At 46.7% G+C, this 129,654-nt stretch overlaps 1 protein-coding gene and 3 pseudogenes across 1 annotated transcript; all 4 read right to left on the reverse strand.

The window, feature by feature from the left end:
• Positions 1-24,679: 24,679 nt before the first annotated feature.
• Positions 24,680-45,774, reverse strand: LOC143647746 (omega-amidase NIT2 pseudogene; annotated as a pseudogene).
• A 5,584-nt stretch (positions 45,775-51,358) lies between these two features.
• On the reverse strand, positions 51,359-77,691 carry CBS (cystathionine beta-synthase). The gene is made up of 16 exons (XM_077119007.1): positions 77,584-77,691; positions 72,699-72,934; positions 67,785-67,891; positions 65,616-65,750; positions 65,064-65,143; positions 64,803-64,937; positions 64,165-64,234; positions 62,635-62,726; positions 61,428-61,553; positions 60,876-60,960; positions 59,289-59,394; positions 57,955-58,032; positions 57,683-57,817; positions 56,831-56,939; positions 55,168-55,252; positions 51,359-53,541 (listed from the first exon to the last, which is right to left on the reverse strand). The coding sequence occupies exons 2-16, from the start codon at positions 72,923-72,925 to the stop codon at positions 53,432-53,434; spliced, it is 1,680 nt and encodes a 559-aa protein (XP_076975122.1). The 5' UTR covers positions 72,926-72,934; positions 77,584-77,691; the 3' UTR covers positions 51,359-53,431.
• A 1,532-nt stretch (positions 77,692-79,223) lies between these two features.
• On the reverse strand, positions 79,224-81,161 carry LOC143648089 (LRP chaperone MESD-like; annotated as a pseudogene).
• A 43,537-nt stretch (positions 81,162-124,698) lies between these two features.
• LOC143647747 (small ribosomal subunit protein uS3 pseudogene) lies at positions 124,699-125,482 on the reverse strand (annotated as a pseudogene).
• Between the last annotated feature and the right edge of the window lie 4,172 nt (positions 125,483-129,654).

Here is a 129,654-nt window from a genome sequence, read left to right on the forward strand (position 1 = left end):
AAAGTCGTTGATAAAATGCTGGACTATTACTCTTAATTTCAAGATCTTTTTGAAAAGGAAACGAGCATAAGAAAAACAATTTTTGTCCTGGCATTGGTGGGATAACCGAGACACAACGACATATGTTCACGAATGCAGCATAAAAGAGCGTCTGCTTTACAAGAGATAAAAATTCATGGATAACGAAGTAGAGAAGTCAGCTTTAGGGCTGCGTTCCCTCCGGTGTGTTTAGTTTATCCTCACTGGGCTTTACCAGCACATCTCTGCAAAGAGATGCACAGCTTAATTTCACAAATTCCTTTTTTGTTGTTGTTAAGAATTCACAAATCTTAACAACGATTGCTTTCCTTACAGGTATAAAATATGCGTACCTCTTAACAGCTGCACTCTTAACTGCAGAGAAGTTCTTCTAGAACCCACTTCTAGGTGTCCCAGCCACGTGTTACAGCAACAGGCAGCTGTCCGATTGTGACGGGGTGCCGGAGACCTGCAGAGGCATGGCAGGGAGGGCTGTGGAACCTTCCAGAAAGCGCGTGAGTGGCAGCTCTTGGGGGGACAGGCACCGTGATGGAATGGCATCTGTTGTGCTCATCGAGGAAGGTGATGAGCTCCCTGGGGTGGTGGAGCAGAACCAGATCATTGTAGGTTGCTTTCAAAGATAGTTTTTGAGCACCTGGGGGCCTGTGTCATCACACCCGGCTATACCCCTGAGGGGTTTGTGGAGGCCGCTACTGGGCCCTGAATGTGCTTCCCAGAAGCTCTGCCTGCCCTCTCCCACCTCCCCTGCTCAGCAGGGCTCCTGAAGAAGCAGCTTCCCCCAGCCCCGCCCCCCAGTCTCCTCAGCTCCCTGCCACAAGCCCACACCCCAGCAATGGCTAAGGTGCGGCGCTGGTCGGGCGCCCCTTTCCGTGTCCTGAGACCTATCTCTCAGCGTCCAGCTGCCGATGCAGCCACACAAAGAATGCATTGAGTGCCGGCAGTGTGCGCGTGTGTGCGTGGGCCCCGCACCTTCTTAGGCTCGAGAAGGAGCCCAGAGCCCCCCCTGCGCTGCCCAACGCAGCCGCCCAGACCCCCGGGCGCCTTAGGGAAGCTTAACTGCCGGGGCTCTGGTGCCCAGTGGACACGCCTGCCCCCTTCCGGTCCCTGGCTTTTTTTTTTTTTTTTTTTTTAACTTTCCTATGGCCTCTTTTAATCACAAGTGAAAGTTCAGTAAATGCCAAACAGCTGATTAGCGTAAGGTGCCAAAACATTTGGAAAGTGACCAAGCCTGCTCTTTTTGTTATTTGTATGCTGTATGGCGGAGTCACATTTCATTCTTTTTCCATGTGAGTATCCAATTATTGCAGCACCATTTGTTGAATTTTTGTTTGTTTTTGTTTGTTTGGGGGGCAGTACAGGGATTGGGAATCGAACCTGGGTCTCCTGCGTCTCTTTAACTTTTAAAAAGGAGGTGCGACCTCAACACTGGCCCAGCCGGGACGGAGCTGAGGGGTCCATGACTTCCCAAATGGCCGCCTGCTCACTGGGTTCTCACGGCCGCTCGCTGGATGGTCCCAGAACCCTTCTCAGACCCTGCAGCAGAGTTTCTGGCCGGGTGGGCAGGTGTCGGTGCGGCTGCTTCGGGGAGCACCGACCTGCTCCTGGCGCAGTCAGGAGGGCGCACGCGGTGTCCCCAGGCCGTGGACCTTGGTCGCGTGCCGCTCCCTAGAGCTCCGTTTCCTCAGTGACATGAGCAGGAGCTGTGGGCACATGGCTTGGCAGCCTCAGAGGAACAGTGCAAAGGGAGGTCACAGGGCAGCCACCTCGGAGGGCAACGCGTCCCACAGCTGCCTGCGCCCTGTTCCTGGTAAGACTCACAGCCCCAGTAACGGCAGTCGGCTTCCTAAGGCAGTTGAGGGATATCTGCAGGGACACGTCTCCGCCGCCGCATTCCCCACTGAGGGGCTGAGCAGCCAACGTGAGAGGAGGTGAGCCAGGAGGAGCAGGGGGAGGAGGGAGGAGCAGGGGGAGGAGGGAGGAGCAGAGGGAAGGAAGGGGGAGCCGAGGGGAGCCAAGCATGGCGGCGCTGACTGCGCTGTCCTCAGAGAGGGCTCCCGTGTGTCTGAAGCCCGTTCAGGGTAGCCACTCCCACCCCTCTGCACTGACCAGGCCTCCCCTGACGCCAGAGCTCCCTCAGCCACAGGCCCTGAACATGGGGCTCCCTCAGCTTCCACCCCCCAGGGAAGGAGGCACCAAGGCTGCGGCCTGGCACGAGCCAGCGGTGAGGATTGCAGCCGGTGGGCAGGCCCGGCGGGTTCCAGCCCCAGGTGAGATGGGAAACAAGGTCCTTGGGGCACCTCTGGCCTCCCCGTGCTCCTGTCTGGCCACCTGCCTCCACCCAGCAGCTCAGTGGTCAAGGGCCCTACTGCTTTTGGGGTCACCTGCTCCAGAGCCAGCCCCCCGCAGGCCTGGGAGGGACAGTGGCGTATAGGGAGGGGGCCCGAATCCCAGGGGGCACTCCCCTCACCAGAGCTGCAACCCAGCAAGGACCTCCGCAGCCTGCAGAGGGAAATGCTTGCCCACACGGCACCGACATCCCCAACCCAGGGCATGATCTCAGCTGAGACGCTCCCAGCCCAGCAGCACACAGCTGGCCTGGCTCGGACATTTGGAGAAGTATCATCTGTCACACCGCCGTGGCTCTGTTCAGTGGCTCACTGGGCCCCCGGGTCCTTCACGGCAGGGTGAGGCCAACATGAGGGCGTACGGTTCTCCCCTGAGTCACGGCAGAGGGTGCTGGGGTGGAAACACTGGCAGAGGTTTAGGAGGGCGTGTGGAGCAACCCATCCTAGGCCGTCAAGTGGTGAGTGGCCTGTGTCCCCTTCCCTGCTCCCGTCTGCAGTCAGGGCCGCCGTGGATGGATGTGCAGGCTGCACACTGCACAACTCCAGGCCACCGCCCTCGTCAGTCTACACTGCCCGGGCACACAGCGCCCTATGTGGGCCCTGCAAGGTGCCGCAGGAAAAGGTCCTCAGCCTGGGACGTGACTGCTTCCCCCCGCGCTGCCCTACTGTGCGCCATCATCCTCACTGGCACTGGGCTCCCCCCGCAGTCTGCCCCCAGCAGCCAGAGTGGCCCCTGGACGCTGTGGGTAGCCTGAGCTCACCTCCGCTTACAGCCCTGGGCAGCCCCGTCTCACTGGGGACCAGCCACAGTCCTGACAAGGGCCCGTGGGCCCCACCTCACCCCTGCCCAGGCACCCTCTGCCCTCAGCTCCCCTGGGCTCCCCTCTGGGCCTTCAACCCTGCCAGGCACACCCCTGCCCCAGGGCCTTTGCAGTGCTCTGCCCTCAGCCTGCTGAGCACAGCATCCCGCTCCTGTCCAGGCCGCTCGCTCACCCCCAGCCCTGGCACCCAGCCCTCCCCTCCGCCTTCCTGATCCTTCTGCATAGCCCTCATCGCCTGCACGTCCACCCCGCCGCGCACAGTCCGCTCGTTGCTCTGGATTGGCCCATGTCTCCCAAGCCCTAAGCCCCACTCCATGACTGTCACCTCATTTGGAAACAGGGTCATTGCAGACGTGAGCAGCTAAGGCCACACTGGAGAGGGTGGCGCCCGATCCCATATAACCACTGCCCTAATGAGGAGAGGAGATCTGGACACAGCTGGTAAGAGACAGACAGACAGACGGCCATGTACAGAGGCAGAGGCTGAGTTATGTCACCACCAGCCAGAGAATGGCAAGATGGCCAGGCCCAGCCCAAAGCCAGGGGAGAGCCGTGCTGCCCCGACCCCTGGGTGTGGACGGCTGGTCTCCAGGACTGGGAGACGATGCGCTCAGTTTAGCCCCCTGTGGGCTGCCCCTCCGCCCGCAGGGCAGCTCCAGCCTTGGGGCTTGGGGCTGTTCTTTTTTATTATTATTATTGTGAAATACATATGCAAAAAAGCAGTACATTTCAAAATACATTGTAACAAGTAGTTATAGAACAGATTTCAGAGTTTGGTGTAGTTACAGTTCCACAATTTTAGTTTTTTCCTTCTAGCTGCTCCAAGACACTGGAGACTAAAAGAAATATCAGTATAATGATTCAGCATTCATACTCGTTTGTTAAATCCTACCTTCTCTGTATAATTCCACCATCACCTTTGATCTTTCCTCCCTCTCTTTTAGGTTATTTGGGCTATAGCCATTTTGACTTTCAGTTGGAAGGGGCTGTCACTAATACGAGGTAGGGGGATGGAACTGTCTGATGTTCTGGAGAGGCTGGGCCCTCTGGGTTTCAGGACTTATGTGAACCAGGGCCCATCTGGAGGGTGTCGGTTTCTAGAAAGTAATCACAGTACCTGGAACCTTTGTAGATGGAGCCCTAGAGGTCCTTCAGGGCTGGCAGGCATGGTTTTGATTGGGGGTTGGCAAATAGGAGCATCTGGCTGAAGCTTGCATGGCTGTAATTGTAAGGAATGGATGGACGGACGCCCCCCCAGGTGGTCCCCATTGCTGTGTCCCCCCCCCACACACACCCTCATTGTCAACTGGGGAGAGAGAAGAGCCCCTTGCTGTCGGCTGGCACGGCTCTGAGAACACTTGAAGGTGCATTACTGAGTCTGTCTGCCAAGGGTGGAGCTTTGTCAGCGGTGGAGCCCAGGAAGAACCCTGCGGGCCACGTACTTCCCAGCACTTCTCAAACCATCCCCCGGGCAGCTGCACGTCCTCCAGCAAATCCGCCCTAGGGAGTGCAGCTTCCCTCTGGGATCCCGCTTGCCCTCTGCGGGCGTGAAGGAAACGTGGCCTGCTCAGGGCTCCTCTGCACACGACGAGTGTGCACTGCCTTTCAGCAAAACCGGGACCACGGAAAGGCTTCCGGCAGTGGAGGCAGGATGTCCTGCTGGAGGCAGGCTCAGGGGCCGTCACCCGGCCCATAGCTGGGGTCACACCAGGGACGGGCAGAGCAGCCCCCGTGCCACTACTGCCACGAGCTCCTGCCGCCACCCTCTGCACGCTGGCCCGGGCACCAGCACGCCCCCCACTCCTGCAGAGTCTGCACGCCATGCCCTCCAGCCTGTGAGTCCAGTCTGGGGGCACATCTGACCAGCCATGCTCATCGGGTCCCCGCATCTGAGCTGCAGGGACGGTGATGGAGAGAATGGGTGCTTTCTGACCCTGAGGCTGGGAGGTGACCCAGTAAGAACCTCACCCACTAGGCACAGCCACCACCAGCCGGGAGGAAGGAAGGGAGCCCCCGCTGTGTGGCCGGATGGTAGCGTGGGCCCGAGGGACACAGGGGTGTGAACAGTATTAGTCACTCATGGTTTGTCCTCTGACACTTTGGGGGAGGTTTGTGGGTGCTGCCCCCTTCGTGGGCAGTGTGGCAGAGATTCACCAGCAGCTAATCTCTATTTGTCCCCTCTGCTTTGGGAATACAACTTCCACTGTTAGCTGGGCCCACGGCCGCCTGAGCAAGGGCTGCATTTCCTGCTTCCCTTGCAGCTAGGTGGGGCCTAAAGTCAGGTGCGCGGCAGCCTCTGTAATACAGAGCCTGGGAACAAAGCAGAGAGGGAAGTTTAGTTAGAAATCCAGACCCAAGTCTCTTCACCCACACGTGTCCAGCACAGGCTGCACCCAGCATTGCCTAGGAAAAGGTTGGTGGGCTAACTCACCAGTTTTCTAATTTGCACAAAGGTCAAGTCACAGCCCCTCAGGGCTGCATTTGCCAGGGGAGTTGCCTTTTCTACCTGTGTGCTGACAGTGGGATCAGTCAATGGGGCACAAGCGGAAGCACTGTATGTGACTTTAGGAAGAGCCCATCATGGGAAGAGGCACACTCCTCTTTATCCCCTCCTCCTCCCTGCTGGCTGGAATGTAGACGTAATGGCTGATGCTCAAGCACCCAGTTTTAGGTCATGAGGTAAATACGTCTAGTGTGGAGGATGGAGCTACAGCCACGTGAGAAGGTCCTGGGCCCCTGGTAATGATGGAACTGCCTTTCCAGCTTTGGCCCGCTGACTTTTGGGGATTCAGAAAGAGGAATAAACCTCTCTAATGTGTAAGATATCATCAACTCAGGTTTTCTATCACTTGCAGCAGAACCAAATTATAACTGATGCAAAGAGTCGGGCTCTGCTATCATTGAGAAGACTCTGAGAAGTCCTGCTGAAAAGAAGCTCATGCACTCTGTTTCACCCAGTGCTCACCCAAATCTGATCAGCCATAGAAGTCTTTCCACCACACAGCTATTTCCCAGTAGGAGCCATGTGTTCAGAGGGAACTGACTGCTCTACACAAATGGACATTGTTATTCTTCATAATTATCCCATTTCAAAGCAGACTTTCTAAAGAACTTAATCTGTAATGATAAGGTTGGGACATTCTGGGTTCCTGGGTTCCCATTTATTAATAATGAGTGGGAGAGATAAACACATTAAACTGTTTTAGGAATAGATACTTTGAAATCTTGGGCTTATAGTTTTTCTTTTCTTAACTTTTTATTTGGGAATAATTTCAAATGTACAGGATAGTAACAAAAATAATAAAGACCCCATATAGAGAACTTCAACACTCCCCTCCGTCCCCCAGATACCACGTTTGTTGTATCTTCCTGTCTTCATCCAGCTGTCTGTCTGTCTGTCTATCTACTCATCGACCCGTATTCTGAGCACGAGTGGAGGTTGTATGCACCATGCTTCCAGAACACCTAATGCTGCCATCTTCCCTTCCTGTGAACAGGGATGTTCGCTCACGGAACCACCTTAAGTCCAGTTCTCAAGCTCCAGAAATTTAACATTGATAGAAAGATGACAGTCTATACTCCAATTTTTTCATATGCCCCAATAATGTCCTTTTGAGCCTTTTCTCCTCCCTTGCTAGATCCTGTCCTGAATTGTTTATTGCATTTCATTGTCATTGTCTCTTTAGTTGATCTGTTTTTTAAATTGTGGGGACATAGATACAGCGTGAACTTTCCTATCCCAACACCTCCCAAGCACACCATCCAGTGGGGCTGGTCACAGCAGTGCTGTGCCTGCAGCACCTTCCACCAGCAAAACTTCCCCTCTCCCAGCAGAAACCCTATACTCATTATGCATTAATTCTCCATCCCCCCTCCCCCGCCCCAGCAGACTGAACTCTAATTTCTGTCTCTAAGGCTCAATGGTTTTTTTTTTTAAACTTTTTTATTAATTAAAAAAATTAACAAAACATTTAGATACCATTCCATTCTACATATACAATCAGTAATTCTTAATATCATCACATAGTTGCATATTCAGCATTTCTTAGTACATTTGCATTGATTTAGAAAAAGAAATAAAAAGACAACAGAAAAAGAAATAAAATGATAATAGAGAAAAAAAGACTATACATACCATACCCCTTACCCCTCGCTTTCATTTACCACTATTTCAAACTGAATTTATTTTAACATTTGTTCCCCCTATTATTTATTTTTATTCCATAGGTTCTACTTTTCTGTTGATATAGTAGCTAAAAGGAGCATCAGACATAAGGTTTTCACATTCACAGAGTCTCATTGTGAAAGCTATATCATTGTTCAATCATCATCAAGAAACATGGCTACTGGAACACAGCACCACATTTTCAGGCAATTCCCTCCAGCCTCTCCACTACATCTTGAACAACAAGGTGATATCTACTTAATGCATAAGAATAACCTCCAGGATAACCTCTTGACTCTGTTTGGAATCTCTCAGCCATTGACACTTTGTCTCATTTGACTCTTCCCCCTTTTGGTTGAGAAGTTTCTCTCAATCCCTTGATGTTAATTCTCAGCTCATTCTAGGGTTTTTCTCAGTCACTTGATGCTGAGTCTCAGCTCATTCCAGGATCTCTGTCCCACGTTGCCAGGAAGGTCCACACCCCTGGGAGTGATGTCCCATGCAGAGAGGGGGAGGGTGGTGAGACTGCTCGTCGTGTTGGCTGGAAAGAAGGGCCACATCTGAGCAACAAAAGAGGCTCTCTTGGGGGTTACTCTTAGGCCTAAATTTTAAGTAGACTTGACCTATCCTTTGTGGGGTTAAGTTTCATGTGAACAAACCCCAAGACTGGGGGCTCTGCCTATAGCTTTGGTTGTCCACACTGCTTGTGAGAATATCAAGAATTCAACTTGGGGAAGTTGAATTTCTCCCCACTCTCACCATTCCCCGAAGGGGGCTTGCAAATACTTTTCCAGTCACTGATCAAATCATTCTGGGATTCATCAGGGGATCACTCTGGACAAACCAACAAAATCTCATGCGTTACCTGAGATTCCAAGGACTTATGGCATTCAATCAAACTATCTACATGAGTTATATTAGGAAATGCTCTAAATTTTGTGACAAACATTTTTGTCAAAATGTAAATTTGTCAAAATCTAAATTTTGTAACAAATAAACATTTTTTGCTTTAGTCTCACACATAGGTGACATTTTAAAGTATTAATTATCATCTGTTTTCAGCACCCTGCAGTACTGACATTCCTTTGTTCTTCCTCATGCCAAAACATTTAAAATTTGTACATTGTACATTTCACTATTATTATACACTCTAGGCATTCCTAGATTACACCATCTCAATCTTTAACATCTATCTTTCTTTCTGATTTCATTTATGTCCCCATCCCTCCTCCCTCTATCATTCTCACATGCAGCTTCATTCAGTGTTTTAACATAATTACATTACAGTTAGGTAATATTGTGCTGTCCATTTCTGAATTTTTGTATCCAGTCCTGTTGCACAGTCTGTATCCCTTCAGCTCCAATTACCCACTATCTTACCCTGTTTCTGTCTCCCGATGGTCTCTGTTACCAACGACATATTCCAAGTTGATTCATTAATATCAGTTCATATCAGTGAGACCATACAGTATTTGTCCTTTAGTTTTTGGCTAGACTCACTCAGCATAATGTTCTCTAGGTCCATCCATGTTGTTACATACTTCATAAGTTTATTCTGTCTTAGAGCTGCATAATATTCCATCGTATGTATATACCACAGTTTGTTTAGCCACTCGTTGTTGATGGACATTTTGGCTGTTTCCATCTCCTTGCAATTGTAAATAATGTTGCTATAAACATTGGTGTGCAAATGTCTGTTTGTGTCTTTGCCCTTAAGTCCTCTGAGTAGATATCTAGCAATGGTATTGCTGGGTCGTATGGCAATTCTATATTCAGCTTTTTGAGGAACCACCAAACTGCCTTCCACAGTGGTTGCACCATTTGACATTCCCACCAACAGTGAATAAGTGTGCCTCTTTCTCCACATCTTCTCCAGCACTTGTCATTTTCTGTTTTGTTGATAATGGCTATTCTGGTGGGTGTGAGATGATATCTCATTGTGGTTTTGATTTGCATTTCTCTAATGGCCAGGGACATTGAGCTTCTCTTTATGTGCCTTTTGGCCATTTGTATTTCCTCTTCTGAGAAGTGTCTGTTCAAGTCTTTTTCCCATTTTGTAATTGGGTTGGCTGTCTTTTTGTTGTTGAGTTGAACAATCTCTTTATAAATTCTGGATACTAGACCTTTATCTGATATATCATTTCCAAATATTGTCTCCCATTGTGTAGGCTGTCTTTCTACTTTCTTGATGAAGTTCTTTGATGCACAAAAGTGTTTAATTTTGAAGAGCTCCCATTTATTTCTTTCTTTCTTCAGTGCTCTTGCTTTAGGTGTAAGGTCCATAAAACCGCCTCCAATTATAAGATTCATAAGATATCTCCCTACATTTTCCTCTAACTGTTTTATGGTCTTAGACCTAATGTTTAGATCTTTGATCCATTTTGAGTTAACTTTTGTATAGGGTGTGAGATACGGGTCCTCTTTCATTCTTTTTCATATGGATATCCAGTTCTCTAGGCACCATTTATTGAAGAGACTGTTCTGTCCCAGGTGAATTGGCTTGACTGCCTTATCAAAGATCAAATGTCCATAGATGAGAGGGTCTATATCTGAGCACTCTATTCGATTCCATTGGTCAATATATCTATCTTTATGCCAGTACCATGCTGTTTTGACCACTATGGCTTCATAATATGCCTTAAAGTCTGGCAGCTTGAGACCTCCAGCTTCGTTTTTTTTCCTGAAGATACTTTTAGCAATTCAGGGCACCCTGCTCTTCCAGGTAAATTTGCTTATTGGTTTTTCTATTTCTGAAAAGTAGGTTGTTGGGATTTTGATTGGTATTGTGTTGAATCTGTAAATCAATTTAGGTAGAATTGACATCTTAACTATATTTAGTCTTTAAATCCATGAACACGGTATGCCCTTCCATCTATTTAGGTCTTCTGTGATTTCTTTTAACAGTTTCTTGTAGTTTTCTTTGTATAGGTCTTTTGTCTCTTTAGTTAAATTTATTCCTAAGTATTTTATTCTTTTAGTTGCAATTGTAAATGGGATTCGTTTCTTGATTTCCCCCTCAGCTTGTTCATTGCTAGTGTATAGAAATGCTACGGATTTTTTAATGTTGATCTTGTAACCTGCTACTTTGCTGTACTCGTTTATTAGCTCTAGTAGTTTTGCTGTGGATTTTTCAGGGTTTTCGACATATAGGATCATATCATCTGCAAACAGTGATAGTTTTACTTCTTCCTTTCCAATTTTGATGCCTTGTATTTCTTTTTCTTGTCTAATTGCTCTGGCTAGAACTTCCAACACGACGTTGAATAACAGTGGTGATAGTGGACATCCTTGTCTTGTTCCTGATCTTAGGGGGAAAGTTTTCAATTTTTCCCCATTGAGGACGATATTAGCTGTGGGTTTTTCATATATTCCCTTTATCATTTTTAAGGAAGTTCCCTTGTATTCCTATCCTTTGAAGTGTTTTCAACAGGAAAGGATGTTGAATCTTGTCAAATCCCTTCTCTGCATCAATTGAGATGATCATGTGATTTTTTGGCTTTGATTTGTTGATATGGTGTATTACATTAATTGATTTTCTTATGTTGAACCATCCTTGCATACCTGGGATGAATCCTACTTGGTCATGATGTATAATTTTTTTAATGTGTTGCTGGATTCGATTTGCTAGAATTTTGTTGAGGATTTTTGCATCTATATTCATTAGAGAGATTGGTCTGTAGTTTTCTTTTTTTGTAATATCTTTGCCTGGTTTTGGTATCAGGGTGATGTTGGCTTCATAGAATGAATTAGGTAGCTTTCCCTCCACTTCGATTTTTTTGAAGAGTTTGAGCAGGGTTGGTACTAAATCTTTCTGGAATATTTGGTAGAATTCACATGTGAAGCCATCTGGACCTGGACTTTTCTTTTTGGGAAGCTTTTTAATGACTGATTCAATTTCTTTACTTGTGATTGGTCTGTTGAGGTCATCTATTTCTTCTGAGTCAAAGTTGGTTGTTCATGCCTTTCTAGGAACTTGTCCATTTCATCTACATTGTTGTATTTATTAGCGTAAAGTTGTTCATAGTATCCTGTTATTATCTCCTTTATTTCTTTGAGGTCAGTGGTTATGTCTCCTCTTCCATTTCTGATCTTATTTATTTGCATCCTCTCTCTTCTTCTTTTTGTCAATCTTGCTAAGGGCCCATCAATCTTATTGATTTTCTCATAGAACCAACTTCTGGTCTTATTGATTTTCTCAATTGTTTTCATGTTCTCAATTTCATTTATTTCTGCTCTTTGTTATTTCTTTCCTTTTGCTTGCTTTGGGGTTAGTTTGCTGTTCTTTCTCCAGTTCTTCCAAGTGGACAGTTAATTCCCGAATTTTTGCCCTTTCTTCTTTTCTGATATAGGCATTTAGGGGAATAAATTTCCCTCTTAGCACTGCCTTTGCTGCATCCCATAAGTTTTGACATGTTGTGTTTTCATTTTCATTCGCCTCGAGATATTTACTGATTTCTCTTGTAATTTCTTCCTTGACCCATTTGTTGTTTAAGAGTGTGTTGTTGAGCCTCCATGTATTTGTGAATTTTCTCGCACTCTGCTTATTATTGATTTCCAACTTCATTCCTTTATGGTCTGAGAAAGTGTTGTGTATGATTTCAATCTTTTTAAATTTGTTGAGACTTGCTTTGTGACCCAGCATATGGTCTATCTTTGAGAATGATCCATGAGCACTTGAGAAAAAGGTGTATCCTGCTCTGTGGGGTGTAATGTCCTATAAATGTCTGTTAAGACTAGCTCATTTATTGTAATATTCAAATTCTCTGTTTCTTTATTGATCCTCTGTCTAGATGTTCTGTCCATTGATGAGAGTGGGGAATTGAAGTCTCCAACTATTATGGTAGATGTGTCTATTTCCCTTTTCTGTATTTGCAGTGTTTGCCTCACATATTTTGGGGCATTCTGGTTCGGTGCATGTACTGGTTTGAAAGGAAATATGCCCCCTAAGAAAAGCCATGTTTTGATATAAATCCCATTTCTTAAAGGTAGAATAATCCTTATTCAATACTGTATATTTGAAACTGTAATGAGATCATCTCCCTAGGTGATGTGATTTAGTCAAGAATGGTTGTTTAATTGGATTAGGGGATGACATGTCTCCACCCATTTGAGTGGGTCTTGATTGGTTTATTGGAGTCTATAAAAGAGGAAACATTTTGGAGATTCAGAGAGATTCAGAGAGAGCAGAGAATGCTGCAGCACCACGAAGCAGATAGTCCATTGGAGATGAAGAAGGAAAACGCCTCCCAGGGAGCTTCATGAAACCAGAAGCCAGGAGAGTAAGCTAGCCGATGATGCCGTATTCGCCATGTGCTCTTCCAGCCGAGAGAGAGAAGCCCTGACTGTGTTCGCCATGTGCCGTCTCATTTGAGAGAGAAACCGTGAACTTCATCGGCCTTCTTGAACCAAGGTATCTTTCCCTGGATGCCTTTGATTGGACTTTTCAATAGACTTGTTTTAATTGGGACATTTTCTCGGCCTTAGAACTGTAAACTAGCAACTTATTAAATTCCTCTTTTAAAAAGCCATTCCATTTCTGGTATATTGCATTCTGGCAGCTAGCAAACTAGAACAGTCCATAAATATTTATGATTGTTATGTCTTCTTGTTGAATTGTTCCTTTTATTATAGATAGTATCCTTCTTTGTCTCTTTTAACTGTTTTACATTTGAAGTCTAATTTGTTGGATATTAATATAGCTACTCCTGCTCTTTTCTGTTGTTATTTGCATGAAATACCTTTTCCAACCTTTCACTTTCAACCTATGTTTATCTTTGGGTCTAAGATGTGTTTCCTGTAGACAGCATATAGAAGGATCCTGTTTTTTAATCCATTCTGCCAGTCTATGTCTTTTGATTGGGGAGTTCGGTCCATTAACATTTAGTGTTATTACTGTTTGGGTAGTACTTTCCTCTACCAATTTGCCTTTTGTATTTTATATATCATATCTAATTTTCCTTCTTTCTACACTCTTCTCCACACCTCTCTCTTCTGTCTTTTCATATCTGTCTCTTGTACTCCCTTTAATATTTCTTGCAGAGCTGGTCTCTTGGTCACAAATTCTCTCAGTGACTTTTTGTCTGAAAATGTTTTAATTTCTCCCTCATTTTTGAAGGACAATTTTGCTGGATGTAGAAGTCTTGGTTGGCAGTTTTTCTCTTTTAGTAATTTAAATATATCATCCCACTGTCTTCTCACCTCCATGGTTTCTCTGAGAAATCTACACATAGTCTTATTGGGTTTCCCTTGTATGTGATGGATTGTTTTTCTCTTGCTGCTTTCAAGATCCTCTCTTTCTCTTTGACCTCTGACATTTTGACTAGTAAGTGTCTTGGAGAACGTCTATTTGGATCTATTCTCTTTGGGGTGCGCTGCACTTCTTGGATCTGTATTTTTTTAGGTCTTTCATAAGAGTTGGGAAGTTTTCAATGATAATTTCTTCCATTAGTTTTTCTCCTCCTTTTCCCTTCTCTTCTCCTTCCAGGACACCCACAACACGTATATTTGTGCGCTTCATATTATCATTCAATTCTCTGAGTTCCTGCTCATATTTTTCCATTCTTTTCCCTATAGTTTCTGTTTCTTTTTGGATTTCGGATGTTCCATCCTCCAGTTCACTAATCCTAACCTCTGTCTCTTGAAATCTACCATTGTAGGTTTCCATTGTTTTTTTCATCTCTCCTACTGTATCTTTCATTCCCATAAGTTCTATGATTTGTTTTTTCAGACTTTCCATTTCTTCTTTTTGTTCATTCCTTGCCTTCTTCATGTCCTCTCTCAATTCATTGATTTGGTTTTTGATGAGGTTTTCCATGTCTGTTCGTATATTCCGAATTAGTTGTCTCATCTCCTGTATCTCATTTGAACTATTGGTTTGTTCCTTTGACTGGGCCATATCTTCAATTTTCCTGGTGTGATTTATTATTTTTTGCTGGCATCTGGACATTTAATTACCTTAATTAGTTTATTCTGGAGATTGCTTTCACTTATCTTACTTAGGGTTTTCTTGCTAGATGAGTTTGTTGTCTATCTGTTCTTTGACCTTCAGTTCAGCTTTTTCTGAGCCTCTAGCTTAAGTTTTGTTTAACAGAGGGTAATTTTTTAGTTCTTGTTTTCTTGTTCTTGTCCTGCTTCTAAGGTGCCTTTTCCCTCCCCACCCTTAGGAGGGTCTGTATAGGTATTACAAACTCCAGCCAGGTTTTCCCGGACTAAACTGGCCTCCTATCGGGGGGAAGGGGTCACCTGCATCAGTCTTCCCTGAGGGTGAGACCCAGCAGGTTGAAAGACTTTCCTGTGAAGTCTCTGGGCTCTGTTTTTCTTATCCTGCCCAGTATGTGGCGCTTGTCTGTCTGCGGGTCCCACCAGCAAAAGATGTTGTGGCTCCTTTTACTTTGGAAGGCTCTCCCTGCTGGGGGTATGGTGGAGACAGAGGAGAGGTTGTAGGCTGGTTTTAATGGCTTCAAATTGCCAAGCCCTGGGGTCTGAATTCCTTGAGAGAGGGATTCCACCTGAGTTGCATTTCACTCCTCCCCTGGGGAAGGTCCAGGCGGGAGACAGCCCTGAAAGCAGTCTGTTTCTGCCTGTGCTTGGGGCAGTTGCAGCCCAAGAAGTCATGCCGCTGAATACGGAGGCAGCCAAGCCTCCATAGAAACAGCCACAAAAGCCTCCGTTTTGTCCCCTTTCCTCTTTTTAGGTTAACCCAATAGGCAACCTCTGCCTTGACCAGTTTCGCCTGAGCTGGGGGCCTATTTTTAGTAGTCAGAATTTGTTTATTAATGCCACAATTGGTGTTTGGTTGGACTCTGTCCCTGCTACTGTTAGTCTCTTTCCTTTCCCTCCGGGAAGTCGCCTGTGGGAGAGGGGCGCCAGGCGCCGGGTGCCGCGGTTTGGGGAACTGCTGCGGCTTGGGGAACTCACTGTTCCGGAGACTCGCAGCCAGTCCAGCTGGTCCAGACTGGGGTACGCTGTGTGTCTGGTCACTATCGTGGCTCGGGAAGCTGTTCTGTACTGTTTCTGGTTATTTAGTAGTTGTTCTGGAGGACGAACTAAAACTCACACATTGCTAAACTGCCATCTTGGCCCCTCCTCTCAATGGTTTTTTAAAAAAGAAATTTATCCTCAAATTGCAAGCTTTTGGAACTGCCCCCTACAGAAGCTGAACATTGTCCAATTGCACGGTGATGGGGTGACATCTCTTCAAGTGTATGGCTCCTGTGTGCCTGCATGTGTGTGTGTGCACACATGTGTGCATGCACAGCCACCCTATTTATCTCCAGAAACTTCCAGAAGACTTGAAGCGGGCAGGCAGAGGACAAGAAATATGGGGAAATGACAGCCACAAGCCCACGTACTGAGACATCCCCTGGCTGGGCCCCGTGCTCGTTATTTTGAGTCTACACGTCTCTGAGGTGGACCTTAGCCTCCGCCTCCCATTTATTGGCATGGACAGGGAGGTGGCGTCAGGATCTTAGCCTGGGTCCAGCTGGGCTCAGAGTGGCAGCTTCTCTGGGAGGAACCGCACTTGGCAGAGAGCAAGAAGGAGAAGGAAAGAGGTGTGCAGGGGAAGGGTGAGCAGAGCCACGCCTGGGGGGCTAAGTGGGCCATGCCGGGTCTCTGGCTGTCCAGCTCCCAGCCCCTCCCGGTGCCCCAGTGCCAGGCTGAGGGCACAGACAGGCTCGGAATCCCAACCCTTTCCAGGCTCACTGACCTCAAGAATTTTAATGGACATGATCAAGTTTTATTCATTAATTCATTTGACAAATATTTATTAAGTGCCAAATACATATTCCAGGCACTGGGGATATAGCAGTATCATGGTCAGGTTCATGCATCAACTTGGCCAGGTGGTGGGACCTGTTTGTCTGGTTGGGCAAGTGCTGGCCTGTCTGTTTTGATGAAGACATTTCATAGAATTAAATCATGATCACATCAACTGCATCCACAACTGATTCCATTTGTAATCAACCAGAGGGGAGTGTCTTCTACAATAAGTGATGCTTAATCTTATCACTTGAAGCCTTATAAGGAGGATTCAGAAGAAACAGGCTCTTCCTGTTTCGGCTGGCAAGCCTCTCCTGTGGAGTTCATCCAGACCCTCCATTGGAATCATCAGCTTCACAGCCTGCCCTGTGGATTTTGGACTCTGCATTCCCACGGTCACATGAGACACTTTTATAAATTTTGTATTTGTGAGTGTTCCCAGTTGATTCTGTTTCTCTAGAGAACCCTAACTAATACAAGCAGTGAACAAAACAAAGTCATATACCTTGTGTTCAAGAAGAGGGAAGCGGACAGCAAACAGGCTATTACCCATACATATAATACATAGGTAGATATTTACAGTCACTAGATGGGAACTCATAATCCACCTCTCTCATAAGGAGGCACTGAAGCTGAGACCTTCACACCAGGGATGGGCAGAGCGGCCATCCATCCCAGAGGATGGAGGAGAACAAGCCCTGCTGATATATCTGCAGGAAGAGAGAGTAACCAGTGCAGAGGCCCTTGGGTGGGAGCTGTGGAACAGTTTGGTCGTTCCTCAAAGTTAAATGAATTATCATGTGACCTGGAAATTCTACTCCTAATTGTATACCCAAAATAATTGTGAGCAGGAAATCAAACAGACATTTGCACACTAATATTCATGGCAGCATTATTCACAATAGCCCAAAGGTGGTTGCAATCCAACTGCCCCTCAACAGATGAATGGATATCAAGATGTCTATCCATGCAACGCAATATTATTTGGCCGTGAAAAGAAGTGAGGTTCTAATGCATGCTGCAATATGGAGGAAACCTGAAAACACTATGCTGAGTGGAAAAGCCAGATACAAAAGGGCAAATATTTTATGCTTACATTTATATGAAATATCTAGAATAAGTGAAGTCATAGAAACAGAAAGCAAATGAGGGGTTACCAGGGGGAGTGAGAGGGGAATTGGGAGCTACTGCTTCATAGGCATATTAGTGAGGGTTCTCTAGAGAAATAGAACCAACAGGAGAGATCTGTAAAAATGAGATTTTATGAAAGTGTCTCACAGAACCGTGCGGATGCACGAGTCCAAATTCCATAGGACAGGCTGCAAGCCAGCAATTCTGATGGTTTTCGATGGATTCCCCAGGAGAGCTCAGTTGGTTGAAATAGAGATAAGAATCCTGTCTTCTGACTGCTGAAGTTATCAATTCTTCAAATGATTGGATTCAGTGTCTCTCATTGCAGGAGACACTTCCCTTAGCTGATTGTAGATATTATCAGCCATAGATGTGATCAACTGACTGATGATTTAACTCCATGAAATGTCCTCACAGTAATGGTTAAGTCAGTGCTTGCTTGACCACACAACAGGGTACCATCACCTGGCCAAGTTAACACATGAGCCTGACCGTCACAGTTCACCCCTGGTCACCTTGGCAGCTGTGCACATCACCTTAAATAAACTTAATCTCTAAATAAAAAGCAATAATAGATATATTTTTCACCTAACAATACTCAACTGTCCTGTGTACACGTGGAAACATACTAAATCTCTCCAGAATAGAGTACAAGTACTTGGGTAATATCCCTTCTTAAACTTGATGTCGTATAACTTAGAATGTACAATATGAACAGTACAAATTATTTCATATGTTAAGAGGATAAGATAGAGAAGAAAACTGTGTTAGGTTGTAAGCTGCTAGAATGCAATGTACTAGAACTGGAATGGCTTTTAAACAGGAGAATTTAGTAAGTTACAAGTTTACAGTTTTAAGGAAGTGAAAATGTCCAAATTAATTTGCCAACAAGAGGTCACCTTCACTCAAGAAAGGCCAATGGCTCTAAAGCACCTCTATCAGCTGGGAAGTCATGTGACTGGCATCTGCTCGTCCCTTGCTCCTGGGCTCCGTTGCCTTCAGCCTCTGTTCCTGTGGAGACTCCTCACTTTGCTTCTCCAGGGCTGGCTTTCATCTCTGGGCTTCCCTTGGCTCTCTCCAGGTTCTGGCTTGCTTAACATCTCACAGCGATGTCTGCTGGGCTCCAAGCATCTCCAAACATCCATGTCTCTGCTCTGTTCTCCATATGTCCGCATCTGTGTCATCTCTGCTCTGAAGTTTCTGTTGACTCTGAGGCTTCTGTTGTTTCTGGCTCTCTCCAAAATGTTTCCTCTTTTAAAGGAATCCAGTAAACTCATCAAAACTCACCTGGAATGGGCAGGATCACATCTCCATCTTATCAAAAGGTCACACCCACAAGTGGGCAAGCCACATCTTCATGGAGAGAATCTAATCAAAAGTTTCTGCCCTACAGTGTTGAATTAGGAGTAAAAGAAATGGCTGCCCCCACAGATTGGATCAAGATTAAAACATGGCTCTTCTGGGGTACATACCAGCACAAAAACAAGCTATTTTCTTTATGTACAAATACACACTCACTCATAACAAAGCAAGGAAGAAATATTCATACTGTCACAGTCCTCTTTTCTGTGACCAGTTATGTGGTCATATTTCATCTTTTTAACTACCTTCTACCAGTACCCATTCCATGTTCCCTTTACCCTTGGCAAGCACTTCAGCTGGCTGTGGTTCTTTGCCAGGTGAGGAGACTCAAACTTTCATTCATGAAGTTTCTGGGTTATTGGTACTCCTACCTGGGTTGGTTGGTGCAGTTTTCCATTGGCTTAATCACAGGGCATGGTAGTACTAAGAGACACCCTAGGGGATCTCCTGTATTCCTGGAAAACTCTTCTCTACTCCATTGTATAGTTGCAGTCCTATTTCCCCTTGACAGTCAAGATCAGTTACCCCAGCCAGTACAATAATCCCCTTCCTTGCCTGTCAATTCACAGACATGAGAAGCCCAAAGTGGTCAGGTGGCAGTCTTAACTTCAAGTTCAATGGAATAGTTGTTATATCTTCTGATAGGAGCACTTCTCCTTTTGAAACTAAGACCTGTAGACCTATAGAGCTCAAGTTTATTTTGTTAGTGGATCACTAGGTGTGATAGTGAGTGGTACCACTCCCATTTCCACCCCTTGGTTCCTGGACCCATGGATCCTGGCTATGGGAGAAACAGCACCATACAGTGGACACTGATTCAGAGCATATACAGTTTCCTGGAGAACATTAACCCAGCCCTTCAAGGTATTGCCACCTAGTTGGCACCGTAATTGAGTTTTCAAAAGGGCATTCCACCATTCTATCAATCCAGCTGCTTCTGGATGATGGGGAACATGGTAAGACCAGAGAATTCCATGAGCATGTGCCCATTCAGCACTTCAATTGCTGTGAAGTGTGTTCCTTGATCAGAAGCAATGCTGTGTGGGATAAAATGATAGTGGATAAGGCATTCCATAAGTGCATGGATGGTGGTTTTGGCGGAAGCATTGTGTGCAGGGAAAGCAAACCAATATCCAGAGTATGTGTCTATTCCACTTAGAATAACTTGCTGCCCCTTTCATGGTGGAAGTGGTCCGATGTAATTAACCTGCTACTAGGTAGCTGACTGATCACCTTGAGGAGTGTTGCCATATCAGGAGCTGAGTGTGGGTCTCTGCTGCTGGCAGATTGGGCACTCAGCAATGGCCATAGCCAGGTTGGCCTTGGTGAGTGGAAGTCCATATTGCTGAGCCCATGCATAACTTCCATCCCTAAAACCATGACCATTTTGTTTATGAGCCCATTGGATTATGGCAGGAGTTGCTGGGGAAAGAGGTTAACTGATATCCACAGGGTGGGTCATCTTATCCACTTGATTATTATAACTTTCCTTTGTTGAAGTCACCCTCTGGAGAGTATTCAAATACACCACAAATATGTTCATGTTTTTTGTTCACTCAGAAAGGTCTATTCACATACCTCTTCCTCAGACCTCTTTGTCACCAATTTTCCAATCATGCTCCTTCCATTTCCATGACCATTCAGCCAACTTATTAGTAACAGGTCATGAGTCAGTATACATAACACACCTCTGACCAGTTCTCCTTCCAAGAAAAATGAACAACCAGGTGCACTGCTCGAAGTTCTGCCCACTGGGAGGATTTCCCCTCACCACTGTCCTTCAAGGACACCCCAGAAAGGGGTTGTAGTGCTGCAGCTGTCCACTTTCAGGTGGTCCCTGCATATTGTGCAGAACCATCTGTAAACCAGGCCTAAGTTTTCTCTTCCTCAGTCAACTGACTGTAAGGAATTCCCCAAGAGGCCATAGCTCTGGTCTGGGAAAGAGAAGGCAATGTGGCAGGTGAGGAGACAATGGGCATTTGGGCCACTTCTTCATGTAACTTACTTGTGCCTTCAGGACTTGCTCAAATCCCATGTTTTATACACCATTTCCACTTTATGATGGAGTGCTACTGTGCACACCCAACTTTATGGTTTGGTGGATCAGACAACACTCAGGTCTTGTGATAACCTGGTGGCCCATGGTTAAGCGTTCAGTCTCTACTAAGGGCCAGTAGAAGGCCAAGAGCTGCTTCTCAAAAGGAGAGTAGTTATCTGCAGCAGATGGTAAGGCTTTACTCCAAAATCCTATGGGTCTGCATTGTGATTCTCCTAGAGGGGCCTGCCGAAGGGTCCAGACAGCATCTCTATTTGCCACTGACACTTCCAGCACCATTGGATCTGCTGGATCATACGGCCCAAGTGTCAGAACAGCTTGCACAGCAGCCTGGGCCTGTTGCAAAGCTTCCGTCTTGTTCCAGTCCCCACTCAAAATTAGTAGTTTTTCTTGTCACTCAGAAAATAGGCTGTGGTAGCACACCCAAATGAAGAATATGTTGTCTCCAAAATCTAAGGCATTGTGCCTCATTTTTCAGTCATAGGAAGGACCAGACATAACAGCTTATCATTTACCTTAGAAGGGATATCTCAACATGCCCCACACCAATGGACACATTGAAATTTCACTGAGGTGGAAGGCCCCTGATTTTTGTAGTATTTATTTCTCATCCTTCGGCACACAAATAAGTGTAGAATACATGCTACTTCTTGCTCACTAGGTCCAATCAACATGACACCATGAATATCATGAACCAGTGTGATGTCTTGTGGGAGGGAGAAACAATCAAGGTCCCTGCGGACATGATTATGACATAGGGTTAGAGAGTTGATATACCCCTGAGGTAGGACAGTGAAAGTATATTGCTGACCTTGCCAGCTGAAAGCAAACTGTTTCTGGTGGCCTTACTAATAGCTATTGATCAAAAAGCATTTGCCAGATCAACAGCTGCATACCAGGTACCAGGGGATGTGTTAATTTGAACAAACAATGATACCACATCTGGAACAGCAGCTGCAATTAGAGTCACCACCTGGTTGAGCTTACAGTAATCCACTGTCATCCTCCAAAACCCATCTGTTTTCTGCACAGGCCAAATAGGAGAGTTGAATGGGGATGTGGTGGGGATCACCACCCTTGCATCCTTCAAGTCCTCAAGAGTGGCAGTAATCTCTGCAATACCTCCAGTAATCCAGTATTGCTTCTGATGTACTATTTTGCTGTATAGGGGTAGTTCTAGTGGCTTCCACTTGGCCTTTCCTACCATAATAGCCCCCGCTTCACGGGTCAGGGAAGCAATGTGGGGATTCTGCCAATTGCTGAGTATGTTGATTCCAATTATGCATTCTGGAACTGGGGAAATAATCACAGAGTAGGGTCAGGGACCCACTGAACCCACTGTGAGATGGACCGGAACTAAAACTCCATCAATCAGTTAATCATTCTGATTGGTGGACGTTTTGGGTCCCCTGGAATTAATGTTACTTCTGCGCCAATGTCTAGTAATCCCAGAAATATCTGATCATTTCCTTTTCCCCAATGCACAGTTACCTGGTAAAAGGCCGTAGGTTTCCTTGGGAAAGGCTGGAAGGAAGGTTAACAGTATAAATTATTGACAGTGTAACAGGGTCCTTCCCCAAGGACACCCTGTCCTCCTCTCATTCATGGGGCTCTGGGTCTGTGAACTGGCTCAACTCTGGGAATTGATTAAGGGACTATGACTCTGCTTTTGTAATTCAAATTAGACTTTTGTTCACATGACCTGTAACTCTCCTGCTTATGCAGATCAAGTAGGAATTTAGTAGACTGCCCATCTGTTTTACTTCTAAATACCTGTGCTGGTGTGAAATTGTTGTGTACTCCAGAAAAGCATGTGCTTTATGTATCACACACTACTATAAATCAGGGTTATTTTTTCCCTAGCTTTATTTGTAATAGCCCCAAACTGGAAACAACTCAAATATTAATTGACAGGTAAATGGATAAGCAAGTTGTGGTAGAGCCAAAAATGGAATACTACTAAGCAACAAAAAGGAATGTATTATTAATGCATGCAACATGGATAAATCTCCAAATGATAATCCTCAGTGAAAAAACGTAGACAAAAAACATGCATACCCTATGTTCCATTTATATATAATTCTAGAAAACACAAACTAATCTGCAGTGACAAAGCAAAGCAATGGTTGTCTGGGGGCAAGAGAAGCAGCCAAGGGAATTATAAAAGAGCATGAGAAAATTTGGGGGGTGTTGGATATTTCGATACCCTGAATGCAGTTGTCTCATGGGTGTATACAGATATTGAATTTTACCTAATTATACGCTTAATTAAAATAAAAGTCATTGCCTTTTTCACTCTTCTCCTCCTATGAGTACACAGTGGTCATTACTAGAGGTTAAATGATGCGTGATGATGTTCTGACCCTTATAACTAATGGAATGTGTGTGCACGTATTTTCTTTTAAAATGTTCTGTTTTACTTTCTAATGTGGTATACACATAATACCAGAGCAGAACTGCACCAGTTTACAAGAGCTGACTGTGCACATTTGTTCCCAGCTTTGTGTTTAGACATGGCATGGCGAAAGCTCAAATTTGGCCATAGCCCAAGTGTCTGTACCACAGAAATCGGCAAAGTATATTGCTATGTTCTGCTGGACCTGCGGTGGCCCACGCCAGAGAAGAAATAGGGGACGGTCCTCCAGGACTGCCCCAAACTACCCGACAATGGGGCGAGTTGAGATTCCAAAGAAAGAGGCACTAAATGCCAGGATAATTAATCCAACAGCATTTATGAAGGGAAGTTTTGTACAGAGAGCTGCAGTCATCTCATGACAGACAGAGATGGCAAGCAGTTCACTTGGGCATGTCTGTACCTACAGCAACTGCTCTCCAGACGGTATCTGGTGGAAGAACAAAGTGTCAGGGGCAGGGGGTTGGGTGCAAGTGCTGGGAAAACATCTTAGAATATGGTCTCATTTCAAAACAAGATGCGCTCAAGGTTAAAGCAGCAAAACCTCGACGTGCTTCCAGGGTGTGATGGGAAGGGGTGTCTGAGGAGGGTGGGGACAAGGCCAGTCCCTGGTCAGGTGGGAGATGCTTTACATATCACACGCTACTATAAATCAGGGTTTTTGTTTCAGACAAGTGATTGTTACACCTTGACCAGCTCACTAAAGCTAAATTTACCTAAACACAAGCTCATTTGAGTCTTTAATTTTAATAGTGCAAAAGGATCCTGAGTCCAAAAAATTGAGAACTGAAATAGAGGACTGACAGTGAAGGGAAAGACTGGCCTTTATGGAATTAGAAAATGCTAGTACAGAAAAAAAGCACACAGAAAAAAAACCTGAGATTTTCAGTCACTCGCCCTTAAACAGGACAATCTTTTGTAGGGGTTGATACTTTAGCTGCCTTCACCAACTGCTGTCACTGCAGCTCATGGCTGACAGCACCTTTCCCTCAAAGCCAGGCGAGCCTGGGTTGAGTCATCAGATCCTCAGATGTAGAGCCCAGAGCTGCCAGGAGGGGTGGGCCGCCGCCGCCGCCGCTGCAACCACCAAGGATCTGCCGTCTTGTTCCCCCACAGTTACGCATGGACAAAAGAAATGTGACTTTTAAGGCACTGCTAGGAGAAGAGCAGCACCACACCATATTTTCTAGGAAATGGGTACCAAATCTGCAGGTGAGGTAAGATGCGCATGACACAAATATGTTTGTGAATCAACTACCAAAATACCAAGATCGGACCCTGTTAGCAACAAGGCTGAGACCGCTGAAGCCTGCAGGAAAGTTTAGCGCCAGCACCCTTTCCTTCTGTTCTTCAGTGCCTGTGTCTTTGCTACTTTGTGACAGCCCCGCACACTTGTAACTATTTAATATGGCGTGGAGGGTTCAACGTGCTAATGTTCCACCACCTTAATTGAGAGCTCCCAGAAACAGAAATGGCTGAAATTTAAAACAGAAAGAAAAACCCCACCTCCATTAAATACATCAGTAGCAAGCTGATCATGTTGCAGAATCCTATTTTCCTGTCCATGACAGATCAAGAATATACACCTTAGGGATTTTCCATCTCTAATGCACAGAGGTCTGATCGTTTCTGGCTAAAAATGGGAATTTGCTGGTAGGTTTCAGCCACTCCTTCAGGTCTGTGTCTGAATGCACAATCGTTTCCTCAGTGCTAGCTCTGGCTAGGACCTCACCCCAGGGTGTCACGAGGGGGCTGTGTCCCCAGGCCGCAAGAGGAGGCTCATCCTGGGCAGGAGATGCTGTGGCCGCACAGACCTGATTATCACAGCCCGTCGTTGTTGAAGCAACTCCTAGTGAACTGCGCCAGTTCAGATGAGAAGCTCCAGGATACAGGGTGCAAGGGTAGTTCACTGGTAGAATTCTTGCCTGCCATGCAGGGGACCTGGGTTCGATTCCCAGCCCATGCACTTCCTAGAAACAAAGCAAGCAAACAAACAAACAAAAACAAAACAAAACTCAGCAAACAGTGCTGCATTAATGGGATACTCACATGGAAAAAGAATGAAATGTGACCCCACCATACAGTATACATAAACAAAAAAGAAAACTCCAGGATACACCAATAGCTGGCAGCCTCTCTGGGCCTGGATTTGTGCAAGCTCTGCAAAGCAGATGTAGTAGCAAATGCCCAGGCCTGCTCTGCAGTAAGGAGTATCAAATGTTGAGAAACTACCTCCAGGACTCAATGTCTGAGATTCTTGAAATTTAATTTTTCCAGGAACATCAATGTCAAATCGATGGGTCTTTCTGCATTTTACCAGTAATGTCCCATCAGGCCCAGGGACAGCACAGGTGGATATAATTTTCCAGTCTCCTCTTTAGGAATGGAACCTCCAATGAGATTTACACTGCACTCCTCTGCTACCTCAGAAAGCTTCCATGTGGATTCATCAGGAATTTTCCCTGAATACTCAGGAAAATATTTCCTGCCATATGGAGAATTAAAGCATTCTGGCAAAAAAACTATTTTGCCTCCTTGTGTTGTGGCTTTGCAGACAAGGCCACAAGCTCCAGTGAGGTTATCTGATTTAATGGAAGAAGCTTGAAGCTGAATGAGGGCCAAACGAAAAGCAGCTATGGCTCTCCCAGGAAGCACCTTGATTGAGCGGGGGGCATGCTGAGAGGTTTCCAGGATGGTCCATGCTCTGGTTTGCTGGCTGCCAGAATGCAGCACACCAGAGACGAACTGGTTGTTAATAAAAGGGGATTTATTCAATTAGTTCTTCAGAGAAAAGGCAGCTAACTTTCATCTGAGGTTCTTTCTTACGTGGAAGGCTCAGGGTGATCTCTGCTGGCCTTCTCTCCAGGCCTCTGGGTTCCAACAACTTTCCCCAGGGTGATTCCTTTCTGCACCTCCAAAGACCTGGGCTGAGCTGCAAGTGCTGAGATGAGATCTGCTGAGCTGCTTGAGCTGTGCTATGTTGAGCTCTCTCATTTAAGCACCAGCCAATTAAATCAAACATCATTCATTGCAGCAGGCACGGCTCCTAGCCGACTGCAGATGTAATCAGCAACAGATGAGGTTCACGTACCATTGGCTCATGGCCACAGCAACAGAACTAGGTGCCTTCACCTGACCAAGCTGACAAGTGAATCTAACTACCACACCCATGTTCTTTTAATACTAATCTATCTTTCAGGGCAGACCTACTGCTTAGGGTGGAATCTTTTAATTGGATTGCTTCCAAGGAGAGGTGACTCTGCCCATACAAGGTGGGTCTTAATCCATTTACTGGAGTCCTTTAAGTGAGCTCACTTGTGGCTGAGAGGAGCCAGAAATACCCCAGGTGCTGAGCAAGGGCTCACAGAAATAGCCAGAACCTGGAGACAGCCAAGGGAAGCTAAGGGATGAAATTGAGAATTGCCCCAGAAAAGTTAAGTACGGTCCCATGAAGCTTGGAGAGCCGACACAGAGAGTAGATGCCTAGATACAGATGTTTGGAGATGCTTGGAGATGGAAGCTCAGAAAGGAGGCCACTGGAACCAGGAGCTGAAAGCAATGAAACCCAGGAGCAAAAGCCAGCAGACATGGCCATGTGTCTTCCCGCATGACAGAGAAAGCCTGGATGGGATCAGCCTTTCTTGAGTGAAAGTATTCTCTTGTTGATGCCTTAATTTGGACATTTTCATGGCCTTACAACTGTAATTTGTAACTTAATAAATCCCCTTTTAAAAATCCAATCCATTTCTGGTATATTGCACTCTGGCAGCATTAGCAAACCAAAACTGTACCCCATGATCTACTAGCCAATGCTACAAGTCTCTGCAAGTTAGATTATTTTGACTGCTGCTCTGAGTCTGCTGTCTATTATGGTAGCCATGCCCACCTTGTCTTTGGTGATTAACTGTTGACACACAGCTTCTGCCAACTGGGGATCCATTCTCCCCATTGTGTTTAAGGATTCCAGCTCAGTGACAGCAGTTCCCACAGTAATATCTGACCTACAGAGAAGTGCAACCACAGGGCTCTTCAGGGGTGATGGAGCTAGTCTCACAAATGTATTTCTCAAAGTCCTGGTAAAAGGTGTGTCCTCTGGACATTCCTGGGGTGTGTGAGCAGGTCTTCCATGATGAATCCACTCTAACATTCCATCTCTCTAAGCCTTTGGATCCCCTCATCTACATTATAACAGGGAAGTTCAGAAATTTTGACCTCATGTCAGCCACCTTTTGATCCATGTTTCAGCCAACCATCCAAACAAACTATCAATGCCCTTTCTAACCCCTCAAGCTACGACATTGAATGCAGAATCTCTGCTTTGAGGTCCTGTGCCTGTTTGAAACTGTTATGTACCCCAGAAAAGCCATGCTCTTTTAATCTAATCTTGTAGGGGGAGATATCTTGATTAGGTTGTTTCCATGGAGATGTGACCCTGCCCATTCAAGGTGGGTCTTGATTTGTTTACTGGAGTCCTTCAAAGAGCTCTTGGAGAGAGAAAGAGAACAGAGCCGACAGAGAGAGCAGACGCCTAGACACAGGCATTTGGAGATGCTTGGAGAGCCAATGTAGAAAGACACTGGAATCAGAAGCTGAAAGCAATGCAGTCCAGGAGCAAAGGACTAGAAAACGCCAGCCATGTGCCTTCCCAGCTGACAGAGAAACCCTGGACATGATTGGCTTTTCTTGAACGAAGGTTCCCTCTTGCTGATGCCTTAATTTGGATATTTTGTGGCCTTAGAACTGTAAATTTCTAACCTAATAAATCCCCTTTGTAAAAGCCAATCCACTGCTGGTATATTGCATTCTGGCAGCATTAGCAAACTGAAACGTGGCTGATATCAATAAGTTCAGCTTGATCCAACTTTGTATTCCTTCCACCATTATCCCACACCCTGAATATCCATTCCCACACAAATTCCCCTAATTTCTGTCTATATAGATTGGAAAACTCATGCAGTTGTTTTGGAGGATAGCATATCTCCTCATGGGTTACACTTTGTGCCTCACCTTTTTGGCGCCTGTTGGGACTTCAGTCTAGTTATAGGTCTTGAAGAAAAGACGGGTGGTGGGAGTGAGTCATGAAAAGAAAGTGTCTTTCAAGCCAATTACCACAGGGCATTCCATTGCAGTTTAACGTGGTGAAACAAGATTAATCTCTCCAGACAGAAGAGTGAGGGCTGTTTCCCCAGGTGAGGTGGTTATAGGTTTAGCAGGCACTGAAGGGTCATTCTCTTCAAGTAGAAGCTGGATGGCAGACTCCTCAGGGTGGACTGGAGGTGTGAAAGCTGTCTCCTCAGGGCAGGATGGAGCTCAGATAGCTGTCTCCTCAGGGCAGGCTGGAGGAGGCAGGGGTGGTGGGGGTGGGGAGCAGTTTCTTTAAGACAGACCATCACGAGTCTATCTAGCAAAGACTCAGCAGAATCCAAGGTTTCAATGTCCCCTCTGCCATCATTATCAACCCATATGTCCCCATCCCAAATTTCAGGATCCCATGCCTTTACTTTAGCAGCAGACACCCTGCAAGGTTGAGATTCCAGTTTATACAGTTAAACTGCTACTCACACAATGAGAATCTGAGTCTGATTTTCAGAGATCTCAAGTCTGTGATCCCAGGAAATAACATTTTCTTTCAGGGAACACATGGAAACTTTTACGTCTTTCATATGGCGCTTAAGCTGCAAATTTGAACCCTCCAGCTCAACCCTTTCTTCATCACTGTGTCCAGCATATCTAAGAACAAGCAGCCATGTCATTAATCCTCTCAACTCCACAAAACTCTATTAAAGTGTCAAAAACACCATTGCCCAGAGCCTTGCCTCGTGTAAGCGTACAATCAGCAGAATCACATGGTGGTATTTTGCTTGCTTATCTCTCTTGCCAACTCACGCTATGGACTGTCAGTGCCATATTGATTATTGGAAATAGAGTCATTAGTTCCTTTGAATCTAACCAGAGTAGAAAAACAATTGCAAAAACCCATTTTTAAAATTCCATTTCTCAAGAACCACTCATAATGCCAGACTGTATTGGTCAAGATTCTCTGGAAAAACACAACCAACAGGAGATATCTGCAAATAGAAGATTTTATAAAAGTATCTCACAACTGTGAGGATGCAGGAGTCCAAATTCCAGGCTTCAAGATGGTACCTCCGATGAAGGTTTTCGATGGATTTCCCAGGGAAGGCAGGCTGGCTGAAGTAGAGATGAAAGTTCTCTTCTGACACTGAATTCATCACCTCTTCCTTACAGCCGTCACCTGATTGGATTAAATATCTCTCAATGTGGAAAACACCCCCCTTAGCTGATAGTAGATGTAATCAACTGTCTGATGATTGAAGTTCATGAAATGTCCTTACAGGAGCAGCCAGGCCAGTGGTGCTTGACCAGACAACTGGACACCATCACCTGGCCATGGACACACGAGCCCAGCCATTATAGGCCCACTAAGTAGAAATTCTGGATTCAAGTTTGTAGCTCAAGGGGTTAGAAAGGACCTTAAGGTTTGTTCAGCATGGACCAAAAGGTGGCTGACGTTACCTGAGGTCAAAGTGCCAGAACTTTCTTAGTATGTTGTAGATGAGGGGATACAAAGGCTCAGAGAGACTAAAATATTAGAGTGGATTTATCAGGTAAGACCTGCTCACCTGCCCTAGGATTGTCCAGAAGACACACCTTTCAGCAGGATGATGAGGAATACATTTGGGAATGCAGCTCCATCATCTATGAAGAGCTTGGGGGTCACTCTTGGGTAAGTTAGCTGTTACTGTGGGAGATGCAGTCACTGAACTTGGATTCTTGAGGCAATTCCTACAAAACATCCCATAATAGTTTATAATAGATTATAAAACACAGAGAGAATTCCATTTCCAGGCATTGTGCACCTAGTCATTTGCTCACAAAGCTTAATATTGGGCTCAAGACGGAGGTCCGTCCCCCACAGAAGCTTTGAACACCTTCAAGAACTGGCAGAAAGGTCTTCCTTAAAGCTGCAGATACGTCGCCCAGTGACAACGAGCACCAAATCAAGAAAAAGTCCACTTAAAAGATCAAGACCTCCTGGTGCTCTGGCTGGCCTCCCGCCCCCCTTGTCTCCATGTAGAGCTGGCTGGACCTCCCAGTGTACTGGATCCCTGGTCCTGGTTCTGAAGACAGCAAAGCAACCTGTGAACACACAGGTATCAGGTTTAACTGGCCCAGTATGGCTGGTGGCCCGAGGTACTCGCCATTCAGAACTTGTCCTGCATGGAGAAGGCAGTTCCCCGGGCCCTTCTACAGAACACTTTGAGAGAGAGCGAAGTCGTGGTGCCTGGGGCAGGGGACTGCTGGCTGCAGGACATACAGTGCAGGGCCTGGGACCACGAGAAAACTCTTTCCTAAGGAAGAGGAGGCACTGGTATCCACGTAAAGCAGGAATTCCTAGGGCCCCACATGCAGGCCCAAGAAAAGACGTGTGTGCAGAAAGGGTCAGGGAGGCCCTGCACATTGGTCTCGGCAATTCTTTAAGCTCATTGTTTGGGGAAGCCCTGAGGGAGAGCACCTGGCAAAGAGATCTTCTCCCCCCTCCTCCCCCTCCACCACTTCCTCCTTCTCCTCCTCCTCCTTCTCCTCCTCCTTCTCCTCCTTCCCTCTTCTCCTTCTCCTCCTCCTATTTTGTTAGCTACTGGCATCCAAGAAAAGCTCTCTTATAACAGTAGCTGGCACAAGCTTAAGGAACACGTACCTCAGAGTCTAAATACAAGTGATAACACTTCCTCTTTAATGAAAGAAGCTATAGGTTTACAGAAAAATCATTCAGAAAATACAGAGTTCCTGTCGAATGCCAACAATAATAGAGAATTTTGAAAGCTGCAAGATAGAATTAACATGTCATATACAAGGGAGTCTCAAAAGGATTAAGTGCCGATTTCTCCTTAGAAACCACGGAAGGGCGGGCCACGGTGGCTCAGCGGAAGAGTTCTCGCCTGCCATGCCAGAGACCTGGGTTCGATTCCCAGTGCCTGCCCATGCGAAGAAAAGATAAAAAGAAACCATGGATGACATACTTAAATGTCAAAAACCTGCCAAACAAGAATCTATATTTGGCCAAGCAATCTTTTGGAAACACAGGAGAGATGAAGACATTTCCAGATAAACAGGAGCCGAGGGGGTCCAGCAGCCCTACAGGCAGGACAACAGACAACGGACGGAGCTGCATGAAGAAATCAGTGTCTCTGGCGAGGGTAATGATGTGGGTCAGTATAAACGAGAGGCTGTTGTATTTTTGGTTTGCAACTCCACTTTTTACTTCCTACAGGTTCTAAATGACAAATGCATGAAATATGAGAAATCAGTGGTTTGGGGCTCACACTGTATGAACCTGTAATTCGTGGCAGCTATGTGAGGGTGGGATGCAGGGGGGCTTAGGAACATGGTTTGCATCCATGGCTGAAGTTGAGTTGGTATCAAGCAAATGAGACTGTTACAGAAGTAGACTGTTACGTTTAGGCCCCCTGGTAACTACAAAGAAAATAGCAGAGAATATGTAAGCTCATGAACCCAGAAATTAGAGTGGAGGGGCAGGGAGCAGGGGGCAGGGGACCGGGGGATGAATGCATAATGGGGGGGTTCTGCGTGGGGAGGGGGTGCTTAGTATGGAAGGTGGGGAGGGTAGAGAGGCCAGTGGGTGGGATGAGATGGCAAATGTGGCAAAATGTTAAAATGGTGGTTCTGGGTGTCTGGGGGAATAGGGGTGAGTTGGAGTTTCTGTATGGGGTGTGAATTATTTTTGTAACTGTCTTGTAAGTTTGAAAGTATTTCAAAATAAGTAGTTAAAAAAAAACTAATACTGACTAATGAATCTTTAAGAAATTTCCCCAGGTTATTTCTCCCCTTCTCCATAACAAGGTTTTTACCAGTTGAATGTAAACCTATTATTTTTATCAAAGTTACATGCAAATACAGGTTAAATCATCAAATAGTTCCACATGACATAAAGTAAAATGAACGGGTCATGCCCACTGCTGCACTCTCCCTCCCAGGAGCCAACCACGCTCAGTCCCGCAGCTGGCTTTTTGGTAACTGTGGCTGAAGGTCCCCAGACTTGCCTGTGCTGCTCACCCTCCCTCCCTCCCTTCTCCCCTCCCTCCCTCCCTTTTTTCGGGTTTAGATATTCTTATTAACATCTTTCTTTGGAAGATGAGGGTCCATCTCTCTCATGCTACATTCCTTTTTCACATACACCTCCAGTTACGTCCCTGTGCATTTGTGTTGTTTTCTAGGTACCAGTTTACCCTCCAACACTGCGCCAGGCGTGTGAGTCTCGGTAGGTTCAAAGACCTCTGCTCCGCTCCCTCCCTGCTCCCTTTCCCACATCACTCCTGGTGCATCTGTCTGTCCTTCTACTGCCGTGCGCCTTGCCTTGGGACCCCCTCCCCATTATTCAGGGTGGGGCCTCGGGTCTAGCTGGTGCCGGAGCCCCTGCTTCCTCTTTCTTGTTCTACCCCTTGTTGTTTTTTTTTTACAGTGTGTGAGCTTTTTAAAAAAATTTTTTAAATTATTTTTTTAAACTTACAGGAAAGAAACACAAAAATAATTCTTAATATGTGATCATTCCCATTCCATTCTACATATATAATCAGTAATTCATAATATCATCACATAGTTGCATATTCATCATCATGATCATTTCTTAGAACATTTGCATCAATTCAGAAAAAGAAGTAAAAAGACAACAGAAAAATAAAACGAAAACAGGAAAAAAAAACCCATACACACCATACCTCTTACTGCTCCCTTTCATTGATCACTAGCATTTCAAACTAAATCTATTTTAACATTTGTTCACCCTATTATTTATTTTTATTCCATATGTTCTACTCATCTGTTGACAAGGTAGATAAAGGAGCATCAGACACAAGGTTTTCACATTCACACAGTCACATTGTGAAAGCTATATCATTATTCAATCATCATCAAGAAACATTTCTACTGGAACACAGCTGTACATTTTCAGGCAGTTCCCTCCAACCTCTCCATTTCCTCTTGGATAATAAGGTGATCTCTACTTAATGCATAAGAATAACCTCCAGGATAATCTCTCGACTCTGTTTGGAATCTCTCAGCCATTGACACTTTATTTCGTCTCATTTCTCTCTTCCCCTTTTTGGTTGAAAGGATTTTCTCAATCCCTCGATGCTGGGTCTCAGTTCATTCTAGGGTTTTTCTCAATCCCTTGATGCTGAGTCCCAGCTCATTCTCAGATTTCTGTCCCATGTCGCCAGGAAGGTCCACACCCCTGGGAGTCATGTCCCACGTAGACAGGGGGAAGGTGGTGAGTTTGCTTGTTGTGTTGGCTGGAGAGAGAGGCCACATCTGAACAACAAAAGAGGTTCTCCTGGGGGTGATTCTTAGACCTAATTTTCAGTAGGCTTGACCTATCCTTTGTGGGGTTAAGGTTCAAATGAACAAATCCCAAGACTGGGGGCTCAGCCTATAGCGTTGGTTGTCCACACTGCTTGTGAGAATATCAAGAATTCAACTTGGGATGTCCTGGAGAAGATGGCGGCTTAGTAAGGCATGCGGGTCTTAGTTCCTCCTCTAGAACAACTACTAAAGAACTAGAAACAGTACAGAACAGCTCCCGGAGCCACGACAGAGACCAGACACACAGCGTATCCCATTCTGGACCTGCTGGACCGGCTAAGAGTCTCTGCTGTGGTGAGGTCCCCGAGAGGCGTGCGCTTCCCCGGGCCACGGCGGCTGGTGGCCGGAGCTCCCTCCCTCCTTCCCGGGCCAACTGGGAGCTCTGGATCGGGTTCCCCAAGCTGCGGTGGCTGGCGCCCCTCCCCACGCGCGGCTTCCCTGGCCAGCTGGGAGCCTCGGAGCGGCGACCCCCCAACCTGCCGTGGCCGGCGACCGGAGCCCCTTCCACACACGTGGCTTCACGGGCCGGCTGGGAGATTTGGATCAGCGGTTCCCCAAGCCGTGGCAGCCGGCGCCCCTCCCCCATGCGCGGCTTCCCGGGCCGGCTGGGAGCCTCGGAACAGTGGTACCCCAAGCTGCGGTGGCTGGCAACCGCAGCCACTTCCACACACGTGGTTTCCCGGACCGGCTGGGAGCATCCGAACAGTGGTTCCCCAGGCCGCGGCGGCTGGCGCCCCTCCCCGACAGGAGACTTCCCAGAGGGAAAGGAAAGAGTCTCCAACAGTAGTAGAGACTGAGCCCAACCTAACACCAATAGTGGCATTAATGAACAACTTCTGACTACAAAAATAGGCCCTCAGCTCAGGCGAAACTGATCAAGGTGGAAATCGCCGATTGGGCTAACTGAAAAAGGAAAGGGGGTGAAACAGAGCCTTCTGTGGCTGTTTCTACGGAGGCTTCGTTGCCTCTGGGCTCAGTGCTGGGATTACATAGGTTACAACTGCCCCGAAAGCAGAAACAGGCTGCTTTCAGGGCTCTCTACCACCTGAATCTTCCCCGCGGGAGGGGTGAAACACAACTCAGGTGGATTCCCTCTGTCAAGGAACTCAGATCCTAGGAGTGCACAATTCGAAGCCATTAAAACCAACCTACAACCTTTCCTCTGTCTCCACCACACACCCAGCAGCAAGAGTCTTCCAAAGTTAAAGGACCCACAACATCTTTTGCTGGTGGAACCCTCAGATAGACAAGCACCACATACTGGGCAGGATAAGAAAAACAGAGCCCAGAGACTTCACAGGAAAGTGTTTCAATCTGCTGGGTCCCACACTCAGGGAAATCTGATTAAATGTCCAGACGCCAGCAAAAAATAACGAATCACACCAGGAAAATTGAAGATATGGCCCAGTCAAAGGAACAAACCAATAGCTCAAATGAGATACAGGAGCTGAGACAATTAATTCTGAATATACGAACAGAAATGGAAAACCTCTTCAAAAACCAAATCAATAAATTGAAGGAGGACATGAAGAAGGTATGGGATCAACAAAAAGAAGAAATGGAAAGTCTGAAAAAACAAATCACAGAACTTATGGGAATGAAAGATACAGTAGAAGAGATGAAAAAAAACAATGGAAACCTACAATGGTAGATTTAAAAGACAGAGGATAGAATTAGTGAACTGGAGGATGGAACATCTGAAATCCAAAAAGAAACAGAAACTATAGGGAAAAGAATGGAAAAATTTGAGCAGGGGCTTAGGGAATTGAATGATAATATGAACCGCACAAATATACGTGTTGTGGGTGTCCCAGAAGGAGAAGAGAAGGGAAAAGGAGGAGAAAAACTAATGGAAGAAATTATCACTGAAAATTTCCCAACTCATATGAAAGACCTAAAATTACAGATCCAAGAAGTGCAGCACACCCCAAAGAGAATAGACCCAAAGAGGCGTTCTCCAAGACACTTACTAGTTAGAATGTCAGAGGTCAAAGAGAAAGAGAGGATCTTGAAAGCAGCAAGAGAAAAACAATCCATCACATACAAGGGAAACCCATTAAGACATGTGTAGATTTCTCAGCAGAAACCATGGAAGCTAGAAGACAGTGGGATGATATATTTAAATTGCTAAAAGAGAAAAACTGCCAACCAAGAATTCTATATCCAGCAAAATTATCCTTCAAAAATGAGGGAGAAATTAAAATATTTTCAGACAAAAAGTCACTGAGAGAATTTGTGACCAAGAGACCAGCTCTGCAAGAAATACTAAAGGGAGCACAAGAGACAGATACGAAAAGACAGAAGAGAGAGGGATGGAGAAGAGTGTAGAAAGAAGGAAAATCAGATATGATATATATAATACAAAAGGAAAAATGGTAGAGGAAAGTATTACCCAAACAGTAATAACACTAAATGTTAGTGAACTGAATTCCCCAATCAAAAGACATAGACTGGCAGAATGGATTAAAAAACAGGATCCTTCTATATGCTGTCTACAGGAAACACATCTTAGACCCAAAGATAAACATAGGTTGAAAGTGAAAGGTTGGGAAAAGATATTTCATGCAAATAACAACCAGAAAAGAGTAGGAGTAGCTATACTAATATCCAACAAATTAGACTTCAAATGTAAAACAGTTAAAAGAGACAAAGAAGGATACTATCTACTAATAAAAGGAACAATTAAACAAGAAGACATAACAATCATAAATATTTATGCACTGAATCAGAATGCTCCAAAATACGTGAGGAATACACTGTAATCACTGAAAAGGGAAATAGACACATCTACCATAATAGTTGGAGACTTCAATTCGCCACTCTCATCAATGGACAGAACATCTAGACAGAGGATCAATAAAGAAACAGAGAATTTGAATATTACAATAAATGAGCTAGTCTTAACAGACATTTATAGGACATTACACCCCACAACAGCAAGATACACCTTTTTCTCAAGTGCTCATGGATCATTCTCAAAGATAGACCATATGCTGGGTCACAAAGCAAATCTCAACAAATTTAAAAAGATTTAAATCATACACAACACTTTCTCGGATCATAAAGGAATGAAGTTGGAAATCAATAATAGGCAGAGTGCCAGAAAATTCACAAATACGTGGAGGCTCAACAACACACTCTTAAACAACGAGTGGGTCAAGGAAGAAATTACAAGATAAATTAGTAAATATCTCGAGGCGAATGAAAATGAAAACACAACATATCAAAACCTATGGGATGCAGCAAAGGCAGTGCTAAGAGGGAAATTTATTGCCCTAAATGCCTATATCAGAAAAGAAGAAAAGGCAAAAATTTAGGAATTAACTGTCCACTTGGAAGAACTGGAGAAAGAACAACAAACTAACCCCAAAGCAAGCAAAAGGAAAGAAATAACAAAGATTAGAGCAGAAATAAATGAAATTGAGAACATGAAAACTATAGAGAAAATCAATAAGACCAGAAGTTGGTTCTATGAGAAAATCAATAAGATTGATGGGCCCTTAGCAAGATTGACAAAAAGAAGAAGAGAGAGGACGCAAATAAATAAGATCAGAAATGGAAGAGGAGACATAACCACTGACCTCACAGAAATAAAGGAGGTAATAACAGGATACTATGAATAACTTTACACTAATAAATACAAAATGTAGATGAAATGGACAAGTTCCTAGAAAGGCATGAACAACCAACTCTGACTCATGAAGAAATAGACGACCTCAACAAACCAATCACAAGTAAAGAAATCAAATCAGTCATTCAAAAGCTTCCCAAAAAGAAAAGTCCAGGACCAGACGGCTTCACATGTGAATTCTACCAAACATTCCAGAAAGAATTAGTACCAACTCTGCTCAAACTCTTCAAAAAAATCGAAGTGGAGGGAAAACTACCTAATTCATTCTATGAAGCCAACATCACCCTCATACCAAAACCAGGCAAAGATATTACAAAAAAAGAAAACTACAGACCAATCTCTCTAATGAATATAGATGCAAAAATCCTCAATAAAATTCTAGCAAATCGAATCCAACAACACATTAAAAGAATTATACATCATGACCAAGTAGGATTCATCCAAGGTATGCAAGGATGGTTCAACATAAGAAAATCAATTATTGTAATACACCATATCAACAAATCAAAGCAGAAAAATCACATGATCATCTCAATTGATGCAGAGAAGGCATTTGACAAGATTCAACATCCTTTCCTGTTGAAAACACTTCAAAGGATAGGAATACAAGGGAACTTCCTTAAAATGATACAGGGAATATATGAAAAACCCACAGCTAATATCATCCTCAATGGGGAAAAATTGAAAACTTTCCCTCTAAGATCAGGAACAAGACAAGGATGTCCATTATCACCACTATTATTCAACATCATGTTGGAGGTTCTAGCCAGAGCAATTAGACAAGAAAAAGAAATACAAGGCATCAAAATTGGAAAGGAAGAAGTAAAACTATCACTGTTTGCAGACGATATGATGCTATACGTCGAAAACCTGGAAAAATCCACAACAAAACTACTAGAGCTAGAAATGTGTACAGCAAAGTAGCAGATTACAAGATCAACATTAAAAAATCCATAGCATTTCTATACACTAGCAATGAACAAGCTGAGGGGGAAATCAAGAAACGAATCCCATTTACAATTGCAACTAAAAGAATAAAATACCTAGGAATAAATTTAACTAAAGAGACAAAAGACCTATACAAAGAAAACTACAAAAAATTGTTAAAAGAAATCACAGAAGATCTAAATAGATGGAAGGGCATACCATGTTCATGGATTGGAAGACTAAATATAGTTAAGATGTCAATCCTAACTAAATTGATTTACAGATTCAATGCAATACCAATCAAAATCCCAACAACTTATTTTTCAGAAACAGAAAAACCAATAAGCAAATTTATCTGGAAGGGCAGGGTGCCCCAAATTGCTAAAAGTATCTTGAGGAAAAAAAACGAAGCTGGAGGTCTCAAGCTGCCGGACTTTAAGGCATATTATGAAGCCACAGTGGTCAAAACAGCATGGTATTGGCATAAAGATAGATATATTGACCAATGGAATCGAATAGAGTGTTCAGATACAGACCCTCTCATCTATGGACATTTGATCTTTGATAAGGCAGTCAAGCCAATTCACCTGGGACAAAACAGTCTCTTCAATAAATGGTACCTAGAGAACTGGATACCCATATGCAAAAGAATGAAAGAGGACCCGTATCTCACACCCTATACAAAAGTTAACTCAAAATGGATCAAAGATCTAAACATTAGGTCTAAGACCATAAAACAGTTAGAGGAAAATGTAGGGAGATATCTTATGAAACTTACAATTGGAGGCGGTTTTATGGACCTTACACCTAAAGCAAGAGCACTGAAGAAATAAATAAATAAATGGGAGCTCCTCAAAATTAAACACTTTTGTGCATCAAAGAACTTCATCAAGAAAGTAGAAAGACAGCCTACACAATGGGAGATAATATTTGGAAATGACATATCAGATAAGGATCTAGTATCCAGAATTTATAAAGAGATTGTTCAACTCAACAACAAAAAGACAGCCAACCCAATTACAAAATGGGAAAAAGACTTGAACAGACACCTACCAGAAGAGGAAATACAAATGGCCAAAAGGCACATGAAGAGATGCTCAATGTCCCTGGCCATTAGAGAAATGCAAATCAAAACCACAATGAGATACCATCTCACACCCACCAGAATGGCCATTATCAACAAAACAAAAATGACAAGTGCTGGAGAGGATGCGGAGAAAGAGGCACACTCATCCACTGTTGGTGGGAATGTCAAATGGTGCAAGCACTGTGGAAGGCAGTTTGGCGGTTCCTCAAAAAACTGAATATAGAATTGCCATACGACCCAGCAATACCATTGCTAGGTATCTACTCAGAGGACTTAAGGGCAAAGACACAAATGGACATTTGCACACCAATGTTTATAGCAGCATTACTTACAGTTGCAAAGAGATGGAAACAGCCAAAATGTCCATCAACAGACGAGTGGCTAAACAAACTGTGGTATATACATATGATGGAATATTATGCAGCTTTAAGACAGAATAAACTTATGAAGCATGTAATAACATGGATGGACCTAGAGAACATTATGCTGAGTGTGACTAGCCAAAAACTAAAGAACAAATACTGTATGGTCCCACTGATGTGAACCGACATTAGAGAATAAACTTGGAATATGTCATTGGTAACAGAGTCCAGCAGGAGTTAGAAACAGGGTAAGATAGTGGGTAATTGGAGCTGAAGGGGTACAGACTGTGCAACAGGACTAGATACAAAAACTCAAAAATGGACAGCACAATACTACCTAATTGTAATGTAATTATGTTAAAACACTGAATGAAGCTGCATCTGAGCTATAGTTTTTTGTTTGTTTGTTTTATATATATTTTTTTATTTTTATTTTTTTCTCTATATTATCATTTTATTTCTTTTTCTGTTGTGTTACTATTTCTTTTTCTAAATCGATGCAAATGTACTAAGAAATGATGATCATACATCTACGTGATGATATTAAGAATTACTGATTGCATATGTAGAATGGAATGATTTCTAAATGTTGTGTTAGTTAATCTTTTTTTAATTAATAATAAAAAAAAATTCAACTTGGGGAGATTGAATTTTCCCCCATTCTCACTATTCCGCAAATGGGACTTTGCAAATATTTTCTACTCACTGATCAAATCACTCTGGGATTCATCGGGGCATCACTCTGGACAAACCAACAAAATCTTATGTCCTACCAAAGGTTCCATGTACTTATGTTGTTCAACCAAGCTATCTACATAAGTTATATTAGGAAATGCACTAGTCAAAATATAAATTTTTTACCAAATAAACATTTTTTTGCTTTAGTCTCACACATAAGTTGAAATTTTTAAATATAAATTACCATCTATTTTCAGCACCCTGCAGTAATGACATTCCTTTGTTCTTCCTCATGCAAAAACATTTTTTAAATTTGTACATTTAGTCACTGTCATTATACACTCTAGGCATTCGTAGGTTAAACCATCTCAGCCTTTATCATCTATCTTTCTTCCTGATTTCATTTATGCCCCAGCCCTCCTCCCTCTATCATTCTCACATTCAGCTTCATTCAGTGTTTTAACATAATTGTATTACAGTTAGGTAGTATTGTGCTGTCCATTTCTGAGTTTTTACATTCAGTCCTGTTGCACAATCTGTATCCCTTCAACTCCAATTACCCAATATCTTACCCTATTTCTATTTCCTGATGGTCTCTGTTACTGAGGAAATTCTCCAAGTTTATTCACTAATGTCAGTTCATATCAGTGAGACCATACAGTATTTGTTCCTTTGTTTCTGGCTAATCTCACTCAGCATAATGTCCTTAAGGTCCATCCATGTTGTTACATACTTCATAACTTTATTCTGTCTTAACAGCTGCATAATACTCCATCGTATGTGTATACCACAGTTTGTTTAGCCACCCGTCTCTTGATGGACATTTTGGCTGTTTCTATCTCTTGGTAATTGTAAATAATGTTGCTATAAGCATTGGTGTGCAAGTGTCCATTTGTGTCCTTGCGTTCATGTGCTTTGAGTAGAGACAGCATATAGATGGGTCCCATTCCCTAATCCATTCTGCCAGTCCATGTCCCCCGATTGGGAAGCTTAATCCATCAACATCAGTGTTGTTACTGCCTGGGCAGTACCTTCCTCTACCATTTTGCCTTTTGGCTTTTATATGTCCTTCTAATTTTCCTTCTTTTTACCTTTACTCATAGTCTTCCTTTCTACACTCTTCTCCACACCTCTCTCTTCTGCCTTCGTATCTGTCTCTAGTGCTCCCTTTAGTATTTCTTGCAGAGCTGGTCTCTTGGTCACAAATTCTCTCAGTGATTTTTTGTCTGAAAATGTTTTAATTTCTCCCTCATTTTTGAAGGACAGTTTTTCTGGATATAGAATTCTTGGTTGGCAGTTTTTCTCTTTTAATAATTTAAATATATTTTCCCACTGTCTTCTCACCTCCATGGTTTCTGCTGAGAGATCTGTGCATAGTCTTATTAGGCTTCCCTTGTATGTGATGGATTGCTTTTCTCTTGCTGCTTTCAAGATTCTCTCTTTCTCTTTGACCTCTGACATTCTGAATATTAAATGTCTTGGAGTATGTCTATTTGGATCTATTCTCTTTGGGGTACGCTGCACTTCTTGGATCTGTAATTTTAGGTCTTTCATAAGAGTTGGGAAATTTTAAGTGATAATTTCCTCCATTAGTTTTTCTCCTCCTTTTCCCTTCTCTTCTCCTTCACAACATGTATATTCATGCACTTCATATTGTCTTTCAATTCCCTGAGTCCCTGCTCATATTTTCCATTCTTTTCCCTATATTTTCTTTTGCTTGTCAGATTTCAGATGTTCCATCCTCCAGTTCACTAATCCTATGTTCTGTCTCTCAAAATCTACCATTGTAGGTTTCCATTGTTTTTTTCATCTCTTCTACCATGCCTTTCATTCCCATAAGTTCTGTGATTTGTTTTTTCAGACTTTTGATTTCTTCTTTTTTTCATTCCTTGCCTTCTTTGTATCCTCCCTCAATTCATCGATTTGGTTTTTGATGAGGTTTTCCATGTCTGTTCGTATATTCTGAATTAATTGTTTCAGCTCCTGTATCTCATTTCAATTGTTGGTTTGTTCCTTTGACTGGGCCATATCTTCAATTTTCCTAGTGTGATTTGTTTTTTTTGCTGGCGTCTAGGCATTTAATTACCTTAATTAGTTTATTCTGGAGATTGCTTTCACTTCTTTTACCTAGGATTTTCTTACTGGATAAATTTGTTGTCTCTCTGTTCTTTGACATTCAGTTCAGCTTTTTCAGGACCTCTAGCTTAGGTCTTGTTTAACAGAGGAGAATTTTTCAGTTCTTGTTTTCTTGTTTCTTGCCTTGCTTGTATGGTGCCTTTCCCCCCATACCCTGAGTAGGGTCTACTTAGGTATTATAGACCCCAGCTGGATTTTCCCAGACCAAACTGGCCTCCTATTGGGAGGAAAGAGTCACCTGCGTCGGTTTTCCCTGAGGGTGAGACCCAGCAGTTTGAAAGACTTTCCTGTGAAGTCTCTGGACTCTGTTTTCCTTATCCTGCCCAGTATGTGGTGCTTGTCTGCCTGCAGGTCCCACCAGCATAAGATGATGCAGTACCTTTAACTTTGGCTGGGGACGTGGTGGAGAGGAGGAGAGGTTGTAGGCTGGTTTTAATGCGTTCAAATTACCAAGTCCTGGTGTCTGAATTCCTTGAGGGAGGGATTCCACCTGAGTTGGGCTTCACCCCTCCCCTGGGGAAGGCACAGGCTCCAGACACGCCCTCAAAGAGCTTGTTTCTGCCTATGCCTGGGGCAGTTGCAGCCTGAGGAGCCCTGCTGCTGTATCCAAAGATAGTCAAGCCTTTGTAGAAACACAGCCACAAAAACCTCTGTTTCCTTCTTTTTTTTTTTCATTTTTCTGTCAGCCCTGCCCCCTTGGTGCTGGGGCAAAAATGAGCGACCTCTGCTTTGACCAGGTTCACCTGAGCTGCGGGCCTTTTTTTAGTAGTCAGAATTTGTTAATTAATTCCACAGTTGGCGTTTGGTTGGGCTCAGCCCCTGCTGCTGGTAAAGTCCCTTTCCTTTCCCCTCTGGGAAGCATCTGTGGGGGAGGGGCACCGGCTGCCGTGGCTTGGGGAACTCACGTTTCTGGGGTGGTTCACAGCCGGTCCAGCTGGTCCAGACTGGGGTACGCTGTGTGTCCTGGTCACTGACGTGGCCCCAGGAGCTGTTCTGTATTGTTTCTGGTTATTTACTAGTTGTTCTGGAGGACGAACTAAAATGTGCACATTGCTAAGCCACCATCTTGGCCCCTTAGTCCCTACCCCTCGTTTTGACAGCAAGCATCCGCTGGTGCTTTCTGGAGCAAGGGTGCAGAGATGTCGGTCCTGCCCTGCTGTCTGGGTGGCGTGCCCTCGGACCTGGGGCCCCAGCCTGCACTGCCTCTGCCCTCAGATGATGAGGCCTCGCTGCCTTGTCTTCCCATCCCCACGCCAGCCAAAGGCTGGGAAGTCGGGCCCCTTTCTCATCCCTGGGTCTTTCTACGTGAGCGGGCTTTCCCCAGCCCCCTCTGGGGCCTTGTGGGGTCTTCTTGTCCCTGACAATCCACACTCTCACCGTGAGGTCCCCCAGGGGAAACTCTCCCATCCCAGGCTTAGCCATGCAGAACCACCGTGTTCACTTCTGGGGGAGTTCCCCGATTTCCTCCTCTGATGGTTTCCTTCCCTCTGGTTTCTCTTTTCTCTCCGGAACTCTTACTACTCAGATGTGTAAATCCAAGAAACTCAAAGAATTCTAAGCATAAGAAACATGAAGAAAAATATGGGAAGATTAATCATAACTAGACTGATTGATCCAATGGCGAAGAGAAAATCCTAAAGCAGCAAAAAAGACATTACACAGGAAGCTCAGAGAAGCTGCAGCCGCCCCCTCCTCAGACACAACAGTGGGCAGAAGGCCGAGGGGCTACATGGAAACGAAATCAAAGGGAAAAAATCTGCACCCGGAATTAACACCTAGTTCTGCTCTTGAATTACTCTTGAATTGCCTTCCCCGTTTTCTCTCTTCTTTTTAAACACGTATAGCCAAACTTTGAATGCTAGCTTCATCATCAAAGTTTTGTTTCTTTTTTCTCTTTTCATGTCTTCATTTACTCTATTTCCTCAATGTTATCTTCCACCCAGTTGGACTGTCCCTGCTCCTCAGTTGAGCTGTCCTTGCCTCCTCTCTTGGTCTACCAGGGCTCCAGGAGAAACACCGCAGCTGGCTGACTAAAGGAGTAGGATTGGATAGCTCACGTAGGACCAGATGGCTCACGGTTTGAAGGTGAAAAGTCCAAGATCAGGGTCGCACCAGCCATGCTTTCCCCTGGACTCAGTGGCCTTCTGGTGCCAGCTTACTTCAGTTTTGGGGTTCTCTGGCCTGTAGACACCTCTCTGCCCCATTGCAGAACCATCTCTTCCTCCTTCGTGGCTTCTCCTGACTGACCAGCTGCTTCTGAAATCCTCCTGCCTTCTGACGACTCGAGTCCTGTGGACTTTTGCCAGCCTGGTCTCATTTGGCCTCATCTAAAGAGGATCTTCAAAGACATTTCTCACATGGGGTCCTGTTGGTAAATGAGTTCATGTGCACAGGACCGGGGTCAGGACTCAGTACGTCTACACAGAGGGCACAATGCAATCTCCAACCCCTGCCCAAAATTATTTCCAACACCCTTTTTTTGAGATCTGGAGCTGTTCCTTCTAAAAGGAAATAGCAAGGTGAAAAGGAATAGATTGCAGCTATCCTCGACATGCCTTCACCTGTGTGACCCTGGAAGTGGCATACTCAAGTGATGACAGCAGCAAAAAGAGTGTCTTTTTGGAGGAATTGGAGGAGGAACACATGATAATCACTTTAGTCTCAATAAAAGAGGAACCTCAAGAGGAGTGTCAAATGGAACCAAGTATTTCTACTGTAGAAATTACACCAAAGAAGTCTAGGAAGAAGGGTACATTTCCTCTTCCTCAGACGAATGAGCAATTCAACGCGTGCTCAACACCTAAAGCCCCAGTGCTTCCCTTGCCAGCTGTTTTGTCTCCTATTAATCAGGTACACCGGGACACATAGCAGACATGGTGTCAACACTCCAATCTGAGAACCGATGGCCTGGAAATAGAGGTTCTCTGAGGCTGCAGCAACAGGCTCACCCACAGCAAAGGCCGGATGTTCCTGACACACCATGGATGGCCAAGCTGCAGTCATGTTCAAAGAAATGCAAGATGATGCCCAAAACAGCAAAGTGTGAGAAAAGTTGTAAGAGAAGGGAGAGAGGGGAAATGACTAAAAGAATTGAAGTGATGACTTCACTCGGGAGGTAATATTGGCATCACAGACAAGAATTGCTGCAAGAACAGCTCAGCCTAAGATGGAATTCATGCCCCATGCCTACTTCCGTTGAGACCTTCTTGCTGCCAGCCTCTGGTCTCCGACGGCCCGAGGTCTGTGGCAGAGCTCTCCCTGCAAACCTAGGTGTTGGGCTCACCTGCAGCTCCACGCAGGCCAGGCCTGGGCACCAGACACTCCCAAGACAATGCTCTTTTTCTGTTACCACCTGCACTGTCCTACCTGCAGAAGTGGAGAACATGTTGCTCCCTGAAGGTGTGAAGCGCAGTAAGAAGTTGATGACATTGGGGAAGGAGAAGCAGTCTGCTTTGAACATAACACCAACTCTTTTTTCTGGATAGACGATGTTTTAATAAACAACAAATGACTGGGAGTCCACAGCTAAATTGTCTTGCATCTGATGATTGCTGAACCGTGTCCTAACCTTTTCCAATGCCGCCTGCTTTCTAGAATACAAATGTGAATTTCTGGATTCTGGTCTTGGGCTTATTTATTTATTTAATTTATTTCTTTGCATGGGCAGGTACCGGGAATCAAACCCAGGTCTCCGTTGTGGCAGGTGAGAATTCTGCCTGCTGAGCCACCGTCGCACCGCCTTCCTGCTACTTTTTATGAACTGGGTTTAAGAAGAGGTTTTCCCTTTCACTCCAATTAACATGTTCCTCTCTGCATTGGTTCCTTATAAATTACTGTTAGAGGAGAGTTCCATTACACAAAAAGTATCAGTAAATATTTTAACATTACTTACGTAGCTATATAGAATGTTTCTAACCCTTTAAAAAAATTTTATATCTGTATAATATATTCAGAATATTCAAAAGGTACTAGGTGATTTAGAGTGAAATATTTCTCATTGTAATAATGACAGTTAGCCTTGTTCAATCATACTGTGTTATGTGTATTTATACAATGAAATTTCTACATGTGGATTTGCTGTTGAATAAAATTCCTACCAGTGGAATTGCTGAGTAATAAACAAAGACAAAATGAAACAGAAAAAGGAAATAGCATTTTTGTTTGCTTGCTTCTTGGATGTGAGAACAAGTATGTGAGCTCCGCTTCTGTTTTCTTTAGTTTCTGTTCTGCTCCCCGCATAGTCCAGGCTGACTTTTGTCCTTATTTGGCTCGTGGTCTCTGTATGACAAGGTTCCCTCCACGTCTGGGGTCTCTGGATGCCATGCATGTGGGCCATGGTGAACCCCCAAGCTGAGAGGAGCCCTGGGGGGGGGGTCCCCGGCGGCTGGCTGGGGCCCTTTGTCTGGGGCTCCACAGGTTGATTGTGCGGTGGCGGTTCCCCTAGCAAGGACTCCTCTTGGGAGGTGTGAGTAGTTAATCCTCACCCTTGCAGACCTGGGCTCCTTAGTGGGTCTGTGGGGTCTCAGGGGACAGATTTCCTCTGTAGTTGCCAGGTAAAATACGCGAATCCCAGGGAGATTTCAATTTCAGATAACCGACAAATAACTTTTGTAGCATAAGTATGTTCCAAATAGTGCATGGTTCATACCTATACTAAAAAATTATTCACTGTTCATGTGTTTCCCAGCTTCCAAACTGTCAGTGATGTCGCCTCTTGTGTCATTCTCTCTGTCCTTGTGGATTTATGGGACCAAAAAATAAAAACAAAAAACCAAATCCTTTCTAGCATTTTAGTGGTGTTTCAGAGGAAAACCATGGTAATCGTGCTCAATATACTCGGTTGATTCAGAAGTGTAACCGGTTTTGGGAAGCTCCTTTCCCAAAATCCCTCCTTCGGCACCCACCCGCTGCCTCAGCCACCCTGACCCCCTGGCCGGGCTGCCCCGGCCGACTTGGTGGGACAGCCGCCCTCGGGGCAGGCAGTGTGGGATAGCCCTGCAGGCCGGGGAGGGTTCCCGACCCTTCCTCGGCTGAGCAGCTGGACTTAGCAGGCAGCTTCTGAGCGGCAGCAGAGCAGGGAACAGCAAGTGTCCGGGGAGACGAGGTCCCTGGCCTGACAAAAAGAGTGTCTTTGAGGAGGACTTGGAGGAGGAACACGTGATAATCACTTGTTGTACTCAGATTGAAGTGTTGGCACCACGTCTGCCATGCGTCCCGGCCTACCTGATTAATAGGAGACAAAACAGTTGGCAAGGGAAGCACTGGGGCTTTAGGTGTTGAGCGTGCGTTGAATTGCTCATTCGTCTGAGGAAGAGGAAATGTACCCTTCTTCCTAGACTTCTTTGGTGTAACTTCTACAGTAGAAATACTTGGTTCCATTTGACACTCTTCTTGAGGCTCCTCTTTTATTGGACTAAAGTGATTATCACGTGTTCTCCTCCAATTCCCCCCTAAAAAACACTCTTTTTGTTGGGCCAGGGACCTCGTCTCCCCAGACAGAATGTCCCTGCTAAGGAGAGGCCAGCCTGTGCTGCGGGCCGGCTGCCCCGCCGTGTGGAGTGAAGCAGGTAACTCGGTTTCTACCTGCACAGGCGCACAGATGGGGGGGAGGGTTCACCCCAGGATGCACCCTGCCCAGGGCCTCATTTAGATGCTATCAATTTGGAACTTTTGAGCTGATTTTATGTAGATAAGAGTTGTGTGGGGGTGGGGCTGCAGGTATTTAAAAAAATGCAAATTTCATCGATATGTTCGCATACCATATAAACCATCCAAAGTGTAGAGTGTCTCACTGTGCCATCACCTAGTTGTGCAGTCATCACACTCAATTTTAGACCATTTTCATTGCGCCAAAAAGAAAAATACCAGAGGGACATGAAAAATGAAAACCCAAACACCCCTTTACATGGCCCCTAGGATTTGTGGGGTACACGTGTTACCGCTGATGAGAGAATATTAAGCTATTCCTGTTAACTCCAGTCCACAGCTCGCAATAGGCACTTATTCCCCATATATCACTCCATTATTGGTTCCGTGTACAAGTGTTGTACGTTTGTCCCAGTTCAAGAACGAGCTTATTTCTATTTGTGGTGTTAGACATCGGTACCTCAAGGTTCGCTGTGGCATACAACCCATATTTTATCCTCTAGCTTTCCTTCTGGGGTCACACACGACTCTAAATAATTCCTTTCAGCCAAATCCACCCACTCCTACTTATAAACCCAGCACGAGCTACCGTCACCTCGATCAGTTCCCAAGCATTTAAGCTCAATCTTGTCAAAAATTCTGTACATATTAGGCAACTGCTCACTGTTCTCTAATTTCCATTTCTCTCTAGGTAACCTGTACTCTGCGCTTTATGGCTATGGGTTTACATGTTCTAGTTAGTTCATATTAGTGAAATCACACAATACCTGTCCTTTTGCGTCTGACTGGGCTGGCTTAACAACAGGAACCCGCTGGCTCACGGCTCCCGCGGCTGGAAGGAAGCTGCCTTCCTCCCGGGGCCCCCTGGCCGCAGCAGCCTCTGGGATTCCCTGGCTTTCCCACCAACGGCAGGGCACGGGGCAGGGTCTCCTCTGTTTTCCAGTTCCCTCAGCTGCCACCTTCCCGCAGCTCCCGTGGCCTCTCTTTCCGCAGCCTTCTCTACAGGGCTCCGGTAATAGGATAAGCCCCGTCCCGACGGAGGCAGCCTCACCCGCAGGTCCCACCTACAATGGGTGCACACCCCCAGGAACGGGCTTAGACTTTTTCTAGGGGGCACAACTCTCAGCTGCCACACCCGCCACACCCACCGGGGGCACAACTCCCCCTTCCCCCCCATCTCTATAAATGTGCTGTTTCTACAGATTTCCTAGAATTGAAACCCTACACTATTGTATCCCTGCGCCCTGCTCATTTCGTGCAGGAGGATGCTGTCACGAGCCACTCGTGACGCAGAGTGTCTCAGAACCTCATTTCTTCTCACTGCTCAGTATTTCTCGGGCTGCGCAGAGCGCAGCGTGCTTACCTCTCACCTGTTGATGGGTGCTTGGGTTGCTTCCACCTTTGGGCGATTGTAACACTGCCAGGCACATTGGTGCACAAGTGTCTGTGCAAGTCCCTGCCTTACCTTCTTTGGGATGTTCACCTAGGAGGGAATTACCGGGTCGGACGATAATCCTATGTTTAACTTTCTGAGGGCCACCACGTGGCATTCCACAGTGGCCCCCATTTTACATGCCCACCGGCAGCGCACAGGGATTCTAGCTCCTCGGCACCCTCACCAGCTCCTGTCATCTCCGCCTTTAAAACCAAAACCGCACTTGTCCTGTGAGTGCGAAGTGGCTTCTCCTTGTGGTTTGATTTGCTTTTCCCTAATGGCTAATGGTAGATGAGATTTTGGACTTGGAGCTGACTCTGCAATGGGGCAGGGTGAACGTACTTTACACGCGGGACGGATGTGATTCGGGGGAGCCAGAGAGAGGACTGTTGGGGTTGAGTGATACCCCCTAAAAGAGAGGCCCACCCCTACACCCCACGCCTGTGACTGTGCCTTCATTTGGGAAGGGTCTTCGTGGACGTGGTTAGTTACAGATCTGAAGCGTGCAGGGCTCGTTTCCACCCTGGTGGCTGTGTCCCCCAGCAGGGCTGGCTGTCCAGAAACTTCCCGTGTGGCTCCTGCCTGCGGGTTTCTGCAGACTGCACTTGTCCGACGCGCGTGCATGAATCTCGGCAGGCCCGGGGAAGCCCTGCTTTTCCCCAGTGACCCGGGGACAGCTGGACTCCAGAGCTGGGAGGGTAGAGTCAGAAACCCAGGAGGCCCCACGGAAGCCAGGCGGGGGTGCCAAGGAAGGAGAGGGGTGGAGCCATCAGCGCCCAGCCCAGTTGCCGGCCTGCCCTGCCCAGCACCCAGCAGTGGTGGCAAAACCAGGCGCTGTGAGGCTGGGGGTCCTGCTGATGTCCCAGCACGTGCCTGACGTCCCGAGGACAGGCCTGGGGTGAGATGGACATGGAGGCTCGGCCAGGAGGACGCAGCCAGAGCAGGGCACGGGGCCGGGGGCAGGAGGGAAGGCCGTGAGCCGGTGACCCCACCGCAGGCAGGACCGTCCTGCTGGCAGCCCAGGCTCTGAGAGGGGCCAAGTGAGAGGCCGCTGGGACCAGACCGGCCCTCCACACGCCAGGTCCAGAGGCGCAGGGTGGGCAGGGGGCGGGGATGATAGCCTTGCCATCGCACGGGCCTGGGACACCTCTGGTTTAACGTCCACACTGGACCCGGCACAGGCAAGGGCCACGGACCCACAGCGAGGCCTGGAGCAAAAGGCAGGAAGGCCAGTGCCATCCATGGCCAGGTCTGCTGGGGCCACGGGCAGCTGCAGGCCGTCAGAGTTGTGCCAGGGTCCCAGGGCCCCCGTATACAGGGGCGAAGCCTCACACCACTCCCAAGCACCTTAAATACCTCCGCAATACGCCTCGACCCATCCCTCGTTAGCTTATGGTGTGCTGCAGCGGCTGGCGGGACACACCTGACACCGTAGAGCAGTGTTCCGCCGTAGCCTTGAGTCTTGAAATGAGCGTATCAAGATTTAACTTTTACAGTGTAACTGTGGGATGTGAAAACCTTGTGTCTGATGCTTTTATCCAGGGTATGGACAGATGAGTAAAAAAATACAGATAAAGAATAAATAACGGGGGGACAAAGATGAAAATAAATTGGGTAGATGGAAATACTAGTGGTTAATGAGAGGGAGAGGTAAGGGGTATGGGATGTGTGAGTTTCTTCTTTTTATTTCTTTTTCTGGAGAGATGCAAATGTTCTAAAAGAATGATCATGGTGATGAATACAGAACTATGAGATGATCTGGGAGCTACTGACTTTACACCATGAATGAAATGTGTGTGCATGACAATTTATCAGTACAAATACTAATAAGACAAAACAAAACAAACCTTCACCCAAAGGAGTCACACTGTGCTGGAAACACAGGCACTCACTAGCCTGCCTTCCAGAAAACCAGCTCCCTGGAACAGGGGGAATAGCTGCAACTACTGACAGCGCACAAGTCTGGAAGGTAAGACATCAAATTTATTTGTCCCCAATCACCACATTTGGCTTTTAGCCTGATTTAATTTTTGTTCACAAAAAAATTCGATTTTTTTCATTTGTTTGCTTTTGTTAACAGAAATTAAAACTGAGAAGCAATTCCTCATGGGCAACGTGTGTGCACACCAGACCCTGCAATGTCTGCAGCACATCCAACAAGCTCATTCCTGAGACTTTCTTTCATCTGGCAGGGTGACCTTCCTGCCCCCTCCACTTCAAACAGGAAGCACACTCAAAGGGCACATTAAATGAGAAAATCCCGTCAGCATGGCCTTTCCCTTGTGAGGACAACACAGAAAGGTAAAGAATTGGCTGAGGGCCACTAGGACCTCAGGCTCACACCCCAAGAACTATGAGAGAGGATGGGCTGACCACCGCAGGTGACTGCCTGAGGGAGAATTGTACTGATTGAGAGACTGTGCTGAAAGAAAAAAGCTTTAAAGTTGTAGGAGTAAATTCATTACCAAGAAAAGGCTGTTGTGATTTTGTGAGACACCAGTTAGCCCATGGGACTGCTCTGCCCTGCCCAGTCTCTGTGGGTTTTCAGAAAGTGATTCTGGGGTTTCCGTCTTCCTGCCACAGCCCACGGAATCCCTTCCCCAGAGCCAGTGGTGATCCTCAGCCCGAGAGGCGGCCCCTTCCTTGTCACTAGCGCTGGACTGTGCAGCCTTGTTTACTCTAAGTGCCCACGACACAGAACTCACCGGGGGCTCCAGACTTGGCCGCTGAGATGGGCGTCCAGCCATGGCTCCATTCCCCTCATTCTCCTGGGGCCCCACACTCAGGAGAAGCCCCCACCTTGGCCAAGGTCCTAGTCAGGGGTCGGCACATTATGGCCTGCAGAGTCAAATCAATCTGCCTCCCGGTTCTGTACAGCCCACAAGCTATACAAAAAGAATTGTTATTACATTTTTAAACGGCTAAAAAAAAAATGTTTCATTAATTTCAATAATGAAAATTATATGAAATTCAAATTTTAGTCGACGCATCGAGTGTCATAGGAGCCCAGGCTGGCCAGCTCGCCTGTCCCCGGTGGCTGCCCTCGGCCGCGTGGGCTGAGCTGAGCGGCTGTGACAGCGGTGGGCTCCCCCAGGCCCGAGGTCACTACGCGGAGGCAATTACAGGAAACGCTTGCGGCCGCGGCTCTGTCTGGCTCAGCGCCTTCCCACGGCGCCTGGAAGGTGCTGCAACTACAGCAAACGGCCGTCCCCTAGCGTGGGACCGAGGCAGACACAGAGGGGACAAAGGGAGTTGTAAAGACAGTAACAAAATAACCAATGCAAAGGAAGCCTCATGAGACGGTCCTGATTTCAGCACTCAGCGCCGCACCCCAATATATGAAGTGGGGTAGCCCACTCCTAAAAAACAAAGAACTTCAGGAAACAATGGGCAGGAACCCATGTGGGGACATGTGGCCCGAACACTTCCAAGGGGAAGGGACGTTCCCACGTGCAGCACCCGGGCTGGGCCTGGGCAGGGCAGGCTTTGGGGCAGGGCCCCAGGTGGGGAGAGGGACAGGGGGGCGTCCGCTCCAGCCCTTCGTCAGGATGATGCCTCGTGAGAAAGCAGTAGTGAGTCCCGTGGAAATGTGGGGACGCAGGTTTCCGCGAACGAGGGCCAAACGCCCCCCGCTCCCACGAGGCAGCCCCACGTGGACACGGCTGCCTGCGAGAACCGGACGCCCACCCATGCTTCCCGGGCCCTTTCCTGCCGACCCACCCGCGACATTTCTTCTCCCTTCAGTCCGTCCTTTCCCAATCCCCAGGTGGGCTCAGGCATGAGTTTGTCACAAACCTAAGATTTCTCAAATTTAAAAATTAAATTAAAAAGAGAAAACATTTCAAAGAAAGCTGAATGAACCTAATAAAACATAGATTCATTTCCGTGGCGAGTGTGAATGAGAGGGAAGCTCATGTGCCCGCCGGCCCTGGCCTGCGTCCTGCCCACCCCTGCGGGCCGGGCAGACAGGGGTGCGGAGTCTCCAGGGCAGCGGGAGGGGGCCCGCGGGAGGGGCGGCGGTCCCGGCCACGCCGCCTTAGCTTGTCTTCTGGACCCGCTCCCGGGCGGCCACAAAGTTCAGCAGGTCGATGGCCGTGACGACCCCAAACACCATCTGCCTCTGGCTGGACTGGCCGTCGCTGTGGTCTGGGGGAGAGGAGGCGTGAGGCCCCAGCCCCGCCTGGAGCCCACCTGGACCCCGCCCGTCGCCAGCGCAGAACAGGGTGCCGTCTGCAGAGTCTGGGGGGTGGCCCCGGGGGTCAGGCACCCCTTTGGGCCACAGCCCCCCAGATGCCCAAGAGCGTCTCCCGCCCCCGCCCCAGGGAGCAAGCTGGGGACGCGGCTGTTGTGCCAAGGCTCGGCCAGGGATGAAACTCCGTCCCCAACCCCCAAGGGGCGGACCGCAGCTCGGGCCTGGGCCCAGGACTGGTCCTCAGCCCACTGTACGCGGTGGGCACACTCCCGCTCACACCGGGGCGCACGAGCAGCCTCCCGGGCCATGGCTTGCTCCCCTCCTGGGCCTCCTCGGGCGCCCACGGGAGAAGCAAGGAGGTGCGGCGGACAGAAGCTGCCTGTTTCGGGAGCTGGCCAGGAAGGGCAGTTTCGGAGGCCCGAGGGCCTGAGCCGGCCTGGGCCACGCGTACACAGGCCACACACACACAGGACACGCACACACAGGACACGCACACGTGGGGCACGCACACACGGGCCACACACACGCGGGGCACGCACACATGGGCCACGTGCACATGGGCCACGCACACACAGGACACGCACACACAGGACACGCACACGTGGGGCACGCACACACGGGCCACACACACGCGGGGCACGCACACATGGGCCACGCACACGCGGGGCACACACACACGGGCCACGTGCACACGGGCCACGCACACACAGGACACACACACGCGGGGCACGCACACACGGGCCACACACACGCGGGGCACGCACACATGGGCCACGTGCACACGGGCCCACGCACACACAGGACACACACACGCGGGACACGCACACGGGGGACAGGCGTGAGTGCAGGGAGCTGGCCAGAAGGGCAGTGAGCCGGGACCCCCACCGGGGTGCTGGACGCAGAAGCGGCTCCTGCTCGGGTGAGCTGGGCCTCGCCACTGGCGCCTGCAGGGCTCCCAGCCTGCCCCGCCCCGACCCCCACACCTTGCCCAGGACCCGCTGCCCAGGTGCGGTGGGAGAACTGGGAACAGGCCTGTGTGGGCGCGGCCTGAAGACCTCGAGGCGGGACCCACGTGGGCGGCCCTCTGGGGTCCGCACCGCCCAGGGGTCCCTGAAGAGACCCAGGGGCTGGGACAAGAGGCTGGAGAGCGGAGCCCAGGCATAGGGGGTACTGCACCCCCATGGGTCAGCATTCACTACTGTTCCAGATGATTCTGGGCCCCTCCCTTGGGGTCCTGGAAACCCCCCCTCCTGTCCACACCCGAGGGACCTGAGCCCCTCCACCCGCCATCCGCGCAGTCTGGGCGACCAGCCAGACGACAGCAGTGGACAGGACCCCTCCTGCGTGACCGGGCACGGCCATGTACAGCCAGCAGAACCCCTCTGGGGCACTCCCTGGAATCACCCCTCAGATTGGCCCCAAGAGCGTGGGCAGCGTGGGGGCACCACCGGGGAGCACTGGTGGTGGGATGGAGGGCCTGTGGGAACGGGCGCCGTGGGCTGGTTCAGGGTGGCAGGGCCCCCACCCCCGCCCGGTCCCCCCACTCCCACCAGGCCCCCACCCCCGCAGGCCCCACTTACACTGGATCTGCTCGTGGACCACCAGGGCGAAGTGGTCGGTCTCCAGGATGTGCGAGAGCCTGCCCAGGGGGTCCGTGAGGCGGATCTGCGAGAAAGGGCGCAGGCAGCTCGCCCCGCCCCCGCCCGGCCCCCCGCTGCCCCGCCCACACCTGCCCCCGCCGCCCCGCCCCCACCTGCCCCCGCCCGGCCCCCTGCCGCCCCGCCCCCGCCCGGCCCCCTGCCGCCCCGCCCCCACCTGCCCCCGCCCGGCCCCCTGCCGCCCCGCCCCCGCCCGGCCCCCTGCCGCCCCGCCCCCACCGGCCCCCGCCGCCCCGCCCCCACCGGCCCCCGCCCCCACCTGCCCCCGCCCCCACCTGCCCCCGCCGCCCCGCCCCCGCCCGGCCCCCCGCCACCCCGCCCCCGCCACCCCGCCCCCGCCGCCCCGCCCCCACCCCGCCCCCGCCGCCCCGCCCCCGCCCGGCCCCCTGCCGCCCCGCCCCCACTTGCCCCCGCCGCCCTGTCCCTGCCTGCACGGCCCTCGGGTGGGAAGGGCAGTGGGCAGGAGCCCAAAGTGACGCGTCCTGGAAGGAGGCGTTTACTGCCTTTTGCTCTGACTTGGAAACTGGAAGTAGGACTCAGAGGGCGATACGACCCGTGTTTCTAAAAGCCCCTCAGACCAGGTCCCCGGCCGCGAAGGCTGTCCCTGAGATGCACGTTCCTGAGTGGAAGACGCCAGCGGAGGGACCACACGCTGAGCCCCGATGTATGACCTTCTAGAAAAGGCGAAACTGCCGAGACAGTGGCTGCCGGGGTTCCGGGGCGCTGGGCGGGGGCGGGGACTTCCAGGGCAGGGACACCACTCTGAAGGGTGCGGCGACACTGGGCACATGGTCTGGCGCCTTGTCAGAGCCCACAGACCTGCCCGGCACAAAGGGGGCCCTACCGGGGACGCTGGACTTCAAATGGCGATAAAATGTCAATAATGATCATCACTTACAGCAAATGTGCCAGGGATGCAGGATGCTGCTAATGGGGAAAGGGGTGGGTACCTGCCCTTTCTGCACAGTACAAAAACCATTATTTCTAAAAAGGGGGAAAAAGACACTTGGGGTTCTTCTTTCAAAGGTACCCACAGGGTCTTTTACAGGGGGCTTCCACTACTCTGCAGGGGATGGGAAAGGACGTCAGGGAACAGGGGGGTGGGGACCCTGACCACCCCAGCCCGTCTGCCCAGCCTGGGGGTCACAGCACCGGTGGCTCTGCCTGTGGCCCCTGGTGACCGCCTTCCCATTAGGAATGCATCTCAGGACACCCCTGGCTCTGGCCAGACGTGGCTGACCATGGGAGCGGGGGGACTCTGCCCCACAGGGGCACCCACCTCTTTACCTGCGGCGCAGCCAGCCTGGGGTGCCCACCCCTTCGCCCATGGTGCAGCCAGCTCTGGGGCACCCATCCCTTCGCTCACGATGCAGCCAGTTCTGGGACACCCACCCCTCGCCCATGGCGCAGCCAACCTGGGGTGCCCACCCCTCACCCATGGCACAGCCACCTCTGGGGCACCCAGCCCTTGCCCATGATGCAGCCAGCTCTGGGACGCCCACCCCTCACCCACAGAGGGGCTGCATGCAGCCGAGAGCACCAGGCCTGGTCTCTGCCCACGCTCTGCCCAGGGACAGGTGCTCACCTGCTTGAACTGCCTGTAGATGACCTTGCGCACTTGGTCTGAGGGCTGCACCTTCCCGGCCAGCAGGGACGACAGCATGTTGCCCAGAGTCACCATTCCCAGGATGGCCCTGGAAGTAGCGGAGAGGGGCTCAGGGAGGGCCTGAGCCACAGCCTGTATCCTACAGAATCCACGCATCCTCGTGACGGCCCCCACGCGGAAGCTGCCCCCGCCCCGGGTGCAGGGCAGGGGGCCCCACAGACGTGAGTCCTTTGGCATGTCCATCCCGAGAGCCTCCAGGAGAGGTTCCAGGCAGGCCTTTGGTGACCCGCCATCGGCTCCTCTGGAAAAGGGGCTCACGGGGCTAGAGCTGGGCCATCCCAGGAAAATTGGACGCCTGTCCCCTGGGCATATCGGGTCCGGGGCTCACTCTGTGGCCATGTCTTGCTCCAGCTCAGGGGGGTTGGGGGTCAGCGCCCAGGGGCTGGGCGTGCGGGGGGTTGGGGGTCGCCACACAGGGGCTGGGCGTGCGGGGGGTTGTGGGTCGCCACACAGGGTCTGGGCATGCAGGGGGGTTGGGGGTCGCCACACAGGGGCTGGGCGTGCGGGGTTTGGGGGTCGCCACACAGGGGCTGGGCAGTGCAGGGGGTTGGGGGTCGGCACACAGGGGCTGGGCATGCGGGGGTTTGGGGTTTGACGCCCAGGGGCTGGGGGTGAGGGGGGGTTGGGGGTCGCCACACAGGGGCTGGGCAGTGCAGGGGGCCTCCGTGCATACAGGGGCCTGCCGGTTGCCATGAAGATGCGGTCACCCTGGACAGTGCCACCGACACTGAGGGCCCGCGGGCTGCTTGGGGAGGCGGTGCTGGGACTGACCCCGACTCATCCACCACGGGTGCCTGGTCGAAGCCCTTCTCGCGGAGGATCTCGATGGTGTGCTGGCAGGTCACCGAGGGCAGCACGGTCAGCGGGGCTGACAGGCTCAGCTCCTGCACTCTCAGGTGCCACCACCTGCGGGGCCGAGGGTGGGCGCAGGGCTGTGGGCGTGGCTCCCCGCAAGGCTCCCTGGGATGGGGGACAAGCCCAGGCCCCCCAGGTAGGAGTGGGGCCACAGGCAGCGCAGGCAGAGGCGCCGGGCAGCATCTCACCAGGGCTTCTTGCCTGCCATCTCCTCCTCCTTCATGAAGCCTTTCTGCAGCATCCACTTGTCGCTCAGGAACTTGGACCTGCAGCCACCGAGGGGTTATGGGGGAGGGTACCCCCCGCCCCGGCACCCCACCCCAGGGTCACACTGAGGTCTCCACGAGTCACGAGGCCCCCCAGGGACCACCCGGGGCCCCCTCCCAGGACCCGCCGGGCCAGCCAGAGAGGGAACTTGGGGCTCGGGCTGCAGCACCCCATCTGGGGGTTGGACTGGGGGCACCCGGCCACGCTGGGCACAGGGCGCAGTGGGACGTCCTCTCAGGAACCTCCACCATGCATCTGCTCCTGTGCCAGGAAAATGCCCTTTCATGGGCTCTCCCATGTCATGTCCCGTGGGGGATGCCCAGAGCCGGAGCTGCCAGGGGCAGGGAGGGGGGTCCTGGGGACCTGCTTCAAACAGGAAGCCAGGGGCGGAGGGAGTGACGCAAGGCCTGTGCAGCCCAGACACGCGTGTGTGCATGCGTACACTCACCCTTACACGCTCACTGACACATACACCATACACCCACTCGCACCTCCCATCTCCCCACAAGCATGTGCATGCAGGGTGGGCGGCCAGCATGTGGGCCCCTCTCATGCCTGCACGAGGGCATCTGGCCAGGGGTGCGGGCCCCGCCCCGCCAGGGCTGCCGTTCGGAGCCCCCAAGCCGGGCCTGGCACCAGCCCTGGAAGAAACCCTGCTGGTTGAGGGGAGGGGTGCAGGGTTTTCAGATACCTGCCCCCACCTGGGAGCTGGATAAGAGCCAGCCCCCCCCCCCATCTGCGGCCACAGCCCGGTGAAGCTGGGGACTTCCTGGTGCTGCGTGGGGTGGAGCCTGGACCGTGGGTCAAACGAGGCACGGACCTCGACACCCAGGTCCTGAGGGCCACCCGGCGGTCCTGGGCCCAGCCCCCGCCCTCCCAGGGCCCAGGCCTGAAGTGCAGGTGGGCATGGAGCGGGGACAGGGCCTCCCCCTCCTGTCGGGACAGGGGCCAAGCAGGAGCTGGCTCCCGAAGCGCAGGTGTGCTGACGGCGTCACGGGACAGGCACCAGGAGAGGGGCGCAGTCAGGCTGGGGGGGGGGCGTTCTCCTGGGCACCCACGGTGCCCCCCGTTCCTCGCACCCCTTGGGTTCTCAGGCAGGCCTGGTTGGCCGGGGAAGCAGGAAACGCCCAGAAGCCGGGAGGCGAACGGGGCGCACAGGGAGCCCGAGCTCTCCAGGCCTGCTGTGGCGGCACAGAGGGAGGCACCCATGGGCAGGGGCGGGCCCAGGACAGCGCCGGGTCGGGAGGCTGCATACATATAGTTCCTCACGGAGTCGGGCAGGATGACCACACAGCGCTGTCCCTCCCGCAGCTCCTGGGCCGCCTTCACCGCCACCGCCACGGCGCTGCCAGCACTGCCGCCTGCCGGGAGGGAAGTGGTCAGGCCTGCCAGGTGTGCGCGAGCGTGCAGTGTGTGAACACAAGTGCATGTGCTTGTGTGTGGGCAAGAGTGCATGCATGGCTGTGAGTGTGCAAGGATGGGCATGAATCGCCTGAGTACATGAGCACTCATGTATGCACAAGTGCAGTATGTGAGTATATCATGTACTCACTCATGAGTATGAGCAGGAATGTACATGAATTGTGTGCTGTGTGTGAGCATGCATGTGTACATGAGTGTGCACAGGTGTGTCCATACAGATGCATCCGCTGTCAGCATGTATGTGTGGGGTGAATGACTTTATGTGTGTATGGGTGACTACATGTGCAAGTATGCACATGTGTGTGAGCGAGTCTGTGTGTGTGTGTGCATGGGCACCTGGGCATGCTCTGGAAGGACATACAGGGGTGCTGTCAACAGTGACTCCCTCTGGGGGGGCCAGGCTCCTGGGCGCTGGGAACACCCACTTCCTGGATGCCTACACTCCCCTTTTAAACAGTGTTTGCACATTTGCACAAGTGTGGAGAGGAGGACCCTGGGCAAAGGGAGCTTCCTGCTGGGCCAGGGCTGGGTGCCAGGGATCCGGAGCGAGTGCACCCCGGTGAGGCAGGCCACACGGCACGGCTTTGCAGACAGGAGGTCGGGCTGAAAGGGCGGTGAGTGGGCCCCGGCCACGGGAGCCCTGTCCGAGGTGGAGGGCTGGTCCTCACGGAGGTGCCCGCAGCCAGTCCTATTTCCAGTCACCGAGAGGGGCCACTCGCAGCCCACCCGCAGAGCAGACCACATGCTCCGTCCTCCTGTGTTGGAAGCTCAGGCTCATCGCAGATGAGACTGGGGCCAGGGGAAGATTCTGGAAATACCTCTGCATTGTGAGGAACGGAGGCACCTTTGGATGGCCACACCACTTTGGAGAATAGCTTTCATCCCAGTGGGCCCTGCCTCAACTCTCGGCACCAGCCAGAGCTTGGCCACCTGGGAGCCGCCAGGCCGAGCCCCTCCGCTTCCCTGGTCCCCAGCCCGGGTATGCAGCAAGGTATTGAATGCTCAGCGGTGCATTCCTTGCTCAGGGCGCTGGAAGGGGACCGCGTGACCGTTCTCTCTCTCTCCCTATAAGTCCCATGAGCACTAACCCAGGGACAGTCCCCACCCAAGGCCTCAGCCCCGAGCTCTTTCTCTGGCTGGGGCACCCACACTGCCCACCCAGGCGAGGGGTCTGGGTGAAAGGACACTAGGGGTGGGGGCGTGAGGCCGGTCTGGACGGGCCTTGGGATTCACTGAGGAAACGGAGCTAATGAGAGCCCTGGCCCCGTCCCTCAGGGCCGTGAAGGGCCAGTGCAGGCAGCCCGGGTCTCTGGTGGATGAGGTTCTCAGCTGCGCCTGGATGGGAAGCGGGCAGGCGGCAAGAGACTGGTGTCCCCAACCCTGCACCCACCACCGGCCAGGGTCTGGACCAGGCACTCACCGCACAGCAGCCCTTCCTGGGCAATCAGCATGCGGGCGAAGGCGAAGGACTCCTCGTCGTTGCTTTTGAACCACTTGTCCACCACCTGCGGTGGCACCGAGCGCAGCCTGTCAGTGAGTGGGCACAGGGCCTCTTCCCACTGGGAAGGTTGACCTAGCACCTTCTCCTGTACCTCTCTCAGGAAGGCTAATACAGCACCTTCTACTAGGAAGGCCAATCCAGCACCTTCTACTCTACGTTCTACTAGGAAGGCTGACCTAGTACCTTCCACTAGGAAGGCTGACCCAGCACCTTCTACTGGGAAGGCTGATCTAGTACCCTCTATTAAGAAAGCTGACTTAGTACCTTCTACTAGGAAGGCTGACCCAGCCCCTCTACTAGGACAGCTAATTCTGCACTGGTAGGCCAGCTGGGTGTGGGATTTGGAAGCAAGTAGAAGGGTGAGTGTGCCCCGAGGCGGAGGGGGCCGCTGTCCATCGCCCACACTGGTTCTACCCTGCGGTGGAGAGGGCATCTATGTGGTGCCCAGGGTGGGAGCCCGGCCCCACCTACCGTGCGGTCCAGCACCGTGGGGATGAAGTCGTAGCCGATACCCTCCACCTCGTAGGCCGTCAGCTCCGTCCGGTTGAGAGCCTCGGGCTCTGCGAGGATGGAGCCTTCGGGGTCCACCCCGATGATCTACACAGAGCGGCTGCCTTGGGGCTCAGGAGAGACCAAGTCTCCTCCAGCCCCACCCAAGTGCCTGTAGGCACCCTCCCCCAGGAGCACCCTCTGGGCGGAGCAGCACGAGCGGCCAGGGTTTCGAGGAGAGAACCGACTAGATACACCCCGGCACAGGGCACCCACAGGTGACCCCCTCCTGGGAAAGAGCCCTTCCCAGCGGGGGCCTCCACACAGAGCTCCCATCCCCAGGGGACAGCCAGAGCCCCTGCAGAGCCCCTGCCGAGCCCCTGCCTGCAGCAAAGGGCAGGGCTGGGCACTGGGCCCGGCCTGGAGGGCAGTGCCGTCGGGCATTTATATGAGCCCCTGTTCAGACCTACCCCTCACCCCCAATCCTGGGACCCCTCCCCAGCACAGGTAGCCCCAGTCAGACTCTTGTCCTGAGTCCATCGAGGAAGCACCCCATGAGGCAGGTGCAGGGCTTGAGAGGCCCCCGAGCTCAAGGCCCCCGGCCACCGTGATGGGGGGCTACACCCCAACTAAAACATGTCTTCCTCCTAATCCGTGCCCTGCAGGTGTGGGCCTCATGGGGACGTGCATGCCATCTAATTTGTGGCCCAGCTGACTGAGGGTGGGTCTCAACCCAGAATCCTGGAAGCCCCCCGGAGAGAAAGTCACAGGGAGAAGCAGGAAGCAGCAGCCAGCAACAGAGGAGCCCAGCTGCGGCCACCTGTCAGGGGCAGGGGCGCCCACCAAGGAGCCCAAGGAGCGGGGCAGGCTGTGCCAGGTGCTACAGGCTCTTATCGGACTATGAGCTGCTAAATTCCCGAGGTTGAGCCCAAATCTGGCAGCCTGGCACACACGCTTGGCCTAGAGGCCCCAAGGAAGTGGGCCAGCCGCGCCCAGCCCACCCAGCTCCAGTGGGTCATTCCCTGGCTCCCTGGGTCCCCTCTGTGTGGACGCACACTGCACAGGCAGCCTGTTGGGTGAGCCGATGGCCAGCGGGGAAGCAGAGGCCAGAGGTGGCACTGCCATGGCGCAGCCCCAGCCCCAGCCCAGTCCAGCCTTGCCCGCCCTGGGGTCCCCGAGCACCACTCACTTTGCATCCGGGACACTTCTCCTTCAGCTTCCTGGCAATGCCTGTGATGGTGCCACCGGTGCCCGCCGAAGCCACCAGCATGTCCAGTTTCCCTGCAAGGAGAAGCCAGGCTGGGGGGAAGCATCTCACACCAGCCCCAGCCCCCCACTGCCCTTCTTGGAAAAATGGCAGGGGAAAGCATCTGCAACTCAAATTAAGGCAAGTTATCAAAGAGCTCAAAATAAAAACTTATTCAACAAATGGATTCTTAAATATAAGCAGACTCCAGTGTTTATCTTTAAAATTTTACCTTTGAAAGACAGTCACAGGGACAGGGAATTCAAGGCACTGGGTCAGTGCTTTCACAATCACTTAAAATTGTCCATGACTTTGCTAAATGCCACATGAACATTTAAATCCTTGTTTGTGCATGGATCCTCACTGACACACACAGGGAGAGTGCAAGACACAGACCAGGTAAAGGTAAGGATGCGGACCAGGTGAGGGCATGGACCAGGTGAGGGCGCGGACCAGGTGAGGGTGCGGACCAGGTGAGGGCACAGACCAGGTGAGGGCCTGGACCAAGGTGAGGACACGGATAAGTTGACTGCCTGCTGGAGAGGTCAGGTGGGCTGTGAACGGGGCATAGGGAGGAGACCCTTCACTTTGTATTTTCTTTTAGTTTTTGGCTGTTGGAGGATGGGAATTGATTGGATTAAAATACAAAGCAGAGTCAGTCAGCCAGGCTGCAGCTCAAATGCTTTCTTGCCTCTCCTGCTAATGTGTGGTGAGCTCAGTCCACTGCGACTGGTCTGGGCATGAGTGGGCCTGGCATGCTGGGCAATGAGGGCGCTTGTCATGAGGCCAAAAGGCTGTGTGTGCCAAATGAGGCAATTCTCACACATAAAACCTGGGCAAGTAAGCACCCAGACTCCCCTGCTTGGTCCGGGCATGGAATGAGGTTACAGCTGGGTCGATGCCAGCACCAGATTCTGCCCAGGAAACCAGGGCTCCAGCCACTCCATCCCACAGGGATCTCAGGGATCTCAGAGCCCTTTGGAAGAGAACACCAACTCCTACGGGCGCTTGGCACGGATACCTGGGAAAGGCTCCTAGAACCTCAGGCCACCCAGAAAGCTCACCAGTGTCAACACCCTGCTCTGCAGACCGGAAACTCAGTGTTGAATTCAAAGCCCAAGCTGGGGCTTGATCCCACCCCTGTTCAAGTCTCAGCTGCGAGCTCAGCCCTGGCCTGGGCCGTGCACACACTGGGTCCTTGCACTCAGGAGCTCCAACGGGGAGGGGGGTGGAGGGAAGACGGCTGTGTAGCCAAACACGGCCACACAATATCATTGGTGTCATCGGTGAGGCACAGGCAAAAACTAGGAGAGCCCAGTGGTGGGAGGAAACAGCTCTAGGGAAAGGCACTAGAGTGCTTTTCATGAAGAGGGGCCATTTGCGCTGTGTTTTGGAAGGGTGAATAGGAGTTCGCCGAGGAGTAGATGGGTGGCCTGTGCACCAGGGATAACTACAATGGAAGCGGCGACGCACCGTCACACTGCTGCAGGATCTCCTCGGCGGTGGCGTCGTAGTGAGCCAGGGGGTTGCTCGCATTGCGGTACTGCGGGCAAGAGAGCAAGGAGCAGAGTGAGGTCCAACCCACAGAACCGGCGGTGGCCACAAGGCCAGCAGGCAGATGGCTCGGGCGAGCTGGGGAGACCCCAGAGGTTCAGGGGTGAGCAGCGTCCCTACAAAGGCAGATCGAGACGCAGAGCATTAAAGCTCTCGAGGAAAGACAACTCCTGGGTTAGCCCAGAAGTGGATGCGTGAGACAGGAGAGCTTGCCGTGCAGTGTGTCAGGTGTCCTACACCTGTAAGGCGCCTCCAGGGCCTTTTGGGAGGAAAGGACCCTCGGGGCCAGCACGCCGAGCTGGGCTGAGCGGGGCGAGCTGGCGGGGGTGGGGGCAGCCCTCCAAAGGCCCACTCATCCCGCCAGGCCCCACATGGGGGGACCCGACCAGGGCAGCGAGAAGCCGGCCGGCCCGCATACCAGAGCACCAAACAGGCTCTTGCAGCCTCTGCCTCTCCACCCCCAAATCCCTGACAGAGACCCCCCTCCGCTAGGACACCCTTACTTATGTCCACTTCTTCAACCCAAACTCACCCCAGGACACCCCGGGACCCCTCACCTGGTCTAATATGTGAGAGTTGGGGATTTCGCTCTTCAACCTCCATGCCACCCCCACGTGGGACTCGGGGGAGTCGAACCGGGCATTGGTGGGTGTCCTCACAATCTCGGCCCCCAGCGCCCGCAGCACATCCACCTGCACCCAGGGCAAGCCACAAGCCGTGTGCCACCCGGCCTGCTCGGGGTGGGGAGCTGGTGCCAGGGCAGTAGGCTCCCCAGGGTCAGGCCCCAGTCCCCTCAGCCCCTGGCATGCCCGGCCCACCTTCTCCAGGCTCATCTTCTCCGGCATCACGATGATGCAGCGGTAGCCCTTCACAGCAGCAGCCAGGGCCAGCCCAATCCCTGGGGACAGCACGCAGAGATCACAGCAGCCGCAGTGTCCCCCCCTCACCGCCTGCCCAAGGAGGCCCGGGGCTGGCCTAGGGGGCACCAGGTCGAGTCCAGCGTGCCCGTCCCCCAGCAGGGAGGCCCAGGGCGGAGGGTCCTCTGGGAGCCCCCAAATGCCCAATGTCGTCCCTTTCTGCCCTCAAAGGAGCAGTAAGAAAAGACAATGCTGGAGGCCAAAATGAGCAGGGCAGCGTGCTCGCCCGAGGAAAGGCCTGGCGGCCAAGCACGCGACTGGGTCCAACCAGCAGGTCCTCGCCCCACAGGCCCCCTGCGCCCTGCGGGCATCACCCCCACCCCAGGCAGCGTTTCCATGCCCGGGGCCCCCCAGCTGGTACAGCCCATGCCACGGACCTGAGCGCAGGGCCCGGGGGCGCCGGCCACCAGCCCGCATGGGGGTGGGGTGCAGACCCCAGGCCGCCCAGCTCACCCGTGTTCCCGGACGTGGGCTCGATGATGGTGTCGCCGGGCCTCAGCGTCCCGGCCCGCTCGGCGTCCTCTACCATGCGCAGGCTGATGCGGTCCTTCACGCTGCCGCCCGCGTTGAAGAACTCACACTTGGCCACTGGGCGCCAGGGGAGAGTCACCAGGAAGAAGGGGCCGCCCCGCCCGCCCCCGCTGCCCCCCACACTACCATGGGTATGCCCGCCCCAGCAGGCAGGGACGGCTGCGCCCCCTCCTCCCCACTCCACCTCCCAGCTGCACCCCACCCTGGCCCCTTTCCGGGGTGCTCGCTGCTGACCGCGTGGCAGCTCTGTGAGGCAGGGAAGGGTGTCCCCCTGGGGGCTGGGGGATTAGGGCACCCCCCAGACCTGCTCGGAGGGTGGCACATACAGGGGCCCTCAATCTGTGCAGGGCCCATGGCCCAGCCATGCCTAGCAGCTTCCCAGACCACCCTGATTCCTGGGAGTTCCCAGCCCCCAGGTCACACCCCAACCTGTCTGATGGGACTCTCAGGCTGTCCGAGCCCCCAGGAGCCTAGGGCCAGCCCACGCCCGGCTCTCCCCTGTGCCATGCTCCAAGCTCAGGGTGCCCCACACCCCCAGTGGGTGTGAACCCCTAGTTCGAACCCCTAGTTCGTCTAGCTGGCCTCTGAGAGTGACAGGGCCAAGCAGCCAGTGAGTGACCCCTGGCTGGGCTCAGTTGTGCCTCCAAGGACATGCCAAGTCCTACCCCGTCCCCAAGAGAGGTCTGCCTTGGAAAGGGGTCTCTGCTGGTGCTGGCCACGGCTCCCCATACTTCCTTTCTCGTGACCCCCACCCTCTCCCAGTTTGTCTCAACACTGCATCCAAGCCATCTGTAAACAGGTAAACCGAAAGTCCCTCCATGGAGTCTTCCAGCAAAATCTGCAGTCCCCGTGGTCAGCCTCCCTCCAGGGGCTCTCCCTGCTGCCCCCAGGCGGCCTGCGGGCTGCGGCTTCCACACCAGGCTGGCTCCCACGCGGTTTGTCCTGCAGCTCCCCTGGACAGTGAGGCTCTCCCTGAGCCTGAGCCCCTGGAGACCAGCGGTGGTCAAGACACCGCCTCCCCTGTTTCCTGAGACACAGCTGGTGACAAAGACCAGCCCCTTCCTGCATGAATGGGGTGAAGCCTTGTCACCCAGGGCAAGTGGGTGCAGCCCTCAACTTCCACTCTGCCCCTCGCGCTGATGAGCTGCACGGTATCTCCCCAAAGCAGCTGGACACCAGGATCAACTTCTTGTTACTGAGACACCCACCACACCCCAACAAAGTCCCAAATGGGAGCTGCTCCTGGATCAGGCACTTCCCTGGAGCGTCAGAGTTCATGCCGCCTGCTTGGGTGCGGTTTCGCCTGTGCATCTGCCTGGAACATCCTTCCCGGGATCTTTACACAGCTGGGCCTCTAGGTCTGGCCTCAGCTCCAAGGTCACTCTTCCCTGGCCCTCAAATGAGCCCCTCGGCCACACTGCAAGGCACTTAGCTGAAGAGTTCCCGGTTGTTCCTTCAGGGCCTCTTCTGACTCCCCCTCCCCCATCTCATGTGGGGGCCTGATGGTTTGGAGCTGGAGGTACCCCAGAAAATCGTGTCTTCACAGCTGATCTACTCCGGGGGTGTGGACCCCTTGTGAGCAGGGTCTGTGGTGAGCAGGATTTTAACTGAATTGATTCTCATTCACAGTGGGTCTTAATCCCTCACTGGAGTCCCTTATAAGAGACTGAAGTTCAGACAAAGAGAAAGAAAGCAGAGAAGCAGACGGAAAGCCCTGGAAGCCAGAAGCTGGAAGCAATGAGACCCGGAAGAGAAGGGAGAGGTCAGCAGATGCCGCCATCTGTGCTGCCAAAGTGCAGGGGAGGCGGGGATGGCTGCAGCTGGTCTGGGGAGAAAGCACCCCCGATGATGCTTTCATTCGGACATTTTCACAGCCTCAGAACCGTAAGCTTATAAGCTAACAAATCCCCATCCTTACAAGCAGCCCATGTCTGGTATTGCATTTTTGGCAGCCTGGGAGACTAAAACAGGGTCCCTCACCACCCCACCCCCCGCCACCGAGCCCACGGCTGGGCCAGCTCCGGGGCCCGGCACAGGCGCCCCGCACACCCACACGGGCCGGGGAAGCCCTCCCCAAAGCCAGGTACTCACAGAGCTCACACTTCAAGCCGAAGTTCTTCCCAATCTTATTGATTCTGACCATAGGGGTATCCCCAATTTTCTTAAGGATATCTGGCAAGATTTTGGGGTTTTTTAACCTAAAACAGAGGAATTAACAATTATTCAGGAAAAAGAAGAAAGAAAAAAAGAAAGTAGAAACAAAATAAAAACAATCCAGGGCAGGCAACGGTGGCTCGGTGGCAGAGTTCTTGTCTGTCATGCCGGAGACCTGGGTTCACTTCCCGGTGCCTGCCCATGTAATAAAAATAAATAAATAAAAACAACACAAACAAAAATAAAAACAATCCAGCACCAGCCTTGGCAAGCCTCACACATTGTTTTAAGTAACTCAAGAGCCAAAGAGCTGGTTTTACCACGGGGTATCAGTGGTGACTGCACAATCTATCCATGGGGTAAAATGTCATGGTACTGCACACAACTGCACACACACACACACACAAGTGTACACAAATATTATTCAGGTGTAAGAGGGAATGAGGCCCTGGCACATGGGGCAATGTGGGGGAAGTCTGAGGACATTATGTTGAGCAAAATAAGCCCGACACAGGACAAATATTCTATGGTCTCGTGAATAAGAGCCAATTATAATAAGCAAATTTACAGAGTTAAAATCTAGAATATGGGGTCTCAGGAGTTAGAATGAGGACAGAGAATGGGGAACCAATGCTTAATTTGTGCAGAAATTTTAATTAAGTTGATCATAAATGTTTGGAAATGGGTAGAGGTGATGGAAGCACATTGTCCTGACTGTAATTGTCAGCACTGAGCTGTGGGGGTGGCTGAAAGGGGAGTCCTGGGCGGTGCGTGTCACAGGGAGGAAAGCTAGAAGATAAAACACGGGGCCGCATAACGCCGTGACGCCTGCGGCAGACGAGGGCTGTGGCGAATTGTACAAATGTAAGAATGTTCTGGCCTGAATTGGAGCAAACGCACATCACTATTACAAGGTGTTAATATAGGAAAAATTCATCTAACGATGAACTACAGTTAACAGTTATATTTTAATATTCTTTCATTGATCATAATAAAGATACCACACAATGCCTTGTCAATAATAAAGGGGTATAAGGGGCAAGGGCTGTTTCTTTTGGAATAACGAAAATGTTTCAAAATTGATTGTGGTGATGAATATACAAGACTGTGAATATACTGCAAGCCATGGATTGTACACTTTGGATGGACTGTATGGTGCAAGAATATCGCAATAAAACTGCTTTTAAAAATGATGGAAACCGAATACTGCCTGTAGTTGGTAACAGTACTGTACCAGCGTCAGCTCCCTGAGTTTGCAAACGTGCTCTGGTCACTGTTTCAGTTTGTTAAAGCTGCCAGAAAGCAGTATACCAGAAAAGGGAAGGCTTTAAAAAGGGATTTATTAAATTACAAGTTTACAGTTCTAAGGCCATAAAAGTGTTCAAATCTAAGGCATCCAGAGGAAGACACCTTGACTCAAAGAGGCTGATGTCTGTCACGTGGGAGGGCTCGTGGCTGGTGTCTGTCTGGTGGTCCCTGTTCCTGGCTCTGCTGCTTCCAGCCTCTGACGCCAGTGGTTTCCTGGGCATCTGGGGGCTCCCTCAGTTCCTCCAGGACACAGCCCTGGGCTCCGGCTTGCTCGGCACCTCACGGGAAGGTGCATGGCGATGCCTGCAGGGCTCTGCTTCTCCAGACGTCTGAGTCTAGGCATCCGCTCTGTCGGCATTCCAAGCATCTCCAAATGTCTGCATCTCTGTCAGTTCTGAAGCAACTCCAAATGGTTTCCCCTTTTAAAGGACTCCAGTCAACTATTCAAGACCCACTCTGAAGAAGCGGAGTCACATCTCCATCGAATCACAATGCTATACCCACAACTGGGTGTGTCATGCCTCCGTGGAAACAGTTCAGTTTCCATCCTACAATATTGAATCAGTAGTGAAGAACGTGGCTTTTCTGGGGTTCACAACAGTTTTAAACTGGCACAGTCAGGTAAGATGCTAAAACTGGGGCTATAGGACCTCTGTCTTATTTTTACAAGTTCTTGTGAATCTTCAATTTAGTCACATTAAAAAGCTAACCTGTTAACCAAGAAACAAGAGCTGTGAGACAACAAAAGCATTTATTTGGGGTCTTAGAATTGCAATTTGGGGAACACAGATTCTGGAAGCAGCCCAAAATGTGTCCTGTCCTGGCATTTCCAGGCAAGGATTCTTAGAGAAAAAGAAGACTAGATAAGTTGTTTGTGGTTGCCAGGTATTTGGGGAACTTTGATTGTCTTTCAGTTTAGACAGCGAGCTGAGCCTTTTATCGTGGGATTTGTCTCTTGTGTCCGAATGTCCTTGGGTTTTGAGGAGCGCTGTTGTGGGTTTTGAGGAGCGCTGTTGCTTGGGGCTGTGCCCTCTAGGGCAGTGTGTGAGCTCTGGCTGAGATTTGCCTAAGAGACCTCCACAGTGACCTCCTGACTTAAGTATCTTAGCCACAGTAACTCTATTTATTTCTTTTTACAAAACACTGGCTTCAAAACAACAGCAGCAGTCTCTGGCCTATCTCTTCATTATCGGAGAAACTTCAATTCATTTCAGCTGTAGCATTCAGCTACTGTGCCGCCTCCTTTACTTTCCCTTTCTTTGATCAAAAGGTGGTGCAGACTCCAGGCAGAGGCTGCGTTTAAAGGCAGAGACTCCTCAGAAGCCCACCTGGCCACAGCCAGGGGTAATCACTGCAAACAACAAACCCAGATGCCTGGCATCATACCAACAGTGACAGGACAGGGCCTGAGAAGAACAAAGAACTGGGATGTGCTGTTTTAGCCCTTGGTGGTGGTGGGAGGGAGGTTCTGGAGAAGTTTCCAGCTACATTTCCTTTCCATGGGCTGTGTCCATTCACATTCTAATAAGCCACCATCCAGCCACCCACCTCACCTGATGAGATGGTGACAGGCAACAGGTTACGGGAGAGGGCCAGTCACTGCTCTCACCATTTGCGCATGTGTGAACTAAGACCCAGACTGTTTTCTGACATGCGGGAAGGAAGCTCACCCTGGAGTGATGCCAGTTCCATGCTCCCTCCCACTCTGTGCCAATGGCTGTGCTTGGCATATGTTCACCAGGGAATCTGTAGAACCAACCTTGGTCCCAAGAAATCCGATTTCTTCCTGGCATCACTGGATTTCTAATTTACTACCCCAAGGCTCTCAAACTTTAGTGAGCTTCCAAATCATCTGCAGAGGCACAGAGGAACACACACCTTCCTTGCTCCATGTCTGGGATGGGTCCCGCTCCCCAGGGTGCTGGCAGCAATGGATTTAAGGAATTCCACTTTCCTTGGTGGAGGGCCCCAACAGGCAGCAAGATGGAGGTGCTCAATGCCATATCAATTCCACTGGTACAGGTGGCAAAGACAAGACCTGCCCTCCTCCCAGATCCAGAGAGAGGAGGAGGAGGTGGGAGGGGCTGACTAAGCAAAGTGAACAAAAAGATGTGAGCAGCAGGGTGGAGGGGAGAGAACCTGGGCCAAGAGGTAAAAGGTCCCTTCCCGGCCGGGGAGGGGGTGTGCAGGCAGGAATCCAAGCCCTGGGGAGGGGGCGTGCAGGCAGGAACCCAAGCCCCGGGATGCCGGGGGTTGGCTCATTAATCAGTTGGAATCTGCACCCAACATGGAGGCAGGCAGGGTGAGTGGGCTCTGAGTCATGCCCTCCCTGGTAGGGCTGTGGCATCCAGCCAAGAGGAGCACCCAGGCACGGGTGGCAGGGGAGGCGGCACGGGGCCAATGAGAAGCTGTGGGGGGTGATCAGGGTAGGGGCCTAATGGACACTTGGCATGATACAGAATGACCAGGGGTGGCCCTCTTTCTGGAATCTTCTGGTAACTCTGGTTATCCAAGTGTCTCCAGAGCCACCTTTGCCTCATTCTCTGCTCAAGCTGCTCCATGTGCTCTCACAGCAGGAGTCTTGGGACTCACTCCCTCCCCCAGGGGTCTTTCTTTAGTGTCCTCCTGGCAGATCAGCCTCCCACATGCCCTGGGGCCATCTGGACACAGAGCTAGACCTTCAAGTTTCTGGACAGGCACGAGCCCCTGGGAAGCCCAGGGCCCCCCTTCCCTGCTTCCCTGCACCCCACCCCAGACCCCCAGGGGCCCAGGCTCAGACGTCTGGCAAGTGTTGGGTGGGCTGCACGGGCCTCCGGCACCCCCAGCACTGAGATCCGTTTGTGGTTCACAGCCCCTGGGTTTGTACTGAATTGTCTCTTCCCTTGGCCCCTCACCCCAGCACACAGTTTTCAATGTGGGCCCTCCTGTAAATGCTGGGAGCTTATATGTGGACTAAGGATTGAGCACCTAAAACGTACACTGTTTGACGCATTCACCATCAGGGAGGTTATCCCAAGGAAATGACCAAGATAACCCTAAGATTTAGTGAGCCCAATTTAAGATTCCCGACAGAGCAGGGTCTTCCCCACTGAGGCACCTCCTGCACCTACAGCAAGCCAGGTGCTCAAAAAAGCTTCGACTGAACAAGTGTGGCATTACCAGATGTGATACTTGTAACGAGATAACTGCAAACATCTAAATACCAGTAGAGAGCTTTACAAGTCATGTTATCCAGGCCAACGCAGGAGCAGTCAGCCAGACGCAGCCCAGAAATCTCAACCTTATCAGCCCCCAAAGCACATCCCTTTATGTATCCCACACCATTCCCCCACCCCCCGTGGGCACTGTCCCAGCTGCTGGGCTACAGCAGAAACCAGCTCAGGGCCCCTGAGCCTGTTACTCACCGCCCCGGGTCCCCGCTGTCCCCGCACCCCAAGCATCTGGGGTAATCCGGACAAGACGGACGACAAGGGGCATCAGGCATGGACCCCTCCCTTTGGCAAGCGTAAGAACAGACCGTGCTGCGCAGGTGGAGGAACTTACAGGGCTGTGTGGTGATGTGGCGACTCAGCCGGCGGCCGGCCCAGCTGCCAGGTACACCTGCTCGGGACGTCCGGCCGAATCCATAGGCGCTCCTGGGCGTCCTTGGCATCCTTGGTGTCCTTGTCCCCTGAGGGGCTCTTCTCCAGGCCCCCTTTCCCCGAGGGTGCATCGGCAAGGTGGGGGCACCTTGGGGCCTCCCGCTCCGCTTGGGGTGTCTCAGATGGCATGGCTCGGACCTGGCGAGGGAGGACAGCGTGATTCAGGGGAGCCCCTTGGGTCTGCAGAGCAGCTGCTCTGACGTCTCCTGCTGCTGGAATCCACAGAGATTCTGCTTCAGGCCGGGCTGCTTCCTGCTCATCCGGCCCCTCTGGGTTTGGGGGTCCCTCATCCAACTCAGCTGAGCACAAATACAGGCCCCTCAAAACACAGGCATGGGGGGGGCGTCAAAAAGAGCAGAGAAGACACCACCTGCGGCAGCGGGGCCTCACTCCTCAGGGGCGACCCGCACGCCGACCCGTCCACACCCCAGCAGGCACCTACCCTCACCTCCAGGGAGACCTAGAACCGCTCAGCCCCATGCCAGCCTCTTTCTTGATTCCCCCAGCAAAGGATGAGGGCGTTAAAGGTGGGTGAGGGGCCTTGCATCCACATCCCAAGCCCCGGAGCCCGGGAATACCTTCCCCCACATGGCACGGATGACCCTGGGTAACCAGGTGGGCCCCAGACACATGAGGGAGACCCAACAGGCAATCACTGGCTTTGAAGACAGAAGGGGCCACAAGCCAAGGAATGCGGAGGCCACAGAAGCCAGAAAAACCAGGAGATGGATTCTCCCGGGAGCCCCAGAAGGGACCACAGGGCTGTCCACAACGGTTGCCGCCCAGTGGAGCCACAGCAGACTTCCCTCCTCCCCCACTGCGAGAGAGCACATTTATGTGGCTAAAGTCACCAAGTTTGGGGCAATTTGTTACGGCAGCAACAGGACCATATAGGGATGTGATGCCGAAAAATGCTTTGCAGGGCGTTAGCTAATCCCCAAACCTGGGGCTCCAGGGGCGGGGTGAGTGGACACGGGCCGGGACAACCTGGACGCTGTCCACTGGAGAGAGCCAGAGGGCCTGATCCCAGCAGGAGCCCAGGGCCGGCCAGAGTAGAAGATACCAAGGCGACTCCCCAAGGGGATGCCCTGGGCTCCCTCACCCTCCTCTTCCTCCTTCCCCCTGCAGCCCCAAGTCCTGCTCCAGCCGCAGCTACACTGCTGCCCTCCCTCCAGAGCACAGCAGCTGCCACTGGTCTGGCCAGCCTCACCCCCTCACGCCAGATAAAAGGGAGATGGGAAGAAAAGACAGAACCAGAAATAGAGACAAAGCTGCACCCTGAGTCGTCTCAGGAAAGGTGATGACCCAAACTGGGGAGCGTCTGGATTTTTTTTTTTCTGGCTCTCCTGGCCTCACTGCTGTTGTCCCTTACTCATCTGTCAGCAAACATTCCTTAGGCTCAAGGTATGACTCTGAGCCCAGGACAGAAGTAGTCCTGCTTCCAGTGAGCAGACATGGCAGAGGCGGACAAAGGCAACACGGGATTCAAGAAAGAAACAGACCCGCGTGCCCCCCTCGCCCCTGCTGTAGACCAGAAGCAAACTTGGCATTGCTCAAAGGCGAGAAAGCAGCCAGGGCAGCTGGAGCGTCCCAGGCTGGAGGGGGAATTCATGTGTGCCTTTCACCCAAAGCTCCCCACTTTCCTGGGAAGGTAGGAGAGGCCACCGACCCCAGCGTGCGGGGCTGCATGCACCCTAGAGGAGGGCAGGCAGGGATAATGCTCCGGCCAGATGGGCAGAGGAAGTTCACTTCCAGGTGGGCAGCAGGTGCCCCTCCCGGGGAGGGCTGTGAATGTCTGATGCACTAACTCACACCTGTCACTCTTTTCTCCTGCAAAGGAGAAACCCAGGCTTGGCACTTGATTAAGAGCCAAATTGGCAAAATTTGCAAAAACCAGAAAAAAATGGGAGCTGTCAGCCTCCAGGTTGGATTTCTCTAAAGGAGTTTGAAGCTTTCGTGTAGTAGCCACACAGCTTCTAATGCTGACAGTGGCAAAGAAAATCACCCGCATCACTTAAACTACCTCCGATGTGTAGTGGGTTACAAGAAATCATAGTCCCATCTCTAGATTAGGAGAAGAAGACCACAAGTTTGCAACCAGCAAAATGAGACTGGTGCCTGAGGCTGCAGGGGGCAGTGTGTGTGTGTGGGGGGTGTCCCAGCCGGGGTCCCATCCACTGGGAATGCAACCGCAGTTCATCTATTTTGAAAAGTCTCTGCTCGGATCGGGTGTGCCCTAGACACGATGCAAACACCATGGCGCCTTGGGCTTCCTCCCCACCCCCACCCCCAGGCTAATGAGGGAAGCCTCGGAGCAATCCCGGAGGTTATCAAAAACAAGAGAAGGGAGAAAGTCACAGCCCAGAGGAGCCTCCAGAGACCTGACCCCTCTGCCATGTGCTGTCCTGTTGGGATCCTGGAACAGAAAAAGGACATTAGGGGGAACTCAGGAAACCTAAATGAAGTGTGACTTTCAGTTAATGACAATGTATCAGTACTGGATCACTAAATGTTACAAATGTATTACACAAGTGTAAGATGTTAATAACAGGGAAAAGGGGTAGGGGGAGAACTTGGGTTCTCTGTACTGTCTTCAAGTTTTCTGTAAATCTAGAATTGCCCTTAAAAATAAAGTCTAGCCAAAAAAAAAAAAAAGCGCTGGAGCCCTCTGGGTTTGGAAGTTTGCTGCAAGGAGCTCCCAGGAGACTGAGCAGGCTCAGGGAGCTCTCTGAGTGCAGTCCCCTCCTGTGGGACCCCCTAGCAAGAAGTGGCCAGATGCAATAGATGAATAAAAAATAAGCAAATAATAGAGGGAACAAAGGTTAAAATAAATCGAGTAGCTGGAAATACTAGTGGTCAATGAGAGGGAGGGGTAAGGGGTATGGGAGGTATGAGAGTTTTCTTTTTTATTTCTTTTTCTGTAGTGATGCAAATGTTCTAAAAAATGATATGGTGATGAATACACACTATGTGGTGCTATTGTGAGCCATTGATTGTACACCATGTATAGAACGTTTATATGTAAAGGATGTTTGTATATTAGTTTGTTAAGGTTTGACAATAAAATTTTTTTTTTAAAAGTGGCCAGATGCAAAGCAGCACGAGGCACAGAGCTAGGCCAAGCAGGGGGAGGCCGGGCCCAGCAAGGTGGCACGACCACGACCAGCGACTTTGGAATTCACACCCCTGGGAGTTGGCCTGAGCGGAGACCCACCCGCGGGGCAGAGACCCACTGCACTACCCCGAATAACCCTAGAGTGGCGTGTGTGTGTGTGTGTGTGTGTGGGGGGGTGCTCTTTCAGGGTTTGGTATCACTGAACCCTCTGGAATCAGAAGCCTTTACCTTCTCTTCCTGGGACAAATGCACCCATTTTCGGAAGCTCCGGTCACCCGGAAGCTACCCAAAGCTGTGCCACGTCTTTCTGCCCCGACCTTTTAAAAAGCCCCCGCCGCGGGCGGAACAGCGCCTTCCCTCCTTCGCGCCTCAGGGGCGGCAGGAAGGCGCTGCTCGGGTCTGCAGTACGGCCCGCGACGCGCGCTCGGGGCGGGGCTGGCGAGACCCACGCGTGGGCCGGCCCCGGCAGGCGCGCTTTCCTCTCTCCTGCTCCATATCCCGCCAGGTCTGGGGCTACCGGGAAGACAGATCGGGGCCCGGGGTGAGGGGTCTCGCAGAGTCCGCGGCGCAGCTGGGAAGCTTCTGGGCGACTCGCTCCGGCGCCCGAGGGGACAGCGCCGGCGGCCCGATGCACGGGTGCCACCGCCGCCTCTCGGGCGGGCTCCGCCGAGGCTCACCTGGAGACGCCCGCCGGCTCCCGCCGCACTTTAGCCTGGAGACCTTCCGAGAGTCACGACGCTCCCGGGGCGCCCCCGCCCCCCGCACGCGCGCTCACGGTCGGCCGGGAGGGGCCAGCTAGCGCCTGGGCTGCGGACGGTTGTAAACCCCTCTTTTATAGTGGGATATTTAGGGTGGGAAATCGAGTCTCTGCAGAGGATCTGGGGACGCCCGGCCTCCCGGCCTTAGGAAGGGGCACTTCGGAACAGTTTAGGACAAGCGCCTCCGCCCCCACCCCCAGCCCCATCCCCGGTGACCCTTGGAGGCTACAGTGTTGCGTTCTCGCCCCTTTCCCTCACCTGTCCCCCCGCATCCTCGGCCCAGTCCGTCAGCCTCGCCCTGGGTCGGGGAACTGGGAGGCGCAAGGCATCAAATTCCCGCTTCCCCCCACGAAAACTCGCCGGGGCAGGGCCGCGCGCCCTGTGCCCCTCCCCCCGGGCACCCGGCGCGTGCCGCGGGCGCCTACACCCAGCATTGACGCCGCGTAGGGCAGACACTTGCGAAACAGCCCTGTAGCCGCCCAAAACGCCGCGAAAATCAATGTCCCGCGCAATCGCCGCGCAGCTTCCAAAACTTTCCACCCAGGCCCAGCCTGACCCTCCGGGGCTCGAGGTGGGGCCCGGGCCGCGTGCGCACTCCGGGACTTGGGAAGGTGCGGTTCGCGGGGCTCGGGGGATGGGTGCGGGTTGGGGGTCCGCCGGGCCACGGGGGCGAGCGGCGCTGGGGGTGGGGATCGGCTGGGGGGTCGGGTGCCCAGTGGCCCGGGCCGCGGGCTCTCGCTGGGGGCCGCCCGGACATACGGGTCCGAGGCCGCGGGAGCCGATCCCCCGCCGTGTCCAGGTGGAGATGATGCAACTCCGGGCGGAGAGCGGGCTGGGGGGGACCACCCGACCCGGGACCCGGGAGGGAGGCCCCGCGGAGGGCGGCCCGGGGCCCGGCAGGGTCCGGCGCTCACCTGGACTGAAACGCGCCAAGCAGGACAGGTCCGGATGCAGCCCGCGCCGCGGCGTCCGCGACAGCTGCCAGGCGAGACGGCGGCCTCCAACCGGACCCTCGGGGCTGTGGCCTCCTGCAGCCGACAGCGGGCGACAGGCGATTGGCCAGCGGCGGGGGCGGGGGCCGCATCCCGCCAATCCCGGCTGCGCGGACGGCCCGCGGCCCCGCCCCGCCTCGCCCCCCCCGGCCACCGCCTCCAGCTCGCGCCCCGCACCCGGGGTCGCCACTCCGCCCCCCGCGCCAGGCTCCCGCGGGCCCGGGAGGAGCTCGGCCCCGCTTTCCCGTGTTCTGCCCTGCCTGCTCTTCGCGAGCCGCGGCCTGAGAAGTTGAAGTCCCACCTGGGGAAGGACTCGTAGGTCCCCAGAGCCGGCCCGTGTCAGTCTCAACACCCCGGGGTCCCTGCCGTCGTGAGGGCAGCCGGCCCTCTTTGTTCTCCGCACTCCAGAGACCTCAAAGCTCGGGGAGCGCTGGGCGGCTTATTCCCGCGCAGCCCCTCAGCCCGCCCCGCGCGCGATCCGCGTGGGCTGGGCTGAACGCGGGTGTATCTGATCCCGACTGGTTTCCCCACTGCTCTCATGATCGCAAAGCTACTTGGCCATTTTCGGAATTCACTGCTCTCCCCCTTTCCATCCTGTCTGCTGGACTGTCACCTCTCCTTTCCCACCTCTCACTAGGAGCTCGGGGAAAAAGTCAGGCCAGCCCAGGGTAGGCTTAGCCAGCTCCACGGCAGGCTCTGCCCATCAGCCCGCGGGGACTCCAGAGGCCCATGGCACCAGGAAGCATCCCTGCCCCTCTCACCCCCCCCACCCCCCCCCACCCCCACCCCCCGCACCGGGCATCCTCGGAGAGAAGGAAAAAGCCCGCAGCTGAGATTTCCAGACACCTGTGCTCCTGACATTTTGTAGAGGTTAAACCTTAAGGACTCCCATGGCTGAGTGGAGAGTGCCTGACCCTGGAGTGACTCCCCAGATCTGTAGAGGACCCCAAAGAGACACCCCCACCCCAGATTTGGACAGAAGACAATGCACTGAGTTATTGGGCCGAGAATCTAGGGCTTCAGCCTGACCCTTCAAAGCTGCAGTCAGGCACCTGGAAATAGAGCCCAAAACAGGCCCCAAGGCCTCTGTCCTTGCGGTGTGTGTGGTTCTTGGGGTGTGTCTTTTTGGTTCCCCCTAATCTGGAACAGTTCCTAAGTCCTTCTCTGCATTTCAAGACACTGACATTGTTGAAACATGAGGGCCAGATTTGTAGTAGAACATCCCTCGGTTTGGGTTTGTCTGATGTTTCCTGGTGATTACACTCAGATGCAGCAATGGCAGAAAACTCGGGAAGGAAGCTGGGTTAGGGTCCCTCGCATATCAAGAGGCACATGGCATCTGATTGTTTCATGGCTGAGGGTGCTAACTTTGGTCTCTTGGGGAAGGTGGTACCTGCCACTCTTCTCGCTGGTTACTCTCCACAATTAAAAAAATACCTTACATGAAACCATGTAAATATCCTGTTGTTTCTCACACTTTTACTCTCTAGTTTTAGCATCCATTAATGATTTGTGCTGGAACTGATTTTTTTTTAAATATTTTTATTGACACATCTTTGCACACATTCAGTCTATACATGGTGTACAATCAATAGCTCACAATATTATCACATAGTTGTGTGTTCATCACCATGATCTTTTTTTAACATTTGCATCACTCCAGAAAAAGATATAAAAACAAAAAACTTTGTACATCCCATACCCCTTACCCTTCCTTCTTATTGACAATTAGTATTGCTAGTATTTCCATCTAACCAATTTATTTTAACCGTTATCCCCCTATTATTAATTTTTTTTTCAGATTTAGGCACTTTATCAAACACAGATGTTTAGAAATAAATGAGGTCATCCAGTCCTCAGTTGCGCGCTGTAAAAGACTGCTGAGTCCCTGTTTACACACTTTAAAATTGTTACATTAACTGGAACATGAACCCCTAACGCCGACATTCCTCCTTCTAATGGAGGAACAGAACAGAACCAACGTCTGAAATCTGCAGACCACATAAAACTAACTGACGAGAGGACTCCAAGTCACAGAAATCTGAAGTTAATACTGAGGACCTCTAAGTTGTATTATTTTCTATTCTCTGCATCTTCTGCATAGATATGAGATCTACACCTCCTGGCTTCCTGATGTATAGTTAGGCTTTAGATCTCCTGCAGTGCTCCCATGGCATGTTCTAATTTCACCTCTAGACATGCTCTGTACAAAATATAGTGATGACGATGATGTCTTACTCCGTTCAAGGAAGCATTTAAAGGCTTGTCTGATTAGAAATGGTATCCTTTCACCAAAAAAAAAAAAAACAAACAAACAAAAACCCTGACCCAACAGGTAATCCAACCAGAGCAGGTGCAAAGAAGGGGGGCTGGTACCAGTCAGTGTCCTATTCACAGGACACAGATTTCACGGTAGAATCAACGAATCACCAAATTTAAATGGGAAAAGCAACACAGTCAAGTTTCTAGTTAAGGTTACAGTATAGTAAATATGAATTGGTCTGTGTCCAATATGAATTAGAAAACCTCTGTCATCTGTCTTGAAATCTTTTAAATGGTAATTCTTATTTTAACCACAAACTGGTGATTGGACAGACCCTTTCTAGAAGAAACTAGAGCTTCATCCGGTGTGTGGTTTCTCGCGACCGGCCCCACCCCCCGAGCCCTTGCAGAGCTCTCTGTGTCCTGGCTGCACCTCTGCCAGGCACCGTGGATGCTCCATTACAGGGCTTCCCTTTTATTCCCAGCTCGGTTATCCTGCTGTGAAGCCTGAGGTTTAGGAGGTCCCTCCTTCTTCTTTTTGCTCTTCTCTTGCTTCATTTTATTTTTCTCTTTGCTTCCTCCTCCTTTGCCAGGGTATACCTGTCCCTCCAGAGTTACTTCAGCACATCTGTCTTGACTAACCAAAAAGTCTTTGATCTCCCAGGCCTAGCTCCCGTCACGAAGCATGAAGATAGCTCGGTCTGAGCCCACGATAAACCTCTGGACGTCATATTGGCGTTGAAAAGGCTGCCCTGCCAAAGGCTAGTGATTTCCTCTGTCTCCTTTTCTGTGGGGCTTCCGGATACAGTAACAAACATCATGAGAGTCTTCCCTTTCTTCGTCATTTTCGATATGCTTTCGGGCTTGCCCGGATCGATCGGCACCATACTGGGTTTTTTCCATGTATTCTCAGTTAATTCTCGTAACAACTCTATTAAAGTGGGTACAACGAACACCTCCATTTTGCAGCTCCCACTGCTCCAAGAGCCTCGCCATGTCCGCATCATTGTAGTCGCGAATATCCTTTTTCTTCTTCCAGGGCGGTGGGGTAGCGTCGCCGGGCGTCCCAGCCGGGCCCTCAGCCGCGCCGGCTGAAGACGGCGGCGGCAGCAGCAGCAGCAGCAGCAGCAGCTCAGAGGCACAAAGCAGCAGAATGGCTGTGCGCGCCCGGCCGGAGGCCGACATCTTCGCCGCGCCCCCTATTATTTTTATCCATATATAGTTTTTACTCATCTGTCCATACCCTAGATAAAAGGAGCATCAGACACAAGGTTTTCACAATCACAAAGTCACATTGTAAAAGTTGTATCATTATACAATCATCTTCAAGAATCGAGGCTACTGGAACATGACTCAACAGTTTCAGGTACTTCCCTCTAGCCACTCCAATACACCATGAACTAAAAAGGGATATCTATATAATGCATAAGAATAACCTCCAGGATAACCTCTCGACTCTGTTTGGAATCTCTCAGCCATTAACACTTTATTTTGTCTCATTTCTCTCTTCCTGCTTTTGGTCAAGAAGGTTTTCTCAATCCTATGGTGCTGGGTCCCAGTTCATCCCAGAAGTTCTGTCCCATGTTGCCAGGGATATTTACACCCATGGGAGTCATGTCCCATGTAGGAGGGAGGGCAGTGAGTTCACCTGCTTAGTTGACTTAGAGAGGCCACATCTGAGCAACAAAAGCGGTTATCTGGGGGTGACTCTTAGGTATAATTTTAAGTAGGCTTAGCCTATCTTTTGCAAGAATAAGTTTCACGGGGGTGAACCCCAATATCAAAGGCTCAGCCTATTGACTTGGTTGTTCCTGTTGCTTGCGAAAATATTAGAAATTCTCTAAATGGGAGAATTGAATATTTCCTCCTGGAATTGATTTTTGTTAAGATGATGGCCAAATGGTGTTTTTTCTAATTCCATCATTCCTTCTACACTAATTCCATCATTTGACTATAAGAATTTCCCTTCTTCCCACTTATTTATTCATTATCAGTGTGGATCCATAGATTTTTTTTTCTGAAAACAACATATACTTTATCCATTTAAATCATTTTTAACGTTGACACATAGTACGTACTATTCGCAGAATTTGCAACCATTCCCATAATCTAACTTTAACGTGTTTTCAACCCATCCCCCCCCAATAAAACTCTATACTTAGTAGTAGCCATTCCCTGTTTTAATTTCCTCATTGCTAAAGTAAATATCATGTGATGGGTTGGCTTAAACAGTTGGAAATTATTTACTCACAGTTTTCAGGCTAGGAGAAGTCCAAATCAAATCAAAGTGACGCTTTCTTTCTGAAGACTGGCATTCTGGGCTGGCTGCTGGCGACTATTTGTCTTTGATCTCTCAGTTCCATGGTAAGGCACATGGTGGCCTCTCCTGGCCTCTCCCTTCTCTTCCGGGTTCCATAGACCTTCAGCTTCTGGCTGCTTCTTCTGGTTTTCGTGGCTGACTTTCATTCTGCTGTAAAGGACTCTGGAAATCTTCTTGAAGCCCAGCCTGATTCAGGCTGTACCTGAACTGAAGTAACATCTTGACAAGATCTTCTTTACAACAGGTCCACATGCACAGAAATGGATTAAGATTAAAAACATGTTTTTCTGGAGTGCAGAGCTCAAATCACCATACTCCCCATTCACCCTTTTAACCTTCCTTATGTCTCTATTTATTTCCAAATGTATGGATTCATGGATTCTTACTTTATTGAATAGGTTATTCTCTTTTCCTGTAATTGGCCTGATGTTAAAATTGCCCCAGATCTGGCCCTGAGGTTGTGCTGGTTCTTGTGTCTTTTGTTGTCTCTGTGACCATCTTTGAGCACTTCCTTGCTTTCTGCATGTTGAGATGTTCAGGCTCGTCTTGACTTGTCCTGCCCCAGTCCTGGGAGTAGAAGTTCCTTCTGTGGGCCTTTTTTATTTTAGTGGACAATGATATTTAAAACAAGATCTGGGTATTAGATGTGCTCATTGCTGCGGAGTCTCCTCGCTTCTAAACATATTCAGTTAAGAGACCTGGAAAGTAGATGCAAGAATACACAGGGATGCATGCAAATAAAATGCACTCCACACAGCTATATCCCTTTCTATACCTGTAGAAAGTACAGCCTTTACCTGTAGGTAGTACAGCCTGTGAGTCATACTGATTCCTCCACTGCCAAACCAAACAGCAGGGCTTATTCTACCCACCCCCTTTCCATATTTGTAACTGCCTTTTCCAACGGTGAGAAATCTGGCTCTCATCATCTACAATGGATTTACATAATTGCCCAATCCCAGAACTACAGAAAGTAGTGTCAGAATTGCTAACCCACACCTCTGTGAATTATGTGCCTAATTAGAGTTCGCCATTGGCTGGAAAGCTTTCGTCTGTAGCCTGAAGATACATGATCTAAATAGATGTTCAAACACGTTTGGTGTCGTTCCCCATACCCCACTGGTTATGTAACTCATTGGCAATATAGTTCAGTTCATTTCTTTCTGTTTATATTCAATTTTAGAATTTCTCCCATTGGATTTGTTTCCTCTGGCTACTGCAACTAATTACCACAGGCTTAGTGGTTACAGTACAATTCAGAACAAACAACAATCCAGCCAACAAACCAAACTTCTCTCACAGTGCTGAAGGCCAGAAGTCTGAACTGGCTCTCAGTGGTCTCAAATCAAGATGACAACAGGGCTATGTTCCCACTGGAGGTTCTCAGGGAGAATCTACATCCTTGCCTTTTCCAGCTTCTAGAGGCTCCTGCATACCTTGACTCGTGGTTCTTTTCTCCATTTTTCAAAGCTAGCCTCTGCGCACATCTTCAAATCTTCTCTCACACCCGACTCTGCCTCCCCTGCCTCCCCTGCCTCCCTCATTTGTTTATAAGCTCCTTTGTGAATAAATCGGGTTCACCCAGACAATCCAGGACCAGCTCCCCATCTTAAGCTCCTTAATTTAATCACATCTGTAAAGACCTTTTTTCACTGTAAGGTTCTGTGGAAAGATGTCTGCAGACATCTGTGTCTACCACAACCATCTTTGCTAATTTTGTTTCCTTTTTTTCTTGTTTGGTTTTGTTTCAAATATATGAGACATTAACATAGTTCCATAAATTAGGGTGCTACAAAATGGTATATTCAGAGAAGTATCACCCCCCATTTCCTCATTTCCCACCTATTCCCTGGAAGTAACAAATCTCATGTTTATTTTTGTTCTTCTAGGGGTTATTTGCTCAAATGGGTAGATATGTTTATGTTAAAATGAGTCTCTAAAAGCTCATTCCTGCCGCAAGGTAGAGGATAGCCTGGAAGAGAAGGAGGGAGACAGGAAGAACAGTTAGGAGATCACTGGAATGGCTGGTGGCTTAGAACAAGGGTGTGGCAATGCAAGTGGCTGGATTCTGGGTACGTTTTGAAGGGAAAAGCAAAAGGGATGGCTGAATAATTGGGTGTGCTCAATGAGAGAAGCAAAAGAAATCAAGGGTAACTCTAGGGTTTTACTTGTGCATCTAGTTGAGCAAAGTGCCATTTACTAAGTCAGCAGATACCAAGCTAGAGTACAAAACTTAGAGTTCTGCTTTGGACACCTTAAGTTGAGAATCCTATTAGGCATCCAAGGAGAAGTGGATAAACTAGTGTGTAGTTCAGAGACTTCTGGCCTAAAGACATGAATTTGGAGGTCACCTTTTTATTGCTGATAAAGGAGATCACCAGTGGGATGAGAGCCAGCTGGGAAGAGAGGAGGTCAGAAGGTGGAGAATGTCAACACTAGCAGGTCAGAAAGAGGAGGAGAAACAAGCCAGGGGGACTGGGGAGAATTGGCCTGGGAGACAGGAGAAATCTAAAGAGAGTGGACGTTATGGAGCTGAATGGAAAGAGCTGTTCAAGAGAGAGTGATTTACTGTGTCAAATCATGCTGGGAGGCCAGCCAGGTAGGATGAAACTTTAGCATGGATCACTGGACTTAACAAGGTGGAAAAAATGGCAACCTCAACACGTGTGGTCTCCATGGAGCGGTGTTGAAATCTTAGTTGGAGCGAGTTGAAGGGAGATTGACATCTGAGGAAGTAGAGATACCATTCACAGCCCGTTCAATTTCCATTTTCTATAACAGAAAAGCATAAAAATGGGGTAGGGGCTAGAAAAGAATGTGGGGTCAAGGAAGATATGTATATATTTAATGGTATGCCATGTTTATATTATGAGTGGGATGGTCAGGTAGGCAATGAGAATTTGATCATAAAGAGAGAGAGAGAGAGAGAGAGAGAGAGAGAGAGAGAGAGGACACCATGGAAGCAAGAAGCTGAAAGCAACAAAACCTGGAAGAGAAGGGAGAGTCCAGCAGATACCACCATATGCCTTGCCAGGTAGCAGAGTGGTCAAGGATGGCCAGCAGTCAGACTTTGGGAAGAAAGCATCATCTATTTGATGCCTTGATTTGGACATTTTTCTCACCTCAAAAATGCAAACTAGTAAACTCCCATTGTTAATCCAACCCCATTTCATGGGATTTGCTTTCACCAGCATAGCAAACTGTTCTCGTTTGCCAGCTGCCGGAAACACATCAGAGACAGACTGGCTTTTAATAAAAGGGGATTTATTTTGTTAGTTCTTCAGAGGAAAGGCAGCTAACTTTCCACTGAGGTTCTTTCTTACATGGAAGGCACAGGATGGTCTCTGCTGGTCTTCTCTCCAGGCCCCTGGGTTCCAACAACTTTCCCCGGGGTGATTTCTTTCTGCATCTCCAAAGGCCTGGGCTGAGCTGCTAGTGCTGAGATGAGGAATGCCGAGCTGCTTGGGCTGTGCTACGTTGCGATCTCTCATTTAAGCACCAGCCAATTAAGTCAAACGTCACTCATTGCAGCAGACACGCCTCCTAGCCGACTGCAGATGTAATTAGCAACAGCTGAGGTTCACGTGCCATTGGCTTATGTCCGCAGCAACAGAACTAGGTATGCTCACCTGGCCAAGTTGACAACTGAATCTAACTAACACACAAACTAAAACATACCTTCTTACAGGAAGTAAGGCAGAGCCAGGAAGATACAGGTATATTGGAAGATTTGGTGTGAAACAGACAAAATCGTTTTCTTCTGATTACTTCTAATTTTTAAAGATATAAAATAGGGAGAGTGTGGTCAATAAGATGGCAGCATGAGAAGCTCCAGGGTTCTGTCCCCCTACAGAATTTTTGAATGACAAGCACAGACTGGAAGAACCACCTTTCTCAGAGTTCTGGAAAATAGTTAAAAGGTTGCAAGAGCAGGGTGAGTGCTGAACCAAGAAAAAGCTATTTTAAAATGGTAGAAAAACCTCCTGTCACCCTTCTAGCCCCTCTCCCACCACCCTCATGGCTCAGGGTGGAGCTGGCTCAGGCCCCCAGTGCAGGCCCTGGTCCTTCCTCTTGGAGAGCAGAGTAACCCTAGGCACATTCTAGGGTGCTTGCCTGTCTGTGACAATCTGTCTGGTAGAGCCTGCAGGGCTTGTGCGGAACACTTGTTTCTGTTTAGTGTGTCCCAGCACTTGGATGTAGAAGCAGCTCACAGGGTGACTAAATGCTGCAAGAAAACAATCAAATCACAGCTGCCGAGGCAAAGAATGAATAGCTTTAAAACATACAATACAGTCCCTGAGACTTACAGGAAAGACTGCAAATTTCCTGAGGTAAGAGGGCAATTCAGAGAATATTCATGCAAATGGGGAAATTTCTTAAGCTTGTGCACATGCTCAGAAAAGACAAAAGAGATCCCAACACTTTCATCTTGGGCTGTTCTTTAAGCTCACTGTAAGGAAGGCTAAGTTCTGAAGGAGAGCACTCCCACAGAGCCAACATGCAAAGGTGTTTTCTTCTTTCTCTCTCTCTCCCTCATTCCCTCCCTGCCTCACTCTCCCCCCTTTATTTCCACCTTCTTTTCCTTCCTCTTCCCCTCCTCTTCCTTTTCCTCCCCCCCTCCTCCCACTTCCTCTCTTCTTCTTCTTCTTCCTTTGCAAGTTCCGGGCATGCAAGGAAATCTCTATTTTTTCACTAGTTGGATACAACCATAAAGAACAGACACTTCGGTAATTGAACTCCAGCATTAACACATTAAAATGTTAAAGGGTCTAGAGCGCAACAAAAAATTGCAAGACATACAAAGAAGCAGGAAATGACGGCACGTCAAAGGAACAGAATAATGCACTCGATGGCATCGATGCGGAAGCCCAGGCTTCGGACATACCCGACAAAGACTTCTAAAACAATGGTCTTAAATGTGCTCAGAGAGCTGAGGAAAACACAGGAAAAAACTAGAAGAAATCAGGGATATAATATATGAACAAAATCATAATTTAAATAAAGAAAAATAATAAAACAGTAACCAAACAGAAATACTGCAGGTGAAGAGCACAGTAACAAAACAATTTTTTTTTTAACTCTTTAGAGGTTTTCAACAACAAACTGGAGCAAGCAGAAGAAAGAATCAGCAAACTTGAAAGATATGACCATTGAAACTATCCATTGCGAGGAGCAGAAAGAATAAAAGAATGAAGGAAAATAAACTGAGTAATGTAAACTGAGTAAAGTAAACTGAGTAAAGTAAAAGTAAAAATATCTTTTCTGATTTCTCTTATGATTTCTTCTGTTGACCCACTGGTTGCTTAAGAGTGCATTGTTTAACTTCCACATATTTGTGAATTTTCCAGTTCTCCCTCTCATATTGATTTCTAGTTTCATTCCATAATGGTGAGGAAGTTAGTTTGCATGATTTCAATATTTTAAAATTTGTTGAGAGTTAGTTTGTGACCTAATAATCTGTCTTGGAGAATGATCCATGTGCTCTTGAAAAGAATGTGCATTCTGCTCTGTGGTTGGTTGGTTGGTTTGTTTGGGATAGTCCTGCAATAGAACCCAGGTCTCCCACATGGAAGGTGGGCATTCTACCACTGAACCACCTATACACTCTGCTCTGTGATTTGTGATGAGAATTGGACACTTATTCTTCTTGAGGCTCCTTGTATATGACATATTGCCTCTCTCTTGTGGCTTTCAGGATTCTCTTTGTTTTTAACATCTACAGGTTTGATTATCTGTCTCACTGTGGATCTCTTTGAGCCTTCCTTATGAAATTCCTTGAGCTTCTTGGATATGTATATTCATGTCCTTCTTCAAATTTGGGGCGTTTTTGGCCATTATTTGGCCAAAATATATTTTCTGATTGAAAGATATTTTCTGATTGAAAACAAAAACACAACAAATGAAAACTTATGGGATGCAGCAAAGGCAGTGTTCAGAGGGAAATTTATAGCCTTACATGCTTACATGAAGAAAAAGATCTCAAATCAGTAATCTAACCTCATACCTGGAGGAACTAGAAAAAGAAGAACAGACTAAACCCAAAATGAACAAAGGAAGGAAATGATAAAACTTAGAGTGGAGACGAATTAAATAGAGTATAGAAAACCAATAGAGAAAATCAATGAAACTAAAAGTTGGTTCTTTGAAACAATAAACAAAATGGACAAGCCTTTAACTAAACCGACAACTGAAAAAAGAAAAAGAATGCAAATAATTAAAACTACAAGTAAAAAAGGGGGGAACCACTACCAACCTTACAGAAATAAAAAGGATAATAAGAGGATACTATAAACAACTGTATTGCAACAAATTAGATAATCTAGAAGAAATGGACATATTCCTAGAAACACACAAAGTCCCTAAACTTATTCAAGAAGAAACTAGAAAAATGTAAAGAGATTGAATCAGTAATCTAACAAATTCTGTTTTAGTTTCCTTGGCTGTTCAAGCAAATGCCATGAAATGCATTGGCTTAAATAATGAAAATTTATTAGCTTGTAGTTTGGGGGATAAAAGAAAGTCCAAATCAGGTCATCAAGGTGACGCTTCTTCCCTGAAGGTGATCCTTCTTCCCTGAAGGTGATGCTTCTTCCCTGAAGGTGACACTTCTTTCCTGAAGGTGATGCTTCTTCCCTGAAGGTGATGCTTCTTTCCTGAAGGTGATGCTTCTTCCCTGAAGGTGACTCTTCTTTCCTGAAGGTGATGCTTCTTCCCTGAAGGTGATGCTTCTTTCCTGAAGGTGATGCTTCTTCCCTGAAGGTGATGCTTCTTTCCTGAAGGTGACTCTTCTTTCCTGAAGGTGACGCTTCTTCCCTGAAGGTGACGCTTCTTTCCTGAAGGTGATGCTTCTTTCCTGAAGGTGACGCTTCTTCCCTGAAGGTGACGCTTCTTTCCTGAAGGTGATGCTTCTTCCCTGAAGGTGACGCTTCTTTCCTGAAGGTGATGCTTCTTCCCTGAAGGTGATGCCTCTTCCCTGAAGACTGTGGCATTCTGGGCTTGGCTGCTGGTGATCCTGGGCTTCTCTGCCACATGCCAAGGCACATGGAGGCCTCTCCTGGTCTCTCCCTTCTCTTTCAGGTCCTTTGATATCAGCCCCTTGCTTCCTGCAGCTTCCTCTCTGTTTATAAACAGAATTTCACTCTGTTTATAAGGACTCCAGTAATAGGGTTAAAGCCCAATCTGATTGATTTGGGCCACACTTTAACTGAAGTAGCCCCATCGAAAGGTCCTACTTACAGTGGGTCCACACCCACAGGAGTGGATTAATTTAAGAACAAGTTTTTCTGGAGTATACACCGCTTCAAATCACTACACTTCATCCTCCAGACCCCTCAAAGAATGTTCTTTCTATATACAAAATACATTAATTTCATCTCAATATCCCAAAAGCCTGAAGTTACTTCAGAAGCAATGCTTTGCACAAAAGTTTCATCATGATCTGTTATGGGTGTGGTCTGTCCTGGGGCACAGTTTTCCTCTGCCATGAACCTGTGAAACGTACAGAACAAGTTATCTGCTTATGATATACAAGGAAGGGGCAGGCACAGGATAAACATTTCCACTCCAGAAGAGAGAATTTCCATGTCTACTTCAGCCAGCCAATATATCTTCTGTAGAATTCATCAAAAACCTTCATCGAAGGTCCAAGCTTGTGGCCTGCCCTACAGAATTTAGACCTGCCCATCCCTACCCAGAGTCATGTGAGACAATTCTTATAAATATCTCATAATATTTACTATATGTTTACATATTACATTACTATATATACACATACATATATATATGTATGAATGTATGTAATGTATATTCTATCCGTTTTCTTTCCCTCAAGGACCCTGACTAATAGATTTCCCAACAAAGAAGCGTTCAGGACAAAATGACTTCACTTGTGAATTTGTCAAACATTCAAACATTAAGTTTTCTAACACCAGTATTTCTTAAACTCCTCCAAAAATTGAACGGGCAGGATTATTCCAAGTGCATTTTATGAGGCCAGCATTACCCTAATCTCAAAATCAGAAAAAGACATAAGAAAATGAATTAATGTCATATGGCACATTAATAGAATGAAGGAGAAAAAACACATTATCATCTCAATTGATGAAGAAAAGGCATTTGACAAAGTTCAGCATGATTTCTTTCTTTTTTTAAAAAAAATATTTTTATTGACAAATCTTAACACACATACAACCCATTCATGGTGTACAATATTATGGATATTGGTATACAAGCATCGATTTGTGAGCTGCTTTTCTCTGTCTTTGGGTATAGACCTAGAAGTAGGATTGCCAGGTCATATGGTAATTCTATATTTAGCATTTTGAGAAATGACCATATTGATTTCCACAGAGGTTGCACCATTTTGTACTAGAGTTCCAGTTATTCCACATCTTCTCCAACGTGGCAATGCTTTATTGCTTTCTATGTACAAGTCCTTTACATTTTGGTTAATTTTTTCCTAGACATTCTATTCCCTTGATTGCTATTATAAATGGAATTATTTTCTTTATTTCCATTTGGGATTGTTCATTATTAATGTATAGAAACACAAATGATTTTGGGGGGTTGATCTTATACCACAACATTTTATTGAATTAATTTGTTATCTCTAGTAGCTTTCTTGAAGATTCTTTGGGGTTTTCTATTGTCATCTACAAATAGGGAAAGATTTAATTTTTCCTTTTTAGTTTAGATGCTTTTGTTTTTTTTATCTTGCTTAATTGCTCTGGCTAGCACTTCCAGTACAATGCTGAATAGCAGTAGTGAAAGTAGGCATCCTTGTTTTGTTCCTGATCTTAGAGGGAAAGCTTTCAGTCTTTCACCCTTAAGTATGTTGTTAGCCATGCTTTTCATATATGTTCCTCTACCATGCTGAGGAAGTTCCATTCTAATCCTCATTTTTCTGAGTGTTTTTTATCAAGAAAGCATGCTGGTAACTTGGCACGTGAACTTACTGCCCTCCCCACTACATGGGACTTGACTCCCAGGGTGTAAATCTCCCTGGCAATATGGGACAGAACTTCTGGGATGAGTCAGGACCCAGCATCATGGGATTGAGAGAGCCTTCTTGACCAAAAGGGAAAAGAGAGAAATGAGTCAAAGTAAAGTTTCAGTGGCTGAGAGATTTCAAACAGATTCAAAAGATTATCTTGGAGGTTATTCTTATGCATTACATAGCTATCCTTTTTTAGTTTACTGTGTATTGGAGTGATTGGAGGGAAGTGCCTGAAACTGTTGAGCTGTGTTCCAGTAGCCTTGATTCTTGAAGATGATTGTATAAAGATATAACTTTTACAGTGTGACTGTGTGATTGTGAGAACCTTGTGTCTGATGCTTCTTTTACCCAGGGTATGGTCAGATGAGTTAAAAAATATGAATAAAAATAATAAATAATAGGGGGATAAGCGGTAAAATAAATTGGGTAGATGGAAATACTAGTGATCAATGAGAGGGGGGTAAAGGGTATGGGATGTATGAATTTTTTCTTTTTTCTTTTTATTTCTTTTTTTGGAGTGATGCAAATGTTCTAAAAATGATCATGCTGTTGAATACACAACTATGTGATGACATTGTGAGCCAGTGATTGTAAACCATGTATGGACTGTAAGTGTGTAAAGATTTGTCATTAAAAATATTGAAATTAAAAAAAGAATCAAATCTACTGGAACACAGCACACCAGCCACTCCAATACACAGTAAACTAAAAAGGGATAACTATATAATACATAAGAATAACCTCTAGGATAACCTCTTGATTCTGTTTGAAATCTCAGCCACTGAAATTTTATTTGTCTCATTTCTCTCTTCCCCCTTGGTCAAGAAGTCTTTCTCAATCCCATGATGCCAGGTCCTGGCTCATGCCAGGAGCTCTGTCTCACGTTGTCAGGGAGATTTATACCCCTGGGAGTCATGTCCCATGTGGTAGAGAGAGCAGTGAGATTACCTGCTCAGTTGGCTTAGAGAGAGAGGACTGGGCCACATCTTAACTGAAGTAACCTCAGCAAAAGTTCCTACTTAAAATCAGTTCAGACCCACAGAAATGGATTCGATTTAAGAACATGCTTTTCTGCAGTGCGTTCAGCTTCAAACCACCACATTACCCAAGTCCATCAATAAATGAATAGTTAAAGTATTGTATGAATGAACAATGGAATATCATTCGTCCATAAGAAAAAATGAAGTTATAAGATATGCTACAACATAGAATATCCTCAAAAACATTATGCTATGAAGTAAGCAGACACATAAGGATAAAAATTGTGTGATATCACTTATAAGAGATTACTAGAAATAGCAAATTTGCAGATAGAAGGCAGATTAGAAGTTATGGGGGAAGGAGAGATGGGAGAAGAGGGGAAAGAGGAGTGTTTATTTATAAAAATAAAAATATATATTTTTTGAAGGAATGATATTCATACTTTTTAAACTTATAACCTTCCAATAGTTGCATATTGGAAATGAAGTTATCCATCTCTTAACTATAATGCAGGAAGCCTTAAATCATCTGGTCCCTGCTTCACTTTCCAAAATCGTTCCTTAATATCTCTTTCTCTTTCTCTCTTTCCCCCCAGTCTCTCTGTGATGGTTGGGTTCTGGTGTCAAGTTGGCCAGGTGATGATGCCCAGTTGTCTGGTCAGGCAAGCACTGGTCTGACCATTGGTGCAAGGATATTTCGTGGCAGGTTAGTAAACCAGAAGGCTGGTGTATTAAATCATCAGTCAGTTGATTGCGGCAGTGGTTGATTGCATCTGCAATCAACTAAAGACGTGTCAGCGAGCCTCTCCTGTGGAGTTTGATGAGACCCCTCATCGGAGCTGCCAGCTTCACAGCCTGCCCTACGGATTTTGGACTCTTCCATTCCCACGGTTGCATGAGAAACCTCTGTAAGTCTCATATTTACAGATCTCTCCTGTTGGTTCTGTTTCTCTAGAGAACCCTAACACACTCTCTCTTTCCCCAACCATACCCCCACACTGTTTGTCAGCCACAATAGCTTTTTAAAATTCTCAAACACACCAAGCTTAAAAATAAGATATCCAGAGTGGGCCACGGTGGCTCAGCAGGCAGAATTCTCACCTGCCTTGCCGGAGACCTGGGTTTGATTTCCGGTGCATGCCCATGAGAAATAAATAAATAAAGTGTACAATTCAGTGACTTTCAGCATATTCACAAAGTTGTGCAACCATCCGCACAATCAATTTAGAACATTTCAACACCTCATCCATCATCCCCCCCCCAAAAAAAATCCCATCCCCCCAGCCCTAGGCAACTAACCTTGTTGCTGTCTCTATCGATTTGCCTATTCTGAACATTTCATACAAAAGGAATCATACAATATGCGTCTTTTGTGATTGGCTTCCTTCAATCAACATGTTTTCAAAGTTAATCCATACTGTAGCACTTACTGGAACTTCATTTTTATTGCTGAATAATATTATATTGTATGTGTAGACTACGTTTTATGCATCCATTCATCGGTTGATGAACATTTGGGTTTCCATTTTTTTGCCATCACAAATAAGGCTGCTATGAACACCCACGGACAACTTCTTGTAAGAAGATGTGTCTTCACTTCTCTTGGGTAGATACCTAGGAGTGGGATTGCTGGGTGTGCTGGTTGGAAAGGATGCATGTCTCCTAGAAAAGCCATGTTCTAATCCTAATCCCATTTTGTAAAGGCAGCCGCTTCTTCTAATCTGTATTCAGTACTGTATGTTTGAGACTGTAATTTGATCATCTCCCTGGAGGTGTGATTTAATCAAGAACGGTTGTTAAGCTGGATTAGATGACGACATGTCTCCACCCATTTGGGTCGGTCTTGATAAGTTTCTGGAGTCCTATAAAAGAGGAAACATTTTGGAGAATGAAGGGGATTCAGAGAGAACAGAGAATGCTGTAGCACCATGAAGCAGAAAGTCCATCAGCCAGCAACCTTTGGAAATGAAGAAGGAAAACACCTCCCGGGGAGCTTCATGAAACAGGAAGCCAGGAGGAGGAGCTAACAGATGATGCTGTGTTCGCCGTGTGCCCTTCCAGATAAGAGAGGAACCCTGACTGTGTTCACCATGTGCCTTTCCACTTGAGTGAGAAACCCTGAACTTCATTGGCCTTCTTGAACCAAGGTATCTTTCCCTGGGTGCCTTAGATTGGACATTTCTAGAGACTTGTTTTAATTGGGACATTTTCTCAGCCTTAGAACTCTAAACTAGCAACTCATTAAATTCCCCTATTTAAAAGCCACTCTGTTTCTGGTATATTTCATTCTGACAGCTAGCAAACTAGAACACTAGGTCATGTGGTAACTCTGTGTTTAACATTTTAGGGACTAGCATGGTGCTTCCCACAGCAGCTGCACTATTTTACATTCCTACCTGTAACATATGTGTTCCAATTTGTCCATATCCTCGTCAATACTGGTTATCTGTCTTTTTGACTACAGCCATCCTTGTGGGTATGAAGTGATGTCTTGTGGTTCTGATTGGCATTTCCCTGATGCCTAATGATTTGAGCATCTTTTCATGTGCCCATTGGCCATTTATAAACCTTATTTGGGGAGATGACTACTAAGATCCTTTTCCATGGGGAGATGGGGGGAGGTTCATTTGTCTTTTTATCATTGCGTTTCAATCATTCTTTATATATTCTAGATATAAGTCCCTTATCAGACATTTGATTTCAAAATTTTTTTCTTGCTCTGCGGATGTCTTTTCACCCTCTTGATGGTGTCCTTTGAAGCCCCAGAGTTCTTCATTTTGATGAAGTCCATTTGTCTTTTTTTTCTTGTGCTTTTGATGTCAAATCTAAGAATCCATTGCTTAATCCAAGGTTATGAAGATTTATATCGATGTTTTTCCTAAAAGTTTTATAGTTTTAGCTTTTACAGTTAGACCTGTGGTTCATTTTGAGTTAATGTTTATATACGGTGTTAGTCAAGGGTTCAACTTCATTCTTCTGCCTGTGGAAATCCAATTGTTTGAGCTCCATTTGTTGAAAAGACTATTCTTTCCCCCTTGAATTGTCATGGCACCATGGTTGAAAATTAATTGACCGTAAATGTGATAATTTATTTCTGATCTTTAATTCTATTCCATCATTCTCTAAGTTTATCCTTATCTCAGTACTTCACTGTCTTGATTATGGCAGCTTTGTAGTAAGATTTTACATTGGGAAATGTAAGTGCTCCAACTTTGTTCTTTCTCAAGATTGTTATGGCTATTTTGGGTTCTTTGAAGTTCTGTATGAATTTTGAAATCAGTTTATCAATTTTTGCAAAGAGATCAGCTGTGAGTCTCATAGGGATTGGGTTCACTCTGTTAACCAATCTTGGAAGTAAAAGTGTTCTGATCCATGAATACGGAATATCTTTCCACTTATTTAGGTTTTCTTCACTTTCTTTCAGCAATGTTTTGTGGTTTTCAGAATGTACACTTTGTACTTCAGTGACTCTTTACAATGGTCTCTCACCCCTTGCTTTGTCCCGTGAGCCTCTTCGGGTTCTTTCACACCCCTCCATTTGTCCTCCTCAGCTTCAGCCAATGGCACTATGAGTCCTTGTACCAACTAGTACTACTGAGCACCTGCTAGGTGGCTCAGGCCCTGCTCCGAGTGCTCTGCTTGTGTTAACTCAAGGAGCCTCACAACAGCTCTCCGAGGTCGGCGTTAGTTCGTCACACTCTACAGAAGAGGAAAATGGGCCATTTGTCCAAACTGTGCAGCCAGCAGGCTTTGGAGCGGGCAGTCTGACTCCCAAGGCTCTGCTTTTGACCCTGAACTTTGGTGTGTCTCCTGCAATGACAGTCAACCCAGTCGCGGGAAGCACTAGGTTGAGCCGTATGAAATTGCTGATATTTGGTCATTTTTGACCTACTAAAATGGCAATTTCAACTTATTGCAAAAATAAAAAATAAAAAAGACCTGGGATTTGAACTGGGAGCCTGGATTTATAGGAGGTGGGGATTTCCTGACTCGAGGCTTTTGCTCCATATGGCCAGAACACATTCTCCAGGGAAGCATCTGCCAATAATGAGCCAACCACACATGGAAACGCCTGACATATTCTGAGCAAGCGATTTCTCTTAAGAGTTTGCCCTGAGAGGGAGGGGCCCCCTGGTTTGGAGGTGAGAGTGCTTCCTTACTCTAAGAAGGGATGGAGAGGCTCCCTCTGTGAGAGGAGAAGCACACCATCTACCTGAACCAGCCGTCCAGCTAGAATCCACCGCCAGGATGGGAAGGCTGCGAGTGGCTGACCTTGCTGGGCTGACAGGTCTCCAAATGCAGGATCTTGCCTGAAAGAGCCATGTGGACTTGTGGGGCCCTGCATTCCCCGTTGTGCTGCCCTGGAACAGGTGCAAGGGAAGGCACCACCTGGTGGGTCGTGGGATGGTGCACTTGAGAAGGTTCCAATACCTCAGATATGCTGGAAGCAAGAGACCTTGGACTTTGATTTCTTTGAACTTGAACTAAAGAGAGGAAGGAGATTTCAGCTTTGGAAGTTACCTCTCAGGAAGTTGGCAAAGTGAGGAAAGCCACATTTTCTAAATCCAGGCAGTTTTCAGGTGCAGGCTTCGTTCACACTGAGTTTCTCGCACAAACGGTGGGGAGACTCATGGGCCAATGGGACTGAATACAAGGTGAGATCGACAGTGGAAGCAGCAGTGAGGCTTCACCCTTGGATGAGGTAATTTAGTTATTGCATCGTATTCATTCTTCCCTGCTCCAAATCCTCCCCGGGCAGACGCTAGTCCTCCACCCCCGGCGACAAGGAACAGGGTGAGCTCCTCCCCAGCCCACTCTGCGTGTCCGCAGGCATACAGCCGGTGGGCTAAGAGACAGACACCCAGGAACACCGAGGAGAGTGGGGTGCTCCTTCATCTCCAGCCTGCCTCATTCCCAGGAGCAGAGCCGTCCGTTGTCTGACAGGTGGTAACAAGGCTCTGACACTGACAAGCCCATCCTGCTTGATTGCAGGGGCTGATCTATGTAAAAGGTGCAAACCCCAGGACCTATTCTCTTCTCTGCCACCTTCCCTGACCCCAAGTTGGCGGAAGGCAGCTACCCCTGTGAAAGCCTAAGCTCTGCAGACACAGGCTGACCTTCACGGGAGCCATCCCAAGGTCAAGCCATGGATGGAGGCAGTGTGAACAAGTGCTTTGGGCCTTAAAATCTAAATCCACATCCTCCAATTAGCATTATCAGTAACGAAGCTGATGAAGACAGAGACACCCAAGTTAGAAATCTTGGAGGCATCCTGGAATCCTCTTGCGTTCCACATCTGATGCATGATCCTGGTGGCTCTCCACCCATTCAGAACACATCCTCAGCACAGGAATACACACACGCACATGCACGTACACACACACACTAAATAGAACAGAGGAGAATCCAGAAATGGACCTACTGACATATGAGTACTTCCTCGACTCGCCACAAAGCACCCTGGCAATTCAGCGAGGAAAGGAGCATTACTTTTTTTTCCTGCAATAAATGGTGCTGGAGCAGCTGGTTATCCATGTAGGGGAAAAAATATACCTAATCTCACACCATTCACAGAAAATGACTGGAGATAAATCATGGACCTAAGCATGGAAGGTAAAACCACAAAGCTAATGGCAAAAACATAGAAGCATATCAGTGGATCCTGGGGAGGCCAAACGCAGACAGCACTGAACACAGAGAAAGCCTGGTAAACCGGACTGCATCAAATGTAAGAACATTTGTTCATCAACAGACACCATGAAGAGAGGGAAAAGGCAAACCACAGACTGGGAGAAAATATTCGCAACACACATAATCAATGAGTACATGAACAACTCCTGCAAATAAACAAGAAAAGGCAAACGACTCACTTAAAAAAAAAACAAAACAGGAAAAGGGCAAACGACTTGGCCTGGTGTCCTTAGGACATGTGTGTGGCCAGCAGAGTGGACTGGCCGCTCACCCTGGTCAGCCAGTGGGGCACACGCGGTCAGTCCTCAGTAGCCCACCTGGACGGGAGCTTAAACGGAGAAGCCATGGGGGGCGCTCTACCCAGCCCGCGCCCAGGCCCTGCCCCCCTCCACCCCAATTCCTCTCTCCTCTGTCCTGCACACTGCAGCCAGGTCTTCCTTTGAAAATGTACGTAATGTCCCTGTCTCTGGTTCACCTCCCCCTTCCCTGGTGTCCTGGCCCCTCCCCGCGGCCGGCCGTGCCCTATGCGCCCCGGCGTCCTGGCGGTAGGCCTGCCTGTGTGCACCCTCTCCCGGGACCCTGGTCTGTGCCCCTCCCCCTTACTCCCCGGGAGTGGGTGCTGGGGATCGAATCAGGCCCCATGAAGACGGCTCCTGACCTGTGTTCCTGCGGGTGTGGCCATTGTAAATGGGACACTTGAAGATGGTACATCACTTGTCAAGAGGCTCTTGGCGGGTCCTATTTAAATGAGGCCAAATTGAATCAGACTGGCCTTTTCCCATGTGGCTGACGTCCTTATAAGCAAGCGAAATTGGACCCGAAGTCAGCAGAAACCGGTAAGGCAGACAGGAGAGAGAGAGGTTGCCCTGTGGCCGAGGCCGAGGCAGCCAAGCAGCCCCAAGGATGGCGGCAAGCCAGCGTCTGAACCGCACAGACTTTGGGGTGAGCGGGGGCGGGGGGGGGGGGGGGCCTTGGCTTGGTTTTGGACTTCTAGCCTCCCAGACTGCTGAGCAGCCGGGGTGGGGGCGCCTGTCCTAGCTGCCCCGGCAAACACGGACGGGGGCGGCGGGGCTCGCTTCCACGGAGCCTAGAAGACCAAGCTGGGTCGGCCAGCACAGGGCAGTCCAGGTGGAGGCTGCCCCAGCAGCCTGGTCCCCAGGGGAGACAGACAGCTCCGAGCTTCAGGAAGCCCTCCTGGGACATGGGATGTGCAGGAAAGAAGCTACCAAGGCATCAGCTCATGCATTTCTGCAGCATCATCTCCTTGCTGACCAAGCCTGGAGAGCCCGAGCCTTGAGCCGGCCCCAGGAATCGGCACTTGCGGTTCCCTCTGCCTGGAAGTGCCCTCCTCCTCTTCCTCCTCCTCCCCCTCTTCCTCCTCCTCTTCCTCCTCTTCCTCCTCCTCCTCCTCTTCCTCCTCCTCCCCCTTTTCCTCCTCTTCCTCCTCCTCCCCCTTTTCCTCCTCTTCCTCCTCCTCCTCCCCCCCTCTTCCTCCTCTTCCTCCTCCTCCTCCTCTTCCTCCTTCTCCTCCTCTTCCTCCTCCTCCCCCTCTTCCTCCTCCTCTTCCTCCTCTTCCTCCTCCTCCCCCTCTTCCTCCTCTTCCTCCTCCTCCTCCTCCCCCTCTTCCTCCTCTTCCTCCTCCTGCTCCTCTTCCTCCTTCTCCTCCTCTTCCTCCTCCTCCCCCTCTTCCTCCTCCTCCTCCTCCCCCTCTTCCTCCTCCTCCTCCTCCTGCTCCTCTTCCTCCTTCTCCTCCTCTTCCTCCTCCTCGCCCTCTTCCTCCTCTTCCTCCTCCTCCTCCTCTTCCTCCTCCTCCTCCTCTTCCTCCTCCTCCCCCTCTTCCTCCTCCTCTTCCTTTGTTCAGATTTTTTTTTCTCAAAAATCACCTCAGGGAGATCTTTTCTGACCATGCAATCTAAATTGTTCTAGTTTGTTAATCCGCTGGAATGTGATGTATCAGAACTGGAAAGGCTTTTAAAAGGGGGAATTTAATAAGTTGCAAGTTTACGGTTCTAAGTAAGCTGAAGTGGCAAAATCAAGGCACCAACAAGACGTTGCCTTCACTCGAGAAAGGCCGATGGGTCAGGAGCCCCTCTGTCAGCTGGGGAGGCACGTGGCTGGCACCTGCTGGGCCCCTGCTCCTGGGCTCTGTTGCCTGCAGCCTCTGTTCCTGCGGAGACTCCTCACTTTGCTTCTCCAGGACTGACTTTCATCTCTGGGCTTCCCTTGGCTCTCTCCAGGTTCTGGCTTGCTTAACACCTCATGGTGACGTGTGCTGGGCTCCAGGCATCTCCAAACATCTGTGTCTGCTCTCTCTGTCAGCTTTGAGGCTTCTGTCATTTCTGATTCTCCAAAATGTTTCCTCTTTTAAAGGATTCCAGTAAACTAATCAAGACCCATCTGAGTGGAGTCACATCTCCATGTAATCAAAAGGTTACACCCAACAATTGGGCACGTCACATCGCTGTGGAGATAATCCAATCAGAAGTTTCTGCGGTGCGTTATTGGATTAGGATTAAAAGAAGCGGCTGTTTACAGAAGATAAAACATAGGTTTTCTGGGTACATAATATTTTCAAACTAGCAGAACCCCTTTATCACTTTTTATCCTCTTATCGTGGTTTTTATTTTTATTATCTGACATTGTATCTTCTTACCTAACAACTTGCATAGGTGCTATAAAATGTCAACCAGGATAAGAGAAGGGAGGGGACTTAATTTCATGGGGAGCAGGAGGTTGGCTTGTTTATGTCCATATTCTTAGGACAGTGCCTGGAACATTGTAAATTCTCAATAATTATCCTTTGAATAAATGTTGATCCTTGTGGTGGTTTAAATATACATTCACCAATTCTTTGATAATTCTGCTTTTAAGAAATAGAGCCCAGTTCCCCTCCACTGAGTGTTGCCTGGATGTAGTGACTCATTTCTGATAGCGGGAAACCAAAGTGACATGTGGCCTTCACTGTGGGGGAAGCCGGTGGCCATGTTCTGAGGCCACTCAAGCAGCCCACGTGGGGAGGAGCTGCAGTCTGCAGCCCACAGCCATGGGAGACCATCTCGGAAGTGAACCTTTCAGCTCGGGTCAAGCCCTCAGCTAAACACAGGCCCAGCCAACAAATTGAGTGCTACCTCATGAGATATCCTGAACTGGAATCACCCAGCAAAGCTGCTCCCCAAAATTCATGACTTACAGAAACTGTGAGAGATGGTGGGCATTGTTTAAGCTGCTAAATTTTGAGATAATTTATTGTGCCACAGTAGATAATGGAACACTCCTCTTCTCCATTTCCTCATTATCTGTCTTTTTTTCTGGTTGCTTATTAGTTCAATGCTGTTCTTCTGGAATGGTTCTTTTAAAAATCCTTCTCTACGTTTAACATCTTTTTCTCTTTTCTGTGTTTTGGGGAGTTCCTTAACTTTTGCTTTCTTTTACTTCTATTGAGCTTCTTATTTTAGCATTGACATTATTTTACTTTAAAATATTGTGAAATATGACATAAATACATAAATTTGCATAAAATCTACATGAGCTATTTAACAAATAAAGGGAACAATCATAAAAGAAATTAACGGGTTAAGAAATAAACTATAACTAGCATCTCATATGGCCCCTATGTGCTCCTGGCTAATCATAACACTTCTCCCTACCAACAGTAATGACTATTTTTACTTTTGTGATAATTATTTAATGACCGTGTCTAAACCCCTAGACAATACTATTTAGTTTTGCCAAATTTTGAATTTTATATGCATGGAATCATAAGTGTGTGTGTGGTTTAATATTTTTTTATTAGGTTTCCAGAAAAATCGTGCAGAAAATACCGCATTCCCATATTATTATTATATTATATAATATATAATTATATTATTATATTATATATTATATTATTAACACTCTGCATTAGTGTGGAAACTTTATTACAAATGATGAAAGAATATTATAATTGTACTATTAACTGTAGTCCATACTTTACATTAGGGTGCATTTTTCCAGTATTTTTCTTGTGTTAGTGTGGAACATTTGTTATAATTCTGAAAGAACATTTCTGTAATTGTGCAATTAACTACAGCCCATCGCTTACAGTAGAGTTCATTGCATTGTAGAGTCCTATGTTTGTTCTTTTAATTTTATTGTGTAACATACATGTAATCTAAAATCCCCCCTTTTAGCCACATTCACACGCATAATTCAGTGCCATTAATTACACTCACAATGTGATGCTACCATCACCACCATCTCCAAAACTTTACAAATAGAAATTCAGTATGATTTAAGCACCGACTTCCCCTTCTCTCCCCCAGTCCGGCCCCTGCTAACTCATGTTCTAGTTTCTGACTGTAAGAGTTCGCCTATTCTAATCATCTCACGCAAGTGAGATCAGACAGTATTTGTCCTGTTCTGTCTGGCTTAATTCACTCAACATGATGTCTCCATGGCTCACCCACATGGTCGTAAACATCAGCCCTTCATTCCTTTTAGTTTGCTTATTCTTTGTGTGTGTGTGTGTGTGTGTGTGTCTGTGTATCTTTCATTCCTTTTTAATGCCGAATGATGTTCCATTGTGTGTAAGCACCACATTCGGTTTATCCATTCTTCAGTTGATGGACATTTGTGTGGCTTCCACCTTTTAGCAATTGCAAACAACACTGCCGTGAGCATTGGTGCACATCTCTCTTTGAGTCCCTGCTTTTGGTTCTTTGGGGTATATGCCTAGGTGGGAAACCTAGAAGTATGATTGCCAGGTCATATGGTAGTTCTATATGTGGTTTCCTGAGAAACAGCCAAACTGTCTTCCACATTTTACATTCCTGCCAGCAATGAAGGAGTGTTTCTATTTCTCCACATCCTCTCCAACACTTGGAATTTTCTGTTTTTTTTTTTTTTTTAATTAGTAGCCACTCTAGTGTGTCTGAAGTGATATCTCATTGTGGTTTTGATTTTCATTTTCCTAACACCTAATGATGTTGAGCATCTTTTCATGTACATTTTAGCCATTGTATATATTTTTTGGAGAAATGTTTATTCAAGTCTTTTGCCTATTTAAAAATTGAGCTGTTTGTCTTTTTATTGTTGAATAGTAGGATTTCTTTATATAATCTGAATAGTAAACCTTTTTAAGATATGTGATTTCCAAATTTTTTCTCCCATTGACTAGGTTGTCCTTTTACTTTCATAATAAAATCCTTTGATGCCCCAAAGTTTTTAATTTTGATGAGGTCCCATTTATCTATTTTTTTCTTTTGTTGCTTGTGCTTTGGTGTGAAGTCTAAGAAATTGTTACCTAACATAAGATCCTAAAGATGCTTCCTTATGTTTTCTTCTAGGAGTTTTATAGTCCTGGTTCGTATATTTATGTTTTTTATCCATTTTGAGTTATTTTTTTATATGGTATGAGACAGGGGTCCTCTTTCACTTTTTTTGCATATGGACATCCAGTTCTGCCAGCACCGTTTGTTGAAGCAACTTATTTACCAACTGAGTGGATTTGGTGGCCTTGTCAAAAATTACTTGGCCATCAATGTGATGGTCTACTTCTGAACTCTTTATTTGATTCTCTTGGTCTCTATATATCTCCTTGTGCCTATAACATGCTGCTTTGACCATTGTAACTTTGTAATAACGTTTAAAGTCAGAAAGTGTGAGTCCTCTAACTACATTCTTTTTCAAGGTGCTTTTGTCTATTCAGGGCCTCTTATCCTTCCAAATAAGTTTGATGGTTTGCTTTTCCATTTCTGCAAAGAAGGCTGTTGGAATTTTGATTGAGATCGCACTGAATCTGTAAATCATTTTGAGTAGAATTGACATCATAATGATATTTATTTTTTCAATCCATGAGCACAGAATGCCTTCCCATTTACTTAGGTCTTCTTTTAGCAATGCTTTGTAGCTTTCTGAGTACAAGCCCTTTACATCATTGGTTAGATTTATTCCAGGATATTTGATTCTTCCAGTTGCTATTGTAAATGGAATTTTAATCTTGATTTTCTCCTCAAATTGCTCATTACCCTTGTATAGTAACGCTCCTGATTTTTGCATGTTCTTGTACCTGATCATTTTACTGAATTTATTTATTAGCTCTAATAGCTTTGTTGTAGATTTCGGGGATTTTCTATATATGGGATCATTTGCACATAGTGAAAGTTTTACTTCTTTCTTTTCAGTTTGGATGCTTGTTATTTCTTTCTCCCGTCTAACTGCTCTAGCTAGAACTTCCATACAATGTTGAATAACATGGTGACAGTGACATCCTTGTCTTGTTCCAGATCTTAGGGGGAAAGTTTTCAGTCTTTCCCCACTGAGTAGGATATTAGCAAGGGTTTTTTTACATATGTCATTTATCATGTTGAGGAAGTTTCCTTCTGTTCCTATTTTTCTAAGTATTTTTTTTTATCAGGAAAGGGTGCTGGACCCTGTCAAATGCCTTTTCTGAATTGATTGAAATGATCTTTGTTTTTTCTCCCTTAATTTTTTTTAATGTGGTGTATTGCATAAATTGATTTTCTTATGTTAAACCACCCTTGCATACCTGGGATAAAACCCATCTGATCATGGTACATAATTCTTTTAATGTGCTATTGGATTCAGTTTTCTAATGTTTTGTTGAGGATTTTGTTGTCGTTATTGTTGAGGATTTTTGCATCTGTATTCAAGGAGAGATTGGCTTATAATTTTCTTTTCTTGTATTTTCTTTATCTGGATTTGGCATTAAGGTGATGTTGGCCTCACAGAATGAATTAGGTAGAATTTCTTCCTCTTTAATGGAAGAGTTTGAGCAGGATTGGTATTCGTTCTTGGAATGACTGGTAGAATTCACCCGTGAAGCCATCTGGTCTTGGGCATTTTGTTGTTGTTGGGAGGTTTTTGGTGACTGATTCGATCTCTTTAATTATAATTGGTCTGTTGATATCCTGTAATTCTTTTACAGTCCATGTTTCTGGAATTTGTTCATTTCATCTAGGTTGTCTAATCTGGGGTCATACTCTTGTTCATTATATCCTCTTAGGATCCTTTCCATGTCTGTGATGTCAGCAGTGATGTCTCCCCTCATTTTTTATTCTATTTATTTGCACCTTCTCTCTAGTTACTTCATCAGGTTAGCTAAAGATTTGTTACTTGTATTGATCTTTTCAAAGAACTTTTGGTTTTGTTAATGCTCTCATTGTATTTTTATTTTCTATTTCATTTATTTCTGCTCTAATCTTTGTTATTTCTTTCCTTCTGCTTGCTTTGAGTTTAGTTTGCTATTTTTTTTTTCTAATTCCTCCAGGGGTGCAGTAGGTCTTTGATCTAGTGCTTTCTTCTTTTTTTTTTAAAATGTAAGCCTCTAGGGCTATACATTTCCCTCTCAGTACAGCCTTCACTGCAACCCATAAGTTTTGATATGTCATGTTCTTGTTTTCATTCATCTCAAGATATTTACTGATTTCCCTTATAGTTTCTGCTTTGACCCATTGATTGTTTAAGAGTGTGTTATTTAACTTCCATATATTTGTGGACCTCCCATTTCTCTGCCTATTATTGATTTCCACCTTTATTCCACTGTAGTCAGAGAAGATACTTTGTAGAATTTCAATCTTTTTATGTTTATTGAGACTTGTTTGGTCTCGTGTCTCAATAAATGTTAGACCAACATGTGGTCTAACCTGGAAAATGATCCATATTCACTTGAGAAATTTTATCCTGCTGTTTTAGAGTGCAATGTTTTGTGTATATCTGTTAGGTCTTGTTCATTTATCATATTATTCAATTTCTCTGTTTCCTTGTTGATCATCTGACTAGATGTTCTCTCTATTGGTGAGAATGGTGTATTGAAATCTCCAAAATTATCGTAGAGGGTCTTATTCTCCCTTAGGTTTTGCATCACATGTTTTGGGCACTGGTTAGGTGCATAAGTATTTATGATTGTTATTTCTTCTATGTCTTTCTTTGTCTCTTGTAACAGCTTTTGGCTTAAAGCCTATTTTGTCTGATATTAGTATAACTTTTTTTTATTACTATTTGCATTTAGCATCTTTTTCCATCTTTTCCCTTTCAACCTATTGTGTCTTTGGGTCTAAGGTCTCTTACAAGACTTCTTACAAGGGTCTCTTGTAAACAACATGTAGTTGGATCATGCTTTTTAATCCATTCTACCAATCTGTATCTTTTGATTGTGAAGTTTAAGCTATCAACATTCAATTTTAATACTGTAAAGGTAGTACTTACTCCAGCCATTTTGTTCTTATATCATATATTTTTTGTCTCTCTTTTCTTTTATTGCAGCCTCCTTTTCTGTATAGTTGATTTTTGTGATGTGTCTGACTGTTCCTTTTCTCACTTCTCTTTCTGTATATTTTAAAAATACTTTCTTTGTGGTTACCCTGGGATTTATTATAACTACGTCTATGACCTACTAATTTGAAAAGATACCAAATTAACTTCAATAGTATACATATTTTCTGCTCCATATCCATCTGTTTTCACTCTTTATGTGATTTTTGTCCCATATTACTTCTTTATATTTTGCATGTCCATATCAGGAAACATGACTTTTTCTTATTTCATTGAATTCTGACTCTTAAAGGAACTAAAGAGTAGACTTATACATTCAGGAGACAGTACTACCGGGTTTTGCATTTACCCATTTAGTTACCTTTACTGAATATTTCTTTTCTTTACCCTATTCCAAGCCACTCACTCTTGCCTTCTCCTTTCAGTCTAAATAACTTCCTTCAAAAATACTTGTAGGGGGCTGGCCACCGTGGCTCAGCAGGCAGATTTTTGCACATGCCATGCTGGAGACTTGGGTTCGATTCCTGGTGTCTGCCCATGCAAAAAAAAAAAAGAAATGTAGGGTAGCTCTTTTGCTGATGAACTCTCAATTTCTATTTATCTGTGAACATTTAAGCTCTTCCTCATTAAAAAAATATTTTTATTTATATTATTTATATTTAACAAACAATATAAATAATATATATATTTATATATATTATTTATATAAAACAAACAATACACCAACTACAGGCATATTCAAATAAAGTATCCATATAATCATTGTAAAACCTGTGTTTGTGCAGTAAGTTTCATCAACCAATTTAAAAATTAAGGCAATAAGGAAAAAATCTACAAATTCAGATAGCAAAGTTTTAAAACTCTAAGTATTAAACAGCAATTAAATACCATTTGATCAGCTGTCAAAACTGTGACTGTTTTCAAAATACCAAGTAGAAAGTTCTTACAAATGTCTGCATTGCTGTAGTAATGACCTATGTTACTAAATATTTTCCTGATTTCAGAAAAACAGAAAGATACAAATATTTTTACAATTAACGTGAAAATCTTAACCACCTAAAATGGATATATTAGTTAGCTTAGCCATAGGCATATTTAAATAAAATATCTAGGTAATCATTATATAGCCTGTACAAAATGTTTCATAAACTAATTTAACATTAAAAAAAGGAAGGAAAAAAATCTGTAGATACAGATATCAGAGTTTCTTAGATTCTAAATATTAAACACTATCTTTAAATGTCATTGGATAACTATGAAAACTGTGTGCATTATCAAAATATCAAGTAAAAAGTTATTGCAAGTATCAGCTTTGCTATAGTAGTGAGCTATTTTACTAAACGTTCAGATTTTTTATTTCAGGAATTTATCTTATATCATTATAGCTGCCTATAGTTTTGTTCCTTACTTTTTTATTTTACCATTTTTCTTGTAAAAGATAACATACATATACAAAGAAAAGTAAAAGAAAAAGCAATAATTTTCAAAGCACCATTCAACAAGCAGCCAGAGAACATTTCCCAGAGTTTGTCATGGGCTGCCATGTTCTCATCTCAGGTTTTTCCTTCTAGTTGCTCCAAAACACCAGCGACTTTACCAGAGTTATAATAATGGAATCCTACAGTATCTGTCTTTTTGTGTCTGACTTACTTCACTCAACATTATGTCCTCAAGGTTCATCCATGTTGTCAAATGTTTCGGGATATCATTTTGCATAATATTCCATTATATATATCTATCACATTTTGTTGATCCACTCATCTGTTGATGGGTACGTGGATTGTTTACATCTATTGCCAGTTGTGAATAGTGCCGCTATGAACACTGGTGTGCAAATGTCTGTTCATGTCACTGCCCTCAAGTCTTCTGGGTATATACCGAGTATTGGTATTGCCAGGTCATAGGGCAACTCAATTTTTAGTTTTCTGAGGACTCGCCAAACTGACTTCCACAGCGGCTGCCCCATTATACATTCCCACCAGCAGTGCGTAAGTGTTCCGATTTCTCCACATCCTCTCCAATATTTACAATTTCCTGTTTGTTTTATAGCAGCCATTCTTACAGGTGTGAAGTGATATTTCATTGTCGTCTTAATTTGCACTTCCCTTATAGCCAGTGAAGATGTGCAGCTCTTCCTGTGCTTTTTACCATCTGTATTTGCTCTTCAGAAACGTGCCTATTCATTTCCTCTGCCCATTTTATAACTCGGCTGTTTGTCCTTTTTGTTGTCAAGCTGCACAATTTCTTTATGTACACAGGATATTAAGACTTTACGCAATATGTGGCTTCCAAATATTTTCTCTGAGTTGGCTGCCTCTTCTCCATTTTAACAAAGTCCTCTGAGACACAGAAGCTCTTCATCTTAAGGAGTTCCCATTTGTCTTTTTTCCTTTCACAGCTTGTGGTTTAGGTATAAAGTTTAAGAAGCTACCTCCTATTACTAGCTCTTAAAGATGTTTCCCTACATTTTTTTCTAGCAGTTTAATGGTACTGGATCTTACATTTAGGCCTTTAATTAATTTTGAATTAATTTTTGTATAGGGTGCAAGGGAGGGTCTTCTTTCATTCTTTTGGCTATTGAAATCCAGTTCTCCAATGCCAATTTATTGAAAAGACTATTCTGTCCCAGTTCAGTGGATTTGGGGGCCTTATTGAAGATCAAATGTCCATAAATTTGGTGGTCAGTCTCTGTGCTCTCAATTCTATTCCACTGGTCAGTCCTTTTACCTTTGTGCTGTACCATGCTGTTTTGACCATTGTGGCTTTATAGTAAGCTTTAAAATCAGGAAGTGATAGCCTGCGGTAGTTAGATTCAGTTGTCAACTTGGCCAGGTGAAGGCACAGTTCTGTTACTGTGGACATGAGCCAGTGGTATGTGAACCTCATCTGTTGCTGATTACATCTGCGGTCAGCTAGGAGGCGTGCCCGCTGCAATGGATGATGTTTAACTTAATTGGCTGGTGCTTAAATGAGAGAGCTCAAAGTAGCACAGCCTAGCAGCTTGGCATTCCTCATCTCAGCACAGCTCAGCCCAGGCCTTTGCAGATGCAGAAAGGAATTACCCTGGGGAAAGCTGCTGAAACCCAGAGGCTGGAGAGAAGACCAGCAGAGATCACCCTGTGCCTTCCCACATAAGGAAGAACCTCATTTGAAAGTTAGCTGCCTTTCCTCTGAAGACCTAATGAAATAAATCCTTTATTAAAAACCAATCCATCTCTGGTGTGTTGCATTCCGGCAGCTAGCAAACTAGAACATAGCCCTTCTGTTTTTAGGATATCTTTAGTTATTTGGGGTTTCTTTCCCTTCCATATAAATTTGATAACTAGCTTTTCAAAGTCTTCAAAATAGGTTGCTAGGATTTTTATTGGCATTTCATTGCATCTGTAGATCAGTGTGGGTAGAATTGTGATCTTGATGCTATTCAACCTTCCTATCCATGAGCATGGAATATCTTTCCATCTATTTAGGTCATTTTACAATTTTTAAAAAGATTTTTAAAAATTTTTCTTGTATAAGTCCTAGATACCCGATTCTTCTGGTTGCTATTCTGAATGGAATTTCATCCTTAGTTGTCACCTCTGATAGGTCATTGCTTGTGTATAGAAACATTACTGATTTTTAAAATACATTAATCTTTCATATCCTACCACTTTGCTGAATTTGTTTTTTTAGGTCAAGTATGTTTGCTCTAGATTTTGCAGGGTTTTCTAGGTATAGGATTATGTCATCTGCAAATAATGAAAGTTTACTTTTTCCTTTCCTATTTGGATGCCTTTTATTTCTTTCTCCTGACTAATCACTCCAGCTAGTACTTCTAATACAATGTTGAATAATAGTGGTGACAATGGGCATCCTTATCACATTCCCAATCTTAAGGGGAATGTTTTCAATTTCTCAGCAATAAGTATGAAGCTGGCTATGGGTTTTTCATATATGCTTTTTCTGTTACCAAGAAAATTTCCTTTGATTCCTGACTTTTGAAGTGTTTTTATCAGGAAAGGATGCTGGATTTTGTCTAATGTTTTTTCAGCATCAGTCGATATGATCATGTGATTTTTCCTTTTGGATTTGTTAATGTGCTGTTTTATGTTGATTGATTTCCTTATGTTGACCCACCCTTGCATTCCTGGTATGAATCCCACTTGGTCATGATGTATAATTCTTTCAATGTGGCATTGGATATAATTTGCTAAAATTTCATTAAGAATCTTTGCATCTATGTTCATTAGGGAGATTGGTCTGTAGTTTTCTTTTCTTGTACTGTCTTTATTTGATTTTGGTATTAGAGTGATGTTAGCTTCATAAAATGAGTTAAGTAAAGTTCTTTATTCCTCAATTTTTTGGAAGAGTTTGGCCAGGATTGGCATTAGTTCTTTTTGAAATGTTTGATAAAATTCTCCTGTGAAGCCATCTGGTCCTGGGCTTTTTTTGTGGGGGAAGACTTTTGATGACTGATTGGATCTCTTTACTTGAATTGGTTTGTAGAGATCCTCTATTTCTTCTTGAGTCAGTATAGGTAATTTGTGTGCTTCTAGGAATTTGTCCATTTCATCTAAGTTGTCTAGTTTGTTAGCATATAGCTGTTCGTAATATTCTCATGATTTTTAAAATTTCTTCATGATCTGTGGTAACGACCCCCCTCTCATTTCTGATTTTGTCTATTTGTGTCCTCTCTCTTTTTTTCTTTGTTAGTGTAGTTAAGGGACCATCAATTTTATTGATTTTCTCTAAGAACCAACTTTTAATTTTGTTGATTCTTTCTATTGTTTTATAGTTCTCCAGTATGTTTATTTCTGCTTTATTCTTTATTATTTCTCTTCTTTTATTTGCTTTGGGGTTAGTTTGCTGTTCATTCTCTAAATTCTCCAGGTAAGCATTTAAATCCTCAAGTTTTTCTCATTCTTGTTTTTTTTTTTAACATGGGCAGGCACCGGGAATTGAACCCGGGTCCTCAGGCATGGCAGGCAAGCATTCTTACCTGCTGAGCCACCGTGGCCCGCCCTCTTTCTTGTTTTTTACCATAGGCATTTAGGGCAGTAAATTTCCCTTTCAGCACTGCCTTTGCCACATCCCATAAGTTTTGATATGTTGTATTCCCATTATCATTCATCTCCAGATATTTACCAATTTCTCTAGCAATTTCTTCCTTGACCCACTGGTTATTTAAGAGTGTGTTGTTTAATCTCTATATATTTGTGAAAGCTCTTGTTCTTTGGTGATTATTAATTTCCAATTTTATTCTGTTTTGATCAGAGAAAGTGCTTTGGATAATTTCAATCTTATTAAATTTATAAAGATTCAATTTCTGTCATCATATGATCTATCCTAGAGAATGTTCCATCTGAGCTAGAGAAGACTGTATATCCTGGTATTCTGAGGTGTAACGGTCTATATATGTCTATTAGATCTAATTCATTTATCCCATTATTTAGGTTCTCTATTTCCTTTGTTGATCCTCTGTCTTGTTGTTCTACCTATAGCGAGAGTGGTGTACTGAAGTCTCCTACTGTTATGGTTGATATGTCTATAGCTCCCTTCAGGTTTTCCAATATATGCCTCTTGTATTTTGGAACTCCTTGATTGGGAGCATACACATTTATGATTGTTGTTTCTTCCTGGTGAATTGTCACTTTTATTAATATGTAGTGTCCTTCTTTGTCTCTTTAGATGTCTCTACATTTAAAGTCTATTTTGTCTGATACTAGTATAGCTACTCCTGCTTCCTTTTGGTTACAGTTTGCATAGGAGTTTTTTCTATCCTTTCAGTTTCAACCTAACTGTGTCTTTGAGTCTAAGATGCATCTCTTGTAAACAAGAGATTTTTCTTTTTTGGCATGGGCTGGCTCCAGGAATTGAACCTGGGTCTCTGGCATGGCAGGTGAGAACTCTGCCTGCTGAGCCACCATGGCCCATCCCAGTCTATATCTTTTAATTGGTGAATTTAGTCCATTAACATTCAAAGTAATTATTGTAAAAGCAGTTCTTGACTCTACCATATTGTCCTTTAGTTTTTATTTTTCAGGTCTCTCTCTCTATATTCTTTCTCTCTCTCTTTTTTTTTCCCTATATATTACTTTTACTCATATTTTTCAATTCTGTGCCTTCTTCCAGACCTCCCTCTCCTGTCTTTTTATCAGCTGACAGGGCTCCCTTTAGTATTTCTTTTAGGGCTGGTCTCTTGCTAACTAGTCCTGTCAATCTTTCTTTGTCTTTGAAGATTTTAATCTCTCCCTCAATTTTGAAGGATAAACTTGGCTAGATAAAGAATTCTTGGTTGAAAGCCTTTCTCATTCAGGATCTTAAATATATCATGCCACTGCCTTCCTGCTTCCATGGTGCCTGTTGAGTAGTCTGAAGTCAGTCTTAAGTGTTTTCCCTTGTATGCACTAGATTGCTTTTCTTGTGCTGCTTTCAGGGCTTTCTCTTTCTCTTCAACATGTAACGGTCTGATTAGTGTGTGTCTTGGAGTCCTGTTTGGATTTATTCTGTTTGGAGTTCACTGGGCCTCTTTGACTTACATAGTCATGTCTTTCATAAGGGCTGAAAAGTTTTCACCGATTATATCTTCAACTAACTTTCCCAAGACTTTACTCTTCTTTTCTCTTTCTGGGACACAAATGATTCTTATATTATTGCGCCTCTTGTGTCCATCATTTCCCTAAGATCCAGTTGTATTTTTTCCATCTTTCTTGCCATTTGTTCTTTCATGCACTTTAGTTCAATTGTTCTGTCTTCTAGCTCACTTATTCTTCCTTCTGCTTCTTAGAATCTGCCATCATGTGTCTCCAGTGTATTTTTAATTTGGTCTACTGTATTTCTCATTTCTGTGAGATCTGTCATTTTTCTATTTAACCTCCTGAATTATACTTAAGCTCTTTTAGTGTCCCCTGATATCCTTTATTTCTTTATAAATATCCATGAGTAGTTGTTCCATATTCTGTTTCCCCTCTAGAATTTTTATTTTGTCATTAAGTTGGGCCATTTCTGCATGGATCTTCATGTACTTTGTGATTTTCTGCTGTGTTTGGGGCATTTGATTATCCTGATGTGGTTATTTTGCAAGTTGGTTTCCTTCATTCTTCTAAAGTTTTACTTGTTTATTTGCTGAATGTTTCCTTTTGCACTTTGTCAGATATTCTCCACCATATCAAGGTCCAGATCTCGTGTAGGGGATACAGTTGAACTTAAGGGTACTTTAGAAGCTTTTCTGGGTGTATGGGTAGTTCACGCCACCATGGACACCCAGGCTTAACTCCCAGCCTAGGCACAAAAAAGGGAAGAAGTAAAAAGAGATAATAATAATAAAATAAAATAATAATATAATAAAAATATGAAATACAAAAACAAGAACACAACAAAAAACACCTCAACAGTAGTGGGCCATTATTTCCTCAAATATTCTTTCTGCCCCTTTTCTTTTCTCTTTTCTTTCTGGAACACTCATGATGTGTGTATTTGTGTGATTTATGCTGTCACTCAAGCCTCTGAGAAACTGCTCATTTTTTTCTGTTCTTATCTCTATCTGTTCTTCTGACTGTATAATTTCTATTGTCCTGTCTCCCAGTTCACTCTTCTTTCTTCTGCTTGCTCAAATATGCTCTTGTATACCTCTAGTATATTTTAAATCTCCATTATTGTGCCTTTCATCCTCATTTTTGTTATGTTTGTTTTTAAACTTTCAAATTCTTCTTTATGCTCACACATTGTCTTCTTTTTTTGAACTTTTTTATTAATTAAAAAAATTACAGAAAGAAACACATTCTCAGTATGTGATCATTCGATTCTACATATATAATCAGTAATTCACAGTATCATCACATAGCTGCAGATTCATCATCCTGATCATTTCTTAGAACATTTGCATCATTCAGAAAAAGAAACAAAAAGACAACAGAAAAATAAACGAAACAGAAAAAAAAAACCATACACACCATACCCCTTACTCCTCCCCTTCATTGATCACTAACATTTCAAACTAAATTTATTTTAACATTTGTTCCCCCTATCATCTATCCCTATTCCACATGTTCTACTCATCTGTTGACAAGGTAGATAAAAGGAGCAAAAGACACAAGGTTTTCACAATCACACAGTCACACTGTGAAAGCTAGACCATTATACAATCATCATCAAGAAACATGGCTACTGGAACACAGCTCTACATTTTCAGGCAGTTCCCTCCAGCCTCTCCATTTCCTCTTAGATAACAAGGTGATATCTATTTAATGCATAAGAATAACCTCTAGGATAACCTCTCGACTCTGTTTGGAATCTCTCAGCCATTGACACTTTATTTTGTCTCATTTCACTCTTTCCCCTTTTGGTCGAGAAGGTTTTCTCAATCCCTTGATGCTCAGCTCATTCTAGGATTTCTGTCCCATGTTGCTAGGTAGGTCCACACCCCTCAGAGTCATGTCCCACGCCAACAGGGGGAGGGTGGTGAGTTTGCTTGTTGTGTTGGCTGGAGAGAGAGGATACATCAAGCAAAAAAGAGGTTCTCTTGGGGTGACTCTTAGGCCTAACCTTTGTGGGGTTAAGTTTCATGTGAACAAACCCCAAGATTGGGGGCTCATCCTATAGCTTTCCTGTCCACACTGCTTGTGAGAATATCAAGAATTCAACTTGGGGAAGTTGAACTTTCCCCCTTCCTCACCATTTCCCGAAGCAGACTTTGCAAATACTTTTTTATCACTGTTCAGTCACTCTGGGATTTATCGGGGCATCACTCTGGACAAACCAACAAAATCTCATGTCCTACTCAAGGTTCCATGTACTTACGGTGTTCAATTAAGCTGTTGACATAAGTCATATTAGGAAATGCACTAGTCAAAATACAAATTTTGTACCAAATAAACATTTTTTTTGCTTTAGTCTCACACATAAGTTGAAATTTTAAATATTAATTACCATCTGTTTTCAGCACCATGCAGTAATGACATTCCTCTGTTCCTCCTTGTGCAAAAACATTTTTTAAATTTGTGCATTTAGTCACTGTCATTATACACTCTAGGCAATCCTAAATTATACCATCTCAATCTTTGTCATCTATCTTTCTTTCAGATTTCATTTGTGCCCCCAGCCCTCCTCCCTCTATCATTCTCACATTCAGCTTCATTCAGTGTTTTAACATAATTGTATTACAGTTTGGTAGCATTGTGCTGTTCATTTCCGAGTTTTTACATTCAGTCCTGTTGCACAATCTGTATCCCTTCAACTCCAATTACCCAATATCTTACCCTATTTCTATCTCCTGATGGTCTCTGTTACCAATGAAATTCTCCAAGTTTATTTACTAACGTCAGTTCATATCAGTGAGACCATACAGTATTTGTCCTTTGTTTCTGGCTTATCTCACTCAGCACAATGTCCTTAAGGTCCATCCATGTTGTTACATACTTCATAACTGTATTCTGTCTTACAGCTGCATAATACTCTATCGTATGTATACACCACAGTTTGTTTAGCCACCCGTCTGTTGATGGACATTTTGGCTGTTTCCATCTCTTGGTATTTGTAAATAATGCTGCTATAAACATTGGTGTGCAAATGTCCATTTGTGTCCTTGCCCTCACGTCCTTTGAGTAGAGACAGCATATAGATGGGTCCCATTCCCTAATCCATTCTGCCAATCCATGTCCCCCAGTTGGGAAGCTTAATCCATCAACATCAGTGTTCTTACTGCCCAGGCTTTTTGCCTTTTGGCTTTTATATGTCCTTCTAATTTTCCTTCTTTTTACCTTTACTCCTGGTCTTCCTTTCTACACTCTTCTCCACACCTCTCTCTTCTGCCTTCATATCTGTCTCTAGTGCTCCCTTTAGTATTTCTTGCAGAGCTGGTCTCTTGGTCACAAATTCTCTCAGTGATTTTTTGTCTGAAAATGTTTTAATTTCTCCCTCATTTTTGAAGGACAATTTTGCTGGATATAGAATCTTTGGTTGGCAGTTTTTCTCTTTTAATAATTTAAATATATCATCCCACTGTCTTCTCGCCGCCATGGTTTCTTTTGAGAAATCAACACATAGTCTTATGGGCTCCCTTTGTATGTGATTGATTGCTTTTCTTTTGCTGCTTTCAAGATTCTCTCTTTCTCTTTGACCTCTGACATTCTGATTAGTAAATGTATTGGAGTATATCTATTTGGATCTATTCTCTTTGGGGTACGCTGCACTTCTTGGATCTGAAATTTTATGTCCTTCATAAGAGTTGGGAAATTTTCAGTGATAATTTCCTCCATTAGTTTTTCTCCTCCTTTTCCCTTCTCTTCTCCTTCTGGGACACCCACAACATATATATTCGTGTGCTTCATATTGTCCTTCAATTCTCTGAGTTGCTGCTCATATTTTTCCATTTTTTCCCTATATTTTCTTTTTCTTGCCGGATTTCAGATGTTCCATCCTCCCGTTCAGAAATCCTATGCTCTGTCTCTCGAAATCTACCATTATAGGTTTCCATTGTTTTTTTCATCTCTTCTACCATGCCTTTCATTCCCATAAGTTCTGTGATTTGTTTTTTCAGACTTTCGATTTCTTCTTTTTGCTCATTCCTTGCCTTCTTTATATCCTCCCTCAATTCATTGATTTGGTTTTTGATGAGGTTTTCCATGTCTGTTCATATATTCTGAATTAATTGTTTCAGCTCCTGTATCTCATTTGAATTGTTGGTTTGTTCCTCTGACTGGGCCATATCTTCAATTTTCCTAGTGTGATTTGTTATTTTTGGCTGGTGTCTAGGCATTTAATTATCTTAGTTAGTTTATTCTGGAGATTGCTTTCATTTCTTTTACCTAGGGTTTTCTTGCTGGGTGAATTTGTTGTCTCTCTGATCTTTGACATTCAGTTCAGCTTTTTCTGGACCTCTAGCTTAGGTTTTGTTTAACAGAGGAGAATTTTTCAGTTCTTGTTTTCTTATTTCTTGCCCTGATTGTATGGTGCCCCCCCCCCCAGGAGGGTCTACTTAGGAATCATAGACCCCAGCTGGATTTTCCCAGACCAAACTGGCCTCCTCTCAGGAGGAAAGAGTCACCTGCATCAGTTTTCCCTGAGGGTGAGACCCAGCAGGTTGAGAGACTTTCCTGCGAAGTCTCTAGGCTCTGTTTTTCTTATCCTTCCCAGTATGTGGTGCTTGTCTGCCTGCAGGTCCCACCAGCATAAGATGATGCAGTACCTTTAACTTTGGCTGGGGGCGTGGTGGAGAGGAAGAGAGGTTGTAGGCTGGTTTTAATGGCTTCAAATTACCAAGCCCTGGTGTCTGAATTCCTTGAGAGAGGGATTCCACCTGAGTTGGGCTTCACCCCTCCCCTGGGGAAGGCACAGGTTCCAGACAAGCCCTCAAAATGAGTTTGTTTCTACCTATGCCTGGGGCAGTTGCAGCCTGAGGAGCCCTGCCACTGAATCCAAAGGCAGTTAAGCCTTTGTAGAAACACAGCCACAAAACCCTCTGTTTCCTTCTCTTTTTTTCCTTTTTCCATCAGCCCTGCCCCCTTGGCGCCAGGGCAAAAATGAGCACCCTCTTCTTTGACCAGGTTCACCTGAGCTGGGGGCCTATTTTTAGTAGTCATAATTTGTTAATTAATTCCAAAATTGGTATTTGGTCGGGCTCAGCCCCTGCTGCTGGTAAAGTCTCTTTCCTTTCCCCTCTGGGAAGTGGCCATGGGGGAGGGGCGCCGGCCGCTGTGGCTTGGGGAACTCACGTTTCTGGGGTGGTTCACGGGTGGTTCACAGCTGGTCCAGCTGGTCCAGACTAGGGTACGCTGTGTGTCCTGGTCACTGATGTGGCCCCAGGAGCTGTTCTGTATTGTTTCTGGTTATTTACTAGTTGTTCTGGAGGACGAACTAAAACGTGCACATTGCTAAGCCCCCAAGTTGGCCCAGACACATTGTCTTCTTAATATTCTTTAGCTCTATATTCACCCTTAACTTGTGTCTGTCCACATTTTTCTTCATGCCCTTTGAACTGATTTAGAAGAATCGTTTGAACTCCCTTGATTAGTTGTTCTAAGTCCTGCATCTGCTGTGACATTTTAATTTGTTCCCTTTTCTGAGCCATATCTTCCTGTGTCTTGAAAGAGTTTGTAACTTTTTGCTGATGTCTGAGCATCTGATTATTTTGATGTGTTAACTCTCAAGGCAAGTTTTTTCCTTTTGCTTTGGGTTTTATTGTTTGTTTGCTTTTTGTTAAGACTCTTCTTTGACACTTGGTTCAACTTATTTTGGACCTTTAGAGTAGCCCATGTTTAACTGTTCTGGTTTTCTCAGCTCTTCTGTACTTAAATCTTGCCCAGTATATGTGGTATAATTTTTACATGTACAAACCATTTTGTGTGTTGGGAGATATATTCCCTTGTTCTGTTTCTTCTTGATCTGTTCTTGTTTTTATGCAGAATTTTCTCCCCAGTGCCTATGATTTGTTTAAATTCTTTCTCGCACTCAGTGCCCCCTTTTCATTATACTTTTCAGTTCTGGAACCTGTCCCATTTAACAGCAATTCAGTTGACCCCACCTCTTTTTTTTTTTTTTTTTTTTTTGTGAAGCTTTTCTGCTTCTGGTTTCTTCCCTATTAGGGTATCCTGCCCCAGTGAGCCAAGATAGGGTCAATCCAGAAAGGTACATCATGTATTTAGGTGGTCCAGTAAACAGATACTGGATTGGGTATGTGCACCCTTTGCCAACAGTTCTGTTGTGGTCTCTTTTCTCCCCTGGAGCTACTTTTGTATTTGGCACTCCTCAGCTGCTTGTGCTCTGCACTGGGTTTTTGAGGTCTTGGGTCACTGTGCATGGATATATGTGGGGTTCTAGCTCACCATGAGTGGCTCTATGGTCTGCATCCATGGCAGGAGGGATGTCATTGACAATCTGTTTCCATATCCCACCATCCATCTCATGCATCTCTTATCCTTGGCTAGCACCTCACTCTTCTGGAGTCATGCAAACTTTCTTTCCTGAAAGGTCTGGGTCTGCAGTGTGCCTACGTTCACTGGGTCACTGTGGTCTTCCATTGACCTTTAACAGTGGGCATGGAAGTGTTAAAAGGTGATCAGTGAATTTTCTGGATCCCAGATGTAGTCCTCTCTGCTTCCATTTTGTAGCAGCAACCTAATTTTCCCTTGGTGATGAGTATAAAACATTTTAGCTAGCATAATAATCTCCTTCCTTGACACATGGTCCAGTGGAATGATGGTAGCAGTCTCAACTTCCAGTTTAGGGACTATTGTAGGGCTCCCTAGTGGAAGGATTTTCCCTTGGATCTAAGCAGAGCCCTAGATTATGGAAAGCAAAAACTCTGTGAATGGATTATTAGGTGTAAGATTAGAGAAGCCACTCTCATTCCTCCATTTGGTACCTGGACTCATATATTCTGGCTACAGAAACAAGTTGGCTGCTGGCCCAAGGCATATACAGCATGCTTTAAGACAGCCCTTCAATATTAGGGAGTTGTGCTACAATCAAGTCTTTATTAGGCCATTCCATCACTTTATCAGGACAACTGCTTCTAGATGATGGTGTATTGAGGTGGACAAGATGATCCATCTGTGGATGTCAGTCAGCTTCTTTCCTCTGGCAGCCCCATGCTTGATCAATAGGCTCAAGTTAGCACATATAAAAATCAGCAACACAGATTTCCTCTCACCAACTCTGATCTAGCTCCATCTCTGCTGAGTATTCACTCTGCCAAAGGCAAAGACCATTTATGAGTCCTACCACAGCATTCCCCAGAGAATCTGTCAGCCACCTAGTGGCAAGTTAATTACTGGATGGCTGTTTCACCATCAAGGGGTCAGTAACTTGACCCTGCCTGCAACACCATCAGCATACTTAAGGGGTTCACCATCTTGGTATTGCACACAACACTGCTTCCAACCAAGGCACACATCTTCATGGAAGAGAAGAGTAGTAATGGATCATGCCTATGGCATTCATTGGTCTTATTGGTTTATGATGCTGGCTGGGTCCACAGCCATTTGAAAGCTGGAGGATCTGTTTCCAAGATGGCTCACATGTGAATGGCTGTTGACAAAAGGCTTTGGTTTCTTAACATGCATATTTTTTATAGGACTATTTGAGTGTTCCTTTGTCAGTTTGCTTATTCCAGTGTGAGTGATCCAAGAGAGAGTAAGGCAAGAGCTATGTTTTTGTGACCATGCCTTAGAAATCTTCATTCCCACAATATCCTATGGGTGACATGTCAGCCAATTCAGTGAGGGAGGAGATGACACAGGGGTGTGAATACCAGAAAGTGGAGGTTAATGGGGGCCATCTTGGTAGCTGGCTATAAGAGGTACTCTGCCTACCTGATCGCTAATAATAATGTGCTGAACCCATCTGCTTCCCCAAACCTGCCATTTCTATTGAAATCAGGGAGTCCATTGCATTGGGGTATCTCCCACCATTGTTTCTGGGCTATGGAGGACAGTTCCCAATAATCTTAAGTGTGCATTCCCCACACTAATGCAGGGGGCCATAGTCCAGAGGAGGCTGAATGAGTGGCACCTAACCTAACAAACTCACTCCAATGTTTCCATTCCCTGCTAAGCCTTTGGATTCTTTCTTCCACAATATGCCAGGGAAGTTCTGGAATATCAACCTTATTGAATATAGACCCCTGTAGATTCCAACTTTAGCCAGTTAATCAAGGAAACTGTTAGAGATGTCCCTAACTGCATGTGCTAGTATATCAAATTTTGTTCAATTGAACATTACATTGTAATCTCTTTAGTGTAATACAGTTAGAATCCTTTCCATCCATGCTGCTGCTTCCCAATCAATACCAGATAGTAAGAGCTTACAGTTCCTTTGGGGTACACTTATCTCCTCTGCTCCAAGCTGGGGTTTAACTCTTGTTATAGGTCTGCTGGTAATGAGGAGCAGGGTGGTCTCGGGAAGACTAGGAGTCCCCTGAAAGGCAGAGGCCTCACATGAGGTCACTCCAGTCTTGCCGCAAAAGGAAGGTTCATTTCCTTAAGATAGGGAATGAAGGGCTGTTTCTGCTGGGAAAGGCATGTTGGAGGAATTTGGGGACTCAAGGTTAGCTTTGTTCAAGTTTACTCAAATACTTTCAAGTTTCAGGATTCCACTCCTTTCCTCATTAATCTTAACAAAAAAGACTGGGTGAGGATACGTGCTCAAATCATACTGTAATTATGCACCTGCACGGATCCTGAGTCTGATCCTCATGTTCTCCCTGGGCCTCGGTAGATAAAAGACTATTTAAAAGCCACCACAGAAGCTTTCTCATTTTCTACCCATACCTTGGTCCGACAGTTAAAACCCCTGACTTATTATTATTTTTTTTTTGGTAGACTCTCCATCTTAGCCAGCCCATTTCCCCATCTCCATATTCATCATGGCTGCCTCACAGGTTGAATACAATAGCCACTTTGCTTCCCAAAGCCTTACCTTTCCCCAGCACTTTATCCCAAACTTCCATGGGTGATGACTTCATATAATCCCAATTCTTCTAGATACCATGTGTGATGGTTGGGTTCTGGTGTCGACTTGGCCAAAACGATGACGCCCAGTGGTCTGGTCAGGCAGACACTGGCCTGACCATTGCTGCAAGCATATGTCATGGCTGGGTGATAAACCGGAAGGCTGGGGTATTGAGTCATCAGTCAGTTGGCTGCATCTGTGGCTGATTACTTCTGAGATCAACTAAGACAAGCCCCCCACGCCCCCACAATGAGATAATCCTATCAGCTGGAGGTTTTTGAGGAAGAAGAGCGACTCTTTCACTGCTTCTTCAGCCAGTGAGCCTCTTCTGCGGAGTTCATCCAGACTCTTCATTGGAGCCGCTGCCTCACAGCTTGCCCTATGGATTTTGGACTCTTCCAGTCTGACAGTTGTGTGAGACACTTTTATAAATCTCATATTTACAGATCCCTCCTGTTGGTTCTGTAAGAGAATCCTGACTAACACACCATGGATGATGAGTATTTCATTTTCCACCTGCAAAGATGTCTTCATTGGATTTATGCTATAACAGGTAAGCAACTAAATCCCAGAATCCCATCTTGAAGACCCATTTCTTTGTACCACGTAATGCAATGGTCAGGGTCTAACTAGGAGACTAGGAAGCAGCTCAAGTAGTGAGAACAGAGGGCTGAATGCAGGGAACTAAGTACACAGGTTCCAAGAGCTGTGGAAGAGCTGAGTTCCAAATGGGAGAATGAGCTGACCCAGACCAGCCCAGGAGGAAACATATACATCTAAGATAGAGAGACAAAAGGAGCCCAGGGCTAGAGTTGCCCGAAGAAGCTGGAGCCACAGGGGAGATGCTGCCACTGTTGAAAGAGAGAGAGGAAGATAAATCCTGGTTCCCCCTTTCCCAGCCCTGGTCACCCCAGTGCTTCACACTGGCCAACTCTAGCTGGAAGTTACTTGACGTGGGAGTCTGGGAATCAGACTGCAGAGGTGACAAGAGGAAGGGTAAGGAATGGATGTGAGCTCAAATAGGCTTGGAATAGGCACCAAAGATGATCTGACATAAAAATACCAAAGTGATTTACTATATTTAAAGGGAAAATATGTGAATTCAGCAACCGATACAAAAGAATTTGATACAATGTGAACACATCCCTCAATCACTCAATAAAAACTGACCTAGCTTCTGCTCTCATGAAATTGTTCAATCTACTGTGATATGGAAATTAAACAAATCAACCCACATGTACCTAGTGATACACTCCCAGAGGTACCATAGAGAGAAGGCCGGGGATGGACAAGGGTGGAGGCAGCGGAGGCCTCTCTGATGAATGATGTTCAGAGGGATGAAGATTTGTGAGGGAGGGAAAGGAGATATAATGTTCAAAACCCTCAGGGGAGCAAAGAGATGGGCGCACTTGAGGAATGGGTTAGAACCTGAGGGCAGGAGAGTGATAAAAGATGAAATTGGAAGGCAGCAAGGGACTGTGAAGGCCACGTTAAGGAAAGTGGAGTTCACTTGTCATATTATACCAATTTAAAAGATTTGACCTAGTCAACTGTCTTCATTTTCTTTTAGAACCTTGGGTTCTTGCCTTGACTCATAAGATCTACTCCCCTGCTATGGTACATGAGCCTTCTAGGATTTCTATTATTTTCATATTCATTTAATCCCATCAGGAGCTTATATCTGTACCTGGTGGATATTGGGGTTCAATTTTATACTTTTCCAGCCAGTCAGTTGAGCCAGCACCATTTATTGCTCCCTTCCTCTCTTCTTCCTTTTAATTAGATATATTCTAGGTTTTCAGAAAAATCATGCATAAAATGCAGGCTTCCCATATACCATCCTATAATTAATGTCTTGATTTAGTGTGGTACACTTGTTACAATAGAAGAAAGCACATTTTTTTAACTGTACTATTAACTATTGTCTGTCGTTTTCCCCAGGGCTCACTGTGTTACACAGTTCTAGGGACTTTTTTTTTAATGACCAGTATTTATTTATTTTCTACATGCAATACATATTTCCCTATTCATCAAGAAGTTATCCTAAAAATCTCAGTTGTATACTGTTCTAGTTTGCTAGCTGCCGGAATGCAACACACCAGACATGGATTGGCTTTTAATAAAAGGGGATTTATTTTGTTGGTTCTCCAGAGGAAAGGCAGCTAACTTTCCACTGAGGTTCTTTCTTACGTGGAAGGCACAGGATGGTCTCTGCTGGTCTTCTCTCCAGGCCCCTGGGTTCCAACAACTTTCCCCGGGGTGACTTCTTTCTGCATCTCCAAAGGCCTGGGCTGAGCTGCGAGTGCTGAGATGAGGAATGCCGAGCTGCTTAGGCTGTGCTACGTTGTATTCTCTCATTTAAGCAAAAGCCAATTAAGTCAAATGTCACTCATTGCATCAGACACACCTTCTAGCCAACTGCAGATGTAATTAGCAACAGATGAGGTTCAGGTACCATTGGCTTATGTCCACAGCAACAAGACTAGGTATGCTCACCTGGCCAAGTTGACAACTGAATCTAACCAACACATATACCAATATTCATAATACCCACAAGGTGGAAACAGTTGAAGTGCCCACAAACAGACGAGTGCACGGTCAAAATATGGTACACACATACAACGGAACACCACTCAGCTGTAAAAAGAAATAAAGTTCAGACATGTGCTACAACACAGGGAATCTTGAAGACTTCATGCTGTGTGAAATGAGCCAGACGCAATGAACAAATACTATGATTCCGCTTATATGAAATATCTATAGCAGGCAAATTCATAGACAAAGTTGATTAGAGGTTACCAGGGGTACAGGGAGGTACAATGGGGAGTTACAATAAAAATAATAACCCATTTCTGATCCTAAAACCCTGAACTACAGGTCAGTTAATCAAGGTACTGCCTGCTAGCAATCAGATTTCACTGTCACCAGATTTACTGCTTGTTACTTCTCTGGCTAGTCCTGCCTCGGAAAGCACAGACGCATCTTAACCAGGCGGCCCTAAGCACCAATGCTCCCTTGGCCACCACTCCCCTCGTGGTCTGAGCACTGGATGTACGGTCTGATCGGGCCATGTGCCTTTATAACAACTTGTATTAACGGTCTTTATAAAGCAATACCAGGTTCCACTCCAGCTGCCAAGGAAGCTGTGCAGTAGGGGCCGGCTGGACCGCGGCAGGCGGCTGTGGCTTCCCACCCGTCTGCTCCGCGATGGGAGGGGCGGGCAGGATCTCATCTTTGGGCTCCATGATGCTCACACCGCCAGGCAGGGGCTTCTTAGGACCAATCTGACCACTGGAGCCCAGGGAGCATGATCTTCTTGGATGCCTGGCGCACCCTGTCTGAGCAGCATATGTGCATGGCTGAATCAGCGTAGTAAACAGGGTCCCCACTGTGGATCATTAGGCCATCCACAAACTTCACAGATTTAGCCCTCTGTCCTCAGAGTTTCCTAGCCCTTGGCCCCCCTCTCCATGATGAGGCGCAGCTCACCGTGGCAGCCTCCGTCCAGCAAGCCCTCCTAGGGGGTTGCAATGCAGAGCCTCTGCCTGGGCAGCAGCACAGAGACTTCTGTGGCCACCCTTTCAGCATAAAGCTCTACACTGCCCTCAGGGAAGCCGCACCTCTTCTGATCTATAGCAGTCAACTCCCAGGTCCACCGGGCTTTCTCACCGAGAGCATTCTGCGTCCTGTGGCCAGAAGATGAGCTCTGCACTGGTTGGTGCAACTCGAACCTCAACTCTAGTGTACCATCTTCAGCTGCTCCTGAGGGAGAAGCTCATTCAGCTCAGCTCTGAAGATGCCGTCAGCAACAAACTTCCTTCTCTTGGAAATGTGCACTGCAGCTTGCTGCTGCGCGCTGCCGAAAGGAAAGGACATTTAAAAAATATTTATTCTGGGGTGGTGCGACAGTGGCTCAGTGGCAGAATTCTCGCCTGCCATGCCAGAGACCTGGGTTCAATTCCTGATGCCTGCCTATGCAAAAAAAAAAAAAAGTATTTATTCTAGTAACCTATATATAACCCCAAAATTTCCCTTTTAACCAAAGGCAAATGCATATCTCAGTGCTGTTAATTATGTTCACAGTGTTGCACTGCCATCATCACCATCTATTACCAAAATCTTTCCATCATCCCAAATAGAAACTCCATACAATTAAAGCATTTCCTATCCCTACGCCATCCCTTGGTAACTAATATTCTAGTTTCTGACACTGAGTTTGCTTATTTTAATTATTTCATGTCAGTGAAATCATTGATTTGTCCTTTTGTGTTTGGCTTATTTCACTCAACATCATGTCTTCAAGATTCACCCAGGTTGCTACAGGTATCATAACTTCGCTCCTTTTTAATATTCCATTGTATGTATACACTACATTTTGTTTATCCATTCATTGGCTGATGGACACTTAAGTAGTTTCTATCTTTTGGCAATTGTGAATAATGCCGCTATGAACATTGGTGTGCAATTATCTGTTGAATTCCCTGCTTTCGGTTCTTTTGGGTATATAGCTAGAGTGGGATTGCTGGGTCATTTGGTAGTTCTATACTGATATATCTCATTTTGTCATGCTTCATTTTATTGTGCTTTGCAGACATTACATATTCTACAAATTGAACTGTTTGTTCAATTGTTGAGCAAGTTTTCAGCACCATTTTTCCGAAAGCATGTGTTAGTTTTGTCTGTGTCACATTTTTTTTTTAAAAATTCAGGTAATGACTTCATTTTTTTCAGTTAATACAACCAGCCCACGGTCTTCTGTCTGGTTGTTCTATCTACAGAGCAGAGTGGTGTATTGAAGTTTCCTATTATTGTTGAACATCTATCGCTCCCTTCAGTTTTGCCAATGTCTGTCTCATGCAGTTTGGAGCTCCTTGATTGGGAACATAAACCTTTATGATTGTTATATCTTCTTGGTGAATTGACTCTTTAATTAGTATACAGTGTCCTTCTTTGTCTCTTATGATGTCTTTACATTTGAAGTCTATTTTGTCCAATATTAGTACAGCTACTCCTGCTTTCTTTTGGTTACAACTTGCATAGAAAATCTTTTCCCATCCTTTCACTTTTAATAAATTTGTATCCTTATGTCTAAGACGAGTCTCTTGTAAGCAGCATATAGCTGGATTATGTTTCTTAATCCATTCTGCCAATCTACATCTTTTAATTGGTAAATTTAGTCCGTTAACAGAAAAAGTTATTACTGAAAAGGCATTTCTTGAATCCACCATCTTATCTTCTTAGTTTTACTTGTCAGATCTATATATTCTTTTCCCTCTTTCTCTTTGTATTCTTTAAATTACCCTTAGTGGTACTCTTCAATTCTGTGCCCTCCTCCAGACCTCCCTCTCCTGTCTTCTTTTTTCAGCCGGCAGAACTCCTTTTAGTATTTCTTGTAGAGCCGGTCTCTTGTTGAAAAATTTTTTCAGGACTTCTTTGTCTCTCCCTCAGTTTCGAAGGATGTGTCACATTTTAATTAAAGTATGTGCATTGCTTTTTAGACAAAATACTATTGCACACTTAATAGACTATAATATGCGGGAGACCCATGTTCAATTACCGACCTATGAACTCCCACCCCTCACCCCCAGTAGATTACAGTAAGTGTAAACATAACTTTTATATGCACTGGGAAACCAAAACATTTGTGTGTTGACTTGCTTTATTGCGATATTTGCTCTATGTGGTAGTCTGAAACCAAACCTGCAATACCTCTGCGGTATGCCTGTACTTAACTTTCTGAGGAACAACCAAATTGTTTTCCCTAGTGGCTGCAGCATTTACGTTCCTACCAGCAAGGAATGAGCGTTCCTCTTCTCCATATCCTCTCTACCACTTGTAATTTTCCGCTTTTTTTTCCCAGTAGCCATGCTAGTGGGTGTGAAATGGTATGTCACTGTGGTTTCAATTTGTATTTTCCTAATGGCTAATGATGTTGAACATCTTTTCATGTATGTCTGTGTGTGCGTGCTGGCCATTTATTTCTTTGGAGAAATGTATGTCTTTTGTCCATTTTAAATTGGATTGCCTTTTGGTTGTTGAATAGAATTTCTTTATATATTCTGAATATCAAATCTTTACTGGATATGTGGTTTTTTCAAAAATTCCCTCCCCCTTTGTGTACATTGTCATTTTACTTTCATGACAAAGTCCTCTGATGCTGAAAAATTTTTAATTTTGATGAAGTCCCATTTATCTACTTTTTCTTTTGTTGCCTGTGCTTTGAGTAATCAGTCTAAGAAACTATCGCCTAATACAAGGTCTGGAGATGCTTCCCTACATTTTATTTAATTTCATAGTTCTGATTCTTATATTTAAGCTTTTGATCCATTTTGAGTTGATTTATATAAATGGTATGATGTAGGAGTCCACCTTCATTCTTTTGCAAATGGAGACCCAGTTTTTCCAGCACCATTTGTTGAATGGACTATTCTTTCCTCACTGCGTGGACTGGGACTTAACACCTTTGTCAAAAATCAATTCAACGGCAGGCCACAGTGGCTGAGCAGGCAGAGTTCTCACCTGCCATGCTGGAGACCGGGGTTTGAGTCCCGGTGCCTGCCCATGCAAACAACAACAATAAAATCAATTCATTGTATATGTAAGGACTGACTTCTGAACTCTCAATTCAATTCCATTGGTCTATATGAATATCCTTGTGCCAGTACCATACTGTTTAGATTACCATGGCTTTGTAATACGTTTTAAGATTGGGAAATTTGAGTTCTCTAACTTCTTTCTTTTTCAAGATGGTCTTGGTTATTCAGGGCCTCTATTCCTTTCATACTAAATTATTATACCTAATGTGGAAATTTCAAGTCATTTATGACCAACAAAAACTGAGCTGAGCAAAAAAAACAAGCTGAGCAAAAGCATGACCAAATAATATGATTCCATTTATATAAAGACAGGCAGAATTATATTTAATGAAGTATATCTGCATGGTAAAATAATAAAAACAAAATACTTTTATCACAAATGTGAAAATAATTGTCTCCTCTAGGAAGAAGGGTTTTCACAGTCAGGGAGGGCTGTTCTGATATGCTGGCACTATACTACTTCTTGACTTGAGTTGTACTTAGTAGAATGTTCACTTTATAACTTTTAAGACAGACATGCTCTAAGTACATGATGTTATATGCATCATGTATGTAATTAACAATATGACAAGGATCGAAGACACCTAAAGAAAATACAAAAACACAAATGTGAGTATCCTAAGAAAATTGAAATGGAAATTAAAATACTTGATATACTTTGTCCTTGAATCCCTAGAATTTCACTTAATTGTGGTATAATATTTTAATATGTTGCTAGATTGTTTGCTATCATTTTACTTAGCGTTTTGGCATTCAGATTCTTAACTGAGATTCCCTATATTCTTTTCTAATGTCATTTTTTTGTTAGATTTTATGAATATCATACTCATTTCATATAATTCGGAAGCTGTCCTTTTTTCTGACTGGAAAGTACCATTAATTTGGGCAATGGAGATTTGAGATGCAATTTGAGATCTGGCAGAGGGAGAAATGTTCTTTTTCTTAAGAGAAAACAGAAGGATCCTCTGTTCTTTCTTTGCAAGTAGCCTGAAGTGGTAACCGTCAGGTCTAGAGACGCTGCAGCCAGCTTGCTATTAGCCTGAGGTTGTTAAAACCCATGCAGACCAGCTCCAGAGCAGAGCAGGGAACTGCAAATGGAGCCTGATTCAGGCCAGCCCTATCATGGTGTCCTCTCTGGTCGGCAGTTTGAGTTATCCACCCAATACATGACTGTATTATTGTGGAGTCTGGTGTGTTGTATTGTCTATTATTTGAGTTTTTAAGTTTATGGTGTATTGGAGTGGCTGGAAGGAAGTACCTGAAACTGCTGAACTGTGTTCTGGTAGCTTTGATTCTTGAAGACGATTGTTTAACGATACAGCATTTACAATGTGACTCCATGATTGTGAAAGCCTCGTGTCTGATGCTCCTTTTATCCAGGGTATGGACAGATGAGTAAAGAATATGGATACAAAATAAATAGGGGGGTAACGGATAAATTCTATTAGGCAG

Source organism: Tamandua tetradactyla, chromosome 10 (genome assembly GCF_023851605.1).
Source record: "Tamandua tetradactyla isolate mTamTet1 chromosome 10, mTamTet1.pri, whole genome shotgun sequence".
Classification (NCBI taxonomy): domain Eukaryota; kingdom Metazoa; phylum Chordata; class Mammalia; order Pilosa; family Myrmecophagidae; genus Tamandua; species Tamandua tetradactyla.

Coding starts and splice junctions, on each gene's coding strand:
- CBS (XM_077119007.1), bottom strand. CDS start 72,925: ATGCCATCTGAGACACCCCAAGCGGAGCGGGAGGCCCCAAGGTGCCCC. Junction 64,938..65,063: donor AGAAGATGAGCCTGGAGAAG/GTGGGCCGGGCA, acceptor CCCTGGGTGCAG/GTGGATGTGCTGCGGGCGCT. Junction 59,395..60,875: donor CCAGGAAGGGCTGCTGTGCG/GTGAGTGCCTGG, acceptor CCCTCCCGGCAG/GCGGCAGTGCTGGCAGCGCC.